At 38.8% G+C, this 144,179-nt stretch overlaps 1 protein-coding gene and 1 long non-coding RNA gene across 2 annotated transcripts in view; both read left to right on the forward strand.

The window, feature by feature from the left end:
- Positions 1 to 16,498: 16,498 nt before the first annotated feature.
- LOC110217155 (rho GTPase-activating protein 29) lies at positions 16,499 to 97,118 on the forward strand. The gene is given in 24 exon segments (XM_020999346.2): positions 16,499 to 16,700; positions 21,614 to 21,942; positions 47,789 to 47,932; positions 51,714 to 51,810; positions 52,385 to 52,457; positions 59,800 to 59,860; positions 60,268 to 60,363; positions 60,366 to 60,404; positions 67,604 to 67,668; positions 68,147 to 68,198; positions 68,201 to 68,256; positions 68,373 to 68,453; positions 68,652 to 68,840; positions 70,063 to 70,200; positions 75,159 to 75,349; positions 78,831 to 78,952; positions 80,883 to 80,981; positions 82,980 to 83,140; positions 87,663 to 87,851; positions 88,120 to 88,257; positions 89,963 to 90,174; positions 90,543 to 90,813; positions 90,950 to 91,058; positions 94,906 to 97,118. Coding segments are annotated over 23 exon segments (3,696 nt in total). The 5' UTR covers positions 16,499 to 16,700; positions 21,614 to 21,680; the 3' UTR covers positions 95,757 to 97,118.
- Positions 97,119 to 127,568: 30,450 nt separating this feature from the next.
- Positions 127,569 to 144,179, forward strand: part of LOC144457900 (uncharacterized) — a 24,144-nt gene continuing 7,533 nt past the window's right edge. The window contains exon 1 of the long non-coding RNA XR_013487498.1: positions 127,569 to 127,667. This is a non-coding gene — a long non-coding RNA (uncharacterized LOC144457900). The remainder of the gene's footprint in view (positions 127,668 to 144,179) is intronic.

Raw genomic sequence — 144,179 nt, forward strand, 5'->3', positions numbered from 1 at the left:
AAAATCAGCCAATCAGGAAGCAGAATGAGTGTTGCTCCAGTTTGACATACCAGTGATCCTTTACAGTGTCCATTAGGTGAACCTGGAATCCTCTGCTGTGCCAGCAACCACAGGGCTGCCTCAAACTGGTTCATGCCCACCCCCAATGGACAAAGCTTGCACAAACATTCTGGTTCTGGATATTCCGCACTCCTATTCTCCTGCTTCCCTTTGTTATAAAACCATATAAACCACTCCCTAAAGCCCAACCTTTGGAGCAGTCCAGAGAGGTCTGCTATACTGGCTCAATAAACACTTTGGGTTGTGCACTTGAACTATGCTTCCTTTCCCTCTGTTCAGATGGAGGATGTGCCTCAATTAATCATTCTGCCCCAATTAATCAGCTTTGATCTGCACTCTGAGTTCATTACCTCTCCATCTAGAGGTGGATAGCATGTTTCATCATGAGGTCCTCCAGGATTGTGGTTGACCCTTGTTTTTGGTCTGAATTCCTAGGTCTTTCAAAGTTGTTTGTCTTTACAATATTGTTGTTATTGTATAAATTGTTTTCCTAGTTCTGCTCACTTCATTTTTCATCAGTTCATACAGTTCTTCCCTGGTTTCTCTGAAACCATCCTCTTCATCATTTCTTACAACACAATAACATTCCATCACATTCATATACCATAATTTGTTCAGGCATTTCCCAATTAAAGAACACCTCTTTAGTTTCCACCCCTTGTAGTCTGTTGCTACAAAAAGAGGCAATATATGTAAATATATAAAAATGCATATATATATATATATACATATATATATATGCATATATATGTATATATATATATATTTTTTTACATGTGTATGCATAAGTATATATGATGGGGTATGGACCCAAGCTGAGACCTTTGTCCCTTACTCCAAAAGAATTTGTGTCCAATTTGTTTGAGGGGGGAATGATGGGGTACATGCTCTGGAAACCTTCCCCTCCCCCCCAAACTCTCCTTGAATTTCCCCACAAGGTCTCTGGCTTTCACCTGATGCACTGACCCTTCCCAGTTAATTAATTGCCCTTTCATTGTCTGCACCTGGCCCCCCACCCTAGACCTCCATTCCTTGATCCTATCTAGATAAACTCCAGTCTCCCTTGGCTGCGTGATCCAGGTCCCAGGCCTTCCCAATCCTTCTCTGTTACTTCACAGTCACATCAGACTACTTGGCCACCCCTAGATCCCTCCGAAGGTCTTTCTGTATATAAGATCCATCTTGGCCTCCATTAAAGTGTTCAGATTCTTAAAATCTAGCCAATGGCTCAGATTCAATCTGGCCCACTTACATTAGCGATACAAATGTTTAGATTCCTTAAGAGTCTATCCAAAATGGGGGATTTTTTAATAAACCTTTTCTTTGGCTGAAAGAAGGCTTGGGTCAAATTCATTTGGGCAGGACCTGCATGTTGCTATTTAGAGGTCCCAGGACCTGTAAACCTCAACATATATGTGTGCACATGTGTTACATATGTTTATATACACACATATGCAAATATATAGATATAAAACATATAGCAGCCTTTTCTCTTCTTTGACCTATTTGGGGTATAAACCTGGTAGTGGTATCACTGGGTCAAAGAGTATGCATTTGTTAATAACTTCGGGGGCAGACTTTGAAATTGCATTCTAGAATGGCTGAACCAGTTCAAAAGTGCATTAATTTACCTGTCTTCCCACAGTCCCTCTAGCATTTGCCATTTTCCTTTTTTGTCAGTTTTGCAGAGTTATTTAGTTTGCATTACTCTATTAGTGATTTACAGCATTTTTTCTATATAGCAATTTATAGTTTGGATTTCTTCCTCTAAAAACTGCCTATTCATAACTTTTGATGATTTATCAATTGAGGAATGGCTCTTAGTCTTATAAATTTGACTCAGTTTCCTATGTGTCTTAGAAATGAAACTTTTATCAGGGAAACTTGCTCCATTATATATGCACTTTTTAGCAAATGTAGTTTCTCTCTTTTAATTAGGTCTATTTTTGTTGTTAATTTGTCTGAGACTGTAATTGTTACCTCTCCTTTCTTTTTTACTTCAGCTGAAGCATAACCAATTATACAGCACCTATTACATTTTTATCTGGGGCCAGTCTTTGACTGAAAAACTTCTTATCCTGAGGGATTGTGGGTAAGAAAAGCAGGGAGGTGAGTGGAAATGGGGCAAAGCAGTGGACTTGTGATGACATTTCAACATTGCCTGAAAATAGAAAAAATATCTTATGGGTACAATTTTACTTTTGGACAAGACATGATTTTATTGGTATAGGGAATTTTTGAGTCATTTACTTTACTAATACAGATTGTCACCTTCTGTACAACTTACAGCCTTAGAAAGTTGCCTAGGACACTGAGAGGTTAAGGGACTTGCCCAGGGTCACATAGTCAGTCTATGTCAGAGGCAGAGCTTGAAACCAGATCATCTTGACTCTGAGGCCTGTTCTTTATCTACAATGCCAGTTAGTCAGTCAATTAACATTTATTAAGTGCCTGCTAAGTTCCAGGCAGTGTGCTAAGTGCCAGAGAGATAAAGAAAGGCAAAAGATAGTCCCTGCCCAAGAGGAGCTCAAGATCTAACATGAGAAACAACATGCAAACAACTGTGAACAAAGCAAGCTATATATAAGATAAATAGGAAATAATTAACAGACAGAAGGCACTAGAATTAAGAGGAGTTGGGAAAAGATTTTGTACAAAGTAGGATTTTAGCTGGGACTTGAAGGAAGCCAGGAGGTAGAGATAAAGAGGAAGAACATTCCAGGTATGGGGGATAGCCAGAGAAAATGCCCAGAGGTGAGAAATGGAATATCTTATTCGTAGAACAGCCAGGAGGTCAGTGTCATTGAATTCAAAGAGTATGCGGGAAGAGGGGGAAGTACATTAAGAAGATTGGAAAGGATAGGAGGGGGCTGATCATGGAAGGATTTGAATGCCAGAGGATTTTATATTTGGTCCTGGAAGTGATAGGGAGTCCCTGGAGTTTAGTGAATAGGGAGATGATATGGTCAGACCTGCTCATATGTATATGTATATGTATATGTACACACACATACATCTATATGAACATGTCAACATATTAAGGATTGGCCATTTTGTTAGTATAGGAATTTCTTGAAGATTAGAAACCATTTATCATTTTAAGCCTCATGGAAGCTCAGAAGTATTGAGTAACTTACTTGTTCAAGTTCAAATTGCAAGTGTCTGACTTAGGATTTGAACAGAGGTCTTTCTGATTTCCAGTCAAGCTTTCTATCCACCAAGCCACATCACACACACACACACACACACACACACACACACACACACACACACATGCACCATGATCTGCTACCCAGACATCTTGACTACCTCTAAGCTGTAGTGGTCACAATCTGTTCTTACTCTTTCTAAATTGGAGCCATAAAAGCTATATAGATGAAATAAAACAAAGGAATTAGATTTATCTTGGCCAGTGCCAATGCCCTTCCCCCAAGGGAGACTTCTGAATGTCCGGAAAGGCCATCGAATTGGAATTCAGGAAGCCACCCAACACACTAGATGTGAATCAGGGTCCCCAAAGATCTTAACAGGCTGGAACACTGTACTGAATTGAATAAGGAAACAATGAAGAGGGGAAAATGTAAAGCTTCCACCTGGGGTCAAAGAATTCATTTTACAAATACAATATGGGGTACATGATTAAACAGATAGCAGTTCAGCCGAAAAAGTTCTGGGAGGCTTTAACAGATTACATGCTCAAATGTGTCAACACATTTGGTATCCAAAAAGCCCCCAACCAAACCTAAAGCAGTCTTGGACTGTTTTGAGAGGGTATAACTTCAGGAGTGCTATAAGGAATTATTCATCTGTCTTTGGTCAAACCCATCTGGAGTATTGTGTTCAGTTCTAAGCACCCTATTTTAGAAGGACACTGATGAACTAGAAAGCATCAGTGAAAGGCATCCAGGATGGTGAAGAACCTTCTTCTGGAACATATCGTATTAGGCTTGGCTGAAGGAACTGAGGGTGTAGGCTGGAAAGAAGGCTCATAGGAGCTTTGATCACTGTATTCCAGTACTTACTGGAAAGGCCTTTTCTGTTTGGCCTCAGAAGACAGAACAAGGCATAATGAGTGGAACTTGGAGAGGTAAATGTAGGCTTGAGGTCAGGGAAAAAGCTTCCGCTTACATTCTTGGCAAGAGGGTGGATGGGAGGAACAAGGTGCATGAAAATAGGTGAATATAGCAGATTTACAAAGTAAATGTGTATGTGGGGGAAAGGGGCATTTTCAGAAATGGGTGGCACTACAAGTACCAAGACACAGAAGCAGGAGGTGGAGGGTAATGTTTGGAAAACAGCAAGTAAACCACTTTGGCTGGAAAAAAAATTCAATGAGCATGTGATGAAGAAGAATGTGTGCCAGACCTTGAAAGGTAGGGTGAAGCCAGGTTGTAAAGGGCTTTAGATGCCAAACAAAAGGGTTTGGATTTTACCTTAGAGACAGTTGGAAGCTACTGAGTTTTGATAGCTCTTTGGAGGATATTTAGAGAAGGGAGGGTCAGGATGGACGGAGACCAAATAGGAGGCTACTGACTCAGGCAAACCAGGTGAGAGGTCATGACGGCTTGAATTAGGGTGATAACTGGGTGAGTGAAGAGAAGGGGGTTGGGGCTGATGCAAGAGATATGGAGATTGAATACAGGTAGAATCAATAAGATTTGGTAATTGATTAGATATGTAGGGTGGAGTGAGAATGAGGAGTGAGGATGACACCCAGGCGGTGAACATCAGCTGTGACATTGGTTTGAAGGGGAAAGTGAGTTCTTTTCTATATGTCTTGAATTTGAATTGCCTGTAGGTCATCTTTACCTTTACCATCTCCCCCAGTGCCTAGCACAGTACGTTGTAGAGTGGGTTTGGCGGTTTTCTATTTCATCTGTGAAAGGAATTCCTCATGTGGAAAGTCTCTTTACCAGTCAATGGAGACTGGCAACTCTTCTGTAATTTACAGTCTTACAAAGTTGCCGGAGGCACTGGGAGGTTAATTGTTTCTCCCAGGATCATTCAGCTCATAGGTATCAGAGTTAAGATTGAATGCTGGCTTCCTAACTCAAGGCTGGCCTTCTACCTACTCACTACAACATACTGTTCTCATATTGTACACACAGTAGGCATTTATAAATACTTATTGAATGAGTGAGTGAATGTTACATAAGATACAATCATTCTATGACATTACATTTATCACATTGAGGCTGAGATCCTTGAAATACCTTTCTGAGTCACCAAACGTTATATTCAGTTTGTTTTTCTTGTTAATATATGGTATTCTAATGGCTTCAAAACTGATGAAGTGCAGAAGCCCCAACTTAGGAAATGAATGTATTCTAAAAGTGTATTTTATAAGTTGATTCTTTGACGTTTTCCCATGGGACCAATGTTTAAATGGTGATGAGGTTCTTAGGCCAACCCATTTACCCTCACAATGTAACTGAAGTATAATATTAATAGCATTTCATATTTCCAAGGATCAATGACTTATTAATTCTTACATTTGTGCAAGAGAAAATACCTTTTTATGTCTACAGAAGGAGGAACCACTGCTTCAAGTGAGTGAATGCGGGTCAATTACTTCCAGGAAGTTTATACTTGGGAAATTAAGTGGGGTTGGGATCGGGGTTGAGGGTGGGTAGGTATATGGGTAGCTCAGTGGGAAAAAAAGAAAGAAATGCTGCTCAGAGGATTCTTTTGTATTATTCCTATGCATAGCACATTTGTAAAAAAAAAAAGATATTTCTCAACTGAGAAATTACTTGAAAACTCTTCATAGGATATATGCTTAATGGAGGTGAGGGAAGTAGGAGGAGGGATTTGATGCGTCTATCCCCTAACCACTTAAGATTGCATTATCTTTGAAGTAAATATTCCTTAGTAAAAACTGTTTGACATGGGTAAATAGGACTGAGGGGCTGGTCCCAGACTACTTATACACACACGTGGAAGATGTCAATTACATGTGTGGACATTCTGATTGGCAGGAACCTTTTTTCCATGGGCTGTTGCAAAACAAGGCCTGACTCAACCCATACTATGAATTTAAGGGATCCAGGTGACTCCTTCCCTCATAGCATGTGAGACCATTCAATAAGAGATGGAGGGTCTTAAGGCCTCCTTCTACCTCCCCTTTACTCTCCAGGCCATATGGCAGGAGAGAAATGGGTCTGGGTCCTCGGCATTTTCCTTTTTTCTTTTCTATTTTACATGCAGGGGGTAGGATCTCTGATCTGGGCCCAGAGAGCAAGCCACAGGGTTCTGATCTGAAGTCCTGGAATAGCCAGCCCAGAACTGAAGTTCTGAGGAGCTATCTGAACTACCTGGAATTACCTTTGGTATTCCAGAATAGCAGAACCCTGCAGCAATACCAGCTTTGGACTTGTACTTGGTAGGACTAGTACTATGTAGGAAATGAGCTGTGAGCCTGTACCCTCCATTCCAAACCAGAATCATGGGGAGAAATTTTTGTACCTTGCTCTGGCTATATCTTTAAGGTAAATGCTTCTTTGAAAAACTATTTGATGTTAAGTGGTTAAATGGAACCAAGGTGCTAGTTGCTAGGTCCCTAAAACTAGAGGGGAACACAGCCAGTGAGAGCTGAAGGCAGAAAAGGGAGATACCTCAAATCTCTCAGTGCCTGAGAACCATGAGGTGGGAAGATGTAACAGGTCAATTAGCCTGAGTCAACTGTGAGATAAAGACACTCCTTATTCATTGGAGTAACTAGAAAAAGATATTTTCTGATCCTGTTGTATAAAATGAAATTTACTAAGTTTTATTTTTATTTTTTTAGATGTATGTTCATACATCACCTAATTGCCCTCTAAATATTGCAGATAAGGACCTGCTTTGTGTGTGTACTTGGACAAATGAAGTGACCTGCCCAGAGTCAGTCAGTATTTGTCCACTGTGAGAGGTTGTTCTCTACTACGTCTTGTTTTAAAAGTAATGGTGCCAAGTTCTGTAATGCTTGATATTGATTTCAATTTTAATAACAGAGCTCTCAAAATCTCTAGGCCAAACCTTTTAGCTGTAGATAGAAATAAAAATGTCTCTTCTGCTGTGATCAAAAATCCTGAACTGTCCCAGCCTCCTTCCACTTGAATGACACTCTGGCCATATAAACCTCTTCTTCCCTTCTGATTTTCATCTCCGGGGCTATTTGACATCACAGTGGGTATGATGTCCCTGCCTAGCTATATTCAGAGTGAGAGTTGCCATTGACTCATTTTTATCTTAACTTTCAAGGGAGAAATCAATGATCTACTTTTGGTGTTGATTTAAAATAGAAATTGTTGTTGCCTGACTCTTGGAGTGTGATTCCTTCTCCTCTAAGTGAGTGGACATCAGTGATCTGTTGGAGAGGGCTCTTGCGGCAAGGTAATTTACCCAATCTGATGACTAGTAAAAAAATTAGGATTTCCTTCTCTCTGTTTCCCTTCACTTCACCACATAAAATATCCTTATTTGATATTTTCAGCAAACTACCTTTCCTTGACCTTTTTTTCCTCACTGCCCAAATGGTGTCCTCCTAGGGATCACCGCCATGGTTCAGCCCTCATCACCTCTCCCCTGGTTAATGACATCGCCTTCTAATTGGTCTCCCTCTGCCTCAGGTATATCCTTGCTCCAACCTATCCTCTAAACAGCTACTAAAGTGATTTTCCTGAAGTGTAGGTCTAACCCCCAGTAGAATGCCCCTTGCCACCTAGGTTTCTTTATTTATTTGTTTATTTATTTATTTTTGGCCTTGTATTCTCAGTGCCTTGGCACACAAGTAGGCTAAGTTTAATACATGCTCACTGATCATTGATCAATTCACCAATCCGATGAGTGTGGCATTTTGTGCATACTCTGAGTCAGTTGACGTGTTGTTTACAATTCTGTGTTACCAAGGAAATGGCTCAGTTCGTGTTGTTTAGAATTCTATGTTACCAAGGAATGACTCTCTGGAGGAGGATAGTTTCAGAAATGAAGGCAATGCAAGAAAAAAATGCAAATTGTAAAATGAAATAAACTTGAGGTTCCCAAGGAAAATTTTGCAAAGGGTCCCTTTTCTTAGCCACTGTCTTCAGAAGTGGTCTTATTTTATACCATGCACTCCTCTGGATCAAAAGCTCTTTTCTTCCCATTTCACTAGACCCTGGTTCCTTACTGGACTTTCCCCTACAAGGGATCTTAAAACTTTGCTGGAAGGATCATAGTGTCCTAGACTTAGAATTAAAAGGGCCTTTTCAATGACCCAAAGCTCATCTAGTTCATCTCCCTTGCTTTAAAGAGGAGGAACTGGGGCCCAGAGAGGTTAACTGTGCCCAACACAGGCAGTTAATAGCAGAGCCCAGACACAAATTCTGGTTTTATCATGAAATAGTGCTCTGGCCTTGTTTTGTTGGTGATACCTACCAATAGTATCATTAGATTGAAAATTGTAAGGGACCTCTGAAGTCCCTTAGTTAAATTCCCTCATTGTATAGTGAAGGAAACTGAGACCCAGAGGTGAAATGCCTTGCCCAAGGTGCTAAGTAACAACCACTCAGGATTCAAACTTGGTCTCCTGGCTCTTCATACATTGTTCTTTCCAATGTAGTTCAATGGATCTCCTAGGCTACACTTTGTGCACCCGATGTCAGTAGTAAACCAAGTGATAGAAAGCAAACATTTTTACCAAGATACTTATAGTCCTGGGGAAAAGTCAGTAGTACAGTGGCCTCATTAGAATGTAAGCTCCTTGAGGGCAGGAACTGTTTTTTACTTTTTTTCTTTGTATTCCTAGAGCTTAGCACAGTACTTGGCATGCAGTAAATACTTATTACATGTTTGCTGATTGATTAGGTGGAAGGAATACCACCCCTGGATTCTGAGAACCTGGGTTCAAGTTCCAGCTCTCCTATGTGTTTATCTGTGTAACTGGGCAAATTCCTTGACATCTCTGGCCTTTAGTTTACTTATCTGTAAAATAAGGGAGTTCAACAAGATAGCCTGAGGTCTCTTCTGGCTCTAGATATAACCCCGCCATTCTTTCCAAGTATTTTGGTAGCTTTAGACTGTCTCTTCATTTGTTCCTTTTCCTTTTGGGCTACACATTCTCCTTATCTTTATCTACTTCATATACTCTAGGTACCCTAATTGGTAGCTAACATGTATTTTTTTTTGTCTTATCCTCTAAGTTTATCCATATAGAGAGATCTTTCAGTACAGAAAAACCCTCTCCACCAATGGATGGCAACTTTCTGTATTTTACTTACCTGTTGGCTAAGTGATTTAACAGAGCTTATAATAAATGTTAGAAGCGAGACTTGATCCCCCCTCTTTTCAATACCTAGGTCAGCCATTATAACATATTGTCTCCCTAATAAGTACTTTGTCTTATAATACATTTTGTCTTCAAGATCCAGTGAAACTGGGTGGATGATATGGTGCTTTTAATGCCTCCTTTGCTGTTCTTGCCTATGTTACATTATATACACTGGGCAGATGGTTTCAGTGACTTCCATAGTAAGTATTCCATCATCATTCTGACTTGAACGATGAATGGTGATGTCAGTATTTCCTATGCTTTAGCAGGGTACCTTGCTCCCAGATTAAATTAAATCATATTCAAACACATTCTGAACTGAATTTGTCATGGAGCCCAATTACTTCAAGAATTTCAAGCCTTCAGCCCCCAGCCAGAATCACAATCAAAGAGTCAGAATTAACAGGGACCTCAGACGCCATCTAGTCCAACCTGTACCTGAACAACAATCCCTTCTATGGATTTATTCATTTTAGAAGCATTTGTTAAACCTTACTATACCTGATAAGCAGTTATCTGACCTCTACTTGAACACCTCAAGGGAAGGAGAGAACCCACTTCTTTCTGAGGCAGCCAATTCCATTTTTGGATGGAACTAATCGTTAGCTTTTCCTGACGTTAACCCTAATTTTTCTTCTTTCTAGCATCTATCCCACTGCTCCTAGTTCTGCCTGTTAAGGCCAAGCAGAACAAGAGGGGATAGATACCAGGATGGTGAATGGCCTTGAACCATGTCATAGGAGGATCAGTTGTTGGAATTGGACATTTTCAGCCTGAAGAAGAGAAGATTCAGGGGAGACATGGGAGCTGTCTTCAAATATCTAGAGGCTTGCCATACAGAGGCAGGATTTGTCTTTTTCTCTTTGGCCCTAGAGGGCAGAACCAGGAGCATTGTGTGGAAGTGACATAGAGGCCAGTCTGATTGGGCTTGATATGAGGTCAAATGTCCAAAAGGGGAATGGGCTGCCTTCAGAGGTGGTGAGGTCCCTCTCACTGGAGGGCTTCAAGGAGAGAGGTTGGAGTTCAGCTTGTCTGTGGTGGAGATTCCTTTCCTGTATGTGCAGGATTAGATGGCTGCTGGACTTCCTTCCAGCTCTTCAATGCTGGGATTCTGTGAAGCTGAATGACTCTTCCACAGGTCAGGTCTTCAGACACTTGATGACAGTTATCAGGTCTCTAGGGGTCTTCTCTCCTGTGAACTAAACCATTAGTATTAGTAAAGTTCTCTGAAGCCAGAGAAGGGGATCATAAGCCTCAACATCATGGTGCTCTCTCAGTGTACTGCTGCTGTTCTCTTTTGTCCTTTCTTAATTTAGGTTACATACTATTGACCACAGAGACAAAACTTTCCACATGGAAGTCCTGAACTTTCCAGGCTACTATAATCCGCATTTTCAAGCTCAGAGTAACAACAACAAAACTGGTGTCACTCTTCTGGGATGCTTTTCTGTTTTCAAGGGCCTCAAAGTACTAACTTTTCTTCACCAACCCATTGTGAGCTAGGAAGGAAGGAAAGGTTATTCTTCCCCATTAAAAGTAGAGACAGAACAATCTGGGTTTGAATCCCGGTTTTGCTGTTTACTGCCTGTGTGACCTTGGACAAGTCACTTACATCTCTGAATCTGTGCTCATTTGTCCTGTTTAGCTCTCAATCCTATGCTCCTTAAGAGATCTGAAATGCGGTAGCAATAGAGGGATCCTACTCTGTGAGGGGCTAAGCTTGCAGCCCCCTTGGAGACAACAAGAAGCTCTCCTGGATCTCCTTTCTGTTCATTGATGATTCTCTTCATGCCTCATCTCACCCTCAATTTGATTATTTTCTGTCTCTGGAGCTCCTTCTTCCTGACACATTTTTTTCCTGCCCTCCTATATGTCTTCCCCCATTAAGATGCAATTCCTTGAAGGTAGGAATTGTCTTACTTGCTTGTAGTTGTATCCCCAGTGCTTGGAACTGTGACTAGGACATAGTAAGTTCTTGCTAAATATTTTATCTGTGTATCTATTCTGGGCCATTTGGCCAAGGTGGGATTTTGTGCTGGGAGTATAGCCCCCATGTCTACAGAATCATGTCTACAGATTTACTAAGACACATTTATATTCTGTTGTAATCCCTGCCCAGTCTCAGTCTTGTCCCTACTTTTCTGGCTTTAGTCCTGTTGTCATCAATATCCAGACTAGTTGCTAGTGGGCATTTGGTGAGTAGTCCTGTTCTTTAATGGACTGCTTACAAATGTGCCCAGATATCATCCATCTTTTAAAAAAAAATCACTTGACAATCCCCTTAAAGCTATTTGACTATATCTCTTATCCTTTTCATATCCAAACTCCTGGGGGGTTTGGAGAATGCTCATTTAATTACCCCATTTAATTTGACATTCAGACATTTAAAGGACTAAGGATCAGCAGTTCTTGCTACTCCTTTCTAGAATAGCCAATAATGGGATTAAGGAGCATTTTTTATAGCAGGTTTATAAATGGACTTTTTTCTTCAGCTTTGATAAACAGTTATAATCTGTCCTCACAGGGAAGCGGTGAAGTCTTTCCAGGTACCGTAACATAGGCAGCCATCCTTATACAAATAAAGTCAGGTAGAAAAACACTCATTAAAGTCCCTAGGAATAGCATTGTTCTCAAAAGGTTCAGTAATATTTGTTCTAGGGAGTGGATGAAGAAAGAGATTGACAATGTTGTCATTAGGCTCCACATCTTTCCTACAGCTCTGTCAGCCTTCCCAGGAAAGATCTAAGAGTAGCAGGACACTGTCTATCTGGAGAAATACAGAATGCTTCAAGACAGTTATGACCTTATGAGGAAACAAAATTCATGACTAGTCCTACCCCATGCTGACCATTTTCTTGAGTCAACTTTATTAACTTTACTTAATAAATCACAGGGCTACAGATAAAGTAAATGGGAGAAATTTACTGACCTAAACAGACATTTTTCAAAGTATTAGTTAAGGATCTGATCATTTAAGAGCCTCACTAAAATAATATTGATTCACATTGGTCTACTCATCAAACAATAACTTTTTTGGAGAAAGAAAATCTTTAAGGATTGACATAAGAATCCTGTGCTATCAGTATGGTATCACAGAAAGAGAATCTGGAATCTGAATCCCAGCTGTGCCACTGACTAGTTGTGTGACCTTGGGCAAATCATTTAACCTTTAATAATAATAGCCAGTATTTATATAGGACTTTAAGGTTTGCCAAGCATCTTACCTATATAATGTCATTTGATCCTTACAACAACCTTGTGAGATATTTGCTATTATTATCCCCATGTTACAGGTGAGGAAATGTTAGGTGGCACAGGGATGTTAGGTGGCTTGTCTCCAGGGTCACACAGGTAAAGGTCTGAATCAGAATTTGAACTCAGGTTTTCTTGACTCCAAGTCCATGTACTGTGCCACCTGTGCCTGAGTCTGAAAATTCTTCAGCTATCAAATGAAGGGGGGTAGGGTGGGGAGGGTAGCTTCCCAACCAGATCTAAAAATTCCATGATACTTTCATTTGCTTTCTTCCTTGTTCAGTATTTATTCAGAAGAGATGAAAGAAAATCACTGACAGATAGTGTTTAACCTACCACCTTAAGGAGGGAGATTCCATAAGGATTCTGGGTTCTTTTAAGTAAAGTTTTGATGAAGCAATTAAACTTGGTGTGATAATAGCTAGTTGGATATAGGAAGCATTAACGAATGAGAGAGCCATTTCGTCATAAAACCTGATTTTGATCCTGAAGCAGTAGATGATAAGCTTTACTTTTCAAATCATCTTCCAAAGCTGAGTCTATGGTTCCCATGCACTAGATTTTTTTTTAACAGAATTTTAGCTTCTAGTGTTTTTCTTAGGACAAATACTGTCAGATTTATTTTAATATTCAAGTTTCACAGAGTACAGTGGGAGACTCCATTACTGAAACTCTTTGATTCTTTTTCCTGACAAATGCATTAGTACCAAAGTGGTTGAACACAGAGATAATCTGTCTTTATAGCCTGATGCTATTTTTTGCATAAATTTTTCAACAGTATGTGGTCAGAATGGCTTTCCCTGCTCTGAGGTGATGTCATAGTGAACTGTGGCCTAGGCTGTTAGATTGGCAATTGCATGTCTGGCAAACAACAAAAAACACTAGCAAAAACAACCCCAACACCTTTGGATTTGGAAATGGATACCTTGAAGTAAGCCCAGTTTTATTAGTAGTAGAAATAATATACATTTATATAGAATCTTTAAGTTTGCAAACAGAAGCTCTTCAAAGGAGAGATCATGGGTAGTATAATCCCCATTTTACACATAAAGAAACTGAGCCCAAGTGAGGTTAAGCAATTTTGCTCAGGAATAGTAAGTGACAGAGGTAAGACTTTTTTAAAAAAATAATTTCAGAACCGTTTTTATTCTTAACTTGGAAAACACTAGCAAATATGAACATTTTCCCTTTACAAAGAACAGAGTACTGTACATGAAACCATAAATCTCTATTATTCACTGCTCCTTTTTAAAGTATATGACACTGAATATGTTAGTTCCAAAGCTATTCCATTAATCTGTTTCATTCTGAACTTCCTTGGGTTGTATATACTTTTAAAAAATCCTTCACTGATGGTTATCATTTTTTGCTCACTACTTCATTTACCCTCATCTCTCCTCCCACTCACAAATTTAACAAAACAAAAGCAAAACAACTTTCCCTGGCAGCCAAGCAAAATAACCCCTTGCATCGGCCATATTTGAAAATGTATGACTTATTCTTCACAAGAGGCAAGATTTGAATCCAAGTCTTTCTGACTCCAGGCTCAACAATCTATTTACTACTTAAAAATGCCTCCCAGTATAAATGTAGCAATATTACATTCTGGTAAGTATTTTAGGGATCTTTTGATTCTTTTCCTCAAGTTCTCTGGTCAGGACAACACAGAGTTCCTGGGTATATGTAATGTCTTTCATATTCAGGTCCAGCATTTGGTTTGAATTGATTCCTTGTTTCTCAATTCCATCCATTTTGGAATCAAGATTAATAACCTGCTTGGTCAGTTTTGTCTATCCTGGAAGCTGAAGGGGTTGGTTTTGGTTTTTTTTTAATTGTGCCCTGACATTCTTTTCATCAGTTTTCTCTAAATGTTCCAGGAGTAAGGTCAGGGGTGGCTCTAGTGACAGGGAGTGATATGGGGTGGAGATCTGCCTCTGGACCTCTCTTTTATTTATTTTCTTTCTTTTTCAGGGATTTCCCTTCTCAAGAAAGGGGGCCTTTGGTTCTGGGGCAATTTGGGCAAAGCTGTCACCAGCTCAGAAGTAAGATAGAGTGTCTGATGGCAAACATGCTGACAGGAAAGACACAGTTTCCAGTTGTGGTACCTGTCAGTGGCCTGGGGGCCTTTGGAAAGTCAACCTACTTCTGCTGCTGCAGCATTCCCTATAACTGGGCTGTTAGTAAGCTGCTTGACTAGGCGCCCCTACAGCTCTGTTCCTGTGGTGACCGTGATTCAAGCAGCTAACACAGCAGTTTTCATTTAGTCTAACATTTAGTCAGTCAATAAGAAATTATTAAATGTTAACTGTGTCCAAGGCACTGTAATAAGTTGTGGGGATAGAAAGGCAAAAAACACTGTCCCTTCTCCTTTGGAAATCAATCTAATGGGGGAGACAATATATAAACAACCTGACTGTCAGGTCAAGTCACTTAGTTTTTCTTGGCCTCAGTTTCTTATCTGTAAAATGAAGGGGTTGGTCTCCTTGGTCTCTTTGGTCTCTAAATGGATGATCCTATGATCTGTGTGTGACCTTAAGCAAATCATCTAGCCACCCTGGGCCTCAGTTTCCTATTTTTAAAATGAAGAGGTTGAGGTTTCTCCCAGCTCTGTATTTCTGTTGCTATGATCTTTCCTACCTTAGAGGAGCTTATTAGTTGATCAACAGGTATTTATTAAATCAATCCATAATCAATCAATCCAAACCTTTACCAAACTCCTACTCTGTACTAGGAACACAAGTATAAAGAATGAAGCAATCTCTGCTTACGATGCACTTACATTCTAATAGGGGAAACCAGTGCATATAAAAACCATATACAGCATAAATATAAAGTTATCTATGTCACTGGTTACATATCTATATCTGTATCAGGGGTTCTTAACCTTTTTTGTACCATGGACCCCTTTGGCAGTCTGGTGAAGGCAATACACTACTTCCTGGAATAATGTTTGTAAATGCAACATACAAAAGAAAACCAATTTAATGAAACTATTGTTCAGTGGTTTTCAAGCTGACCTCATTTTCTCGGTTTTCTTGGCAAAGATACTGGAGTGGTTTGCCATTCATTTCCTTCTGCAGCTCATTTTAAAGATGAGGAAAGTGAGGCAAGCAGGGTTAAGTGACTTGTCCTGGGTCACTCGGCCAGCAACTGAGAACTCTGGAAGATGAGAGCCCAGCACTCTATCCATAGCACTACCTAATTGTTCCATATACTGAAGTTATCAAAATATCTGACAATAATTTCATACACTTGAGGTTAAGAACCCCTGACTGATAGCTATTTCTATATAGAAAGTAGTTAAATACAAGGGAGTTGGGAGTTAGGAGTGTGGCCTCGGGGGTCGAGGAGGACCAGCAAAGGCTTCCTTTGAAAGATGAGCCTGGACTGCCTTTTAAATGAAGAGAGGGACTCTATGAGGCAGATAAGTAAGGGAATGCACTCCAGATATGGGGAACGGCATGTGCAAAGGAACGATGATGGGAAACAGTCTTTCTAATGACCTAATTGGTTCTCCCCAACATTCTGACCAATCAAAACCTGCTCGGAAACTCACTTTCAACACAAAATACACGGCAGCGGGCTAGTTAGGAGTCTAGGCTGCCGTCTGGCCGCTGGCTAATTGGTTCGCATGTCTGCTACAAACCGCATCCTCTGCTAGCACGCTCCCCGGTCGGCCAACCGACCGCACCGTGCACTTAACAGCCGGCTACATTCGGGCCAGTCCTAAGCCTGCTCACAATCTCCAGTACTGGCTCCCTAGCGCGCAAAAGAAACGTGGGAGAGGCTGGAGGTTCGGGACAGCCAAGCTGCCCCTCCCTCCACCTGTTACACTGGGGAGCCTAGGGCCCGCCCCTCTCGGGGCTCGATGGGGGCGGGGCAGCCACAGCTCCAGGGCAGGGGGCGGGGAGCTGGGGCAGCAGCCGGAGTGAACTGTGGTTGTGCTTGTGGCTCTGGCGGCGGCCTCGGCGGCTCTGCTCAAGCTGGACTGGGGAGGGTGGACTCTCCTCCATGGACGGTGGGCTGTAGGACTCAGCCACGACCTCGACACCTCGATGTTCGCCCTGCTTACCCGCCGCGGCGCGATGATGCTCCACCGGTGAGTGTCGCCGAGCGCCCCCCGCCCCACACCGCTGCGGTGGGGGAGGAGGCGCGCAGGGAGTGGGCCCCACCCAGCTCCTTACCCTCAGCCCCCTGACCCCCTACCCCCAACCCCCTCCTCCCGGTCTCGGGGTCCCAGGCTGAGCGAGGGTCGCAGCCCCGGGGCGAACTGTGCGGGCCTCCTGGGAACCCTCGGGGGAGCTTGTCCGCGGGTCGCCCTCCTCTGCTTGGCCGCGTGCGGGTCTTCACGGGACGAGACGGGACCGGATGGGACGGGACGGGGTAGCAGGTGCGGGATCGGCTGGCCACCGAGGAGACATCGGCCACAGCTCCAGGCACACCCGTCCACCCTCTTCTCCCTCCGGCCTCAACCTTCTGGGCCCGAGGCTGGGCGATCCCCCCACCCGGGCGTCCCGGGACCCTGGGCCGGGAGTGTCTCCTGCCCGCCGCTTCTCCCGCTCTCTCTGGTCCGGAGCTAGAAGTGGGGGCCCCGGCGCCCGCTGCGGGACTTGGGGTGGGGGGAGTGGAGAAAGGGGTACTGGGGGGCTCTGGTAGAACTCCATCGGGCAAACCCAACGCATGACCGCGGAGCCTCGTGCGCCCCTGTTTATCTTTCCGCTCCCATTTCCTGGGTATGGAAATGAACCAGTTCCCCGAGCCACCTTGTTACCTGTCCAGGCTGGGTGGGACCGGTGTCGACAGCATCCCCCTCCTTTTTTCCCTCTCGACTTTTCTCCCTCTTCTTCCTTTTCTCCTTTCTTTCCCCCTTTTCTTTTTTCCATTCCTTCCTCCCTTTTCTTTCCCCTTCTTTATTTATGTCTTCTTTCTTTCTTTCCATTCTTCCTTCCCTCCTTCCTCCTTTTCCCTTCTTTCCTTCCTCCCTTCTCCCTTTCCTTTTCCTCCCTTCCCCCTTTCCTTTTCCTCTCTTTCCATTCTTCCTTTCCTCAAGCCTTTCCTTCTTTCCGTCCTTCCTTCCGTCTTTTCTTCCTCTCTCTCCCGTTTTCCTTCTCTCTTTCCCCCCTCCTTACTTCAGCCTCTCCCCTCCTGTGTCCCCCTTTTCTGTTTCTGAAACCCCCTTGCTGCCCTCCAAAATGCATTTCCATCCTGGTCTAGGGAACGATCTCTGGGGCGTCTTGGCGTGGAGCAGGGAACCATGTTCATCCACCCACCCGTCTCCCTGTTAAGAATTGGAGAGATTCTTAGCGGGAGGGGGGGGCGGGGAGCTGAGAGCTTCCTCCCGGGAAAAAACGTGCGAGCTCGCACTGCCCGCCCGGGAGAGGAAGGTGGCGGGGCACAGGAAAGCTCAACTTTGCTTTGAAAATCATTGTCGAAGAGCCGATGGTGTGGTGAACCGAAATGTCACTTCGGCACGCCCCCTACCCCATACTTAAACGTTTTGGGACTATGCACTTTGGATTATTTTTTATTTGGGGGAAGGGGGGGGGAGAGAAAGATTGCTAGCAACAAGCCTCCCAAACTTTGTCTGGCATATCTCACGCAGTTAGAACCTACCTCGTTGGGAAAATGTGCTGAAAGAGCAGATTTCTGAAATAACAGACTTTTTTTTTTTTGCCTGAGGAAGACATGGTGAGATGGAAGTGCACAGATGTTGATATAAGATCGGGCCATTTTACAACTTCGGTTGAATAGTTCATTTCTTAATGGGAAATATTTCCATCCTAAAGTACCTGGGTTTTTGGGTTTGTTTGGGTTTTTTTTGGGGGGGTAGAAATACTGGTGACCCAAGTCATATCTAGAAAGCTGTAGGAAAAGCCATCCGTAAGAGCAGAGCTGAAAGGGACTTGAGACTGTAGATTCAGTTTTACTTGGGGTGGAGGTGGGCCACGGAGGAGTTTAAGTGATTTACACAAAGTCTTGTCATACTCTTAGTATCAGAATAGGGATTTGTATTTTTGGCCCTAGACTAGAACCTTTGTTCTCTCCGTAGTACCACACTGACTCAGGTGAAGTTAGTATTCTCATAGTATAGTGTCCAGAGCACTGGATTCAGAGTCCGAGGGCCTAGGTTCAAGCCTTGGCTTACCCTGACTACTGTCTGAGTGATCTTTGTTAAGTCAGTCTCACCTGGATCCCCCTCCCCTTAGTTTTTTAATCTGTGAGAAGGAGTAGGCTGGGCTAACATCTCATTCTTCTAGTTCAAAATCCTACAATTATAATTCTGTAACAAGGCATTTTTGCATGTCCTACATTTTTGATATCTGCAATTCGATCAATCAACAAAGGGTTAGGAAGCACTTAACTCTGTGGCAGGTACTTTGCTAAACTCTGGGGTTACCAAGAGAGGCAAAAACAGTCTCAGCCCTTTAGGAGCATGCGTTCTAATGAGGGAGACAGCATGTAAATAGAGAAGTAACATGTTTGATTTAGAAGTTAAAACATTACAGAAAAGGTAGTAGTAATATTTTGGTTAGCTATAGGGGCTTGGAGGTGAAAAGGGTTCCATGCAAATTTGGGGAGAATTACACATTTTTTGCTCAGTTGTCTGTGTGTACAGTTCAGACTTCATCTGGGAGCTCTTTGGTAGGTCTTTGAAAGCGCTGGTTACCATTTCTGTATTTTTTTCTTCATAATCTACAAACTCTTTGGTTTTGAAGGGAAGCGATAGGAGAGTTAACATAAAATTATGTACCAGTATAATGTGGAAATACTTTCAAAATTGTAATTTCCTCTGGAAACTCAATTTTCAGTTAAGAAACTGCACTGGTATGAATATTCATATAGGAAAGTGTGTCAAGTCCCGAGTTTTTCAGTCTCCATCTTAGTTTGTTGTTAAGGCCAGGTGCCCGGAGAAAGCTGGATTGAAGACCATATCTGACATTAGCAACTTGATATGTGACCCTGGGCAGTAAGTCCTGCTATGTGCCAGGCATTGTCCTAAGCCCAGGGGATAGAAAGAGAAAAGTGAAATGGTCCTTGCCCTCAAGGAGATTCTATTCTAACGGGGGAGACAGCCTATACATATATGAGTACTTACAGGATATGGACAGAATGAATCCAAGATAGTTTTGGGAAGGAGGGAACTACCATTGAGGGCACCAGGAAAGACCTCATGTCGAAGGTGGCACATCTGTAGAGCTTTGAAAGAAAGCAGGGAAATCTGGTCTCAGACCAAACACTTGACACTTACTGGCTGTGTTACCCTGGGGAAGTCACTTAACCCCAACTGCCTTAAAAAGAAAGAAAGAAAGAAAGAAAGAAAGAAAGAAAGAAAGAAAGAAAGAAAGAAAGAAAGAAAGAAAGAAAGAAAGAAAGAAAGAAAGAAAGTAAAGAAAGCAGGGCTTTCAAGAGTTGGAGGTAAGTAGGGAGAATGTTTCAGCCTGGGGAACAGCCAGTACAAAAGCACCAGAAATAGAGGGCTGTTTGAGCAACAATCAGAAAGTCAGCTTGACTTGGAGTAGAGGAGTGACGTGGTTAGACCTGAGCTTTAGGAAAATCACTTTGATGGCTGTGTAGAAGATGGATTAGAGTGAGGAGAGAGTTGAGGCAGGAAGACCAAAGAGGAGATGAGAGGTGATGAAAACTTGCCCTAGAGTGGTGAGAAGGGGAGGTTAGGCCATAGAGATGTGATAGGAACAAGATTTGGCAACTGATGGAATTACATAGGGTGAAGGAAAGAGGATGAGGTCCAATTCCCTTTTCAGTTTGGGCTCTGTTTTATTTTCTTCATCAGAGTGAGAAATAGCTTTCATGAGCTTATCTCTTCTAGTTTTATTCCTTGCCCAATGTTTATTATCCAGGAGTCTTTAAATAGGGTTATTTTCTTTCAAGGAACCTTGAATAATTTTGTTGAAGGAATAAATGGTAAAACTTGATAAAACTTCCTTTCTGGGAGGTGTGTTAAATGCTGGAGATAAAAATACAGACAAAGCAGACAATCCTGAGGGAAACCAACCCATAAAGAGAGCCTGAAAGCTGAGAGTGGGGTTTGAGTACTCCTAGTCTGGAAATGGCTGAACTGGTGTAGAGCCCAGCTCTAGAATACAAGGCTTTGGAAGGAGAATGAGGATGATGGCCAGTGCTACAATGGCCTGGATTCAGGTGGAGATGACTAGAAAGATGTTGTACACAAAAGGAGAGTTTGCATAGAGATCCATTGTTATTACAGTGCTCTCAGTTGCCTTTTTTTTTTGATATTTAATAAGGTGTGAGATTTTTTTCTTGTGTTTTTGGTGTCTTCTTTTTCAGATACCTTGTATATATCAGTCCCTCACCACCCTCAAACTTGGGTCCTCTAGCATGAATCTCTTCTCTATTTATGTGGTCCAACTGATTGCTTTTCTCATCTTTGTTCTCTTTAGGGGCATTTCTATATCTTGGAATTAAAAGATTTTGATGGAAAAAACTTACTGATTTTTACCAAATTATGCGAATTAATGCTCCCATAAAATTTAAACAAATTTAATCAGAGTAAAACGGCATTATTTTCATATTTGAATATAGATCCAAAATAAGGACTTTTCATTTTGGAAAGATGAAGTCTAAAGGGAGAAATGTGATATGTTCATTATTTGAGCAATATTGGGTGAACATGGATACATTCACCATTTTGGGAAATGCTAGATTTAGGGGCATTCCTGATCTTGAAAAAGGGTAAAGCTTTAAGATAAAAGAGAAAGATTTTACTGTGGATAAACTTACAAAACTTTCTACCCCAAGAAGTTATATAGGCTAAAGATAAAAATGTTCAAGAGCAATTTAAACAAATTGATGACTCACATACAGATGTTATAGAAAAAATAAGGTTCATTTAAAGGTCAACATTGAAGCTTGAGGTGATGCCCTGAAAGGGCAGTCACCTCCCAAAGTGGTTTTTTAGTCTCAGAAATAAAGTACTGGGAAAATTATGTTTCCGTGTATTTGTACCTAATAATTGCTTCTTTTCTCTTTAAGGCTTTCCATTTTCTGTTACCAGATGGACATTAACTGAAAGGATTTCCCAAGCACTGCAACAATTGGGATGTTGCGGCAGAACGGTGGGAGCAACAAGCGTGGTTTATCGTTTGGCCGGTTCTCTCTATGTAATCTTTTCACTCTTCCTAATTCTGGAAACTGGAGAATGGGGCACTGTACCAAGAGCAACTCTTTGAGCAGCATCAATTCCAGCCCAAATTGCTATAACAGCCCCATTATTGATCCGGAGTATGTGAAGCAGTTGGTCAATGATGTCAGGAGGTTTGCAGAGTTGTTGCTGTGTTTGAAAGAAGCTATCCTCTCAGAAGGTGTGTACCAGCTAGTTTTATTCTGTCTTAGCATCCCAGGAATAGAAAACCAAATCTGTGTGACTAGTTAGGCTTATGTGTATCTAGGGCTGTTAGCAACAGAATTTCCCTTCGGTTACTAACTTTCTGGTGTATTACTATTTTTTTTAACATGATTGATGTTTATATGAAGTGATAGTTGTGACTTTTGGGTGCTGTCCTTCCTGACTCAAGCACAGTGTGATCTCTTTCCCAATTGAACCTAATATAACACATAGCTGATGGCTGGGAGTAAGTCTAAGCAAGCTGGAAGAGAACAGTACTTGGCCTTCAGATTTGCTGGTTTGAGATAGAGAAAATTTGAGGGCTTTGCAGTTTAACCTTTTTAAGCTAACTTCAACTCAATTCACTGGTCTTCAGTAGAATGTTTTTATAATTCAGAAGCACGTTATTGACAGTTTAGCCTAGATTCAGTTTCCCATAGTGTTAAAAATTCTCCAAGATCATCAAATTTGAATTACTTTCTTCTTCCCAAATTAAGCTTATTTCAGTCTAGGTCTTAACCCATCCATTGTTATATCAAGGTACAATCATAGGTTTCAGTTTTTTACACAGAAGGATAAGAATGACTCTTAAGATTTAACTCAGGAAATTTGTCTTGGGGGAAAATTAATATTTTTCTATGTTAAGGATTTTACAGGGAAAATACATTCCAATAAGCAATCGGCAAGCATTTATCAGATCCCTAGAATGTGCTAAGTCACTGCTATGCAGTAGAAATAGAAAGATACAAATGAAACCATTGCAGCTCTCATAGGGGCTTACTCTTCCTTGGCAAAGGCACATAGCATAAAAGTTTACAAATATAGATAACATGATTTTGAAGAAACAGCACTGTGAACTGGGGAATCGGGAAAAGCTTCAGGCAGAACATGTTGTTTAGCAGAGCACTGAAAGAAACAAAAGGTTCTAAAAGCCGGAGGTGAGGAAGGTGATCCTTCCAAGCATGGGGAGAGCCAGTTGAATGGCATGTTGTATGTGAGGAACAGTGGGAAGGCCAGTTTGAGTGGACTGTAGAGTGTAGTAATGGGAGGCTAGGAGGGAAAGGCAGGAGTTCGGTTGTACACAGGGCTTTCAAAGACAAGTGGGCATTTTCATCTCCTCCTACAGGCAATAGGGAGCCACTGAAGTCAGAGAATAGAGGAGTGACATAGTCAGATGTGTACTTTAAGAAAATCATCTCAGCAGCTGTGTAGTAAAAAAAAACTTGAGGAAGGAGGCCATTTAGAAGGTCCTTAGAGACAGACCAGGTGAGAGATGTCAAAGATCTGAATTAGGGAGATGGGTATAAGAGGAGAGGGAAGAGGATGGCTATGAGAGACTATGGGATGACAGTGGACAGGATTTGGCAAATGATTGGATATGTGGGATGAGAAGAGTAAGGAGTCAAGGACAGTGCCCAGTTTGGGACCACTTTGTGAGTCTAAGAATGATGGTAGCCTCAGCAGAAAGAAGGATGGTTTTGTGAGGAAACATAAGTGATATAGTGGATAGGATGGTGGACTTGAATTCAGGAGGACTTGAGTTCAGATCCAACCTCATATTCTTACTAGCTGTGTGACCCTGAGCATACCACTTACCTTCCAAGAGTAGTTTCATCATCTGTAAAATGAGGTTAAAATAATTTACTTCTAAGCTTCCTTTCAACTTTAAATCTATGATCCTGTGTTTCTTTGAATTCTGTTTTGTGCCTTTTGAATTTGAGATGTAGATGGGACATCTGCTTCAAAATGTCCAGTGGACAGTTGGAGATGGGTGACTAGAATTTAGAAGAGACTAGAACAGGATATAGAGATTTGGGAGTTACCTACATTTGATTTTGTTGTTTGTTCGTTTCAGTCGTGTCCAACTTTTCAGACAGGAAAACCTATTTGGGGTTTTCTTGGCCAAGGTACTGGAGTGGTTTGCCATTTCTTTTTCCAGCTCATTTTATAGATAAGGAAAGTAAGGCAAATGAGGTTAAGTGACTTGCCCAGGGTCACACAGCTAAGAAGTGGTTTAACCTTATTTTGAACTCGGGTCCTCCTGACTGCAGGCCTGGCACTCTTTCTGGTGTGCCACCTAGCTGCCCAGTTGTCTATACAGAGGTGAAAATTGAACCCTTAAGAACTAATGAAGTCAACAAGTGAGAGATTGTAAATAGAGAAGAGTAGATGATCCTGAATAGGGCCATGGGGTCACAGCCACACTTAGGGGTCATAAGGTGGGACATTGAATCATTGTTGGTGACTGTGAAGGCACGTTCAGAGAGGTAGGAGGATAACCAGGGCATGGCAGTGTCAGTAAAATCAGGAGGAAAGGGTGGTCAACAGCCTCAGATGTCACAGAAGAGTCAGTAAGGATGAAGATGGAGGAAAGGTGGTCAGATGTGACAGTTAAGGCTGGATCTCTAGCTGATAAATTACTCTTAGATTCCTGATTGGGTGAGAAATTGGGGGAAGATGAGCCTCAGAGGAGGAAGCCTTGTTGAGTGATGGGGGCAAAGGGAGAACCTTGAAGGCACAAGAAGTGTTCCTTGGTCCAGAACCAGTGTGCCATGGAATTAGGGCAAGGGTGGCCATGGATGCTGGGTTTTATGAGGCAAGCAGGATCTCTAAGAGTGCTGGAAAGAGGGAGGGATAAATGGAGGAAGAGGGACTTAGGTCTGTTGTCTTTTTTTATGTGCAGATAGTAAATTCTTCTGAAATGAGGGACTGTAAATCTGAATCACATGATTAGCTAATGACTATTATCTTGCCACTTAACTCACCCTTTCACTTTTTAATTCTTCTTATGCCCCTCATTTAATGATAGTGAAAACTAAAACTAAATAACATAAACTTGGTAACTAAAAACAAAAGCAGAGAGCTTGACTTTTAAGCAGTTTCTTTCTGTACTTTGGATGGTATGGGAATAGAGTGAAGATCTCATAGGACCAAAGATTTAAAGCTGGAAGGGATTTTTAAAGGGCATGTCAGGCAACTTTCTCATTTTATGTATTAGTTGTTGTTGTCATTTGTCCTTTATTCTGGGAGAGGACTATGAATGACTTCAGGGAGGTGGTGCCATGATATATATTAGTAAACTGAGGCCCAGAGATTCTGAGTGAGTTGTCCAGAGAAACACAATAAACAGCAGAGATGAAATTTGAACCCAGGTCCTCTGAATCCAAATCCAGTATGTCTTCTACCACACTTTTAGAATGTTTGCCAAAAAGTAATAAGATACCAAACTGCTTGAGGTAGAAAAAGTTCTTTATAGATGTGTGTTGTTGATACAGACATTGATTCTTTGGAATAAATCATCTGCAGAGAAGCTTATCTTGTGCTGTGATGCTGTTGGAAAAGGAGTACAAGATAGGTGTTAACTTTCCCATTTTTCCATTTAGCATTGTGATTGGCAAAATTGCAACATTGCTCATCATTTAATTTAGGAAATGTCATTGATTGGCAGAATCTCAGAAGTTAATAGTTGAAATGGGACCTTGAAAAGGCTTCTTGGGTAAGTCTCTTGTTTGAAAACCAAGAGACTTGAAGTGCAGAAGGGTGCTACTAAGGGGCTCTCTTGTGACTTCTAAGCTCAGTAGGGGTCATAAGGTGGAGCACTGAATCTGACACTTTGTCAGATTACTGTCCCTCTTTCTGTAGGAGACATAAGAATTATTATTATTAGCATAAGAATTATTCTTATCTGAATTCAGCTGAATTTCAAGGTTGGGGTTTTCAATACTTTATTAACTTCCATATGAAGTAAAACTTACTTTTATCTAAGGTATTATGTTTTATTTATTTTTAATTGATTATTTTTAGTTTTCAGCATTCACTTTTATAAGATTTTGAGTTCTACATTTTTCCCCCATCCCAAGATGGTTTGTAATCTGATATAGACTATACATTTACAGTAATATTAAACATAATTTCCGCATTAGTCATGTTGTAAAGATAAGATATTACATTTTAGGCAATATTCATCAAATATGAGAAGAGGGTATGTGTAAGTTGGTTTAATTTTACATTTAGAACATATTCTATCCTTTGTTTCCTGCCTGCATCCTTTATCTTTAATCATTCATTTTACAAATAGAAAATGTTAGTAGTTTAAAAATAGTTAGTACACTTCTAATCACTAAAAGTTTTTTTTTAATGGTTTTAATTCTTTGACAATTCAGAAAAATAGAATGGGAGAGGATAGCTGGTTCTAATCGAAGTGGAGATAAAAATAGAATAAATAGAAGCTAGCGAGAGGAGACCATCCCAGGAGATAAAAGTATTAGAGTGTAGAGATGTGTTGAGTCACTGAAATTTAATTAAAAACCCTTAAAGGTAACTTACAATATGAGGCCTTTTCTTTAAATCTTAAGTACTTGATTGAACTTCTAAGAAGTAGGATTCCCTAATAAGTAGCCTGAAATTTCTGACAGGTAAATTTAGAAGAAATGAAAACTTGGTAACTAGTTATCAATGAAAACTTGGCTGGAGTTTATGAACATAAAAACCAATAACTATTCCTGTTACTTTTGACTATTAAACATCAAGTCATTTTTTTGTTTTGTTTTTTAATGTGTCTCCAACAAAAATATGAAATGTGTGCCTTTAAAGAATAATTCTCTTGGCAAAGCCTGTGAATTAGTTTCAGGGCCATGGTGTTCAGGACGTCTTCTGAATGATGAGAAAAAAATTTTTAATGTAAATTTGTTTTTAGCCTTGATTATAGTTTCTATTTATGACATCCTTCTGAACCCTTCCCTACCTCACAGTATTATTTTAAGCATCAAATGAGAATGATGACTGAAGTGCTTTGACAATTAAAAGTAATAGGTAAATATCAGGTGGTATATTTGATTTCTAGCCCCATCAACATAGCATATTGTACCATTTGAGTTTGGGGATATCATGTAATAATAATCTGTGGTTTCAGCTTTGATCTTAATAGTGATGTGGCTATCTCTGAATTAGGGCCAAAAAATAATCGTGAAAGGGTACTTTAATGTTTTGTTCTCCTGTCAGGGAGTAGAGAGCAGTGGAGTATCCATCTCCTTATGTTATCTTTTTCTCCACCCTTTATAGAAAAGATGCCCTCATTTTTACAGTGTTAGGTGCTTTTCCATTTTGTTTGAAATCTTTTAATCACTTAATCTAGAGATGAGCAGATAATTGTCAATTTATGGTGTAATCAAAATAGTCTCTTGAATACGTGCTTTAATGCTTTAATGTATTTGCCTTTATTACTCATCATCAGAATTTTACTTAATTGACATTAATGTTGAATCATGTTAGTAAGGGTCTCCATCTAACTTACTAGACTTGATTTGCATTCAGATTTTCTTTGTGGTGAGCCAGGCTCTCCGAGATAACAGGTTGTCTTGTGTTCTGCTTAAAACGTTGCCCATAGATTACATTTCACCATAAACTGACTCCACATTTGATGCAGATCATCCTTTACCCTTTGGAAAAATACATTGCTTTTCTTGAGAGCCTGAGAGAAACCTAGGGGACCAGACTTAGCAACTATATTTCTATAACATTAAAGGAAAAAGTTGGAAGGAGAGCAAGATGGAAGCAGATTCAAGAGAATTGAACTTTAGAAATATGAATTTGCAGTTTAGTTAGAAAGTCTTTCCTTTACATATGTATATATGTAACACATAACAGATATGTGGGTTGAACTGCCTTCTTGGATATGAACACATTAAATTTCAGTCACATAATAAAGCGTGATGGTGGAGTGTAAAGAGTGCTAATAGACTGGAATGAGGCATGGGTTCCAGTACTGAATTTTCATTAATAAACCATGTGACCTTGGGCAACCCACAAAACTGCCATCTGAGGCCTCAGTTTTCTCATCTATGAAACAAGGGGCTTGGATCATGTATAACATATTCTGTGAATATGCAATTCATATTTTTTGTTTGGATTTTGAAATTAGACATTTTAGTAAATATTTCACATTCAGCAGGGAAAATTGTTGCTATAGAAGTAAAGATTTGTTTGCCAAATAGAGTAAATAGTGAATTTTTGATACAACTTCAGAAATTATTCTGTTTTTTTAGCTAGGACTTTTAAAATGTGTATTTTTATGGTGGTGGTTTTTATCAACAGTGTTTGTAGAACCTTGACATCCAGAATAGAATTCTTAGGGTAAAAAAGTGTTGGTGGACTGCTTTCTAAAGACTTCTGTGTTCTTTTGTGCTGATTTCTTTGAAGGTTGTGTTGCACATGATACTCTGGCAGATGGTATTTTAGTTGATTCTAATTTTTAAGATTTCTAACTGAAGGTGGACAGATTGATGTGGGTCCTCCCTTGGAATTGGTTACATAGAAATTCTTTTGAAGTTACTTACTTTCAGTAGAAGGTTGATAGTGTAGTCTTTTTATACTTGTAGCAGATGTGGAGTCTGCAGTTTTAGATCTCTATCCAGTATCATTAAGGTGTATTAAAGGTACATTATGAATAATTAGAAGGGTAACTTTTACATCTTATATTAAAATGCTGAAGCACTCAATTATGTGTATATGCGCAAAGTTTAATTACAACACAGTAGATGAATATACTCGCAGTATAACTAACTACTAATTCAAGTTTGTGGTGAGTGACTATCTTAGGTGTCTATTATCGCATATTTCAGTGGGTCAGTCTAGTTAATTTTGATTAATAAAAGTTTTTGGGTAGTATCTAGTTTCCTAAATGAGAAGTTTTATATAGTTGATAATGCTTTAGATATTGATGACTCTTGTATCAAAATGTACTTGAACTTATTTCCAATAATAAAGCTCAGATTTTTCAGCACATCTTTTTTTTTTTAAGGAATTTATATTGCTTAAGCACTAATATGGAAACTGTTGCTTTAGGAAATGAATTCTGTAGGTAGGAGTGTTAGTTTCACCAAACATTGAATTTAAAGTGGGATGTTATAAGACAAAATTGCCTCTCAAAAACATTCCCCGATATCTTCTCTCCAGATCTGTTCATTCTTCTGACTTTTTTTCATTCAGTAAACTGACTTCATTATTGCAGACAATAGAATCTTATTCAAAACTTTAATTTATATTTTACTTTATTTTTTTCTTACCTCTCTGATCTGTTGAGCTATTATCTCCCTCCTAAACCCTTTTCCTCCTCTCAGTACCATCAACCTAAAGAATCTCATTTTTCTCTCCTTTTTATATTCCCAGTTATTACAGTAATTCTCTGACTAGTCTTTTCAGGGTCAGCCACTCCTTTACTTTATCATTGTTGTGAGGCTTATTTCCCTGCTGAGTGGGTAAAGTGCTTCTGTAAATATCACAGTGCATTGTGAATGTAAGCTATTCCATCTTGCCTTCATCTACTTCTCCCCTTTTAATTATATGATTGGCACTTAAACAATTAGGAGACCAAATCAAGTGGGGTTGACTGCCAATGTATATTGTTTGTCCTTGTTGAGGATTAGTCAGTAGAGGGTCCTATAAACAGAAGATTGTCTGAGAGGTTGTAAATTCTTTGGCCATGTCAACTGAAGCAAAAGGGGAAAAAATATTCCTTCTAGGTTACTTCTGCCAGAAATTCTTTAGTGGTTAGCCTGGCATTCAAGGCCTACAAGTGCCATCCAAATTTACCAGCTTTATCTCGTGTTACTTCTGTATACTGTAGTTATCTCTGTCCCCAGAACAAACCCTGCTCTTTCCCTGTTTCCCCAACTTTATTTTTGCTCAGATTGTTTCCTGTGTTGGAGTAGACTCCAATTTCTCTTTTTCCATTAAAACCCAACATACAAGCCTGAAGACTTCCCTGATTCCTCCCTAGTCGTTAATGACTTTTCTCCCTTCCCTAGTGTTCATGTTATACTTTATATATCTTTAATGCATATCTTTAACACTTTCATTATTATTTTATATGTCATAAGTTTGTATATTTGTATACTCCGTAAGTAGAGTGATATTTTTTCTATGCTTAGGATGAGGAAACTGAGGCCCTTAGAAGTTCAGTGACTTGGCTAATGTCAGACATCATAGCAAGGAGCACAACTGAGATGTGAACTCAGGTCCTTAGACCACAGATCCAAGGTTCTTGTCATTGTGTCCTGCCCACATTATCCACAGTGACCAAAGGCCCCCTCACATGGTGTTCTGCACATAGGATATAATTAATAACCATTGTTGGAACTGAATTCAGGGCAGTTATGATTTAGAGAAAATGTAGCTCTTTCATAAAAAAAGAGATACATATAATGGAAATAAAGATGCTGGCAATCTTAAACTTGGAATACTTTACCTACCAGTAGTCTAGAGATACCAATAACTACTGCTTTCTTGTCTGGGTAGTTTTCAATTACTGTGGATACCTTTGTGGGCCAGAATTAGCCTATTGTTCTTTCCTTCTTAACCCCCTTCCCTCCTCTGCCATTGCTCTGTGTGTTGGAATCCCCTCAGGCAGGCCCCTTCCTACTGTGCTGCTGTGGCAGCTGCTAGAGCTTCCATGCAGACTCATCAGTGTACTCTTCTCCTCTCTCAACCCCATCAAAGGCCCAGGGCTCTAAGAAGCTCAGAGGTGAGCAGTCCTAGCAGGGTTTCCCCAGGGCAGCTATTAGTGCTGTTTTAGCTTTGTTTGGGCTTTTGGGTGCTATTGTGAGAACACCCCCACTATTTATACCATTGTTTTAATGGGAAAAGCATTCTGAGTTTTCAAGTAAACGATTTGTACAAATGGACTTTTGGAGCAGAAGCCATTCATAAGTTAGGAACTGCTTGCTCTGTATTAGTAGGTAGAACTTATTTGATATTTTTGAGGAGAGGAGTACAACTTATCTCTGGCTTTAAGTTCACCTAAGAACAAAACCCATTCCAGAAAGATTTGCTTTTTAAGGGAGTTTTCAATTAAGTGACTTACCCAGGGTTACACAGCTAGTAAGTGTCAAGTGTCTGAATTTGAACTCAGGTCCTCTTAGCTCTATCCATTGTGCCAACCAATTACCTCTAGTGAGCTAGTTCTTAAAGAATAGTTTAAGTTCTTTAAATGTGAACTGAGCAGTGTTTGTTTCTTCACAGTGGTCTAAATAAAAGAAAGATATCATTACAAAGTTAATCTGATTTCTACACTGGTATTGAGCAACCTTCTTGCACATAAAATTTTGGTTTTTATGTTTAAGAGGTATCCACTGACTTCATGAAGATAATTTTAAGGAAAACTAGCAGATAATCTATGTCTTAATGTTGCATCATTTCAGTAATTACAAAAAGGGAATAATGAATTTTAAAATAATGTTTTGGTCACAGTTTTACTTTACCTCCTCTTTTTTATCCACTTGTCTAATTAATGCCCTCTAAATGAGACTTTGGTTTTGTTGACTTCAGATAAATTTAAACTTAAACTAAATAGTTTAGTAACACTGAAGACTTCGGAATAAAATAGCATTTAAAAGAACGTTCTTTTTCTTTGTAAGATCTTCTTGTCTTATACAAACATCATCTGCTGATTTCCTCCTAAGTCCCATTTTAGTTACTATTCTGGGCAAAAGGCAGAACATTTGCAGTGAAGAGTTGTATGTTGACTTTATAGCAAATCATGAAGCAGGCATGGAATCAGGAATTAACTGTTTGATATCATTAAATCATACTAAATCCTTTCACAAATGGAAAAATCTGCTTGAATTTGGAAGCATCTTCACTGGAATTTGGCATCAACTGGTGGTGTTTTGAAACATCTGTTTGTTCAGGAAATAGGTCTAATTCCACAAATCCATTTTTTTAAGAACCCAAAATGAATATCATATATGAAACTTAAAAGCGATTAAGTACAGTTTGTTTTTTAAAAGTATGCAGTGAATTTAACCAGACTGTTGCTTTCAAAGCTGCCCTGTTTTCCTTCTAATCTTCCTTCTCGGTTATCTAGTGCTTTAGAATAAATGATTCCAATTACTCTTTTCCAGTGACAGTATTACTACCTTCATTGTCTTCTTTTCTCCTCCTGTCATGTTATAAACAAAAAAAAATTGTCTTTATAAAAATAAGTAGAGTCAAACCAAACAAATTCATACAGATGCCATGTCCAAAATAAAATGAATGTTTCATTTTGAACTTGGAGTCTATAACCTCTGTCAGGAAGTGAGCACCATGCTTTATCTTCAGTCCCCTGGTACCATGATTGATCACTGCTTTAATAAGAATTCTTAAATCTTTCAATAGTGTTTCTTTTATTATTATTATTATTAGTTTATTTTGATTTATCAGTAATCAATTCCATAAGCTTTTGAGTTTTAGATTTTTCTCCCCCTCCTTTCCCACCTCTCTCCCCAAGATGGCGGGCAATCTGATATAGGCTATACAAATAGATTCCTATTAAACATATTTTCATATTAGTCATATTGTAAGGAAGAATTAGTGTTTCTTTACAGTACTTTTCCTTGCCTCACTTCCTCTTCTGTCAGTTCATGCAAATCTTCCCAGGTTTGTACGCAGCCATTACTTGGATCATTTCTTATAGCATGTTGATATTCCTTTCATTCATATGCCATAATTTGTTCCACCATTCCCCAAATAGTGGGCATCTCCTTTGCTTCCTGCTTCCAGTTCTTTGTTGGAACAAAAGCTGTTATAAATAATTTTGTATATGTGAATCTTCCTCTTTCTTTGATCTCTTATTTCTGCATATCCAGAAGGTTAATGACTTAGAAGGGTCAGAGTTCCAAATGGCTCTCCAGAATTGGCTGAACCAATTCACAATTTAGCCATATCTGATGTTAATACAACTTTGTGTCTGTGTGTGTAGATTAGGGTTAAATGACTTGCCCAGGGTCACACGGCTAGTAAGTGTTAAATGTCTAAGGCTGGATTTGAACTCTCCTGACTCCAAGGCCAGAGCTCTGTTCACTGTGCCACCTAGCTGCCCCATTAATACAACTTTTGATGTGTCTTATTCAGTGTTTAGCCTCTTATGTTCTTAAAGAGCCACAGCATGTAAAATAGTAAAAAAAACAATTTTTAATGTACTTTTTTGATAGCTCAACAGATGGACCAACTTGGGAGCTTTTTTTCTTCAAAGCTGAATCTAAAATTGGCTGGTATACAAAGGGATGCTTTGTAGACTTAAGAGTTTTTAAATCTTCTAAATCACTTATTTATTCAGCTGAGCCATACAGTTTAGCTGGTTGGATTAAAAAAGTTATGGATCTAGATAAAAGCTGAGGGATCAGAAGATGTCAGCTCAAGTGAAAATGTTAAACACTGAATATTGTAGGGGTTCCTAAAGAATATCCTTGTGGTATTGTCATTTTAAGTGGAAGGAGGTAGGTGTGCCAGGCCTGGCACTCGGGAGGAGCTGAGTTCGAATACAGCCTCTAACACTAACTAGCTGTGTGACCCTGTATAAATCACTTCCCCTCTGTCTGTGTCAGTTTCCTCAACTGTAAAATGGAGATAATAATAGCGCCTATCTCCCAGAGTTATTGTGAGACTCAAATGAGATAATAATTGTAAAGCTTTTAGCACCGCGTCTGGCATACAGTAGGCATTATAATACACATTAGTAGTTGTGATGCCTGTAGAAGCAAAGTGACTTGATCTGGGCTGCTCAGCTCTTGGGATGTGGAGCCTTGTCTAAACCTAGGTCACTCAGCTAATTTAGTGTTTAGCCTAGTCTGGTTGAATTCTTTTACCACCTATGTAATTAAGATGGTTCAATTGCTCCTTTATATAGCTTCACTAGTTTCAAAGTTCTTCCTCGCCTCATGCTGCCATGGCTGTGAAGATTGTTAGCATTCTGAAAATTACCAGGATCTTTCCATTTTAGAGCATCCAAGCTGAATTGAGTTGGTGTAATTGTCATTTTTAAGTATTGTCATTTTCAAAAGTCAAGGAAACTACCAAGGCTTTCTTATTTATTTAAACATTTCCATGAAGTATGTGCAATCTAAACACTGCAGCATTGTGTGTTAACTTCTGAGAGCCAGAAAGTGGAACTGACTAATCTGTTTTCAATTGATAAGCTGAATGAAACAAAAATATGAATGGCATCAAATAGATTGAAATTTGAGTTTCTACCTTACAAGGAAATTAGATACACAAACAACAAGGAACTTTGAAAAAACAACTGAGATATTTTCATTTTTCTTGATTGAAGGCAAATTGGATTGTAATTCAGATGGTGAAGGACATTTTCATAAAATTCAGTCCCTGAATATTATATTGTATAGCTTTTTGTATTAGCAAGATTTGTTTGTGTGTAGAAATGAAATTGAAACCCAATTTAATTTTAATGCTTCAGTGAATGTTTTTAATTCATTCTGAAGTGAGATCTGTCAATTCTAACTTGAGGATTCTAACCTGTCATGTACATAATTTGAATATATATATATATATATATATATATATATATATATATATATATATATATGTATGTATGTATGTATATATATGTATGTATATATGGTCCTTAATTTGAAACTCAAAATAATCCTGTGAGGTTCGTAGTACAAATGTCATCCCCATTTTACAGAGAGGTTAAATAATTTTTTTTCTTTGGATATCATCTGAAGGAGTATTGATTACCGAAGAATCTCATGCTAGTGATATCACTTGTAAAGTAGTCCCTCTGACATGGACTCTTGAAGATAATTTTTGTAATCTCTTAATTCAGTAGGTGGTTAATAAATATTTAATTGAATCAAGAATATGTGTGACTTTTGACTGTTGAGGTATTTTACCCATTAGTATTTTCTGAGTGACTAATACTCTGATAATTATGTATTATAAAAATTTTTAATGAAAAGTGGCTTGTGCTAATAGATTTTATGTAGATAATCATTCAGCTCTGAATAGCTTGTAAATTTATAAATTTCTACAGCTTATTATTAGTTAGGATTATTGTCCTTTTTGACAAACACTTTTGTTCATGTTTTCTAATGAGTTTTGAATATATTTGGGGAAAGGTTACATTTTTAGATCTATTTTCAAATCTATAAAGTCTTAAATTTTCTATTAATGAATATTACCAAAGCTTGGAAGTAGTATTTCATTTTTCAGAGTATGCCTGCAACAAACATTTATGAAGCACCTAATGTCTGCCAGGCACTGCTTAGTACTCTGTGTACAGAGACAAAAACTGAACAGTCTCTGTCCTCAGAGAGTGTAATTGCATTCTATTGGTGCTGCTGGTGGGGGCTTAGGAGGGAATTAAAACAGGCTAAGGAATGGTGAATCAAGGCTTCTGAGGCAGGATTGTTGGCTGTTCCTATGCCCAGGCCCTTTATATACATGTTCATAAATGTAAGACCACCAGATGTATGGCCTTCCCCACAAAAAAATTGCATCTTTTTTGATACAGAACTACCCTGAAATCAATTCAGCAAATATCATGTAACGATTATGTGTATAATACCATGCTAAGTTTTTAATTGCTGTGGATGATGTATAGTGTAATGGCTAAGAGTCCTGGCTTTGGAGTCAGAGGACCTAGCTTCATATCCTGGTTCTGCTACTTAGTAGGTCTGTATGAAATAAATAAAAAATGACATAAATAAAATGAGGGCGTTGCATTAAGTGGCCTCTATGGTGTCTTCTAATTTTAAATTTATGATTCTTTGAAATTAAAGCTTCTAAGAGGCAGAGAAGAGGTGCTAGACCATTTCAGAAATAAAGGACATATTATTAGAGGCTAGGTGGAAGAAGATGGGAGTAACAGAAAGCCATTTTGGCTGGACCTTGTACTTGAAGGAGAGTAATATGTAATAAGTTTGTATTTTGAATGGCCTTAGTTTCCTGAGTAAAATATGCCATACCACAAAGTTCTCAGCTGTGATGTTGACTACGCCAGCTTGTAAAAAGTGTTAAGTATCAAACAAGAGTTCATTTGGTCATAGAGGCAACAGGGAGTTATTGGAGTTCATTGAATAGGGTAGTGACATGCCTAGATTGTTGAGGTCTAGGGATGCTGGGGCCTCAGAATTGAAGGGCAAGCAACCCAGGTTCTGCCTTGAAGGAATTTGACCCAAGCCTTCTTTTAGCCAAAGACAAGGTTTATTAGAACACCATTTGGGGTGAACTAGAGTCCTAGTGAGTCTGCGCTAATAGCCAGATTTTAAGAATCTGAGCCTTTGTAATGAGAATACAGCTGGGCCAGACTATTAAGGAATCTGAGCACTTTAATGAAGGCAGTGTGGACCTTTTACACATGAGATTGTGGGAAGGATCTGATCTAGGAGTGGCTAAGTAGTCTAGGGTGACTGGGAGGTAACAAGCGAAGGACTCTGTAGGACTTGGTGTCCCAGGTGAACACCAGGGACCTGGCCCTCCCTATGTGGGAGGGGTCCAAATGGAATCTAAGACTGGTAGGGTGGGGCCAGGTGCAGACTATGAGTGCCGGGTTGGGTTAGAGGTAACCTAAAGTTAGAGATTTGGGTGTGGGGCCACTATGAAAGGATCATAGCTTCAGGGAATACCAAGAGGCTTGGCCTTGTGGGAAAACCCAAGGAAAGCTGGGTGTAGGGGCGGGCAGGGGAGCGAATCCTCCCAGGGCCCTGAACCTTGTCATAGACCTTATTGTTGTACACTTGAGGAAAATCACCACTCACTTTATAAATATATTCTGGGATAGCCCGGAGAGGGAACGGTTTGAGGCAGAAAGACCAACTGGGGGCTATCGTCATAATCCAGGCTAGGGATGATGAGGGCTGTGTGTAAGGAGGCAGCCAGGGGCATAGAAATAGGGGATGCTTTCAGCAGGATGTTGGTCAGAAAGAACAAGATTTAGCAGCTTATTGGTTATATTGGGGGTGAATGAAGGTGAGGAGTCAGGAATGGCACAAGATTATGGAGCTGAGCAGTTAGAGTGATGATGGTTCTTTTGACAGAAATGAGATGTTCTGAAAAGGAGTGACTTTGGGGGAACAGATGATTTCTGTTTTGGACATGTTGAGATTCCTGTGGAGGTCCATGTGGAAGTGTGATGTGGGATTAGAGGTAGATATATAGATCTGGGAGCAGACAGCATAAAAATAATTAAACCTATCTGAGTTGATGGCATTGCTAAGAGAGTGCAGAATGAGAAGAGGCCCCAAGAAAGATCCCTAGGGGAACACCCATAGTTGTATTAAATAGATAGTATGGATGATGAGCCAGCAAAAGGGATTGAGGAGGAGCAAACAGGCAGAAGAGGGAACCAAAGAAGCTGTGTCACCAAAACCCGAAAAGAGAAAGTGTTTTAGGAGGAAATGGTGGTAAACACTGTGCCGTGCTGCAAAGACGTCAAGAAGGAGGAGAATTGAGAAAAGGTCATTAGATTTGGCAGTTAAAAGATAGTTGGAATTCTCTAATTGTTTCATCATGACATCCTCATCCTTGAGATGTGCCTACTGTAGGATGAATATAAGCTGCTCAACAAATTGAGTAGGAGCCTTTACTTTCTAGAAAAGAAAAATAAAGAAGAAAATACACAAACATGATGTACCCTTATATGGTAAATTTTCACGATCACTTTTTGTAAAAACAAAACTACTTTTGGATTAATTATCTTGAATTTAAACAAAGAGCAGAACGTTCTCCATATTTATAGTGGTAGAAAAGTTGGCCCACTGGCCACCGTTAGGTTGTGGACACACCAAAGGATTTCCAGTGCCTGGAAAAACGTAGAGGAAAACATCCTTTGTATATGTTGAGGAAATCCTTTGGCGTGCTGTAAGCTCCCTGAGGGCCGTAAGTACGCCGCAGGCCCCAAGTTGTACAGGCTTATTCTAGTGAAAAATAATAGTCTTTCTGAATGTCCAGCTTGTTTAGGATCAAGAAGGTCATCAAGTAGCTTACCAGTACCATTAGCAGTGTGGATCAATTCCGAGGTCAATGAATATAGCCCACTAGTTATTCTAGTGAAAAGCAATCCCCTTTTCAGCCCTGAACTCAGTAAACATACTGTTCATTTTTTTTCTTAACCTTATTCAATGTTTCTATCTATGTACATATTATAAAAATATATTACAATTTTTTTTAAAAAGGGTACTAATTGTAGAAAGGACAGTTTCATCTGAGTGATGAGACTGGTGTCCTGACTTAGTGGATTGAGAAGTAAACAAGAGGAGAGGTAATGCAGGCAGTGAGTGTAGAGAACTTTTTCTAAGACTTTGATGGTGAAAAGGAAGAACAGTATAGGATGACGGCATGAGGTTATGGGAAGGGTCCAAGAGTTTGTTTTCATGTCGGAGAAGATGTTTACATGTGTGTACTCCAAGAAAGGATCCAGTAGTTAGAGTGACACTGAAAATTAGAGAGAGGGTCTGATGGTGGGAGCAACATTCTGTGTACAAGTTGAGGGTGGGAAGGGGTGGGTAAAGGAGAAGATACATGCTGGCATGGGGTGCAGAGTTTAGAGCCAGAGGATTTAATTTGGAATCATGCCCTGTGTCCTGGGACAAGTTTCTTAACCACTCTGGGCCTTAGCTTCTTCATCTGTAAAACGAGGAGGCTGAAGTGAATGGCCTCGGAAGCCTCTTCAGCTCTGGCACAGTGATTCTGGCACTGACAGAACAGGAGATGATATTCTTGAGTTTTATGATGTATGGACCTGGAAGAGAGGGTGGTGAGAGGACCTGGAAGGTGCATGGCCTATTTTTTCTCAGTGAAGCGTGTGATGCTGCAGCAAGGTCCTCAGCTATGACTTGGAGGGGTAGGATGGTAGTATAGAGGAGAAGAGAAGCAGTTCCAATTTAGGATAAGGATTCCTAAAAAGAGGGAGAGCTGGTAATCTTAGCTAATGTTAGTAAAATCACAGTTTATCCTTTACAAGTTAGAGATATTTGTCATACAGTACAACTCAGAACTTAATCATATTCTTCTTTAAAGGCTGTTCAGGTCAATATTAGTTTTAAGTTGATGCTAGAAAAATTTTAAGAAAATATTATCCATAGTACATGATTTAAAACACTTCTGTTTTAATTTCACTGAAGTGATATTTAGAATTGATTGATAATGCTGATTCTTAAAATTAATAAAGTTAATGGAGATGCCGTATTGAATAAGATAATTTATATTTTTATGTAAGGCACTCAATCTTCTTTTTTGCTTATAAACCTTTTCGCAGTGGGAATGACTCTGTGTTCCATACTGGTCTTCATTATTGTTAATCATCTTATTATCTGACTGCCAATGTATCAATTATATGTAAAATTACAGAAGAGAAACCAATGCTTGATTCACAATTGCCTTATAAAATTTCAAGCCAAAAAAATCTTGTGCTTTGTTTCTTAGAAGTTGTTTAGTAGAATTTAGAAGCCCTAAAATCTGTGAATACATTTTAAAAGTATGTTAAAAGGTTAATGTATTCTAAAGATTTAAAATGCATGGCAGAGCATGTCTAGATTAGTTGAGTGGAATCTGAAGGCTAATACAAAAGTAGAAGGAATGTGGCATATAACATGTTGAAATTGATGGAAAGCAGCACTGTGGTAAACTTTTTCCATGTGGGAGTTAATCTATGAATTTTAATCTAAAAGTAATTGCAAAAGCAACAAGTGAATTATCTTGATGAAATAATTCATTTGCTGTCTGCAAATGTTTGCTACTGATTTTAAAAACTAGAAGAATTTTTGCCTTCTTGTGTTTAACAATTTATTTATTAACAAGGTCCTGAATTATTTCACATAATTTAGATTTGGAAGGGACTTGAGCAGCCATCTATTCCAAAGCCCACTTAACTTTTTCACTTTTGTGAAAACCACACTGATGACTTCTCCAAATATGTCATTATTTAGTCATAGTACTTGCTTATGTCTCAGCATGTATGGAACTTCCATAGAATCTTTTTCTATGTGTTTAGTTTCTTATAGGTGAAAGAGACTCGCAAAAGCTCTACCCTTCATTTAGGGTAACATCTTTTTAAAAATATATATATTTTTATTTTTATTGATGCCTTTCATCTTCATCACATTCCTTTGTGAATATTTTCCTCCTCCCCATAGTATGCAGAGAGCCATTCTTTGTAAGAAAGAAGGAAAATTTTGTTCAGCAAAATGAATCAACACAGGAATGTGAGTTCTTCCATATGCATAGACCCCACCACCACCACCTCTGCAGTGAAGAGAGTGAGGCACATTTCTCAGCTCTTCTTATCATTACAATTTCACAACATTCAGCTTATTTTAAGTCTTTGTTCTTTTGTTTATACTGCTTCCTGATTCCACTTACTTCCATCAATAAGTCAGCTAGCTTTTAAGACCTTACTTGCGTACCAAGAACTGTGAGCACTGGGACATCACTTCATATAACTTCCTATGCACCATTGAATTCTTTTTTTAAATTAAATTTTCAGTCAGCAAAACCTTGTTTTCTCTGTTTGTAAAGTTCTTAGTACAGTGTCCAAGTCCAAAATAAATGCATATATGTGTGTGTGTGTAGATTCTTTATTCTTGAGTTTTCACCATTAATTAATTAATGTTTCAGCATTAGTCCTCAAGAATTCCAAAGTTTTTCAAAGTTGTTTGTCTTTTTGTTTTGTTTTGTTTTGTTTTAGGCAATGGGGATTAAGTGACTTGCCCAGGGTCACACAGCTAGTAAGTGTCAAGTGTTTGGTCTGAGGCCGCATTTGAACTCAGGTCCTCCTGACTTCAAGGCCGGTGCTCTATCCACTGCTCCACCTAGCTGCCCCTGTTTGTCTTGTTAATACTCTTGTCATTGTACACATTATTTTCTTGATTCACTTCATTCTGTTTCAGTTCATAAAAGTTTTCCCAGGTTTCTCTGAAACTATACCCTTCATCATTTCTTATAAAACAACAGTTTTCCGTCACATTTATATACCATATCTTGTTTAGCCATTCCCCAGTTGATGGGCACCCCGTCAGATTTCTATTCTTTGCAGACTCAAAAAGAGCTGTATTTTTGTACATCCTAGTTAGAGTTTGTTTTGCTTAGGAATAATCTTTCCCTTAATCAGACCTCTTTCTAATTTCCTTTTCTCCCTTCTCCCTCCTATTTCCTAGTTAAGTGAAATGTATTTTGGTACCCAGCTGTGTGTTTGTGTGTGTATCCTTCCTTCCTTTTACCATTTCAGATGAGAGTGAGGTTCCAGTGTCAATTACTCCCCTCACCCTTCCTTCTTGTTTGTATAGACTTCTATTTGCACCCTGTTTACAGGATTTTCCTTAGTCTTCCTTTTCCTCTCCCCTCATCCCCCTCTACAGTATCTTCCTCTTTCCATCTCTTTCCTTCTCTTTCTATTCTTTTTTTAAAGATCATTAAGACATTACATGGGGCAGCTAGGTGGCGCAGTGGATAGAGCATCGACTCTGAAGTCAGGAGGACTTGAGTTCAAATCCGATTTGAGACATGTAACACTCACTAGCTGTGTGACTCTGGGCAAGTCACTTAACCCCAATTGCCACACACAGACACACACACACACACACACACACACACACACACACACACACACAAAGACATTACATTACCACCCTAGGCCTTCTGTCTGATTAGACTCCCTTTGTGACCCATAACAATGATAGGGTTTAGAGAAGACACATTTATCATCTTCCTAAATTACAGTGTAAGGAATTTATCCTTGTTTAATCCCTCATGATTGATTGATTATGTTTACTTTTTAATATTTCTTTTAACCCCTGTATTTAAACTTAGTCTGTAGTTAGTAAAGATTTATTAAGTGCTTACTGTATGCCAGGTATTAGGGATACAAATAAGAAAAAGAAAGTCTCTTTCGCTAAGGAACTCACAATCTAATAGGGGAAGACCATACACAAAAGGAAGCAGAAAAGGGGCAGAGGGACCACCAGAGGGTGCTTGACCTAAGGTCACGATATTCCCAAAGTTGACGCTAAGCCGAGAAGCTGATGGTAAGTGAAGCTAACTAGAAAAGTCTGTGCGTTCTGTAAAAGGAAGCTTGGGAGGAGTTGATTGCTCTGACCTTCAGCCGTGCAGGTGAGAGGGGAGAGGCAAGTGAGGGTGCTGAAGAGATGCTGAGCACCAGAGCTGAAGCAGGCTCCTGGATGATGAGCTTATCCTGGGGGAAGCATGATGTTCCTGAACCAAGCAGAAGAGCTGGACCAAGTTCACATAAGTTGAACTTCACAGTTTCTCCGTGGCTCTGGTCTTTTCATCAGGAATGTTGGGGAGTCCTCTGTATCATGGAAAGAGAGAGTTCTGGCCTGGGGACAGCGAATGAACATGCTTAGTGTCGGGGAACGGATTGTCAATTGGGAGGAACTGTAAAGAAGCCTGTATCATTGGATTAGAAAGTAAGATGCCATAAGACTGAGAAGGTAGGAAGAAGCCAGGTCATGAAGCCCTTTAAAAGGTGCTGCAGGTGGGATAAGGAGCCACTAGAGTTTATTGAGTAGAGGGGTGACATGGTCAGACATGAGTGTTAGCTGAGTATGCGATGGATTGGAGGGAGGAGAGATTGAGGCAGGGAGACCAACCAGAAGGCTGTTGTAATAGTTCAAGCATCAGGTGATCCTGCACCTGGATGGTGAAATTAACAGAATAGAGAAAAGAGCATAGAGGAGAGATGTTATAATGGTAGAAACTGTAGGACTTGACAAGTAATTGGATATGAAGTGTGAGAGAGAGTGAAGAATATAAGCGTAGGTTCCTGGAGAGGATAATGGTGCCCTTGAATAGTGATAAGGAAGTAACAGAAATCAGATATTTGTGAAACACTTAGCACAGCTCCTGGCACATAGTAGGTGCTGTGTAAATGCTAGTTGTTGTTCTATTTAGTTTGGAAGAGGAGAGAGGGTTTGGGGGGAAAAGATAATGAGTTTGTTTGGGACATATTGTTTAGGAGGTCTATTGGACTTCCAGTTTGAAATGTCCAGTAGACAGGCTGTTGGATATGTGAGACTGGAGGTCAAGAAAGAGGTTAGAGCTGGATAAGTAGATCCATGAGTCATTTGCATAGAAGTGATCATTGAAAGCATGGAGGCTTATGAGATCTACAAGTGAAGTGGTATAGGAGGAGAAGAAGAGAAGAGGGCCCAGGACAGATCTTTGAGGGACATTCACAATTGTCTCAGGTATCAGCCAGATGAAGGTCCAGTAAAGGAGACAGAGGGAGGGTCAGATGGGTATGAGGAGAACCAGGAGGAGAGCAAAGTACCTAGAAAGAAACCATAGACTATTAAGTTGAGAAAAGTGATCCACAGTGTCAAAAGTTGATGTAAAAAAGGGTGAGGATTGAGAAAAAGATCATTAGATTTGGCATTTAATAGAGCATTCTTGTATTGTTGGTGGAGTTGTGAACTAGTTCAACCATTCTGGAAAGCAGTTTGAAATTTACTCCAAAAGCTATTAAACTATGCATACTCTTTGACCCAGTAATAGATATAGCTATAGACCTAGGTCTATACTCTGAAGAAATCAAAGAAAGAGACTCCTATGTACAAAAACATTTATAGCAGCTGTTTTCATGGTGGTAAAGTATTGGAAACTAAGGGAGTACTATCAGTTAGGGAATCACACAAGTTAGCATATAGGAAAGTGATTGGAATACTATTTGTCTGTGAAAAGTGAGGGGAATGGTTTCAGAAAAATCTGGAAAGACCCATATGAATATGTGGAGTGAAGCGAGCAGAACCAGGAGAAGAATTTTACAGTAACAATAATATTGTAAAGGAAATGAACTTTAAAACACTTAGGAAAGCTGACCCATACAGTGATAAAGCATGCTATCCATCTCCAAGTAGAGCACTGATGGACTCAGTACAAGTAGAAGTATCTTATCTTTTCTTTCTTTTTTTGGACATGGCTAATGTGGCAATTGATTTTGCACAACTATACGTATTTTTAAAGGATTTCATTTTTCTTCTCAACTGATAGGAGGAGGGAGGGAGGAAGAAGAGAGTTTAGAACTGAAAATAAAATAAAATTGCATTAAAAAGAGAGAGAGAGCATCATTAACTTTGTGTAGAGAGCATTTTCTTTTGAATGATGGGGTTGGAAACCAGACTGCACAGAATTAAGACAGGGAGAAGAAGGAAAGTGGAGGCTTCTACTACAGCTGGCCATCTCAAGGAGTTATATGAAAAAAAGAGGAAACATATGGGATGATAGCTAGAAGGGACGGACAGATAAGTAAGACTGTTTGGAGGGTGAATGAAATGTGAGCGTGTTTGTAAGCAGTAGGAGAGCAGCCAGTAGACAGGGAGCTATTGAAGATTAGTGAGAATAGGCGTGATAGAGGGGACAATCTGCTGGAGATGATATGGAATGGGATCACTTGTGCATATGGTTAATTTAATTCCTTTCCACTTGGTAAATATCTACGCCCTGCTTTCTCCCCTTACTGTTTTTTATAGAGGGGATTCTTATTCAGCTACCTGTTGGACTAGATGGCTTCTGAGGCATAATTATTCTCCTACTTCTGCTCACTTCACTTTGCATCAGGTCATATGAGTCTTCCTACATTTCTCTGAAACTGTTTTTGATTTCTTGCGGCATAATAACATTCCTTTATATTCATTTACTATTTTTTGTTCAGCTACTTAAAGGTTGGGCTTTTAGTATTTCATTAATAATCTTTTATATGCTGAGGAAAGTAGATTAAAATATTATATTTACATAATAAACGAAAAATGACTTTTGTGTAGAGGAAAATGGAGAGGCATGTGAATTGAGCAGGCTGCAACAGTGAGCAGTGAGGAATTTAAAAATCAGCAGGAGTAAAAGTTGTCAAGGAACTTTATAATAGGAAGAGAAGTTGTGCAGGGAAGTGGCAGGAATGAAGGATCACCAGGGCACAAACATGGTGCTCCACTGGAACCTTTGCAAGGTCAAGAGAAAGTGAGGAAAGGCCTCCAGCATATTGGGTGGAATGCCTGTGGATGGGTTGCAGTTCTATATCATTGAATGGAGCTTTCCTATCAAGATTACAGGTGAGAATATTTAGGTAATAGAACATCATGTAAGGAACTTTAACTGCACTATGACACAATAAAAGTGAGTTGCCAGTTTTGTACTAAAAATGTTCGGTGTTCAATTATATTGAAATGTAGTAGTCAATATTTAAATAATAAGTTAATGGACCCCCAGTTAAGACCCCCAAGTTGTTCCTTAAATGGTTCTCTTGAGTTGCTGTGACCAACTTTCTGTCCATGAGCCAGCCTCATTGAACTCGGTAAGAATTTTAAAAGATCTTGACAGTCTAGAACATTGTACCAAATCTAATGAGATGAAATTTAATAGGGATGGATTTGAAGTCTTACACTTGGGTTAAGGAAGACCCCTTTTCAAGTATAAGCCAGGGAAATTGTGACTATATAGTAGTTTATCTGAAAAATATTTGGGAATTTCAGGGGACTTGAAGCTTAGCGTAAGTCAGCAGTGTGATATGACAGCCAAGAAAGCTAATGTAGCTTTAGGCTATGTTAAAAGAGGCATAGCCTCCAGGAATAAGGAGATGGTTCTCCAGCTGACCTACCCTGGTCAGACCAGGAAGACTGGAAGATTGGGTTCAGGTCTGAGGACCACGTTTTAGGAAATACATTAATGAACCAGAGAACATCCAGAAGAATGTGACCAAAAAATGGTGAAGGGCCTTCATTTCATAGAATCCTAGATTAGAGCTCCCTGAGGCCTCTCATTTTATACATAAAGAAACTGTGGCCCAAGGGGGTTAAGTGTTCAAGATAGGATTTTTCCGTTATTTTGACTACAGAACCAATCCTCCTGCTTTATTCCATGTTTAAGAAGGATTTGAAGACCAAGATAAGTGAGGATTTAGCTCCAAGTGTTTTTCAGAGCTCTGATCAATTTGTGCCTCTTGTGAAGTTTTCTGCTTGTCTTTGGATTGTATTGTGTGTAGGCGTATGTGTCTTATTCCTCCTTAGTTATAACTCTGTGACGTCAGGGATCAGTCCAAGCCCTAGAATAGCTCCTTATGTACAGTAAATTCTCCAATTGTTTGTTGAATTTTACTGTGAGATTACTATTATATATGGACTTAGGACTCCAAGCTCAGTCAGGCAGATTATACGACAAGACATTTTAAAACATCCATATATATATATGTCAGGCCACTGTTACTAATCTTTAAAGAATTGTGGCCATTGGGAGAGGTGCTGCAAGAACAGAATTAAGCAAATGTCCTAATTATCAAAGATGGACTTCAGAAATTATTCATTGAACAAATTTAGCATGGATCTCATGCAAAATTCTAAAATACATCATTTAACAAGTGGTTTTTGATCACTTAGAATTTGAAGTGATGAGCCAGCCTGTATTCATTAAGAATGTGTTATGTCAAAAGAAAAGAAAAAGAATGTGTCATGTCAAAATGGCTTTTTGTAGTAAGATTACTATACTGTTAGGTCAGGGTTAGGCTATCTCTTGTATATTGATTTTAGCAAAGTCCTAATGCTATTTTTACGGAGAGGATTAAAAAGTTCAAGCTAGATAAACTTAGTGGATTCACAGCTGGTTGAACTAAAGGTGTCCAAAATGTATGAAATAATGTCAAGACAAACTGATATAGATATACTAGTCTAGTGCATTGTTGGTGGAAGTGTGAATTAGTACAACCATTTTGGAAAGCAGTTTGGAATTATGCAAATAAAGTGACTAAAATGTTGATATTCTATAATATACATTTGTACATTTGTCTGTGTTATAGCCAAAGCAGCACATTTTGTGGCATCAAAGAACTGGAGACAAAGCTTGTGGATTTGGGAATAGCTAGATAGTGTGGCATATGAATGAAGTGGAATATTACTGTGCTATAAGAAAGGACAACTGATAAATCTAAAGAAGCAAGGAAAGACATGAACTGTTGGAAATGAAGAGCCAAGAAAACAGTATACACGATGACTACAGCAATGTTAATGGAAAGAACATAACCACAAAACAGCCAAAGTTACTATTTCAAAATGACAAAGAATAAGCACGGCCCCAAAGAAGATGCATCAGAAGAGCCCACCCCCAACTCTTTTTTTTTAATCTGGCCCTGTAGCATATTTAACGTTTCTGTCTATTAATCAACAATTAACATTTATTAAGCACCTAAGGTGCCCCAGGCACTGTGCAAATACTTGGATGACTAGGAAGATGGCATACTTATCAGATCTACAGATGATACAGAACAGGGAGGTATAGGTGATATGCTGGAGTATAAAAGCAGTATTCAGCTAGACTAGACAGGTTAAAATGATCAGCCAAAGGGTATGGGATATGAGACCAGGAAAAACATAGGCCAGGGAAAGTATATACTAACTGTTTCCACTTGTTTGAGGGGCTGTCATTTGGAAGCATTGCTTCTTGACCTGATAGAGCAGAGCTAAGAACAGGGAGTGGATGTGAAAAGAGCAAAATGGAGTTTTTCTTTTGTTTAAATAATAAAAAAACTTCCTAACAATGAGCTTTTCTGAGTGGAAAGGGGCTCTCTAGAAGTAATGGATTTCCTCTAATTAGAGGGCTTTCAAAAAAGACAAAAGGATAGATGACCACTTACTGTGATTTAGAAGGAGTTTTTATTTAAATGAATAGGACTAGATGTCCATATTCAGTGATTCTGTGGACTTTTCTTTTGGCCCCTACTTTCTACCTACTTGGATATCCTCTAGAGCTTGTGTTCCCTTATGCTAGATACCCCTATTAAAACTGCACTAAGATTTTTGGACAGTCTATGTAGTGTGCCTCCATGACACATTGAGGCATTGGAGTTGTATTTTAGTAGAGGATAGATTATATTTAATTGCAGTAGTAAATTAAAATAGAAATGATTTTTCAAGAGACCAAAGTTTCATCTTTAATATGCATCCAAATAGCTTTCCTCATTTAATGTATGTAATTTAAACTTCAGAAAAAAGTACCATGATTTTACTCAGTTTTTTCTTCATGTCATAGCAAATATGTTTCTTTTTCAGAAAGTCAAGCTTGTCTGCATGATGTAGTTCATGAATGTCTTGGAGAGCTGTTGAGAATTCTGCAGGCCATAATAAACAAACACCAGATCCTCAACTCAGCTGATATTCTCAGTGCTGCAGGAGCAGTTGTTGCGAAAGTGAAAGGTTAGAGACTCATTATGGTCTGGGAAAACTGAAAATATGCACTTTGATTTTTTGCTTTATGATAAAATTAATAATATTCTTCTCAGAAGACTATATACCTTATAAGAAAACTGCCAGTAATACTAAATGTCTAAATAACATAATCCTTAAAGTTCTTAAGTACTAAAAGTATCTGCCTGAAGTGAAGTAAAATGGAGACCTTTGCTCTTATACTTTAAGCTTCTTTGCATGGAAACAAACAATAAAAAGCAACTCACAAATAACTAGAGCATATTTGTTAAGCCCCTGCTGTGTGCCAGCAGAGATACAAATAAAATAAAACCATCCGTCTTGTAAGCAGCTGACATTGTAAGAAGAGATACATGCCCCAAGAACATTTGCAGCCTAAGTAGAAAATGAATAAATACAAATGTACCCCAAATATTTTGGAAGGGAGGGTAGTGGCAGTTGGGTGGAATCAGGAAAAGCTTCCTGCAGAAGATGGGGCTTGAACAGCCTCTTAAAGAAAGATACAGAAGTAAGAAAAGCTCATTTGAGCCATGGAGTATATGGCCAATGAGGAGGCGCAGAGCCTGCAGGTGGATGTCATGTGTGCACCTTAGAGTGAAAGGAAAAGAACTGATATGTAATCCTAGAGGTAAAAGGAAGCCCCTGGGGGATATGAACCATTACACTTAAGAAAAATTACTTTGTCAACAGAATTTAGGATAGATTAGAGTGGTAAAAAACTTGGGGCAAGGATACATTAAGCATTTTGAAATTGTATATGGATTTTTTTGGCTATACAGTATTTTTCATTGGAAAAGATATTCTTATGATGAAAATGCATTAAATGCTTTGGAATTTTTAAATTATGTATATTATACATCGCATTATTCACGAAGCAGGAAGCCACTGTATATAGTAGTATGTGTCAGCTAGGGAATTGACTGTGGGTACTTAGGAAAGATAAAATCAGGGTAGGGGAGTAGAATCTTAAACACTTGTTTAATGCTCAAGCAACATTCAACATTTATTGAGGTTACCTTATGTGGTTTGAAAGAGCATTATTAGGGCATTGGTAATGTCAGCTTTGTGCTATCCTACTTTGTATTATAGGATTTGCCTATAAATAGAATATATATAATGATCAGTTTAGCCTTGTTGTTGACTAACATTGTTAGTGACTTCCTGGTTTATAAAAAATGTAGACAGTTATTTTTAGGAGCTGTCATGCACATATGTGAAACTAATATCTATGGCTAAGAAGAAAAACAAGTACACTTTCACTATTTGGAATTCTGCTTTAGTTCTATTATTTTATGAAAGCTTGTTTGATTGCAAAGCATACATTGGCTTGAATGAGACACTATCCCTTGAATTCAGATCTCAATAAATAAAAGTATGAACTGGGTCTGGATGTTTTCCTGGACACTAGGGGTACAAAGATAAAAGTGAAATAATCTCTGTCCTTAAGGAGCCCTGAAGGAGAGAATGTGTAGGTGTAGGTAGATGTCTGGAAAATCAATACAAGGTAATATTTGGAAGGTATTAGTCACCATAATAAAAGGCATAAGATAATTTTAAGTACCGTCCTTATGAGTAGAAATATAAGAAATTAATGAATTTGCTTTTTTATCTTAGGAACATTAGATATATACATTAGATATATCCGATATCTTGGTCTGGAACATGGAAAAACCAAACTGGTTTACAATAGACAAAAGTAATAGCTACCATATCACTGGTGTGAATTTTAAAATTTTACCTAGTAACCATATTTGTTTTCAGTAAGTTGTTTACAAATGCCATTAAACTTCATCTTGATAGGGTTATTTCTGTCTATAGTTAGCAAAATTTCCATGCTTAGAAATAGCAGCTATGGTTCATTGTTGTTAGTGGCTATTATTGTGTGTTGTCAGGATGTCCTGGGGAAAGAGAGTGCACGTTTAGAGTTGATGCCCACATTCCAGCAGCAGATGTGAAGAAAGCCATTTCTTCCAGGCTGCTTTGTAGATAGATCCTTTGTATCTTTGAGTATAACAGCCTTTTACATTTATTTCACCCTATAGCTGTCTTCCTTCTTGGGGTCATTGTTGCTGTTCTTTTGCGTCACTGGGTGTATCTGAAAGGGAAAGATTTCTCCAGCCTTTTAAAATAGAGGCCTCACACAAAGTAGCAGTCACTTTGAAATTAGAAAGCAGTTTCAGAGAAGAACGTCTTTGGAGAGAGGCTGTATGTTTTTAACCGTGAGCCTCTTGTCATTAGTGCAGGATTTCACATTTTGCTGCATTTCCAAAGATGTTTGATTAGTGGATATATAGTATCTGTTATGGTGAATTATACTTGAGCAACACATTAGGTATTATCAGATTTCTATTACTTTGTCTCTGATTTAATCCTATTAATAGCTGGTAAACTAAGAAGGTTAAATGAAGTGCTAGAGAAATGTATTGACAAACTTTGATATATTTCTGAATTTGTGCTTGGGAGTTCATTCCTAAATACATATGTACATATTAGTAGTAAGTAAATGTGTTTATAACACTTGTAGATTTTTATAGCTGATGCTTAACTATGTTTAAAAGTTTAATTGTATAATTTAATAATGTAGGGTAAAACTAAATGATGAGTTAAAGGGGAAAGTGCTGTTAAAAATATGGCTACCACTGCTGCATTTGCTTATAAGTGACGGTAATGGTAGATTTCACATATATAAGTATACACACACACACACACACATATGTAATACTAAATGGACTATAGTCTCAAATTCAGTTTTAAAATTCTGTTTATTTTTGTTCTCCTGTTTAAAAAGAAGTATCTAGAGGAAGGTACTTGATTAATCAAACTTCATATATTACGAACGCATATTGCATTGAGATATATTGTTAACAAGCGTAACCATATGCATTGACATGAACCTAAAGACCCAGGCCTGGAAGAAATCATTTGATTTGAATAACTAAGGATTACAAATAGATAAAGATATATACATATATATATATATATATATATATATATATTATATATATATATATATATATATATCTATATAGATTTAGCATGCATTATTGGGTATATTGCACATGTGACCTTATGTTACATCATTGTTGTGATATCGGGTTAACAAAAAAATTTTAAAGACTAAACTGCTGTGTGTATCTATATATATATGTGTTTAGTGTGTGCGCACAGATACGTGCATATAAATTTCTTTAATAGAGAAGTAATTGAGTTAGTCATAAAAAAACTGAATGTCTATATGTATATGTGTGCATAGGTGTATACATGCATGCACATGTGTAGGAATTCAGCATACCTTATATGATGTATATTTTCATTAATAAGAGCCAGATACAAAACCCTTTTTCCCATGGCATTATCACACTCCACATTATAGGCTGGCTGTTTGAAGAACATATCTTGAAGGAGAGCCGTGAATAAGAAGAAAGCACAAAGCAGGTCTTGTGTTAGTGGCAGAATTCTGGTGTGACCTCTGCTCTATGTTTCCAGGAATGGATTGTTCTCACATTGCAGAATTATCCATGAGATCTGTCTGTTGATTGCTTAATATGTCCCACAAATTTGCAATGCCTTCCACTTTTGTGTGGCCTGATACTCCTTAGCATAATTATTTCCTTGATAAAGAAGTGGTAGTCATCTTGCATGCCAAGTTCTTCTTATATTTGCATCTCATGACATTTTGTGAAGTCATTTGGTGACAAGTTAAAAAGTAAATAAACTACTTCTGTATAGAGACTCATAAGAATTATCCCCTTATTTAATGTATCCTCCATAGCTGTGGACTTCAACAACATTAATGAAGAAAATAAGAGACATCTTTTCAGTGAAATATTTTCTTCTATTGAAACATTGGCATTCACCTTTGGTAACGTGTAAGTAAAAATTTGTTATTTAAGAGAATTTAGGCCCAACGCAGTGAGAATATTGTTTGTTTCGGTGCCCAAAAAACCGTATGACTAAACCAAGGATTAAATAATGTTACAGATTTTGTACATCCTGTACTACTTCATTATCAGGCTTAGAACTGCTAGGAAGAGTAGTTCATTAGAGACAAATGCTTTCTCCCAAGTTTAGGTATATATACTCCAAGACTTTATATAGTGTTAGACCATTTAATGGGATTTGGAACTGGAAAGTGCTTCAGAGGTCATTTAATTAAACCTCCTATTTTTAGAGATGAGAGACATGAGTCTCAAAGAGGTGAAATAACTTAACCCAAGTCCGCAGAGATAGTAAGGAGCAGACCTTAGGTTTGAAGCCAGGCTCACTGACTCCAGGTCCAGTGTTGTTTCCATCATGTTGTGCTGCTTCCCCTCTCTTGGAGGAGATGGGGGTGGGGAATCACTAATAGTTTTTTATTAATTTTTATAAAAATAAACACTTTTGAGTAATTTGTTACATGAACTAACGTCTGTCATAACGTTTGTCTTTTTCTTCTCATGACAGTGTTTCAGACTTCCTTATGGGAGATGTAGACTGTAGTTCATCATTGGACATTCATGTGTCTCAGAAAAGTCAAGTAAGCTGAGTTTAATTGTGAACAGTTTTATGTTTAGCAAGCATTTCAGTATAATAATTTCTTGACCTTTTCATCTGGCCCATCTTATCATAATTCAATGTTTTTATGCTCCTTGTTTACTGAAGTCACTAAAATGTTACATCATTTGAAACAAGTATACATAGGATTAGGTTCAGTGATTATTCTTTATAGTCAGTTTCAGGAACTATAGTTTTAATTAGAATGAGGACACATAATGAATACTTTTCATAGGCTCTCCTATACATACTATCGTATAATCAGCCATTTCAAATAGTCTTTTCATACTTTTAGAGTAGTAATTCTCACATGTGCTCATACCAAATTCAGTCGCCCTTCCATCAAAAGTAATTTTTTGCATTACAGAATATCCTAGAGATTTTGAGATTTTAAGATGTAGAATGCAAATTCCTCTTAAATATTTTTCGGCTGTGTTTCCTCAGTGTCTGACACTGCCTTAAATATAGTAGATGTTTGACCTCTTCAGTTCATTTCAGAAAGCATAGCTAAGAATGTCTCAGTTCAAATGCTGTACAGGTTGTCTTACCAAACAATTCTTAAGTGCTCTTCAGCTCCCATCAATGGAATCTTCCCAAAAACCCCACTTCAACCATGCTTTGGGATGGGGGGCGGTCCTCCCCAATTTGTAAGCAGTTGCTGTAGATTAATCATTGTCTCCCAGTTGAAACTTGTGCAAATTGAGAAATTTGTAAAATAATCTCCAATGTAAAATTTTAAAAGGAAACTAATAAGTACATTTTAAAATTAGAAACTTGAGGTCTGACATAGGTTCTAAAGTGTGATGTGAGTTTAATTTAAATGTAACAGTTAAAAGCATTTTTATAGTTGCTCCTCTGGTAAATTTTTTTTCACTTGATCACTATGTAACTATATACAAAACTGAAAATAAATTAGTACAGCTTATTTGTGATAAGAAGACTACAGAAATCTGCATATTTTAGAGCATATTTGAATATTATTGTTGTTTAGTTGTTTCAGTCATGTCTGACACTTCATGACCCCAGTTGGGGTTTTCTTTTCAAAGATACTGGAGTGGTTTGCCATTTCCTTCTCCAGCTCATTTTACAGATAAGGAAACTGAGGCAAACAGGGTTGAGTGACTTGTCCAGGGTCATATGCTAGTATCTGAAGTTGGGTTTGAACTGAGGTTTTCCTTACTCCAGGCCCAGTGCTCTATCCTATACCTCCTAACTGCCCTAGGTTTGAATACAGCAATGATCCAGCATGAAATGAGGACTAAATTTACCAATTTGTGACTTGGCCTTACAAATTCGGAGCCAGAGTTGTTCCAAGTTTGTGAGCTATGTCCAAGAAAAGTGTGCACTTATCATAGTTTATGGCCCGTGGGACCATTTTTTATACAGCTGCCAAGATAAGAATCATATTTATGCGTTGAAATAATGCTGTATTTGAAAATGTAAAAGCCATTCTTAGCTCACAGGTCATACAGAAACAGGTAGGAGGGTGGCTCTCAGGCCTTGCCAATCCCTGATCTCAGCTATTGAATGTGAAGAGTTAATTTTCCAGTGATCTTGGATTGCATGATTGAGATCACTGTGTCACAGTGGTGAAACAGAGTTTGAGCAATGATAAAATAATAGGTTGGTGTTCTGACATTCTTTAGCAATGTGCTCATTGTAATAGATCATCTCCACAGGACCTACTGCTTAGAGATGCGCTGTTAGTTGGCAGGGCTAAATTGATGCTTTATGTAACTTTCCTCTTGTATTTGAAGCATTGTTCTTAGGTTTCCTCTCAGTTTTTGAGAGGGTAATGAGTTTCTTTTTTCATCATTTTCCTTTTTCTGTGAAAAACTATGCAGCTTTACTGTTTCTTTTTTTTTTTCATTTTTTTCCCCTGTAATTTAATTGAGAGATTGTATGCATGAGAGCTATCTTCACATTTGGTGTCTCAGTTGAGAATAAAATGTAGTCAACTTAAGATTGAAAGAACTCCAAAGTAGCAGGGGGGTATGAGAGAAGAACAGTAGCAAGATTTCCTGTTTTCCTTTGACCTTTTTCTTTCTCCTGTGACTACCTTTTGTTTTCAGAGTTGCTTGTTGTCTGCTTTATGTTAATAGTTTTCCTGTCATTTGATTAATAGTCAGGACCACATACTATCCCCATCTTTTACTAGGGAAATAATAGCCAGGGAATTTAAACTTACAGGTGACAGAATTAGTAGAAATCAAAGTCTCTTGATTGAGTTAAATTCTCTTCTTATTACATCTCCTTAGCAATATAATAATAATACAGCTAGCACAAGGATAAGATAAATAACAGGAAATATCTAAGCTATAAAAGATCTTTTAAAAAACTAACTAAAAATATCATCTGGGTCTTAACCTACTTCAGAATCTCTGTGTATGTATTTTATAAGAGACTGTGTGGTACAGTGGATAGAGAGCTGACTTCAGAGTCTGGAAGATTTGGGTTCAGGTGCTTCCTCTGTCATAGACTGGCTTTGTGATCCTCAGCAAATCACTGAATCTTTCAGTGCCCTAGCAGACTCATTCTCCTAGTTAGGACTGAGTTGCAGAACTGTTGCAAAATCTGCGTTGGTAGAATAGTTTCTTCACCTGGACTTCTTTACTTAGATGAAATCACCAATGCAGATCCCAAAACATTTATAAATTCTAATATCAGAAAAACTCTATGGTGCTTACCAGAGCCTCTGTGTCCAAAAATAGAAATTGAGTTTGGTGCTGGTTTTAAATTGAGGATATGTTCATGGGTGCTTTTTCTTTCTTTGTTCTCAAGGCAGGTCGTACATAGCCTTGGACCTTGTTGAAGTTTAGTTACTGGAGATGTTATCTCCTAGTTTTGCCTTTCATCTTTCTGTTTCTGATTTCTATTTGAGAGATGAAGAAAAATCTATGCTGGCAAGTGTGGAAAATATGCACCAATTTACACAAATAAGTATAAGTAGGAGGAAAGCTAGCTCATTGACCACTTTTATATAGTACTTTAAGGTTTTAGGATATTAGGTCTCTTCCAACCCTGCAATAATTTGTGCTTCTGGGAAACATGGAGGGTGTCAGTTCAGCATTTAAGTTAGCACTAAATTAATACTGTTTCCACCTTGAATTATGTGTGAGAGTGGCCTGTTGTTGTTTGCCTAGGTTGGGGAGGTCAGGATGTGTTTTAGGCAACTAGGCCAATTTGAAGTGACACCTTTACTCTCAATTAACAGTAACTATGGCTTATGTTTTATGTAGAAGAATCAGTATAACCAAAACAAGTTAAAATGTCCTTGTAGGAAGACCTCATTCATATATGCACAACTATATATGTATATATGTGTATGTTTATAGATATCTATGTATATGTGTATGTATATCTGCATTTAATTGTAGCCTTCTTTAAGGCAGGGGGTTTGTGAGGAGAGGGAGAGTGAAAAAAGTTAAAAGTGTGTAACAGAGAACAAAAGAAAACCTAGAAGGAAGCAAAGAAAAGCTGGGTAGCTTTGAAAACGATGTGTAATATTTATTATATAGGTTTTCTTGAAATGGAAATTTATTGTTTTCTATTGAATCCTCTCTTATGATCTGCTGTGTACTTAAAAATGTTCTTTTTTTGTCTTTTCTTGTTTTGTATTTAAGTTTAAAATGAATAAAATATTTACCAAAAAAAATGAGACGTAATTCAGTTATCCACAGATTAAGATTTGTGATTTTGACTGTTTCTTATTAATGATGAAGATGAGGGGGACAGCTAGGTGGCACAGTGGATAGAGCTCCAATCTTGGTGTCAGGAGGACCTGAGTTCAAATTTGGACACTTGACACTTACTGGCTCTGTGACCCTGGACAAGTCACTTAACCCCAATTACCTCACCAAAAAGCAAAAAACAAAAATAAACAAAGAATGATGGGGATGAGTTAAGAGTAAAGAAATAAAACTGAGAAAGTTATTGCTTTGGGGTCTAGAGTATATCATGAAAGATCTCATTGCCTTAGTTGTACAAATGATATTCAGTTGAGCATGGAGAATTATTTTCCATGTGTTTTGAGAAAATTTTGAGAAAGTGTTACCTATAATAATTGGTGTTATTGAGCTAGTTTAAGGAATATGATTTATTGAGTGAGAATCAGTGTGAAATTAAATGGACCTGTGGGTTTTGCACTTCTCAGTGGTTCCCATAGAAAAAATTGCGTCCTTTAAGTTGGAAACTTTCACTGCTTCTCTTCCTTTCCTGGAACTCACTCCTCTGCCTTTTGGAATCTGGCCTCTGACCTCATCCCTCAACTGAAACTGCTCTCTCTAGATTTGCCATTTGCCAAATCAAAAGATCTTTTTTCCCCCTTAGTCCTCATGCTTCTTTACCTGTCTGCTTCATGTGGCACTGCTGACTACTTTCTCTCTTTTCTGGGTTTTTATTACCCTGTTCTCTTGGGTCTTTCTCCTCTCTGTCTGGTGGCTCCTGCTGTCTCCTTTAATCACCCATATCACACAGTGTCCCTGTGAGTGTTCCCAAAGATTCTATCCAAGGTCCTCTTCTCTCTTTTCTCCTCTCTCTCCTCCTCCCCTCCCAGTTGTTCTCATGCCCTTTCCCTCTCAACCTCCCCCCCCCCCACCATTAACTTTATCAGCTCCCTTGTGAATGTGAAGATGATTCCCACGTGTGTGTACATCCAGTTCCTGGCTTTACCCTGAGCTGCAGTCTCATATCACCAGTTTCCAATTGAGTATTTCAGACTGGATGTCCCCAGGACGTCTCACACTTAATGTTACCAGAATGGGATTAATCATCTTTCCCCAGACCTTCTTCCAAACTTTATCATTTCTCTAGACACTGGCATTCATCCAGAGTCCTGGTTTCTCATAATGTTGGCATTCTCTGCAATTCCTCACTACCACCCTCCCCCTCCCCATTTAGTCCATTACCTGATCTTTTAAATCTGCTTAACATTTCTCCCATCCTCGAGTGCCTTCTTTTTACTCACAGTGGGCAGCCTAGTTCAGGCCCTTAGCACCTCTTGCCTAACTTACTGAAAACACCTCCTGATTGGTCTTCCAGTGTCAAGTATCTTCCCACTAAAGTCCATCCTGCATATTATTACCAAAGTAATTTTCTGTAAGTGTAAATCTGACCATGTGACACCCTTGCTTCACTAACTCTGGCAGCTTCCTGTTGCCTCTAGGATCAAAAATTTACTCCTTTGTTTAGTGTTTAAAGCCCTTTCATCTCTGTTCAGTTTCCATGAATATTACACATCCTCCTGAGCTCTGTGACCCAGCCAAACTGCTTTCTCTGTTTTTTCCCATACCTGCCCTGCACACACACACACACACACACACACACACACACCACACACACACACACACACACACACGCTTTCTATCACTGTGTGAATCAGAGAATCCTCTGTTCTTCTAAGGCTGACATTAGTACTCCCTTCTGCCTGAAGCTTTCCTGATTGCCCAAACAGCTACTTTCCTCTTTCCTAGACTAGCTTCAGTTTAACTATTTTGTATCTGTTCTCTTTATATTCTTTGTATACTTATATGTGTTCTTGTTGAAATTCCCCTTCCCACCATCTGAATGGAAGCTCCTTGTGAGTAGGCGTTCCTTTTACTTTTTGTATGCCCAGTGCCCAACACAGTGTCGGGCAACATAGTAGGTACTTAGTAAATCCTTGTTGATGGTTTGGTTATTCCTTGGCCAGTATCCAGCTTTTAATTACTAGTGTTCTGTTCTCATTCAGTTGCATTATTTGGTGGGGAGAAAGGACTCAATACCTTTTTTTCTTCTGTCATTATTTATTCTGCCTACAACATAAATAGATATTAAATAATTTTTTAAAAAGTAAACTACTAATGCATTTCTTAAATCTTTCTTGAAATTGTACAAAAGGTGAATGAAACTTTGGTTCATTAGTTATGCAGCACAATTGTCATACATGACTGTGCAGCCATTTCTGAAAAGATTAATTGGTAGTAGAAGCAGAAAGGTTAATTAGTCTTAAGATTTTCAAGTAATTTGCAGTTTGTTAATCCCATAATATTTTCACTTAGAATTGTTGCTGTTAACTCTAGAAAATGAGAAATTAAATCATTTTTTTTTCCTCCCAGGAGTATCCAATGCTCCTAGAGATTTAGAAAATAAAAACAAAGTAGTCTTGGATTTGGGCAGAGTAAATTTTTTTAATGCCCTTTCCCCAAAACTGCCCCAGCCCGTCTGCCAACATTTATCTATAGTTTTTCAGCTAGTGGTTATTTTTCCAAAAAAATAATTTTCCTTTTTACAATTCTATTTTCCTTTTGAAATGTGTTGTTTTTCAATTTATGCTGACAGAATTTGTGCCAGGAAGGCCATTAGATGGTTAGGAGAGATTAAGGGAAAATCCCAAAATGTTAATCTATGTGCTTATTAATCAAATAAGTTTCAGTTCAGGGAAAAGTACAAAAATGAGTTGCTGTTACATATTCTTGGCTGAAGTTATTTTTAAGTTTTTAGGGAAATGATGCTCCGTATATGCTTATAAAGACAAAAATAAAAGATGGAGGGGAGAGGTTACTATTTCTCAATATCTATACATTGTTTCCTGTTTCCTAACTTATTAGTTTTAGGGTTTGTTTGAAGAGGTTGGGAAAAGTAGGTGTTGCAGTGGGTGGTGTACTTGGCCTGATGTCAGGAAGATTTCTCTTTATGAATACAAATCTGGCCTCAGAAACTTAGTAGCAGTGTGAGCCTGGGCAAGTCACCTAGCCCTGTTTGCCTCAATTTCTTCCTCTGTAATATGGGCTGGAGAAAGAAATGCCAAGAAAACCCCAAACATCATCACAAAGAGTTGGACATGACTGACACTCCTAAATAACCACAATAATGAAGAGCTTAAATTTGTTTAGTAATTATATTTTTATTATTCACATAGAAACTCTCTAAGGACAGGGATTGTTGTGTTTTCTTATTTGTATCTCCATCACTTAGCCCAACCTTGAATGTGTGAGCGGTTTAACAAACTTTTGTTGACTCTTATTTAATGTTTTAGAATTGATAAATGTGAAAGCCTTATTAAACAACAAAATTGTTTATTTTTAGCTCCAGAAGATTGCTGTTGTAAATATTCTAGAATCACCTAAAGAGATCCTATTATTTAAATATTCCTTTCAGAATCATTAGTTTTAAATCCTTGGACTTCTTAGATAGAATTAGATTTTTAATGAAATATGTCAGAAGGGCAAATTAGGCAGAAAAAAATCTTTTAAATGAGTGGACTAAATTCTTGTGTGTAGCTTTTATTTTCCTCTAATCTGTAGGTTTTATGTTTTGTTGGGGTTTTCTTGTTGTTTACATTCCAGTCCTCAGAAAACATTTCTATGGAATCAGTGGGATTGCTGCATGAAAAAGATAATCTTCAAGGTACCTATGAGTATTTGTTATGTTATGCTTTTGGCATTTATCCTTTTCAGTTAGCGTACTTGCTAAAATTTATGTCTGCTTGCCAACACTGAAGTGTGTCTCTAACTGTAGAGCTTCCATATATTACTTACATTTGGAAATGGAAAAGCCAAAGCTGGGTTTGGTCTAGACTAGCTCTTGTGACTTGAAGGCTATTTTTTAGAGGGAAGGAAAAAAACAAATATAGAAAGACAGAAATAGAATTCAAACCCAAACTGTGGCATTTAAGTTGTCCTAAAAGCCTGTCAGCTCTATTAGCATTGGCTTTTATTAGCAATCATCTGAGCTGCTCTTCTTGCTTAGAGAGCTGATACCAGCTTTCCTGGTAGTACTTAAATATGTTTTACATTTAATATTTTCAATTTTAGGACATCTGTGGCCCAAAGAAGTGGATAGCATGCTTCTGCGAAATGATAATGGAGTTGAATTGGCTTTGTCATATGCCAAAATGTGGTCAAAATATGCTAAGATATAGTTACGTGGATTGAAAAAAAAATTAGCCTGGGTAAGTGACCCTTTGGGGCATTAAATCAGCTTTGTTGTTATAGAATTAAACTATGAGTTCTCTGACAGAATCATCACTAATGTTCTTTTCTATATTAGTAGTAGTTTCATTGAAGTGAGTAAAAATAATTGTACTTTCTATTGTTGAAATAAATAAATGGTCTTAGTATATACTTCATTTATTCATTTGCTTTGGTAGCCTAATTGCAACTCCTACTTTTTTTATTTTGGATTCACCTGATCCCACAGTAAAGTTTTTTCCAGCTTTCATTTTTATTTTATGTGTATCTTTGTTTTTTAAATGTTATTTCTTTTAAGCAGTGGATTATGATGTTTTATTTTTTTATCCATTCTGTCATTCTCTTTCATTTTATTATGTTGCTTAATTTATTCACATTTGAAGTTATCAGAATTTTATAGAACTATATTTTACTCCTTTTGTTTCAAATACTGCATTCCCCCCCAAAAAAATTTGGATTTTTCTCCTCTGTAAATATAGTAGTATGTCTCTTATTTATTTTAGCTTTAATCAATTTTAAAGCAACCCTGTTCCTACTGGCTTTCTTCCTGTTACCCTTAAGTCTTTTTCCCATTCTGTATCATTTATTACCCTTTTTCATAGTGTTGGAGTTTTGCATATTATTTCCATTTTCTTTTATCTAGTTATTCATCTATTTTTCCCCTCTCAGTTAAGTATACAAGTAAAATCCCTTCTTCTCTTACCCTTCAATTTGTTTTGTTCATTTTATTAATTTCATTTTTTGTACTTTTTTCTAAAGAAAGATTTTTTTTAAATTATTTTTTGTTTTCAACATTACTTTCATAAGATTTTGAGTTTTGAATTTTCTTCCCTTCCCTTTCTTTCCCCCTCCCCAAGATGGTGTGTAATCTAACATAGGTTATACTTATACATTAATATTAAGGGTATTTTCACATTAGTCATGATGTAAAGAAGAATTCGAACAAATGGGGAAGATTATGAGAAAAAAGAAACAAAACAAAATGACAAAAGAAAAGAAGAGCAAATAATGTGCTTCCATCTGCATTCAGACTCCATGGTTCTTTTTCTAGATGTAGATAGCATTTTCCATTGTGAGTCGTCTTAGATCCCTTGCACTGCTGAGAAAAGCTAAGTCTATCAAAGTCAGGCATTGCACAACATGGCTGTTACTGTGTACAATGTTCTCCTGGTTCTGCTCATTTCACTCAGCATCAGTTCATATAAGTCTTTCCAGGTTTGAAAAAGGATTTCTTTCCCTTGTTCTCTTCATTATTTATCTTCCCTTTCTGTCTATTTTAGACTTTTATTTTTTGATTCATGGACCTTATACTTAATCCTTTCTTAGTCTCTGTCTTCTTCATGGAATTAAAAATTTTAAGATCCCTGTTTTAGCTTCCTTATTCTGAACAGTTTCCATATTATCGTCTTGTAGACCTTGTTTCCTGGCCCTCTTTTATTGCTGTGCCTTGTTTTCTAGAAATAGCAATTTCAGTGGACGATAAGAATATTGTCCTAGCTAAGAATTTTCCTGTCGCTGATTTAGTAGTTCATCATTAACCTTTGCACCCACCCTTTCCATAGTCATTTTCCCCCCATTTGCCTTGAACTCTTTTCTCTGGGTCCATGCCTTCCCATGCTTCTGTATGTCATTTGCTTCCAGGAGCTCTGATTCCCCTTCTCCTGAGGCAGAATGATTGGTCTCTTTAAGTGCTAAATCTCTACAGGTTATACCTTTGTACCTTATTCTCCTTTATAGAATCTGTGTTCTTCCATGGAGCATGCATTAGTTGTAAACTCCCCTGCTAGTGAAATAAGGTTTTCCCCCTTTTCCCCTTTTTCAGTCGTTTACTTTGTTTACTCATCCATTCTCCTATAGGCTCTGATTTTCCTGAGAAGACTGCAAGAATTATTTTTCCTGTCATTATTGAATCATTGATTTGATTAGGGTACAGCACTTATTGCCCTGTTTCTTCTTCCTTTTCTCCCCCCCCTTTTGTGCACCCTCCCATACTTTAATTTAGTTACCCACCCACCCCACAGAAAAAACATAACCACTGATTTACCTGTAAGGTGCTGTGAGTTTTGTTATAATGTCTGTGATGTTTTAGGGCTATTTCTCAACCATTTCATTTTTTGACCTCTGCTTTCACCTTTGTCTCCTGTGTGCATTTAGAAATAAATTTCTTAATTGTCTCTTTGTTGTCTTATTTTTATTGTTGTCTTTGATTGCTTTATTTGTTTACCTTTTTTTGTATATCTGTCTGAGGTATTTGATGAGCAAATAATTTCCGCAGGTCTAATTTTCTTTCTAGGAATGTTTTAAATCTCTTTCAGTGAGCATACATCTTTTTTTGATTAATGTCAGGTTCAAGTTTGCAGGGTAGGTCACTTTTTGTTGCATCTTGAGCTCCTTTGTTCTTCAGAACACTATTCCATTCACTCCTGTGGTTTCTGGTAAATGCATAATAGTCTTGTGTTATTCAGATTTCCTTTCTTTTATTTTTGAAGGTTTTTCTACTGGTCATTTCAGGATTTCTTTTTCATCAGTGGAGTTGTTAAATTTAGTTACTTTTTTTTGGAGTTTGTAGCACAATGATTTTTTTTCTAGGGGCAATCTGTGGATTATTTCAATTGGTACTTTGTTTTCTGTGTTTAGAATTTCTGGGCACTTTTCTTATGTTATTTCTTGTATTATAGTATCTGGTTTTTTGGCTTTTTGTGTTCTTCTGGGAGATCTAGAATCCTTAAAGTGTCTCTATGCATCCTGTCTTTGAGAACAACATTTTCTCTTATTTAGATACCATGTTTTCTTTTAATATTATTTCTTTTTGCTTCTCTTCTTCGCAATTGTTCTTCACTCCTGTGTATTTGCATTTACACTTAGTTATTGTTGCTTTATTTCTTTGGTAGTAACATTTGCTACCGTGTATTTAAGTTTTTCTAGCCTTCCAATTATTTCTGTAGTATAGACTATACATTCTGCTTTTTTGAAGCAAATTTGTTTTTTTAAAATATCCAGTAATATTCTTCTGTGGTTTTATGTTCTCTTGAGAATCCATAGGTCCTCTGTCTCATCAAGCGTTCTTTTCCTTTGTCTTACAATATTTATTCATAGATGCCCGTACTGTTTTTAGGTGATTGGAGTTCATATTCCCTTTTATTATTGATGTCTTCCCATGCTAAAGATAATAAATTGAATTCACCTTCTAACTCTCTCCTCCTTTGAATGTGGTTTCCTAGGACCTGGATCTCAGAGCTCTCTGATTCACTCGCTATGCTAGATAATTCATGGTTTATCTGCCTCAAGTAATTTCAGGAGGAACAGAGCTGGTCCCAGCCGTGTGCTGGGCTTTTTACTTAGGCTTAGTAGAATGCCTCACAGCCACATACATGTATCCCACCCCAGTTCTTCAGTTCTCTGATTGCAGTCTGTCACTATACAACTGCTTTCCTGCCTGAGTAATCTTTTCCTTTTTGGTTTTCTGTGGCATTGGTGGGAATGTGAGTGTAGTTGAGTTCCATTGCTAGCCCGTGGATTGGCTTCTGTGGCCCTTTCAGAGCTGGGTGGATGGTGTGAGAAAGGAGTGCTGCTTCTAGGGCTATATGCCAAAGAGATCAAACAAATGGGAAAAGGACCCCATGTACAAAAATATTCATAGCAGCTCTTTTTGTGGTGGCAAAGAATTGGAAATTGAGAGGATGCCCATCAATTGGGGAATGGCTGAGCAAGATGTGGTATATGATTGTAATGGAATACTATTGTGCTATAAGAAATGATGAACAGGCTGACTTCAGAAAAATCTGGAAAGACCTATATGGTCTGATGCTGAGTGAAGTGAGCAGAACCAAGAGACTTTGTACACAATAACAGCCACATTATGCGATGACTAATATTGTTGAACTGAACCCTTCTCAGTGTTATAAAGATCTAAGACATCTCTGGAGGCCTCGGGATAGAAAATGCTGTCCACATCCAAAGAAAGAACTATGGAAGTCGAATCGCTATCACTTATTTTTACCTTTTGTTGAGTTTTGTTTCATCTTTCTGATGGTTCCTCCTATTGGTTTTAATTTTTACTTGTAATTACAACTTCACTAATATGAAAATATGTTTAATAGGAATGTAAATGTACAGCCTATATCAGATTGTGTGCTGTCTTGGGGAGGGTGGGGGGGGAGGAAGAGGGAGAAAAATTTTCAACTCAAAAGCATATGGAAGTCATTATTGATAAATCAATAAATTAATAAAATTGGGGGGGAAAGAAAGGAGTGCTGAGTGAGCATATTTTTTTCCTTTTTTTCTTTTTTAAAATTTTTAACATGTGTTTTTAAAACTTTGGGTTACAAATTTTCTCCCTTCCTCCCTCCCCACCCTCGTTGAAGAGGCAAGCATCTCAATACAAGTTATAGAGGGAATAGTCATGCAAAACACTTCCGTAGTAGTCCTGTTGTGAAAAACTAAGTATATTTCCCTTCATCCTATCCTACCCCCCATTTATTCTATTTTCTCTTTTGACCCTGTCCCTCCTCAGAAGTGTTTGCTTTTGATTATCCCCTTCCCCAATCTGCCCTCGCCTCTATCAACCCCCGGCTCTCTTGTCACCTTCCCTTCCTGTAGGGTAAGATAGATTTCCATACCTCATTGTGTATGTTATTCCATCCTTAAGCCAAATCCTATGAGAATAAGATCCACTCATTCCCTCTCACCTTCCCCCATTTCCCCTCCACTGTAAAAGCCTTTTCTTGTCTGTTTCATGTGAGATAATTTACACCATTCTACTTCTCCCTTTCTCCTTCTCCCAGTATAATCCTCTTTCACCCCTTAATTTTATTTTCCAGATATCACCCCTTCATCTTCAACTTGCCCTGTGCCCTCTATCTATCTATACATACATATAATTTTTTTCCCCTCTCACTGCCCTAATACTGACAAAGGACTCATGAGTTACAAATATCATCTTTCCCTGCAGGAATGTAAACAGTTCAACCTTAATAAGTCTCTTATGATTTCTCTTTCCTGTTTACCTCTTCCATGTTTCACTTGAGTCTTGTATCTGAAAGTCAGATTTTCTATTCAGCTCTGGTTTTTTTTCTTCAGGAATGCTTGAAAGTCCCCTGTTTCTTTGAATGATCATTTTTTACCCTGAAGATTATACTCACTCAGTTTTGCTGGGTAGGTGATTCTTGGTTGTAGTCCTATCTCCTTTGCCCTCTGGAATATCATACTCCATGCCCTCTGGACCCTTAATGTAGAAGCTGCTAAATCTTGTGTTATCCTGATTGTGTTTCCACAATACTTGAATTGTTTCTTTTTGGCTGCTTGCAATATTTTCTCCTTGACCTGGGAATTCTGGAATTTGGCTACAATATTCCTAGGAGTTTTCCTTTGGGGATCTCTTTCAGGAGGTGATTGGTGGATTCTTTCAATTTCTATTTTGCCCTCTGGTTCTAAAATATCAGGGCAGTTTTCCTTGATAATTTCTTGAAAGATGATGTCTAGGCTCTTTTTTTGATCATGGCTTTCAGATAGTCCAATAATTTTTAAGTTCTCTCTCCTGGATCTATTTTCCAGGTCAGTTGTTTTTCCAATGAGATATTTCACATTCTTTCTATTTTTTCATTCTTTTGGATTTGTTTACAGTGCCTTGATTTCTCGTAAAGTCACTAGCTTCCAATTGCTCCATTCTAATTTTTAAGGAAGTATTTTCTTCAGTAAGCTTTTGGACTTCCTTTTCCATTTGGCCAATTTTGCTTTTTAGGGCATTCTTCTCCTCATTGGCTTTTTGGACCTCTTTTGCCATTTGGGTTAGGCTATTTTTTAAGGTGTTATTTTCTTCAGTATTTTTTTGGTTCTCCTTTAGCATCACTCTCAGTTTTTCCTCTTCTTCTCTTACTTGCTTCTCAAAATCCTTTTTGAGCTCTTCCATGGCCTGGGACCAATTCATATTTTTCTTCGAGGCTTTGGCTTCGTTGTCTTCTTCTGGTTGTATGTTTTGATCTTCTTTGTCACCAAAGTAAGATAATATAATCTGCCTCTTTTTGTGCTGCTTGCTCATGATTCCAGCCAATTACTTGAGTTATAAATTCTTTGTTAAGGTAGGAGTCTGTTTCCAGTATGGAGAATGTACTGTCCCAAATTTCAGGGGTTTTATACAGCTGTTTTCAGAGATACTTCTAGGGACCTGTAAATTTTCAGCTCTTCTAAGGTGCTGTGATCAAAGGTGAGGTGTTTATTCCTTTCCTGGCCTGTGCTCTGGTTTGTGAGTGACCACAGGCTTTCCTTTATAGCACTCTTTTATGTCTTGGAACTGTGAGCCACAGCCACTACAAGCTCCACCAAGCTAGTGCTCCTCCTTGCCCCAGGACCACCACTCAGAAGTGTGACCCACATCCAAGCATGGGCAAAGCAAGAGAATCTTGCACCAGCAGAGCAATCCCTGCAATCCCCGTCTGATCAGCCACCTGATTCCCCCTCAGTCTGTGGGAGGGCAGCTCAGGAGGCAGCCAATGCTCTGGGGCCGAGCTTGGGAACTCTAACTGAGACCACCTAGCTTCTCTCTCTCACTACAGATACAGACTTTTCCCACTGACCTTCTAAGTTGTCTTTGGTGTTCATGGGTGGAGAGATCTGGAAACCACCACAGCTGCCTACAATTCAGTCCTCCAAGGCCTGCTCCAGGTTCACTGGGGCCTGCGCGCCCAGGCTAAGCTGGGCTCCTCTCCTCCCCCGGCATGATAGACGTTTCTGATCAACCATCCAGGCTGCCTTTGGCTAGAACTTTGTTTCACTCTGTCTTTTTGTGGGTTCCGCTGCCTTAGAATTTGTTTAGAGCCATTTTTATAGGTATTTGGAGGGGTTTGGGGGAGAGCTCAAGCAAGTGTCTGCTTTTACTCTGCCATCTTGGCTCTGCCCCTCTGAGTGAGCATATTAAGAGCTGGAGATTAGCCTTCTTTGCTGTTCATTGAATTGTTACCTTGTTTGGGTCCTTGGTGTCTTAGACTGTGGAAATGGCTGAAATAGCTTAATCTCTTGTTCATAATTTCTGTTTTGGAAAACTTTGAGAGTCCATGAAGTCAGAGAAAATTTTAGTTTTTCATTTTGTTGGTCATGTGACCCATATAAATTTTTTTTCAGAAATAGCAATATCTGTGGTTTTTATTTTAAAGATGACAATTAATTAGAACTTTTTCCCTTCTAGAATTAGAATGTGCTAGAAACATTGCAAAGATGGCAGAGACAACTAAAAACATTATCGGGCTCCAGGTAAATACATTTTGAGGTTCTGAGGTTTGAGAACAAGTTGGTAGCTTAAGAGTTTTGTTAATTATCTGTCCTTAATTGAATGAAATATTTGATTATGAAGCATAATATGTAATTAGAGGCCAACTTTATTTGGTCAAAGACAGTAGTGTTTTGGTATACATTTGTTTTAAAATGGGATACTCATTTCTGTGCCAAAACAAATTTTGATCCTTAGTTTTATAATTAATTTTTCTTAAGGATCATTGTCATAATCATTATTAACCCTGATTTCAGTCTTCAGAAAGGATACCCTGAATGAAGCTTAGATAAGTTGTCTTTGCAACAAGGAATTCAGTTTGTTGCTGGCTAGAGGTATAAACCCAATGGTTCTCCTGGCACTTCTTCAGCTCACAGAGCACCTTCTTCTCAATCACCTGGGTGGAGGCAGGGAGTAGCCACATTTCTGCTTTGGAACTGACTTTCCTATTTTAAACCTTAGGAATTTATGCCATTCCAGGCTTTATTCTTAAATGCTTTTGCTAATGACATTGAGAACGTCAGCTTTCACAACAAACAGCAGCAGCTCTTCAGACCAACAAATTTGTTCAGGTAAAAACTTAAATGCATTTATAATTTCTACTGCTTTTAAATTCAGAAATTACTTGGACATGTTAACTTGGGGAAAAAAAAACAAAACAAAACCTAGCAATTTTTATTTTTGATAGCCTCTCCTTGGGAGAAAAAATGAATTGGACAAACAGCGGAAAGAAATTAAAGAGCTTTGGCAACGAGAACAGAAGAAAATGGTTTGTATCACAATGGAATATGACAGTAACCTCTTTCTTACCACTGTTCCTGCCCTACCTCACATCTTTGTACACCTGCCAAGTATTTAAGCATCTCTCTATATGTGATACTTTTCATTGCTTTCTCATAGCCAAGTTACTTAATATGCAGAAAGAATGTATGATGTAGGGTTTCAATGTCTTTTTTTTCCCATATAGCAAGAGACAGAGGCATCTCTCAAAAAGGCAAGACTCTTCTGTATACAACAGCAGACTGAATATGAAAAAGCCAAGTCTTCCACAGAGCGTGCTAAAGAGGAGTATTTGAGCTCAAGTGGAGGTGTTGGGAGAGAGGCTAGAAAGCAGTTAGAGAAAAAGCGGAGGCTGGAAGAAGAGGCTTTGCAAAAAGTGAGTTTTCCCAAAACACTTTTGACAATGGAAAAGTCAAAGGAGAGAGAGAGAATAGAATAAACAGTGGGAAAATGGGATGGAGTAAAATATAGTAAGCATAACTGTGAAAAAACTTGTATACAAGTTTTTTCTGACAAAGACCTCATTTCTCAAATATATATATATAACTGAATCAAATTTATAGAATAAGAGCCATTTCTCATTTGATAAATGGTCAAAAGATATGAAAAGTTTTCGACTAAGTAATCAAAACTATAGTCTTTTAAAAATGCTCTAAATTACTATTGATTAAAAAAATATAAATTAAAATAATTCTGAGCCACACCTATCAGAATATCTAATATGACAGAAAAGGAAAATGCCAAATGTTGAAAGGATGTGGGGAAATTGAGACACTAATGCACTGTTGCTGAAGTTGTATAGTGATTCAGCCATTCTGTAGAGCAATTTGGAACTATGCTCAGAGGGCCATAAAACCTTTCATATCCTTTCACCAAACAATATCACTATTAGGTCTGTATCCCAGAGACATGAAAAACAAAAAAGGAAAAGATTGTATACGTACAAAAATATTTATAGCCACTCTTTTAGTGGTGTCACAGAATTGGAAATTGAGGAGATGTCCATCAATTGGGGAACAAATTGTTGTATATGATTTTGATGGAATGTTATTGTGCTATAACAAATGACAAGCAGGATGCTCTCAGAAAAACCTAGAAAGACTTACCTGAACTGATGCAAAGTGAAATGAGCAGAACCAGGAGAACATTGTATAAAGTAATAGCAATATTATATGCTGATCGACTGTGAATGACTTATCTGTTCTCAGCAATACAGTTATCCATGAAAATTCTGAGGAAAAAAAAAAGTGAGGCTTCCTTCTGGTCATTGGAAGTTGGACCAGCAGCAGCAGTATAGCAAAAACTTATACATTCTTCTTCGTTTCATTTCATTTTATTTTGCCAGAGGCAGCATAGCTATAGGGGTGGGGTGTATATGTGAGACAAAAAACGGCCAGTTCACGAAATTTCCCTGTTTGGCAGTTTATATATGATGCTGTTCCAACTCTTAAGATGGTAACAGTTGAGATCAATGATGGTCACTGCATTTTTTTTTAATGAACATTCCATAGTTAGAACTATTGAGGCCATATTAAAGCATTTCGAATGTTATTTTCATGATTAACTTTGAAATTCATTAATGTTCTGATTCCCTGCAGGTTGAAGAAGCAAATGAACACTATAGAATTGTTATGATAGATATGGAAGAAAGACGAAATGACTTAGACCATACTAAAAATGAAATTTTAATACAACTTCATAATCTTGTTTTGCAGTGTGATCTAACTCTTAAAGCTGTAAGTAATTTAAGGGAACAAAAGACTTGAATGTTACATCTGTTTTGGAACCTGTGTGGAGGGGGTGGGAGGGGAAACTGTCAGATTTTTGTATAACTAAAGGAATTTTACAAAGACCAGCAGGAAAATTTGACTTATGTTTAGTTTTTGAACCTACAGATTATCTGTAGATTTGTAAAGTATACTTGCCATCTTTATATAGTTAGTGATGAATGTTGAGTTTCCTTTTCCTTTTATAAAATATAAAATGTGCTATGCAAATGTAAGTTATTGTCATCATTTATGTTTCAACTATATTGTGAAATTTTTCCATTGAAGGTTATTATTTCTCTGGTTTGGATAGAAATACTAGTTTGCTTGTGTTTCTTAGAAATCGGTCTATCTTAGATTGGGATGTATAATTAATCTGGCTACTTAACCAGCCCTTTATCAGCACTATAAACCCATTAGCTACTGTTCTTGAACACTTGTTAAACTTTCTTTTTACAAAATGGAGCACAAGATAATTTGGGAACAGAGGTTAATGATCTTGATTGTTTTCATTTTTCTACGTTGTTTCAGGCCAACCATTCCACATTTAATTTTATTTATTTACCTCAGATTGAAAATTATATTTTAGGGGAATCAATTAGAGTCTAGTAGTGTTATTATTTCTTTTTTTATCTGATTATCACAATTTACTTCTTTTATTTGGTTGCCTTGAAATAGTTTGACATGTAAAAAAATAGACATAAGCTTTAGAAAAGTATAGGGCTACATCCTTGTCTTCAAGAAGCTTAAAATCTATTTAGTGATCCAGGAGCAACAAACATGAAATGACTAGCACGTAATAAACCACAGCATGAAATAAAATACCCAGTGGTATGGTACAGATTATTGACATAGGAGGCTAGATATGAGAAAGATTGCTTGTGACCAAGGGAAGATAATTTTGGAGGGTACTATAGAGTTGGTGGTACTCTGCCCTGGACCTTAGAGGATGAGTAGGATTTGGACAAAAGAAGAGAAAAGCATTTTGGGAAAGTTAGTATGACAAGAGTATACAGAATGGACATCAGTGGTAGGAACAGTCTCTGTTTTATCTTGAATATTTTGGTTTCCTTTGAAGAGAGTTGAGAAGGCCATTCTTGGCATCACCATTGATTGGCTTCTCTGCCATCTGAGGCATAAAAGGCCTAGTCTGGGCAGAGTTGGTATCTAAGGTTTTAGTGGAATTCCCACTGCTGCCTGCTCATTGACCACCTTTCTAACCTACTGTGGCCAAATATGCTGAATGCTGAAGAGGAATAGAGTAGTGTTTCTCTGAGTAGGTAACTTTCTTAGCTTTAAGAATTATAGTTTTGTTTTGTTTTTTTTAAAATTTAATTCAAGTTGTTTTCATTGCATTCTTACTACTGTCCTGAATCATTGGACTGACCATGTCACCCCCATACTCTGTAAACTCCAGTGGGGTCCATATTACCTCCAGGAATAAATACAGATTATCTTGTTGAGTATTCAAAACCCTTATTAACATCTCCTTACCCTGTCCTTCTCCCTATCTCTCCTCTCATTCAACACATACACAGACATACACACATACACACACTCCAGTCATCTTACATCTCTCTCTCTCTCTCTCTCTCTCTCTCTCTCTCTCTCTCTCTCTCTCTCTCTCCTCTCTCTCTCTCTCTCTCCTCTCTCTCTCTCTCTCCCTCTCCCTCTCCTCTCCTCTCCCTCTCCCTCTCCCTCCCTCTCTCCCTCCTGTTATTATTTGATCTAATGACATTGGACTCCTAGCTGTTCCACAAACAAGCCATGGCATCTCTTGGCTCCAAGAATTTTTTCTGTTGTCTCCCATGCCTGGAACACTCTCCTTCCCCATCTCTGCATCCTGGCTTCCCTCAAGTCCTAACAAAAATCCTACCTTCTCTAGGAAGCCTTTCTCAGTCCTCCTTAATTCCAGCACCTTTTCCATTTTAATTATTTCCCATATATCTTATATATCACTTGTCTGTACACATTTATTTGCTTATTGCCTCTCCCATTAGATTGTGAGCTCCTTGAAGGAAGAGACTGTTTTTTGTCCTTTTTATCCCTGGAGCTCAGCACAGTGCCTCGCACATAGGAGGCTGCTTAATAAATGTTTATTGACTGGCTAAACTGGAGTTAGACCTGGTCTGGAATAGGCAGCTTTGGGTAAAAGGAAGTTAAGGAAAGGACAATCATCATGCTAAATTCTTGACTTAGAAAGAAATTAGCTTTAATCATTGCTGAATCATGAAGGGACAGTATACGTATGGGAAATTGTTTTAAGCATTATTGTGGGGAAATTTTCACTTACATGCATGCCATTATAGATGAAGGCTACTAAAAACTTATGAGTCAGCAGTTTCTGGGTGGGTGATTAGTCACAATGTATGTCTATGAAGAATTTCCAGAGCTGTGGTGACAAGACATAAGATTTTTAAGGTGATTCTCTTTCCCCATTATCGTTCTGTCTACTTCCTTTGGTCCCAGTCAGTTTTGATCTTCACTTTATTATAGTAAGCCCCTTGAGAGTAGGAACAATGTTGCTGTTGTTTTTGTGTCCCCATAGTCAGCCCTTGATGAGCCTTGTGGATAAGTAAACTGAGGTTGATTGTAGCAGGGTTACTTTATCTATAGCTACTTTTCCATCTTATGATAAATACTAGATTTACAATGACTCCCTTTTTCTTGTCAGGAAAACAGTCTAGAAAACACTGTTGCCCCTATTTTCCAGGCTCTTGGCATACTATCCAACATAGGGCATCAGGACTCTAGTTCACAATGTACTCGCTTTCCAGCCTTTCGGGTAGGGAGGTGGAGAAGGCTGAGTGATTTATGACCAGGTTTTCTTCATGTTAAGGGATATGATCTTACAATTCCTTGCTGATATCTACCAATAATGAAGCAATGATTACCAGAGTGAACCATTATCTTGACTTTGATTCCTAATCTAGTCTTTTTTCTTTTTTAATGGTTACACTGTGTTATGATGTCATATTATTAAAACATGCAGTCCCCCTATGGAACAAATATGACTACAAGCAAAATCTATAATTTTCCAAGTAATAAAAATTATTTTAATATGTTAACACCTATAGAAGTGGAACCACAGATAAAATTTGTTGATCCACAGATAGAAGTGTACATCAGCCAAGTCATGAACTTTAATCATAATACTGTAGTTCTGATTTCCATTGTTTCTTGGACACATTCATACACATGCACACATTCTCATATGCACACTATGTATATGACACACATAATATACATGTATATTATGTCTAATATACATGTTACCTGTGCCAATGTGGAAGTTTTTCAAGTGGTGTTCTTGCTTTGGAAGATAGTACTTTTTTTAATCTAGCTAATGAGGAAAAGTTATGAGAAGAAATGTCAGCAAGATATTTGTTATAAGGTATAGAAGAGAGAGTCTGTACTGTGATTTTATTGATGTAGGGAGCTTCCAGTGTGGAACTCACATTACCAAAACAGGTCAGGGCCCTTTCTACCTCGAAGTTCTAGAGAGCAGCCTACAACACTGAAGGATTTAATGACTTGCCCTCAGGGTTAAATAGCCAGTCTGTGTCAGAGGTGGGAATTGAATCCATATCTTCCTGGCTGTGAGGTCTGACTTCTTTCCACTATAATGTTCTGCCTTAAGATTTCATAAAAATAAAAGGTATTTCTGCTATTCACTCATTCATTCATTTTGTCTGGACTTCTGATTTCTGGGTTTGGAAAACTGGTATGGAAAACCCCCTATACTAATGTAGAAACTTTGTATTTGTTTACTTTGTGCATTGAAGCTCTGTGGTGGTAAAGTGGAGGATACTTTACTAATTTTTTTTAAATTCTGAATTTAACAAACACCAGAAACATTTCCATATACAAAGTAGAACAGAAAAAGAGAATTTATGTGAAAACAGGAATTTTGCAGTCTCTCCACATACCCCCATGCAACTCATCACCATCTTTTGATGAGATTAATTTTTAATTCTTCAGAGACTGCTAGAGTCCACATTTCACTGACGTATGTCAACTCTGACAGAATGTTGGTCTTAAAAAAAATGGGCTTTTGCTTTCATTAGAGTTGGGGTAATTAAAAGAGCTTTATAATTTATCAAAGATAGTCCAATAAATCAGTGTACAAATGAACGAAACAGTGAGTGAAAGACCTTCTAGATTGGCTATATGGTATTACAAATATATGTTCATTTTCTAAACACTTGAGTTATTTTCAGAATTTATTTGTATAATGAGTGAAATCAGTCTTTTAAAAAAATATAGTGGTACAAATGAGTAGAAATTTTAGCTGTGAGTTTTCCTTTGTTGGGCAAATCTACACAGTAAGAGCATGTACTGTGCCTTTGCTAAATTCTTCCCCTGCTATTTCCATCTTTTAAAATCTGAAATGCAAATCAGAAAGGACAGCAGTAGTTGTTAGCTTTTGAAATACAAACAAGCATAACCTAAGTGGAGAAAATGCATGCTATGCTGGCCTGTCCTACTAGGAGTAGCACATGAAATTTCCAGACTTCTAAAATTGTTGAAGCAGGGAATTTATGTCATTAACCCAAAGTTAAGACTTTAGGCAGGCGGTGTGTAACTAGATGAGTAGAGTTCTGGGGGACACCCCTCCATGTTAAGTTGAGTCAGTTGAAGAGAATTAGGGTTTCTTCTGAGACGTTACTTTTAAAGTAGGAAAAAGCCTCTCCTCTTTCCCTCCTCCTCACCCCTTTTAAAATAAATTTTGCAGGAAGTCATCAAGTCTGTGTATCAGAGATATCGATATGAATAAAATCCTAGCACACTTTAATGAGTCTTCAGAGGTGACAGTTTAAATGTTGTAAATAATATTGTGCGATGTTATTTTTAGCTAAGTACATTTAAAGATCTTTTTGTTAAAGGTTTCTGATTGTCCTTATGCTTTACCTTTATTTGACAAATAGGTCATAATAAACCTCTTCCAGATGCAACATGAGCAGCTTCTGTTTCTTCCAGTTAATTACCAGTCTCTCTGTGAAAATGCCAACTCATATAACCCTGGGAGAAACTTTGCGGACTTTGTAAAGGCAAAAACTTCACCTAAGGAGGATCTTCACCATAAAGCAATTTCATTTGACAATTTAAAAATTGATGGGTAAGAATTAATTGAAATTTGGTAAAGGGGGCTCATTTACTGCCAGATACAAGTCCAATTTGAATAGATTTATTCCCTTTGACAAGAGCTTCATAATAGGATCTTTTTTGTCTCTTCTTTTTGGAAGGTGTTGAAAGTGATAGATTATGTGTTGAAGGGGATTTATTTTTCCTCAATATAGGTAAAAATAAAGGGCTGCCATTAATTTTGAGCTGCTTTTGTTTAATTCAAAAACATTTTTAAGAAGGGGAAACTAAGAACCTTAGACCTAATCACTTTTGAATGTCTGGAAAATTCGTAGAAAAATTTGGATATAGTTTTCAGCTCATTAGACTTGTTAAGTATTAAATTGGCCCTTATATGTTTGTTTGTTTGTTTTGTTGGTTATATTGTTGTTTTTTCTTCAAAATATTTTGTTAATTTATTTTGAATTAGCAACAATCACTTCCATAAGCCCTTGAGTTTTAAATTTTTCTTCCCCTCCCTCCCCACCTCCCTTCCCAAGACAGCACGCAATCTAATATAGGCTATACATATACATTCCTACTAAACATATTTTCACATTAGTGATGTTGCAAGTAAGAATTAGAACTAATGGGGGGAACCACTAGAAAGAGGAAATAAAACACAACAGAAGAAAAAAAATAGCAAATAGTGTGCTTCGATTTGCATTCAAACTCCACAGTTCTTTCTTTGGATGTGGATAGCACCTTCCATCATGAGACCTTTGGAGATGTCCTAGATCCCTGCATTGCTGAGAGGGGCCAAGTCCATCAAAGTCAGTTATCACTCAGTGTGGCTGTTATTGTGTACAGTGCTGTCCTGGCTCTGCTCACTTCACTCAGCACCAAACCATACAAGTCTTTCCAGGTTTATCTGAAGTCTGCCTGTTCATCATTTCTTATAGCACAATAGTATTCCATTACATTCGTGTATCACATTCACAATTATGATTACTATCTGTGTCTTTCTCTCTCTCCTTCCCCTCTCCACCCCGAACCCATTTATGCTTTTCTTTCTCCTTTCCCCTCCTCACTAATGTTTTGCTTTTGACTACCACCTCCAAAGTCCCACCTCTCTTCTATTAGCCCCCTCCCTTTTCTTTCCCCTTTTCCCTCCTACTGCCTATAGGGCATGTTAGATTTCTATACCTAACTGATTATGTTATTCCCTTCTTGAGCCAAATCTGATGAGAGTAAAGTTGAAACAATGCTCATCTCCCCAGGTTTTTGTGCCTTTTCCTGTGATGTAATTAACCCTTGTCTGCTTCCTCCTTTCCTTTTCTCTCAGTACATTTTCTTAGATCAGATTAATTCACTTACTTGGATCCATTTAACCCACTTGATTAGACTTTTTTTATCATTACATCAAAGTCAATTTATACCCACTCCCTTTATATATAACCCTTTAACATGGTATAATAACAATACAGTTCTCAAGAGTTACAAGTATCATCTTCCCTTGTAGAGATGTAAACAGTTTGCCTTTATTAATAACATGTTGTTTCTTTGTGTCCCATTTACCTTTCTATGTCTCTCTTGAGTCTTGTATTTGAAGATCAAATTTTCTGTTGAGCTCTGGTCTTTTTATCAGGAAGGTATGGAAGTCCCCTATTTTGTTGAATATCCATCTCCTCCCCTGAAAGATCATGCTCATTTTCACTGGGTAGTTGATCCTTGGTTGTAATCCAAGCTCCTTTGCCGTATGGAATTTCATATTCCACACCCTATGGCCTTTCAATGTAGAAGCTGCAAGGTCCTATGTAATCCTGACTGTGGTTGCACGATATTTAATTTGTTTTTCTGGCTGCTTGTAGTATTTTCTCTTTGATCTGATAATTTTCGAATTTGGCTACTGTATTCCTTGGTGTTTTCAGTTTAGGATCTCTTTCAGGAGGTGATCGGGTGGATTCTTTCTATGGCTATTTTACCCTCTGGTTGTAGGACCTCAGGGCAGTTTTCCTTTATGATTTCCTGAAAGATACTGTCCAGGCTCTTTTTTTCATTGTGATTTTCAAGTAGACCAATAATTTTTAAATTGTCTCTCCTAGATCGATTTTCCAGGTCAGTTGTTTTACCAATGAGATATTTTACATTTTTTTTATTCTTTTGTTTTCGTTTGACTGATTCTTGCTCTCTCATAGAGTCATTAGCTTCCATTTGTTCAATTCTAATTTTTAACAAATTGTTTTCTTCTATTAGATTTTGTACCTCCTTCTCCATTTGGCCAATTGTATTTTTTAGGGACTTGTTTTCTTCAGTGTACTTTTTTTCCAGTTGGCCAATTGTATTTTTTAAGGATTTGTTTTCTACAGCTAATGTTTGCCCTTCCTTTTCCAAGCTATTGACTCTCTCTTGCATACCTCTCATTTCTTTTCCCATTTTTTCTTCTACCTCTCTCATTTGACTTTTAAAATCCTTCTTGAGCGCTTCTGAGAAGGCTTTTTGGGTGTTAGACCAGTTCATATTCCCTTTTGAAATTCAGATGTAGGTTTGTTGACAATGTTGTCCTCTTCAGAATTTCTGCCTTGATCTTCACTCTTCCCATAAGAATCTGTCATACATTTCTTTTTGCTCATGGTGTTTGCTTATTTCCTGGCCTTTAAAGAGATTGGGCTCTCTTGCTGGGGAGCAGAGGGCACTGATCCAAGCTTCTTGTGTTGGAAACCTAGGGCCTGGTCGATGGCCTTGTGTGCTGGAGCCTCCAGTGTTGGCAGTTGGAGGCTGTAGGATTCTGGCAGCTTACCTGGTGTTGGGCTGGAATCAGCCTGGCCCTTATGTGTTTAACCAATCATAATTGTGCATTCTTTAAAATTTGTATATGGTATTTCTGTTGATTCAGTAAATATTTGCTGAGCGCTTTCTGCTTTATGCAGAGCACTATGCTACGTAGATACTTTGGGATGTTCACAGTTGAGATATAAGACATGCTTCCTGCCTTCGTGAAATGAATAAGATAGTAAGACATATGACTGTGGTGCACACTATTACATAGAAAGTGCATTAGAGAATTGCAAAGCAACCTGTATGTCAGGTCTAAGAAGGGATTAGGGAGTTTTCATCAAGAAGATAACATTGAAGGTGAATCCTTAAGGATGGGGGTAGTACTGTTCAGTAGGGGAAAAGGAAGAGAAAGGACATTCCAGAGAGGTCAGAAGACTGCTTAGAGACAGAGGGAAGGAGACAGAGAGTAGTTTAGATTAACTGGATTATAGACAGTGTAGAGGGAAAGGAATAATATGAAAGAAATAAAAGATGTAGTGGTATCAGATTGTGGTGGTGGTATAATATTTTTGGATTTCCATAGCACTTAAGCCATATTATACTCTTAATGTGAGTTCTGATTTAAAGTTTTTTTTTAAAATTCAACCATATAAATACTGCATTATGAAATTAATGTGCTTTTGGAATTGAATATAAAATAAATAATAGAATTTGCCCTTCATTGACGGCTATGTTTGTTGTTATTTTTTTTTTCTCAGAGGGCCACCCCCTTGCAGATCATGGTCACTTGTTAACCAAGGTGGTGGAATGTACAGTGATACAGAGAGTGCTGGAGGAAGCAGTGAATCAAGGTCCATGGATTCTCCTTCTGGCAGTCCAGGTATATGATTTTTTTTTAAATTCTGGTACTGTTGGAGAGTTACAAATAGTGATACAATTTAAAAGATCTAAAGGTGAATTTTATTGATTTGTGTTGATATTTTTTATCTCAAACTCTAACTTTTGTCCAGTGCTCTTATTTCTTTGCCTGAAATGTTTCTAAGATGTCCTTTCCAACTTTTTTCTCTGATGTCACAGTTTGTACATGTAAAATTTTTGTAAGGAACTCCCAGATAGAAATCTGTACCCATGAGACTCAGGTGACATCTGATCCACAGTGGTGTTCTTCCACCTTTCCCCTACCCTTCCTTCCTTCCTGAGCCATCCTGTGCTCTTTTAGGTTGTTTTTTCTGTTTGCCTCTGTCAGTATCCCTGGCCCTTCCCCTTCCCTTTTTAGCGACTGTGAATTCTGGGGGAATGGTAGTACTGTAGTCCTCCTCTGGTCAGAAAGTGTTGGAAGCAAAGCTTAAGTTATCTGTACAAATACTTGTATAATTGAGCTTCATAAGACATACGTGAATAATTTCTAGGAATTAATTACCTTCCACATGCTCCTGGTAAAGCTGCTTCAGCCTCTTTTAGTAAGGAACCTTAGTGCTTTTCACATTTCTGTAATATATTCAATGTGACAATCCAAAGACCACCATCAGTTGTGTGTATCCTTGCTATAGTCCATTCTGATGGCATAGAAACAGGGACATAGGGGTTGGAATATAAGTTTAACACCCATCAAACACCAGTGCTCCATTTAAAATGGTCATTAAAAGGGGGTGGAGCCAAGACGGTGGATTAGAGGCAGCCCAGCTGAATTGTCTCAGCATCCCTCTCCAAACACCTTTAAAATATCGCATCAAATTATGAAGCAGCAGAACGGTGGCAGTAATAATGGCTGTAGCAGCAGCTGCAGGAGATCTCAGCCTAGAGAAAATTAAGGGTCAGCTGGTCAGAAAGTGATTACAAGGGGACCCTGTGCTGGCATTGGGTGTAGCTGGTGCTAATTGGTGATTTTGTTGCCCACATATAATTCTAGGTTGCAGTTCCAGGGTAGAGAGGATCTAGGTGGATGGAGGTGGGGGGGTGGAATCAGTTAAAAGGGAGAAGGGGACCTGGTCACAGTTTCAGGGCCAAACTAAATGCTAGCTCTTGTGGCTGCAGGGGAACGGGGCACTTCCTGGGCAAAAACCGGAGCTCACAGCAGGAGAGTAGTGACCATACTTCTCCTAGGATCACACCTCCTTAGAAGCACCAAAAACTTGCAGATCCCCAGAACTAACTCTGAAAACAGGAGCACGAAAAAGCCTGAAGCTCTAGATAGTGCCTCTTCACCCACAAGTGAACAGAGCTCAACTTTAACGTAAAGTTCAAAGTCAAGAAATGGGCTTGAAAAAATGAGCGAACAACCAAAAAGGAATTTGGCTATAAAACACTACAAAGATGACAGGGAAGATCAAGACATAAATTCAGAAGAAAACAACAGTGTGAAAACAGCTACAAACAAAACCTCCAAAGTTTTTTTCAAAAATACACACACACACACACACACACACACACACATTAATTACTGATATTTAAATAGCCCATTTTACATTCTGCAAAATGCCTTCTGTATAAATAATGTCATTTGATCTTCACAAAAGCTCTTTGAGGTAGGTGGTATAGATGTATCCCAGTTTACAGATGAGGAGATGGGGAGGTTACCTTGCCTATTACTACATAGCTGGTCAGAGGCAAAACTAAAACCAGTTCTTCCTAGTTCCAAGTCCAGAACTCTAGTCGTTATGTCACACACACACACACACACACACACACACACACACACACTCTAAAATTCAACAAAAATTGTCCTTTATAAAATGAAGTCCTTATTGTTCAAATGAAAAATCTCTGTAATTGCATACACAAGAAGTTTTACTAGGTCTGCCTTTGTGTAGGGGTGTTTAAACGTCATCTTCCTCGGACACCATCAATGGGGACTATGTCGTCTGCTGATGAGCTAAATGAAAGAGAGCCACCTTCTCCTTCTGAGATTGGTATTGTACATTGTACTTTATTTGATCCAGTTTTAGTTACATGAATTATAGCCATAGTGTATAGTGATGAATAAGACTTTAAATCTTAATATGAAAGTTGTATTTCTTTGGCTATTTATGCCAAATATTAATAATTTTAACAGTTCACATTTGCAAAGGTATTTTACACTTTAGAGAAAGTTTTCCTCAGAGCATCCCTATTAGTTGTAGATAGTATATAGAACATTGTCCACATTTTAGAGGTGAGGAGACTTAAGTCTCAGTGAAACTCTGACTTGCCCAAGGTCACACACCTGATAAGTGGTAGAGCTAGGTTTCTTTATTCCTGGTCTTGGAGGATTTTCATTACCCTCACACCCTGCCCTTCACCAGGCATGATGATTCTAAATAATACAAATAATTAGACCCCAAATGTGATTTGACAAATGTATAATAATAAATCCTAAGAATATTTTTCAGAAATAATTATTTTATGATGTCAGGGACAGAGGCATAATGATAGATCAGAAATTCTGTTTCCATCAGACTAATAATGCATAGCACTTAACAGTTAAAGCAGTTCTATTCAGTAGAAACAGTTCAGAACTCTGCATCAGGGAAGTGTAATTCTCGGTCAACAAACAGTCAATATGAAAATTAAAGAACATTGAAGGAAAGTAGTCATCTTGGTGGTGACCAGTTTATTTCACATCTGTTCATTTGATTAAACACATTACATTACAAGCCTGAGGACCAAACCTGCTTTGACATCAATCTAAGAAGATGATTTTAGCTATTTCTAGAGCATTCAGAGTTAGTAGAGATGGAAAGGACCTTAGACATCATCTAATCAAATGGTAAGGAAACTTAAGGCCTATAGAGGGGAAAGGGGTCTTACCCAAGACGACACAGTATTAACAGCGGTAGGATTTGACCCTAGGTAGTCTGACTCCAAAATAATTTCTGTTTCTAGTTTTGTACATTCATATCAGTAGGAAATTTCCTGTCCCAAAAATAAGTTAATGGGCCTGCCTAATTGGGACTATATTAGATCTTCAGTTTAATGATGATGATGTTGAGGTTACTAATGATGTTGACACCATGACCTTTGCTTGAAGGAGCTCAGCTTGCCTTTCTTTTTCTTTTTTCTTTTTTTAAACTTTTTTTTACTTCTTTTATTACATTTTTTTCACCGATGCTTTTTTTTTTTTTTGGTGAGGCAATTGTGACTTGCCCACAGTCACACAGCTAGGAAATATTATGTGTCTGAGGCCGAATTTGAACTCAGGTCCTCCTGACTGCAGGGCCAGTGCACGATCCACTGCGCCACCTAGCTGCCTCTGTCAGCTTGCCTTTTCTAAGGATGAGAATAGACACATGCCTTTAACTGTGAAACAGAGAAGGAAAAGATGTACTACCATATTATAATTAAACTGAAAAGTAATGATTGGTGTCCTCTTGGAAGGCCTGTATTAATTAAGAGTAGGACTCAAATGTGCAAATGAGGAAATTGATGCATATGTTGATCGGAAGAGCATAAGATGAATCGGTAGGACGAAGTTCCTGATAAAAATTTTTAGTCTTTTAGTTGATTTTATCTTAAAAGTCTTAGGTCGGTGTGGCAATTAAAAAAAATTTTAAGGGGTGCAGATCTATTAGATGATATTATAAACGTGCTGCTTTGTCAGTAGTATTGAAAAGTGCTGAGAGATTAAGATCATCATGAAGTCCCTTAAGACTTGTCAGATGCTTCTGGCCAGCATTTTGATAAATATTGCTTTAAGATCAACATAATTGTAGTTTAATGAAATATCTTTTAAAAATAGCACAGGAAACTGGCTTCACCTTCTAAAAATTGGAAATGCCTTTGCAAATGTACTTGTAAGAAAAATAATTTTGTTGCTTGCTTCTTCTCCTATTGCCAGTCTAAGTTAATTGCATGTTGTAATATTACCGTCATTTTTAAAAAATTAATATCTCCCTAGAAATATTAATCAATCACTTAATTCTTCTTTCAAGCCTCAAGTGAGCATCTAGCTGAAGTTAGTTCTCCTGGACCGTTTAGAAATGTCATCAGATCAAAAGCTGCTCTTAGCCATAAGTTTCGGAAGCTAAGGACTCCATCCAGATGTAAGGAATGTGACACCTTAGTTATATTCCCCGGGGCAGAGTGTATGGAGGTAAGCAATAACAGAAAATAATGCAGCTTCTTGGCTTTTTTTAAAATGTTTTTAAAGGTGTACTATAATAATTTACTGTTTTTCATAGTTAGTACTCCATTAATAATGAATGGCTGAATATCTAAACTGAATAATTACTGAGTAATACAGAAACAATTTGATATTTCAGTGGGTTGGGTCCATGGTCTCATTGATGTGGGTTCTCTCTCCACTGGTTTGGATTATAATCCTTTCCCCTTTCCCCTTTCTCATTCTGTGTGATTATTGTCTCTCTTCTCCTGTGTATCCCTCCTCCTGATTTCTTGATAGGTAGCATAGGGGCTTTTGTCTCTTCTCTCTACTCTTGCTAACTCACCTTTTTTGTCCTTGAGATCCTTTACTCACTAAATGCACGTAATTCATTGAAGTAGCACTAGCGCCTCTCGATGCCTTCTGTGCGTTTCTCCGTCTTACTTTGCATGACCTCTCAGAGAGTGGGTTCTTATTCTTTATGTTGTGGAGAAACTCTGCTGTTAGGAAGATGAGCCTTTGTTTTAGGAAGATGTTTGGAATCTTTGAAAGTAATGCATTGTTTGTGAAATCATTCCAAACCACTCATCCTTACATTCGTTTCTGTTGTTCAGTTGCCTCAGTCGTATTTGACTCTTCATGAACCCCTTTTGGGGTTTTCTTGGCAAAAATACTAGAAGAGTTGGTCATTGCTTTCTCTAGCTCATTTTACAGATGAGGAAACTGAGGCAAATAGGATTAAGTGACTTGTGTAGGGTCACACAGCTATTTAAGTGTCTGAGGCCAGATTTGAACTCAGAAAGGTGAATCTTTCTGACTCCAGGCCCGGCACTCTTTCCACTGTGTCAAGGGGACTTTAGTAGGGGGAAGAGGACATAAACTCAGGTTTCCATCATTTTTCCCATTAGACTTCCACTTTAGTCCATCAACAAGGATTTATTAAGCTCCTGTGCTGTGCCTGGCACTGTGCTAAATGTTAGTGATACAAAAGACAGTCCCTGTGCTCAAGGACCTCAGAGTCTATAATGGAGTTGGGGTTGAGGTGGGGGTGGGGGAGCAGTGAGTCATTGTGTAAACAGTACTAGTAAGATCTATACAGGACAAGTGAGGGTTGTCTCAGAGGGAAGGTGCTGAGATTGAGGAGGGCTGGGAAAAACTTCTTGGCAGAAGGTGCATCTTTAGCTGAGATTTGAAGGAAGTCAGAGGACCAGGAGGGAGAGAGTTGGTTGATGGAGTGTCATGTGTAAGGAACATGAAAGAGGCCAGAGTCATAGGATGGCAGAGTAGGTGAAGGGAGTAAGGTGAGAGAAGACTGGAAAGATAAAAGGGGGGAGCAGGTTATGAAGTCCTTTAAAAGGACTGAGGATTTTATATTTGATTCTGGAGGTAACAAGGAGATGACATGGTCAGACCTGGGCTTTAAGATCATTTTGATAGCTGAGTGGAAGATGGACTGGGTTGGGGAGAGATGAGTCAGGAGAACCAACCAGAAGGCTATTGCAGTAGTCCAAGCATTAGGTGACGAGGATCCGCACCAAGGTGGGGAAAGTGTCAGTACAGGAAAGGAAACATGTAGGGGAAATGTTATGAAGGCAGAAAATGACAAGGCGTCACAACTGATTGGATATGAGAGTGAGAATGTGAGTAAATGCCTAAGTTGTGATCCTGGGTGACTAGGAAGTTAATAATAGGGAAGTTAGGAAAATGGTGAGGAATGATTAGGAGGAGAATAAATTCTGTTTCAGACATGTTTAAAATTATTACAGGCCATCCAATTTGAGATTGTTTCTCCCACACATTCAGTTTAAAATATCCAACCAGTATTTGGTGCTGTGAGACTAAAGTTCAGGAGAGACTCAGGCTAGATACATAGATTTGGAAGTCATCTTCGTGGATGGTTAAACCCATGGGGGACAATAAGGTTACCAAGAAAGTATAGGAGGAAGAGAAGAGGATCCAGGATGTAACCTTGGGAGCACTCACAATTATGGGATGTAATATGAACAGTGATCTGTCAAAGGAGGTTGAGAAGGAATGGTCAGATAGGTGGAGAGAGAACTGGGAGAGAGCAGTGTCACAGAGAGGAGAGAGTACCCAGGAATGAGAAGAAGGTTAAGTGTGAAATGTAGCAGAAAAGTCAAGACATATTAGAACTGAGAAAAGACCACCAGGCTTGGCAGGAAAGAGATCAATGCTAACTTTGGAGAGAAGAATTTTCAGTCGAGTGATAAGTTCAGAAGCTAGATGGCAAAGGATTAGGTAAATGACAGGATGAGGAAAAGAAAGCAATGAGTGGTGGATAGCTTTTTTCAGGGAGTTTGGCCAAGAAGAGATTGAATGATAACTTCAAGGGATAGCAGGGTCAAGTGTATATTTTTTTAAAGCTGAAGGGTGTGTTCAAAGGCAGTAGGAAAGGATAGAGATAGTCGATAGAAGTTGAAGGTAGGGAGAGGTGAGAAATGATTGACAAGGCGATCTGCTAGGGTATACAGGATAAACTGGATCATGGGCATATGTAGAGGGGTCAGCATTGTCAAGGAGAAGAGCCTGGCTCAGCAGAGACTGGGGAATGTTGTGTAAAAGAGCTTTGAGCTGAAGAGAAAGGGGAGTTAATGGTCTGTAACCTTAGTTTTCTCAGTAAAAGAGGCAAGATGTTTAAGCTGAGATAACAAGGTGGTGTATAGGAGAGTTGAAGAGAGAAGAGTATGTTTAGAATAGCGTCTTTGGGGAGTGAGATAAGGAACCAGTTTAGGCAGGTTAAAAGAATTTGCCTTGCCTGAAGTAAGGCCCAAGTTGAAGTTGGATAATATGAATTTATAGTGTACTTGGTCAGCATGTCTTCCTTCATGGCCCATGAAGGATCCTTCAGTTTGTCAATACCTTGGGAGTATAAGTGGGGATGGATGGCCAGAGTAATCTAGAATTGGTGTTTAGCAGGGGAGGAGCAGCAGTAGGACCAAATCGTGGAGAGATTCAAGAATAGATGATGGTATAGTGTGGAACTGATTGTGATAAGTAATTAATTATGTAAGAAAATGCTCAGAAGTAGAGGGATTTGGAGTTCTTCATGGATATGAAGAATAAGCTTAGGAGAGGTAAGTCACAGGGAGAGATAGAATGATAGGAAGCTTTGGTCAGACTGTAGAATGTCTGAGTTTGGGGTTAAGGAATTAGGACCCTGATGAGTAACAGTAAGATCTGGTGAGTAGCCATCCTTAGGTGTAGCTAGAATGGAGTAAATGAATAGCTGATCAGGAAATTTAGGCTTTGAGAGAGCATCAAGATGGACATTGAAGTGCCCTACCTTAAGGGCAGGAATGGGGAAACAGAAGATTCAGGCATTGAGCACCTTGAGAAGATGTACAGAATAGCCATTGTGATTTGAAAAGGGTAGATAGAATATATTAATGCAATGAATTTCAAAGGAGCAGAGGTTACTTTAGTGGTGGTAGCAATGAGAAAGTCTAAAAGCATCAGTGGGGAGCATGGAGTATTCTAATGCCCTGTCAAGAATCAGTGGGTCAGGAAGGTAACAGCTAGTGCTGGAGAGGGTGGCCAAGGATACAATATCTCCTGGAGGGAGCTAGGTTTTGGAGCCAGTGGGTAGAAGGAGTGTGAGAAGAGGGATGAAAATGAAGTGAAGTTTACTCTCTGTGGAACTGAAAGCCTGCAGGAAGGAGGCAGAGGGACATTGGGATAGGGGCGGCAGGGTAGATTAGAGAAGGTTGGGCATCATGAGTTAGTAATACCAGGGATAGGAAGAATGACATGGTGGGAACTGGTTAGCCATTGGAGTCGTGGTGGGTGGCAGATGAATTATGTTGTCACAGATTTGGCAATGTGTTATTGCTAGACAAGATTGAGAGGCGCAAGGTCTTGGTGACTTGTCCTGGTCTTCCAGGCTGGCTGGGCAGGAAGGTAGAATCGGTCCATTCCTCTCTGCTCTCCTCTCCCCAAAATCTGCTGTTTGTGTGGCTTCCTCCAGGGAGCCCTTTGCAGCTATTTTTCCATTTAGGAGTAGCTGCCTTTAGTCTTGTGGTATGGCGTCAAAAGCCATAAGCTGGAGCCCTGCCAGTGGTCACTTGGGTTCTTGTCTTGCCTGTGCCATTGTTTAAAAATCCAAAAAAAGGTGAAGTGTACCCAAATGGCTTCAACTTGCCTTGGGACACTCCCACACCTCCATCTTCACCCCTAACCTGTGCATCACTGACACTGGCTGTGTGACCCTGAGTATGTTCTTAGCCTCTCAGTAAGCACCTGGAAAAAGCTCTTTCTGAGAAGGGGCTGGCCTGCTTCGGCAGAGGGGGTTTCCTCGTCCCTTAATCCATTTCTGATTCCTATAGTAAGAATGTCAAGTATATAAGTACCTGCACCATATCTGCTCTTTGGTTATTGAACAAAGACCCCACAGGTAATTCGATGTTTGTAGATCATTTAGGTTTTATTTCAGCATTTATCGTTAATATTTTATATGACTCCAATAAATCACTCTACAGAATCTCTTTTCCTGCAGTGCTCCCTTGTATGCCATAAAACATGTTTGGAAACGTTAACCATCCAATGTGGGCACCAGAGACTCCATGGCAAATTACATCTGTTCGGTGGAGAATTTGCTCTGGCTGCTAAAAATGCCCCTGATGGCATCCCTTTCATCATTAAAAAATGTATATCAGAAATTGAAAAGAGAGCCTTGCATGTGAAGGTATGTTTTAACTTTGGTTATTTAAAATTTTAAACCATAACAGATTTTGTTTGAATAAGCATTGAAAAGATTTTGTTACAGAAAACTGTCTTTCAAATATTATGTAACCAATATTCAGTTTTCTAAGAAATAGTATGTTATGTAAGCTTAAATCACTTAATATTTTCTGGAATGTCATTTTGAGATATTTATTTCTTGGTGAAGTCATCATATGGAAGTTCTTGTACCAAAGGAATTTTTTTTTCTTACTCTTTCCTTCTCTTTTAAGGGCATCTATCGGATGAATGGCGTTAAATTAAGAGTCGAAAAACTCTGCCAGTCCTTTGAAAATGGAAAAGATTTAGTTGAATTGTCAGAACTCTGTGAACATGATATCAGCAATGTTCTTAAGTTATATCTTCGTAAGGTAAAGATTCTCCACTTGAAATTTGCTTTAAATTGAAGCAAGAATCTCTGGCTGTCTTTGTTATGAGTGAAACTATTCTTTAATCATTCCTTACAATAACTATTTAACACTGGAATCACTTTTTGCTGGTACAGTATATTGTCTGTAATATATGAAGTTCCTTTGAGCACTTGAAAGTCACCAGCTGTACTCATCAACTCCAGTTAACTGGGAATTACAAGAACCTCCAGCAACTAGGAGTAAACGATATCAGATTTCCTTGCAAACTTGAAAAAGACCCCAGAGGACATAGAATCAGATTCTGCCTCTACTTCTTTCTCTGGCTGGGACCATAGCCTAATCACTTTACCTTTATTGGCTTCAGTTTCTTCCTTAGCAAACTGAGGGGCTTGGACGAAATAATTTGTGAGTTTCTTATGAAGTGCTTAGATGCAGCTGGCAGTGTAATGGATAGAAGGCTTGGGCCTGCTGTCAGGAAGATCTAATTTGAATCTGACCTCAGACGCTTAGTTGTGTGACACTGGGCAAACCACTTAATCTCTTCCTGCCTCAGTTTCCTCAACTGTAAGATGGGAATAATAATGATAGCACCTACTGCCCAGAGTTGTTGTGAAGATCAAATGAGATCTATTTGTCAAAAGACTTTAGAACAGTTCCTGGCATATAGTAGATGCTCTCTAAATGCCTATTCCCTCATTCCCCCTCCCATGTCCTTTGATCTCTAAAAATAACCAGCGAGGTTCCCGCAGAAAGAGTTAACAGTTCAGTGAGGGAACTACTGAGGATTTGAAAGAGGAAGAAGAGCTACATTATCTCCAATACTTGGCACATCAGAGAACCAGAATTTCACTGTAATTCTTATCTTTGAGCCAGAGAATCCATAGTACTCAAAATTCCCATGGGTCAGTAGGGGGAAGAAAATTTCATTCACGAGATAAATAATGATGTTTTGAGGGGAGTTTTTCTTTTGACTAGCTCCTATGGAACTGAAGCTTTGTTTCTCAATTGGCTAAATAAGATGTGTCCCAGAGCTAGTTAGTTGCAGGGCCAGGATGTGTACCCTGATCTTCTGCCTTCCAGTATATTCCATTAGTATTCCCTTTGGAAAGACTGGTCTTTCACCCTCATTTTTCAGCTTATACACTATAGGGCTCTGTAGCCTTCTTTTCTCCTTCTCATACACCAGTAAGATAAAGTCATGTCATAAACCAAAATTAATCAATGAGGCTGAAGTGGCTTTATCCAGATCCTGACTGTCTTTCAAGGCAGGTCATTTGGGTGACACCCAAGATTCCTCCAAGTGCAAGTACCTTCAGTTTCCCACTGCCAGCCTCCCTCTCATAGCCCTTTGCCTTTTTCAGAAGGCACTTAGAACATTCTCCCATATATTATAGTCCTTTGTGAAGCCATATTGGTTATTCTCTTGCCCCTCCCTGAATACCCTGAGTAGAGGAGAAGCATTGAGAGATCAAAACTTTATTTTTTATCCCCACAGTATCTAACGCAATGCTTTGCCAATTACTTAGGTGTTTATTAAATGCTTGTTGAATGAATTAGGGTTGAAGCAGAAGCTGGTCTAGTGTTCTAAGGCTTTAATCTCTTTAAAGAAAAATGCTAGACTAAACAGGATGTGATGATGATCAGGAAAAAAATAGATAGTGTAATGTGCAGGCTGGCATTCCTAATATGTTTTTATTCCTTCTAGTTACCAGAACCCTTATTTTTGTTTCGTCTTTATGATGAGCTTATTGGTCTTGCCAAAGAGAGCCAGAATGTAAATGAAGACTCAAAACCGACAAGCCCTGAAGCCGAGGGTGCTGAACTAAATAAAGTCCTGAAGAAAATCAAAGCTCTTCTGAAAAAACTTCCAGGACCAAATTATAATACTATTGAGTACCTTATTGGCCATCTTAATAGGTAAGAGCTTCACCTTAAAGAATATCTCCTTTCTTGTCTGTAGTAATGGGCAAATGGGAGTGGAGTGTTTTGTTTTGTTTTCTAGTGGGTAGCCTGGAGCAGTAGAAGGAATCTTCATGAATGTGCATTTAGGGTCACCTTTTTTCATGTAATAACTTAAAAACACTATTGCTTCCCCTTCACCATAATGCTGCTATGTATGCCTTGTGCTGGTGTCGTAGTTGATAGTGTGGAATCCTGCTGACACCTGGAGAGGTGGTGGAGGATATCTGAATCCAGCTTCCTCACTGCAAATCTTTCACAACTTCCGAAGCCAGAAAGGAAGCCTAGCAGATGTGACAGCCCGTCTCCCCTGTTTTCCTTTCCAGGGTGGTCCAAAAGGCTGAAGAAAACAAGATGCCAGCCAGTAATCTGGGGATCATATTTGGACCAACTCTGATCAGGCCTCGGCAAACAGATGCCAAGGTTTCCCTTTCCTCGCTGGTGGACTGCACTCATCAGGCTCGATTTGTGGAGCTCCTTATATCTTATTATGAGAAGATTTTTGATGTTTCCGTGCAACCACTCTCAACTTCTTCTACCAATGAAAGCTTCACCCTCAGACCTAGAAAGCCTCACTTGCATCTTGCTTCAGAGGAAGTGAGTGGTGCCGAATATTAAATTATGCCTGTGGAGTTTGTGGAGCTTGGGTGAATGAATATCAGCTCTTTGACCCATTTCATAGACAGTGTGTTTACTTTTATAACCTATTTGTTTTATCCTGTTCCATCAATAGGGCATCTCACTTTCTCATAACGAGAGTGTAATTTTAGAAAAAGCTACATCATTTGAAGGATCACATGACCATAAAAATGCACTAGAAGGAGCTGATGCATCTGTGATCGGTGAGTAGCTATTTGCAAAACTCACTATGACTGGGTGGTAGTGTTCATGGTGGGGAGTAATGTATAAGAAGACTGGAAAGGTAGAAAGGGAGAGGGCAGGTTATAAGGAGCTCCTGCTGCCAGAAAAGGGATTCTAGATCTGTTCCTAGAAGTAATAGGGAGCCAGTAGAGTTTTTTGAGTAGAGGAGCAGACATAGTCAGACCATCTTGTGGAAAATCATCTTTTTCCTGGTAGGATAAAGTGGAGTGGGCAGAGCTGAGATAGACCAGTAGGCTGCCCGAACTCATCCGGGGAAGGGACAATGACCAGTGTATCACAGGGGCGAGCTGTATGTGATGGAAGAAGAGGCTGCCTGTATGGAAGAGATGTGGCTGCGGGAACAGGAAGGTTTTGGAGAGTGAGTGGCAGATCAGGGTCTTCTCTTCTCGCAGCTCAGCATCTCCAGGCACATCTACTGATCCTTTGTTGAACAGGCCCCAGACACTTCACCATTCTGGTCTCTCTGCTCTAGGTGCACTTGAGTTTCAGTCTGTCTGAGTCCTTCCTACACTGGGCTGGCCAGGGCATGGCTAGAACAGCCTTTCTTTTTCACCTCCACACAGAGTGATACACTTGGAGTCAGGAAGTCGTGAGTTCAAATCCTGCTTGATACACAAACTGTGTGACCCCCTGGGCAAGTAACTTCATTTCTCTGTGCCTCAGTTACCTCTTTGGGAAAATGGAGCTAAGCCTAGCACCCATCTCTCCAGGGCATTGTAAATCACCTGCCTCTCAGGGTTATTGTACGCCTCAGATGAGATAGTTGTAAAGTGCTTTGCAAACCTGAAAGCAGTATAAATGATAACTGTACTCTTACTGTTATCTTTGTATCTTATAAAACTATGTTATTCATCCACCAATCAACAAGTACTTACTGAGCACTTATGTGCGAGACACTGAAGATACAAGTACAAAGAATAGATTCTTGCATGCATGGAGTTTGCATTCTGATGGGGACAGATAGCAAGTACCTATACAGAGAGGTGCAGCAGAAATACCGCGTTAAATACTGATGTAGACCAAGTACCTAAGTACCAGGAAGTTTGGGAGTTAGAGCAAGATCACTGACAGCTGGGCTCAGGAAATGTTTCTCGTAGAGGGTGGCGCCTGAGCCAGATGTGAAAAGAAGAGAATGTCTCTGAGGTGGAATCTGAAAGGAGTTTGGGGGGCCTTCTAGTTGTGAGGGACAGCCACTGGGAAGTCCCAGAGCTAGGTGTCCCATGTGAGAAACAGGCCAGTTTGGCTGAAGCAGAGGAATAAGAATAAGAATAGCTGGCATTGACGTAGCACCTACTGTGTGCCAGGTGCTGCGCTGGTGCTTCACAATTATTCTTTGATTTGACCCTCACCACAACTCGGGCGGGTAGGCACTGTTATTATCGCCATTTTACAGGCAAGGAAACTGTAACAGAGAGAGGTGAAGTGACTTGCCCAGGCCAAGTAACTCTGGCCCCTAGTTGCCTCATGAATGTGAGAGGGAGAGTCACGTCCAGTGAGGCTGGGAAGCTAAGTGGAGGCCAGGTTCCAAAGGGGTTTAATAGCTAAATACTGGAGTCTGTATTTGATCCTCCAGGCAAAGGAGAATCCCTGCAGTCGACTGGGTAAGGGAAATCACTTCGGCAACAGTTCAGGAGAGAGATTGGAGTGGGGAAAATCAGGGAGACTAATGAGAAGGCTATTGCAGTAGTCCAGGTGAAAGGTGTTCAGGGTCTGCTCTAAGGTGGTAGCTGCAAATAGAAGGTGTCAGACTCAAGAGATGTTTGGAAGCAGAAGCCCAGGTTTGGCAGCTCACCATATGGGGAGGAAGAGGAGCCCAGATAATGCTGAGATTACACACTGGAGACACGGGAAGGATGGTGGGGCCTTTGACAGAAATAGGGATGTTTTGGAAGAAAGGAGGGCTTAATGCAAAAGACGAGCAGCTTAGTTTGGGATTTGTTGAGTGTGAGATTTTGCCAGGACATCCCGCTTAAAATGTCCAATAGGCATCTGATGATAATGGAGAAAGGTAGAACAGTGATAGATTATGGCCACTTAGGGAAAGCCAGAGGGTCTAATAAGAGAAGTGGACAGTTGCTATTTGTGGCTGAGGTGTGAAGGAAAGGAACAGAGGTGGGACAGAGATGAAGGGAAGAAGTGAGGATAAAAGGAAGATGATGACAAGCTAGGTGAGCACTAAACCAATTTTTAGAGTTTCTCTTATTAAGAAATGTATGTCCAGATGAGAAATTCCTTAAGAGCAGCCAAGCAAAAGTAGTAACAGTCGTAGTAGTAGCTGCAGCAATGGTAGTGGTAGCAGTAGAAGTAGTAGTACTACTAGTAGTAGTAGTTAGTAGTACTGGTGGGTGGTCGTGATAGTAGTAGTAGTAGTAGTAGTAGTAGTAGTAATGAGTAGTGTTATTGGTGCTTGTGGTAGTAGTAGCAGCTATAATGACAGTAATGGCTGTGGTGGTAAGTAGTTGGTTGTAACAGTAGTAGTAATAGTTGGAAGTAGTAGTTAGTAAAGTAGTAGTTGTTAGTCATAGTAGTCATTGTTGGTGGTGGTAGTGGTGGTAATGGTTGTTTGTAGTAGTAGTTAGTAATAGTAGTAGTTGGGAGGAAGTGGAAGGTAGCCTGGAATCTTCTTAAGCTCAGTGGGTTAAATTCCGTTTTTGTTTGGAATAAATGGGGAATGTTACTTTGGGGGAGAATTCATTGTTTTTGATGTCACTGTTGTTGCCAGTATCTCTGTTGGCCTTTATGTCTTGCATTCCAGTATATGTTGTAGGGAGTTTGATGCTTCTCTACCTTATGACCTTCCTTTCCTATCTCTTCTTCCCTTTCTCCTAGAAGCTGTGACTCCTACTTGTAGAAATTCTTCTCTTAGAGGTTTAAACAGCCAGGCACTTAAAGAATTAGGCTGATTCATTAATAAAGTGATGTAGTGCACCAGCATCTTCACAGTTCTATTCTTAATACTTCTGAAAAAGCCCCACATTGTTGCTAGGTACTGGAGCTCTTAAACATTTTTACTGTTGCCATGCTTGGTTGTTTTCTCTTCCTAGTACATATTTGTGATTGAAAATCTTCACTTCTGGCCAGAAATTGATCATTTATATTATTCCATCGCATCGTTTCTCTTTTAAGCAAAAGTAAGGGGAAAAAAGCTAAATAAATGTTAGAATTCAGTACAGCTGACAAGCGTGTTCAGTAAGTCACAGTCTCAGGGAAGGACTTGTGTCGCTGTTGCTGTTGAGTCTTGAATTTCAGTCACGTCTGACCCTTCATGATACCGTCTGGGGTTTTCTTGGCAGATACTGAAGTGGTTTGCCATTTTCTTCTTCAGCTCATTTTACAGATGAGCAACTGAGGCGAACAGGATTAAGTGACTTGCCCAGAGTCACACAGGTAATAAGTATCTGAGGGTGGATTTGATCTCAGGTCTTCCTGATTTCAGGCCTGGCACTCTATCCACTGTGCCACTTAGGTGCCCCAAGGACATGTAGCGTGTCACTAAAGTGTATTCTGCATCAAGTTTTTTATTGGAACAGAATGGGAGTGTCAGAGCCTACAGTTTTTTTTTTCAAGGAAATGAAACCTTACAAATATTCATTTTTCCAGAAAAAAAAAAGTAAATTTTGTCAGGTGAGTAGTAAAGAGAGTAAGAAGTTCATTCTTCTATGTCTTCTCTATAGGGATAAGCATATGAGATCTTTGTGAATCTGTCTTCTTTCTGTGAACATAACTAGATTATCTCTGTAATTTATTATGTTCATATTTAGTGTGTGTAGAAATTGAAAAGTAACATCCAATTATTACTTCTTTCAGAAAATGCTATGTCTTTGGTTTTTGATGAGACTGAAACCTACCCCTTCAAGAACAAAGATAAATTTAAAGCTAATAGTCGTTCAAATGTAAAAGATAATCAAATAACCTTGAGATCGCCAAGGATAAAGTCACCAGTTAGACCTGTGAGTCTGCCTGTGGATCAGTTCCTTCCTCCAAACTTTTTCAGTGAGAACAATTCCAAAAATGTGGGAACTTTAAATTCAGACAAATTTGTCAGGAGTTCAACCATTGAAGAAATATCTGAAACAAAATCTTTTCCTAACTCATCCTCTAGACTTTCTTGTTATGACCCCAAAACTTGGGACAAGCAATTCAGACAATGTGATACAAGTACAAGGACTACAGTGATTGTACCCAGTGCACTCCAGGAAAACAGAGAACCAGAGAGTGGTGCTACTTCTGTTTTATCTCTCAACTCCGATAGACCTCTATCCAGTGCCATGCAGCTCAACCAGGCAGACATGGTACCAGTCAGGACGGCTAGAATAATAGCAGAAGGATGCTCTTTGGATTCTAATCCTCTTCCTGCTTTCAGGCCACGGAGAACTTTGCAGCCCCCACCAGGGACATTTTATATACCACCTTCCAGCAATAAGGTAAAGGGAAATGAGGAAAGTTTTCCGAAAACTTATACAACAACACCTGTTAGTGTCAATCAAGAAAATACTGTGAATTTTGTTGTGAACTCAGATTCACCTGGACAGCGGGTAAATCAACCCAAAGCTAGCCCTAAGGAACTTCAGTCATGTGATGTGAAACCAGTGGTGTGCCACAGACTAAGACCAAAACGGATTCAAGACTTAGAGCAAAGAGAAGCACAGTTTGTATAAGATTGCCAGATCTTGTGTTTTATTTTTATTTTTGGTTGAGAGCTGATAGGAATGTTGTAGGAAATCTGTCCATAGTAGGGTGATAAAGAAAGTTTGAGTATCTTCATTGGGACCACTTTTGTGCCATATTTGAATTATTTTTATGAGCATCATTTTAAAAGTTAGGCTGGAAGGGTATTATGAACTAAAATGAAGTTGACTTATTTTTTAGTTTCGTAAGTTGTTTTGTTTCTTAGAGCAAAGAGAAGCACAGTTTGTATGGGGTTGCCAAATGTTGCATTTTATTTTTATTTTTGGCTGAGAGAAAGGATAATAGGAATGTTGTGGGAGTCTGTACATCGTCAGGTAATAAGGAAAGATCAAGTATCTTCGATGGGACCACTTTTGTGCCATATATGAATAATTTTGAGAGGCATCATTTTAAAAGTTAGGATGGAAGGGTATTATGAGCTAAAAAGGAAGTTGATTTATTTTTTGTTTAGTAAGTTGTTTTGTTTGTTTTTTTTTAAATATGAGAGTCTATTTAAATATATCTCCAATAAAATGCTTGAGCTAATAGGTGCAATTGCAAAAGCTTCAGTTTCTGAAGTGGATCGTAAGTGCTTGTTCATATGGAAAAAAATAGTATTTCCTTATGCAAAGCTTAAAACTCCTTAGTGTAAATTACGTGGTTTTTAAACAGTCTGAATTTAAATTCTTGTGTTTGTTTATATAAAAGCTTCAGTTTTTCAATCTGTGCAATTCCATGTTTTTCTCCTTAATAGATTATCTAATGGCCAAGTTGGCTTATCACTGTATTATACATATTTTTATGCTTGTATTTTCATGTGTTGCCAATTTTTATGTGTTGTCACTTTAATTGTACCAAGAAGATGCACTTAGTAAGCTGCAGAGGTATGTGTGTTGTGGAGGGCAGAAAATAAGCAAGATGGAGAAGCAGGGTCCCACATAATTGAGAGATATAGCTTCTCCCAGGCATGGTTTTAGGAAGCTCTTTTTGAGGGTAAGCTGGCAGAGGGGGAAAAGGCCACCAAGGTGAAGAAGTATAGTCTCCAGGTATTGAAGCTAGGTGCAATACCTCCTCCGTGGCATGTTCTCTCTAATCTCCTTAGATGTTGGAGCAGCAGTTGACCTCTTGGGATTGGGAATGGTACTAGAATTCCCAGTTTGTGAAGTCATTGACTCTCTTGTTTATATTTGCTTTGTTTTTCTCAGTTTGTCTAAACTTGAGTACACAATATGGCTCAAAATAAATAGAATGTCCTCATTTAGTGTATGCATCTGATACATATCTTATATTAGATGTTTTTATGCAATCATGTTACAATTGCTAAACACAATAAACATTAATTTTTTAACCTATTTAAAGAACTCATGGTTTTTTATTAACCTATCTGAGGATTTGTCATCTTTTAACTTAGAGCTTTAGGGACTCATTAAGTTTTCACCATATGTTATGTGTTAAATACTTGGATTTATGGCTTTCTGGAATATAACATTGGGGAGGGATGAGGGAGATTTTGTTCATAAAAATGTTTGTTAGTTTGGATCTGATATTTCATCTATATTGGAGGTTCCAGATAGAAACTCCTATCAGCGATATAGATCAGCAACTTATTTGTAGCTTACTTGCTGTTTGTCCTTCATTCTCGAAGAGTACAATGATATCAGGGAGGAGGTGCCATGACATGCAAAATATTCCCTGCCATGTCTTTTTAAATACTTAATTGTGAGTTATATTGAAGTCCTTGTTCAAAAGAAATATTTGCTTACTCTTTGAGCAGATAATTATTTACCGTTCAAATCACATTTGAATATTTTTACCGTTTTATTATGAACTAGCCAGACATCAGCAAATTTAAATGTTTTCTCCATGCAGAGAAAAATGGAAAAAGAAGATTTCGTGTGAAACCATGGATCTTTACTTTATACATCTTATTTTTAAAAAAATATATATTTCAAATTTAGCATGGCTATTCTAGTATTGTCCTGTTTATCTGTGAACTTCTGTTTCTTCATTTATTTTTAGTATCACTGCTCCACTCTGCCCCCAATATTGTATTTCATTTTTTTACTTAAATATCTATTTGGTTTCCTGTCTTCCCTCTTCCCATTTAGAAAAATAGAAAAGAGAGGAGAGGGAGAAGGGAAACCTTGTAACAAATATAGTCAAAACAAATTATTGCATTAGCCATGTCCAAAAAATAAGTCTTAGTTTGTACCCTGGGTCTTTCACCTCTGTCCAGAGGTAGATAACAAGCTTCATCATGATTGGTCATTTTATTGATCAGATTTCATAAGTCTTTCCAAGTTGTTTGTCTTTATGGTATTGTTATTGTATAAATTGTTCTGATCCTGCTCCCTTCATTTGTATCACAAGTCTTCTTAGATTTCTCTGAAATTATCCCCTTCATCATTTCTTAGACATACAATAGTATTCCATTACATTCATATGCCTTTTGTGCAGCCATTCCACAACTGATGAGCACCCTCTTAGTTTCCAGTCCTTTGCCATCATAAAAAAGAGCTGCTATAAGGATTATATAGTAGAAATGGATTTTTTTCCTCATTATATGATCTCTTTGGGGTATAGGCCCAGTAGTAGTTTTACTGAGTCAAAGGAACAATGCTCCCAAAGTTACTAAATTACACTTAAGTACTTTTGGGAGCATCGTTCCAAATTGTTCCAAATACCAAATTTCCAAAATTGCTCAGCCAATTCACAGCACCACCAATAATAGTGCATTAAAGTTTTCCTATAACGGTTAGGTGGCAGGAGTGAATAGAGCACCAGGCCTGGAGTCGGGAAAACTCTTCCTGAATTCAAATATGGCTTCACTAGCTGTGTGACCCTGGGAAAGTCACTTAATTCTATTTACCTCAGTTTTTTCATCTGTAAAATGAGCTGGAGAACGAAATGACAAACCACTCCAGTATCTTTGCCAAGAAAACCCCAAACGGGGTCATGAAGAGTTGGATATGACTGAATAATGACTCAACAACAACGGAACAACATAACCCTTCCAACATTTGTCATTTTCCATTTTTGTCAACTTTGCCAGTCTTGTGAGTGTGAGGTGGAAACTCAAAAGTTGCTTTAGTTTGGATTTCTCTAATAGTGAGTTGGAACAATTTTTCATATTGCTATAGATAACTTATATTTCTTCCTTTGAGAACTGCCTTTTCATATCCTTTGACCATTTATTGACTGAGGAATGGTTCTTATTCTTATAAATTGGAATACATACCTTATGCATCTTGGATATCAGACTTTTATAAGAGAAATTTATTGCTCATATTTTCCCTCCAGGTAACTGTCTCTCTTCCAATCTTTGTGCTAATACCTTTTAATTTTATCTAATCAAACTTGTCCATTTTATCTAATGTGGTCTTCTCTATCCTTCGTTTGGTTATGAACTCTACCTCTCTCCATATATTTGAAAGATAATTTCCTTGCTGCTCAAATTTGTTTACATTGTGAGTCTTTATGTCTAGGTCATATGTCCATTTGGAACTGATGTGACTGTTATCTTATAAGAGAATGTTACTTGTAATTTGCATAAAAATTGAGTAGTATAGGAAGGTAACACCCTGGAAGACAAGTATTTCGGCAAACTTTTAGAATCAGAGTATGAATCATAGTCTAAGTCATCTCTGTTGCATTATTTTGACTGAATAGGAATAGTGTTCTTGTTACCAATGCTTTGGTATCTGTATCTTCCTATCCTAGCCTATCCTTCCAGGTATCTTCCTAAACACTCACTCCTAAGCCCCAGAAGATACATACAGAGGCTCTCTGGTAAGGTTTGTCATAGGGTATTGATGTTGAAGTCAGCTTTCTGCCTTCTGTGAACTCTTTCTAGTTTCCTAAGGAACAGAGACAATCCTTGAGGTGATGTTGCTATTTATTTAATATGCAACCGTAGTATATGAGGAACAAGAAGGTCTTAAAAGTTAGATGCCCTGGAACTATATCAGGTTCTGAGGGCAAATGAAGAATATCTTAAGAATCATTCCCTCCATGTCCTCAAAATTTCATCTCCAGACATATAAGATCTCCTCTCTATATGCTCAGTGTAGCTATTCTTCCATTTTTGTTTTCTTGAGTGCCACTTCTATATCCTTGGGCAAAACATCAGGAACTTAGAAAATCCAGATGTAGTAGCTCCCATTGATACATGGAAAAATAACTTTGTTATAAAAATCTTGACACATCTTCTCCATTTTTTCACCTGTTGTCCTTCCAGTTTCAGCCTCATGGAGTGATTTGCTCTCTCTCCCTGAACTGTCTGTAAATGTGCTTTTTCTTTCACCGCTTTATGGAATGATGCTCCTCAAGCGTCCATTTTCTTTCTCTACAAAGTGGAACAAACAGCTTTATATTCTAAACTGATATTGTCCATGGCTGCTATATTTCACTGTTTGACAAGAAGGACAAGTGTTTGCTGGCAGAGGCTCTTTTGGCCTTCTCATTGATGGCCATCGATGTCTACCAGTTAATAATGTTCCTCGGGAAATGGTGATAGTTTTTCTTTTGATTGATTTCCCATTTCTTGATGTCACCTTGTTTAAATAGGTCAAGCAGATGTTAGGTCTCAACTGAGTGCCCATATCTCTTCACTTTAATTCTCATAATTTAGTATGGATTCTGACTTTGCTTTGACAATTATTGCCTACTTAAATAAATCACTAAGACCCAGTTGTCATTTTGTAGTCTACCATTGTTTGGCCGAGTTTTCTCTCTTTTGAGAAAAAAATATTGTGAACTGCAAAATCAACAGCCTGGAAAACTGGATAGAAGGCGATCCTGATTCTCTATTGCAATCTACTTCTTGCTTCCAAGAAATGACAATAATTAAGTTCTGTCACCAGGAGCCTATTAGTCAAGGCCAAAGGAGTTTTTGTGTATTGTTTAACTAAGTCTTATTATAATTACTTGCCAGTGGTATTGGTGGTGATTGTCTGATGTGCTTTCTAATTTTTATAGCTTTGAAAGACTTCAGAAACAATTGGGGAAAACCTGGTGGCCAGATTAGCACTATTAGAATGTGTCTATCATATACTTATGTGACAGTGCTTAACCAGAAAGCTGACATAGTAAAAGCTTAGTGATTTCCTTTAATCTACTTAGAATTGAGTTGGATACTTTAACTAGCTGCCCTAGAGAAACTAGTTTCTCAGTAGCTCTTCAGAAACCTCATTAGTCAAAAAGGCTATAGAATTTGTTTTCTTTTTATGTGAGGGAGGTTTATTTTTACATATATGTGTGCCTATGTATGTGGTAAATGTGTATATTTGTATATGTGTGTATGGCATGCTATAGTCTCACTTTTACTAGGTGATATTGTTGCCTTTTGACAGAGTCTAGTAACTTTACAGAACAAATCCCCTTAATAAAAGGATTTGTTCTGTAAAACTTGGACTCAGTCAAAAGGCTGCACCCAGGCACCTAGAAGGCCACATGGGCCTTGAGGCTGCAGGCTCCCCAACCCTGACTAGTTATTTGTACTTCTGTTATATAACCAAAACCTGTCTGTCACTGACCTCAGAGCCTCCCCAGATCAATGTTCTCCATGGCAAACCTGGACAGAAAACAGAATTCTGGCCCAAGGATTGTATCAGAACCCTTTTAATCTTACCTTCTTGAGTTTGAGAGAGGCACAGGGTCTTTAATGATCATTTAAGTATTAAAAATGCAAACAATTATCTAGGATTCTAAAGAAGCCCTTGTCTTAGTGTCCCTCTCAAAAAAAAAAGTTTTCTAGGAAAAGTTAAGAAGTTCCAATGGAATTATATTTTATGTAACTTTCTTTTTATATGTTTAATATAATAGCAACCATGTCAAAACCAGGTAGAATCAGGAAAGAATTGAGGTATTTTCTTAAACAAATACCCGTTTTTACATACATACAGTTTTTTACAAACCTGTATTTTGAAAATTTGAAGGAATCCTTAACATTTGCCCCCAAAATAGTTGATGGAGTATTCCCCAGCAGCAGTATCTAGAACATCCACAACTATTTTCACTCTAATTAAATAGTACCTTCTACCCTTTCGATACCATGACATCTACCTTTGTCTCTTAATTGGTCTTATATATTCACATCTTATATTATGGTTTTTGTTCTGAATTACATCTCTGCCACTGTTATCTGTACTATATTGTAAATTCCCAGAGGTCACTGTGTTTATGTTTTCTAAGTGCCACCTAACACACTACACACATTACTAGATACCTAATAAAACATATTATTTGAATATGAGAAAATTTAAACGTGTTGCAAAAAAAGCAATTGAAAATGGGCTATATAAAATTAAAGGAAGAAACCATAGTCAAATGAAAGGGCTTTTTAAAAATCTATTCTGCATATTTGATACTCAAATAATTTTGGTGAAATTTCAATGGCCAACTTTGTAACAATGGTAATTCACTGTTGGAAAAATATTAGAAACCTTAGTGACTAAGTTTAAAAAAATATGAAGGAAAATATCCGTTTGGTATTGCACTTCCTTATTATTTGGAAATAACTAGAGATAAAGGATTGTGCCCAAGTACAATTAATTGCTAACCTTGGAAAAAGTTTGGGTCTCTGTTGTAAAACAGCACTCAAAAGATACAGTGCAATTCATAGATTTGAATTGCATGTTAGTCTCATGGACTAATAACTCATAGACAGGCTAAAACATTAAAAGAAAAAAAAACTTTAAAAGATATGCCATGCTGGGCTAGGGTGGACAGCTGTTTGTTACTGTTACTGAGTCTGTATACAGAGATGGGTAAGACAGAATTGTTTGCTAAATGAATAAAAAAAAATGAAGTCTCCTCCTAAATGTTTTATTATAGGAAGAATGGTGAAAATTGACCTGCTCCAGCAAGATCCCAGAAGAATTGTCTGCCTTTTGGGGCTTTTAACATTTATAGAATTGGTTGTATGAGCTCTTTGTGAGAATCTGATGGTTGAGATAGACAATTCATTGGATAAATACTTGATCTTTGCCCTAGGGGAAGGCAAAGAATTACCCTTTCTGGATCATAGGCTCATGGATCTTGATATAGAAGGGAAAGCAGAGACCTTGCCGACCAACTCTTTCTTTTTACAGATGAAGAAACTGAGGCACAGAAAAGCTAAGTGACTTGCCCAGAAACCATAGATTTAGAGCTGATAGTGTTGCAGTCCACAGGTGCTGGGATCTCCACAATTTCAGGGCAGAAGACATGGGTCCTGCCTCAAATGAATTCGACTCAAGTCTTCTTTCAGTCAGAGACAAGGTTTATTAAAACACTGATTGAGGTGGGCAAGATTTTAAGAATCTGAGCCCTTGTAATGAGGCAACTTAGCCAGATTCTTAAGGAATCTGAGCAATTTGGTAGAGGAGACTGACCTTTTTTATCCCCAGGCCAATACCTTGGGATGACTGGGAGGTAAGGGAAGGGGTCTAGAATTGAATTAAGGGTGGGAAGTGGCCAAGGCAATCTTGGGGTAACAGACAGTGGAGGGCTAGGTTAGGTTAGAGGTAATAGAGAATTGGAGATTGGGGCAGGGTCAAAGCCACAATGCAAGGACAGTTGAAAGGATTTTTAACTGGGAAGGACTGGGTGCCCCAGGCAAACTCCTGGGACTTGGGCCACATGGGAAAATCCAAGACCTTTTAGGGGTCCATAAATAGTAATCTCTGAGGCCTCTTAATCCAGCCCTCTCATTTAACAGTTGAGGAAACTTAAGGTCCAGGGATTGTAACTGATTTGCCCAGGGTTACAAAGCTAGTTAGTATCTGAGGAAGGATTTGAACCCACTCCAAGTCTTTGCTTTACAAGCAATATTAATAAGCATTTAAGCCCCTTGAACAGCCTCATACTTTGTCTCGGGATTCCATTAGTGATTTCTTTAACTTTTTCCTAAAAGAACCAAGTTTGTTTGGTTGGTTTTTTTGAGTGGGGCAAGGCGATACATGAGAACCCTAGTCAATCTCTCAAACTCAAGGTGGGATGATTAAAAGGGTGCTGAAACTTCTAGGGTTGTATCCCAAAGAGAGCATAAAAATGGGAAAAGGACCCACATGTACAAAAATATTTATAGCAGCTCTTTTTGTGGTGGCAAGGAATGGAAAATTGAGGGGATGCCCATCAATCGGGGAATGGCTGAACAGGTTGTGATATATGAATGTAATGGAATACTATTGTGCTATAAGAAATGACGAACAGGCAGACTTCAGAAAAACCTGGAAAGACTTGTATGGACTGATGCTGAGAATTAGAAAAATCTGAAACAAAAATCTACTACATGAGTGTGTGAAGGAAAGCCTTTATTATGCTTCTCATGAGAAGCGGGCATACCACACCCTAGTGCAGCATGTGTGTGCGCTGCTACAGAAGTAGAGTCAACTTTTAAATGGTTAGTAAAATTCCATACTCCTCCCATTTGAGCTGGAATTGGACCAGCTCTTTGGGTTACACTCTTCCTGAACTGCCCATCCCATGTTACTCCTTGTCATGTTAATCCCTCCCGGTCATACTTCCCATGTTCAAAAATGGTAGCTAACTCTGCCCTCAGGGGGTGTCAGTTAATATTCAATAAGCTTATTAAGCAAGCACAGTGGAGAAAAGCCTTTGCCAGGTCCTTGACCCTGACCTGTTGCAACTGGTTTAGCCTGTAGGGCTGTCTTAGGCAAGTAGTGGTTTTTCAGTGTTTGGGGAACTTTCTGATTGGTTGAGGGACTATCCGCAAGGCCTTGGAAGTCTCCCTCAGAATTCCCATGTTCTACTGTGGAAGTCTAACTTCTAAATCATTCCCACAGTTTCCTTATATGGAAACATAATCGTTTCTTACCTTTCACACTGAGTGAAGTGAGCAGAACCAGGGGAATGTTGTACACAGTAACAGCCATGTTGTGCGATGACTAACTGATAGACTTAGCCCTTCTCAGCAATGCAAGGATCTAAGACATCTCCAAAAGACTCATGATGGAAAGTGATATCCACATCCAAAGAAAGAACCATGGAGTTTGAATGCAGATCGAAGCATACTATTTGTTTTTTTTTCTTCCATTTTGTTTCCTTTCTTGTGGTTCCTTCTGTTGGTTCTAATTCTTACTTACACCATCACTAATGTGAAAATATGTTTAATAGGAGTGTATATGTATAGCCTATATCAGATTGTGTGCTGTCTTGGGGAGGGAGGTGGGGAGGAGGAGGAGAAAAATTTAAAACTCAAAAGCTTATGGAAATGATTGTTGATAAATCAAAATAAATTAATTTTAAAAAAATAAAATTTTTTAAGAAGGGTGCTGAACCTGTTTATCCAGAGTATGAATTCTTCCTCCCCCTTCAGTCCTGAGCACCTGCATAAGTGTGTTAAATGTGGGGGGAAAAAAAGGCAAGTAAAAAGTCCTCCCCCTTGGTTATAGGGTAAAAATGTAGGTCACTTATTATGCTCCAACCAGCAATTCAGAAGTCTGGCGGCTGTGGTTTGATGAGAAGAAGCTAATGGTTGAGATCTGGGTTTGGCTTGGTTTTTTTGATAAGAATGAGTAGGGAAAAGGAGGTGGAAAGTGGTTGGTGGAAGAAGGGAGATGATTGACAAGCTTTTCAAAAGTCACCTGCCTATCTCACTACAGAGAAAATTTTGCTTTCTGTAAGTTCTTTCCTGTGATGATCTAGTTGTCCTATCAAGTTACGTTGAATTCAATAACTTGCTGATTGGTGTCCCAGCCTCAAATCTCTCCCTTTTCCAATCCATCATCCACTCAGATGTCATATTGATCTTCCTGCAGCACAGATCTGACCATGTCACCGCATCTATTCAGTAAACTCCAGTGGTTCCCTATCACCCCCAGGTTTTTGTTACTGTTGCCCTTCAGTCATTTTAGTTGTATCCAACTCTTTGTGACTCCATCAAGGTTTTCTTGGCAGAGATAATGGAGTGGTGTGTCACTTCCTTTTCCAGTTTATTATACAAATGAGGAACTGAGGCAAACAAGATTAAGTGATTTGCCCAGGGTCACACAGTTTAAAAGTATCTGAGGCTGGATTTCAACTCAGCTGCCCATCACCTCCAGGATCCAATACAAAATCCTCTGGAATTCAAAGCCTGGGCCCCTCCTACCTTCTCAGCCTTCTTATACCTTACTCCCACATATTCTACAATCCAGTGATGCTGGCTTCTTTGCTTTTCCTTGCAGAAGACACTGTATTTTGATTCTAGGCATTTTCACTGGCTGTCTCCATGACTGACACTCTCTCCTTCCTCAAATCCATTTCCTTGAACTCCTCCTTAAAATTCTATCTTCCACAAGAAACCTTTCTTAAGTCCCTTAATTAGCATGCCTTCTCTCTATTGGACAGCTAGGTGGCACAGTGGATAGAGTGTCCATCCTGGAGTCAGAAAGATGTCTTCCTGAGTTCAAATCCACTCAGACACTTCCTAGCTGTGTGACCCTGGGCAAGTCACTTAATCCTGTTTGCCTCAGTGTTCTCATCTGTAAAAACAGCTGTAAAAGTCACTCTGTTTTCTTTGCCAAGAAAATCCCAAATGGGGTCACAAAGAGTTGGAAACGATTGAACAACAAAGCCCTCAAGGAACTAACAATCTAATGGGAGAATACAACCCATAAAAAGGGAAAGGAGGGAGTATCTAGCAGCTGGGTGGGGAATGATGAGATGCTGCCCTGGTACCCTCCTTAAATGGAGGATTTGGCAGGCACTCTTCCAATGTCTGCCCTTCCATCCTCTCCAGTCTGAGGGACGGAGGAATCTCTGGGGCAGGGAGTACTGAGGAGTGAGTTTCTGGGTTGATGTGATCTTGCCAGAAGATGAGTTTCTGGACACAGTAATGAAGGCCAGGAGAGCAGTCCAGTGGTAAATGTCCAGTCCAGAGGTAGCTGCCTAGGCGCTCTCCTTAAATAGAGGATCTGAAAAGAGATCTCAGATGTTTGCCCTCCAACCTCTCCAGTCAGAGAACTCCTGGCTTAAAAGTCTAGCCATGGCTCAGCTCCTTTGGTAAAGTCCTGGGCTCTTTAGGTCAGAAGTGATGACTCATTTAGCCTCTGACCTCCTTGACCTTTTTCTGCTTTAGCTTCCAGAAAATGGAGGAGGAAATCATTGCCAAAGGCATACTGGGAGTTTCCTTCCTCCAGGCTTAAGATATGCTTAGGATGAGTATTTATTAAAAATAAAATAAAATTTCTTTGTAATCTTACTTTTAACTAAGTAAGTTATGGTCTCTTCAAAAGGTATTGCCTGTGCTTATTGTAAACAGGCATTCTTGGTTTTAAAACCAGTTATCCTGCCAATCCCCAAATGAATTAAAATGCCTTATCAAAGCTCATTGGGAATGTTTTCACAAATCCCACCCTCTAATCTGAATGAAAGTAGGTCACAGACTCAGCTAAAAGAGGTGCTTGAGCAAAACAAATTCACTTGACTTCAAATGTAATTCATAATCTAATTAAAGAGATTATTGCTGTGCAATCTGGCACCATCCAGCTTGGTCCCAGTTTACTAGTGGTGCTCAAAAAGTAGCTATCAAGACGGTCTTTCCAGTTTTTAACAGAGCCTGTAAAATTGTGTACAAGGGAGGGGACAAAAGCAAAACATTCTGGGAGTAAAGTTTTCAACATGTTCAAATAAGATTTCTGGTAGTATAGACTCCCATACCTCCAACTGGGGCCCCAGCTATACTGCTTGAGGCATGGGTAGTCTAACTCTCCTACAACCAAGTGCCTATTTCTGTTCTTCCATTTTCTTCCCATTTCCTCTCTCCTTTTCCTTGCCTCTTCAATTTTAGTACATGCTATGTGCTATGTAAAGGGGGTGGGGGATGAGGGCAAAAGAAGATAACCAAAGTTAGATAAAACATGGGCTCTGTCCCTAAAGGAACTTAACATTGGGGGAAAGACAGAGAAGACGGCTTCAAAATTCATTAAATAAATCAACAAATATTTATTAAGTATTTATGGGCCTGGCTCTGTTCCATGGGAAGAGGGGAGGGAAGGGACAGAGAGAGAGAGAGACAGAGAGAATACAAAGAAATAGTAAAATCAGTCCCTCAAGAAGCTTACATTCTAAAGGGAGAGGCAACGAATATACTATCAACTCTGAAAACAAATGATCAAAGAGTCACAGAGGTTATGCAACCACTGCTAACTCTGAAAAATAAAATACCAGAGAGCTCACAGAAATAATGCCCCAACTGCTAGCTCTGACAAACAAAATAAATAACCAAAGAGCTGCAGTAGCTATGCAACTGCTATTAACTCTGAAAATACCAAAGAGGCTCACACAGGTTATCACAACCACAGTTATCTCTGAAAAATAAAATAAAATCAAAACAAAACAAAGCCAAGGAGTTAACTATGGTCATAAGCAAAAAGCTTTCTTTATTCTGTTGGAAGAGGGAAACTAGACATATGTGCCAGGGCCTCTTCTTGGAGGAGACCAGCTTTTGGGAGGCCAAACCTTGATACATATAGCAGTGGCTAAGCAGTGAGCTGTAGTCATGACAATGAGGGGTAACAGCAACAATGGGACAAGTCTGATTCATAGCAGGGCTTCACGACCAGAACATGGCTCCTGCAGGTGTTTGTCTGAGCTCAAAGACCACCTGGGGCTGGTCCAGAAACAATTCTGTGGTTTTGCTGTGGCAGAGTTCATCCAGAGGATGAGCACAAAGGATTATTATGCCAAGCTCAGGGCATAGCTTGCTTACTGGGCCTTAGCTCTAGAAAACAATGTCTAGTTGTAAAAAGAGAAGGGTGGCCTTGGCATGGGGATCCTAACTTTCCCCTTTTGGCAGTCTAAAAGAACTCCTCCCATTCTGGCCAATAAAGGAGAGACAGGTTTAAGACAAGATACTACAAGAGGCCAGCTGGGCCAGAATAAGATGTTGAGTTGAGGGACAGCTGTGGGCTTAGGTTGGTGATCTTAGGGGCTAAGGTAGCAAATCCAACAATTTGTTAGCCCCTCCTTCTTAACAATGATGGAGGATAGATGAAGAATGGCATTTTTATCCCATGAGGTTAATTTCTTGAGGGGACCTATCAAAGACCTCTCCCAAATTTCCCTCCAAACAACTTTAAAATAATACTTCAAAACTGGAGTGGAAAAACCAAGAAAAGGATGGGGTGAAACAATAAGGTCAGCAGGAAGGGTCCTTCTGAGTAAGTAAGAGGGGAGCACAGCCATGCCATGCCCAAGAAGCCAGCATTGAGGCCCCCCAGCCGCTGTGCAAGGCAGCCAGCAGCAGGCCATGGGGGCAAATAAATTTGTAGCAGGGACTTCCAGAGCTCTCAGACCACAGAGGGTAAGTGGGGTCAGACAACTTGTCAGAGGGGGATTATAGAGGACTCTTAATTGGCACTGGGTAAAAGATTCTGTTTCATTGTCCATACAGGGATCCTGGTTGGAGGCCCGGGGTGAGAAGAAACATTAGTACACTAGAGCTCCCAGCCAAGGGGAACAGGCATCCTAGTCACAATTCCAGGGCAGAAAACAGTGCTTGTGGTTGCTCTCAGACCAGGATACAGGTCAGGAGAGCAGTGACCACACCTCTCCTTAGATCATACCACCTCAGAAGAACTGAAAACTTACACACCCACAGAACTAGTTCTGAAAACAATAGAACAAAAAACCTGAAGCTTCAGACAGTGACTCCACACCCCCCCACCCCGGGAACAAAGCCCAAATTTAACACACAGCTGGAAGTCAAAATGAGCAAAAAACAACAAATCTGATACTATGTGGACAGGGAAGATCAAAAAACCAGAAGGGGATAACAATGTCAAAATGCCTACATGTGAAACCTCAAAGAAAAATGTGAATTGGTGTCAGGCCCAAAAAGAACTCCTAGAAGAGCTCAAAAAGGATTTAAAAAATCAATTAAGAGAGGTAGAAGAAAAAATAGGGAAAGAAATTATAGTGATGCAAGAGAATCGTGGAAAAAAAGAGTCAACAGTTTGGTAAAGGAAGCATAAAACATGGGAAAAGATGTACAAAAATTCACTGATGAAAATAACTTCTTAAAAAGTAGAATTGGCCAAATGGAAAAGGAAATGAAAAAGCACATTGAAGAAAATTCCTTAAAAATTAGCATGTACAAGTGGAAGCTAATGGCTCTAAAGGTATCAAGAAACAATAAAACAAAATCAAAAGAATGAAAAAAATAGAAGAAAATGTGAAATATTTCACTGAAAAAAACAACTTACCTGGAAAATAGATCCAGAAGAGGAATTTCAGAATTACTGGACTATCTGTCAATTTTACCATTTAATGCCATCCCAATTAAGTTACTAAAAAATTTTACTGAGTTAGAAAAAATAACAAAATTTATTTCAAACAAGAAAAAGTCAAGAATATCAAAGGAACTAGTGGAAGGAAGAAGAAAGGAAGGAAGTTTAGCAGTACCAGAACTTAAACTATATTATAAGACATTCATTATCAAAATTATCTGGTACTGGCTAAGAAATAGAAAAACAGATCAGTAGAATAGAGTAGATATACAATTTAAAGCAGCAAATTACTATAGTAATTTTGTGTCTGACAATTATAAAAACTTAAATTTTAAGGATAAGAATTTATTATTTGGTAGAAATTGTTGGGAAAACTTGAAGGTAGTCTCACAGAAATTGGGCATAGACCAATATCTTACACCATTTATCAAGATAAGATCAGAATGGATACATGACCTAGATATAAAGACATATATTACAAGACAATTTGAAGAACATGGAACATATTACCTATCAGACTTATGGATAGGTGAACAATTTATAAATAAACAAAAGACAGAGAGCAGTATGAGGTTTAAAATGGATAATTTTGATTATATTACATTATAAAGGTTTGGTACAAATAAAACAAATGTAGCCAAGATCAGAAAGAAAGCAGAAAATTGAGGGGGAAATTTATAGACAGTTTCTCAGATAAAGATCTAATACCTCAAATATATAAAGAACTTTGTCAAATCTATAAGAATATGAGTCATTTCCCAATTGACAAATGGTCAAAGGTTATGAACAGGCATTTTTTTTAATGAAGAAATCAAAACAGTTTATAATCATATGTAAAAGAATCTAAATCATTATTGATTAGAGAAGTGCAAATTAAAACAACCTTGAGATATCATTTTATACCTATCAGATTGGCTAAAATAATTGAAGAAGAAAGTGACAAATATTGGAGGGGATATGGAAAAATTGGGATACTAATTCACTGTTGGTAGAATTGTGAACTGATCAGACCATTTTGGAGACCAATCTAGAAGTATGCCCATAAACTGCCTACACTTTTTGACCCAGCAATACCACTACTAAGTCTGTTTCCCAAGATGATTAGGAAAGAAAGAAAAAGAACCTATATGGTCTAAAGTATTTATAGCACCTCTCTTTGTGGTGGCAAAGAACTGGAAATTGAAGGGATGTCTGTCAGCTTGGGAATGGTGGTATATGATTGTGGTATATGATCATCATGAAATACTGCTGTGTTACAAGAAATAATGAGATGGATGATCTTAGAAAAACAAGGAAAGACTTGTATGAAATAATGAAGAGCAAAATGAGCAGAATCAAGACAATGTTGTATACAGTTAACAGCTATATTGTTTGAAGAACAACTTTTGACTATTATAAATACCCAAATTAATTACAAAGAACTTATGAAGGAAGATGCTATCTGCATCCAGAGAAAGAACTGATAAATAGAAGTATATATTGAATAATTTTACATATATATACTAGTAGCTATCTCTAGGGCAAGAGTTGGGGGGGAGGGAAGAAAAGAAAGTTACATGATAACTTTATTATATATTTTAAAGGAATAGCAAGCTGTACATAACAGATTTGCAGTTTCATGTGCAATTATTTTTTTTTCTATTCCACTATGTAATGGAATTGCTTGTTTTATTTCTTAAGTTCAGAATAAAATAAAATAAAATGAGAGAGAGAGAGAGAGAGAGAGAGAGAGAGAGAGAGAGAGAGAGAGAGAGAGAGAGACAGGAGAAAAATAGGATGGAGGGAAATATGCAGTAATTATAATTGTGAATGGGATGAACTCACCCATAAAATTGAAGCAGAGAGCAGAATGGATTAAAAACCAGAATCCTACAATATGTTGTTTACAAGAAACACACTTAAAGCACACACACACAGAGTAAAGGTAAGGGGCTGGAGCAAAATCTATCATGCTTCAGCTGAAGTAAAAACAGGAGGGATAGCAGTCATGATCTCAGACAAAGCAAAAGCAAAAATAGATCTAATTAAAAGAGATAAGCAAGGAAACTATTTCCTGCTAAACATTACCAGAGTCAGTGAAGTAATATCAATACCAAAAATATATGCTTCAAATGGCATAGCATCCAAATTCTTAAAGGAAAAGTTGAATGAGTTACAGGAGGAAATAGACAATAAAACTATAGTAGTGGGGTACCTCAACTTGCCCCTCTCAGAGCTAGATAAATCTAACCAAAAAGTAAATAAGAAAGAAGTTAAGGAATGAATAATATCTTAGAAAAGTTAGATATGATAGTCTTCTGGAGAAAATTGAATGGGAATAGAAAGGAATATACATTATTTTCAGCAGTAGAAGGCACCTATACAAAAACTGACCATGTATTAGGGCATCAAAACCTTCCAACCAAATGAAGAAAAGCAGAAATATTAAATATATCCTTTTCAGATCATAATGCAATAAAAATTACACCAATAAAGGGCCATGGAAGCATAGGTTGAAAATGGAAACGAAATAATCTAATCCTAAAGGATGAGTGGGTCAAAAAACAAATCATAGAGACAATAAATAATTTCATTAAAGAAAAAGACAATAATGAGACAACATACCAAAACTTATGGAATGCAGCCAAAGCAGTACTTAGGGGAAAATTTATATCTCTAAATGGACATGCAACTAAAAAAACTATAAAGAGAACAAATTTTTAAATCCCCAATTAAACATCAGATTGGAAATCTTAAAGAGGCTACATAGCAAGAGATGGAGAGATAACAAGATTGGACAAGTGGTTGAATGTGTAGGATGAATGGGAGTGAGAATAAGGATGATAAGAAGGTTGATATAATAAGGATGATTTCAAAGTTGTGAACCTGGGTGACTGGGATGATGGCAGAGTCCACAATAGTAATAGAGAAGCATTTTGTTTTTGTTTTTGTTTACTGATGCATTTTGTTTTTGTATTATAAACACCTACAGATTACCCCACTCTGTGAGAAGTATCTTATAACAAAATAAAACAAGTAAAACTAACAATACAGTTAACTAAGAATGCAGTTAAGTAAAATTAACATTATAGTGACATCACCTGAAAGTGCCTACAACATTCCATATCTTTAGCATATCCCTTCATCTGTATTTTAATTAGCTTCTTTAATGAAATAATTATTTTCTCTCAGTCCCACTTCTCACTCCTTTGAAAAAAGAAAAATGATAAACAAAATCATTGTATCAAATATTCATGCACATTCAAGCAGGGTCACACAGCTAGTAAGTGTTTGAGGCCAGAGTTAAACTCAGGAAAATGAGTCTTCCTGACTTTAGGCCCTGCCCTCTATCCACTGTGCTACCTATTTTCCCTTCAGTTGAGATTAGGTAACACAAATTTGTAGTGATTGTGTGGCTTCCTCCAGTTCCATTCAGTAGCAGGTGAATCAGAGCAAAGAAAGAAGATGGTAGCTCTATCCCTTCTTAATTAAACAAATGATAGAAATGATCAAAAAAGATACCATCGATAATTTTAAATGCAGCAAGTATAAAAAGGAAAGCTATCAACTGGGAAAAAATATCGGCATCAAGTATCTCTAAAATCCAAGTTATATAAGGATCTGAAACAAACATATAAGACAAAGAAGCATTCCCCATTAGATAAATAATCAAAAGGTATGAGTAAATGGTTCTCAAAAGAATTGCAAACTTATCCATATGTAGAAAGCAATCCACATCACTAATAATACACTATAAGAGAAATACAAATCAAAACAACTCTGTGAGGTTTTACCTAACTTCCAGAAAATTTGCAAAGATAATGAAAGAAGGGCTTTGGAAAGACAGGAGCACTAATACACAGATGGCAGGGCTGTGGATTGGTCCAAGCATTCTGGAAAGAAGTGTCTGAATTATACAAAAAAATGAATAAAATATATATGTCCTTTTACCTTACTGTTAGGAATATACCCCAAGAAGAAAAAAAAAAGCCAACCTAGATTCAATATGTTCCAAAACACCCATAGTAGTGCTCTTTTTGGTAGTAAAGAAATGGAAACAAAGTAAATGCCCATTGACTGGGGAACAGCTAAACAAATTGTCCTACATGAATAGGAAGGAATATGATTATATTGTAAGCAACAATGAATATGAAGAATTCCAAAAAGTACAGGAAGACGTGAACTGATGCAAAGGAAAGTAAGCAGAATTGGGAAACCATTATATACCTTTACAACAATGTAAATGGAAAGAATAAAAAAGAAAATGAAAATGAATACTGTGTAATTATAATGATGGGCATACTCCCAAAAAAGAGAAGAGAAATTGCATCTAGGATAATTAATCTAGAAGTAGAGATAGGAGCCTAGAAATCATAAAGCCCAATCCCCTCATTTTATGCACGTATTAACAGAAGCACTTTTCTAGGGTCACAAAAAAAGCTTGTAAGTTATCTGGGGTAACATTCAAACTCTGGTCTTCCTTACTCCAAATCCAGTATCACCTGGCAGAGATGGGAGATTAAGGGCATGAAATGTCACAAAATACTGTCAGAGCAGATTGATGCATTGTTTAATTTTGCTGAACTGCATTCGCCTCCTCTTCCATCTTTCTTTCTTTCTTTCTTTCTTTCTTTCTTTCTTTCTTTCTTTCTTTCTTTCTTTCTTTCTTTCTTTCTTTCTTTCTTTTTTTAAAAATTCTTCGTTAGAAGGGATGAGTCCTAGGTTGTAGAGAGGGGTGGGATGCATTGGAAAATAAAATGATTGTAAACCAACAGATATCAATAAAAAATTTTTAAAAAACTTTCCAGAGTTTATATCAAACAGTATAGTGGTTTTCTCCTTCAAATGCAAGCACTTAGAACTGGTGAACTGGTGTTAGTTTACTAACATATGTCTTTGTATATGTGTTGAGACCTCCCCGCATTCAAGAGGGCTCTGTGTGTCAGTGTGAATGTGTATAAGCACCTTTTGACCAGAGAATAAGTCTGGGCCCCAGGGCCTGAGCCTGTCCCTATCTGCAGGAAGTTGCTCTAAAATGACCTAGTGTCTTAGATTAAAATCAGTTTTTATGCCTCGTGGGCCCCCAAAGGCTGAGGGAGGAAGGAGGATTTATCCTTGGTGTCTTAAAACCCCTAATATTCCAGGCCTTTCAGGATTAATTCCTCAGCCTGGGGCTTTTGGTTTCTATCTTTCCCCAGCTTGACCTCTTCTGTGAAGTCTGAATGCCTGGATTCCTGATAACCATCTCAGAGCAGGGTTTGTTTTGTTTTTTGGGTCAGGGCTTTCACCTAAAAAGGCCTCCAATTTCACCTCTAATAAAAAGGTGTCTCCTTCATCCCTTGTTTGGAAGCAATCCTCCAATGCAGAGCCAGCAGCAAAACAGGAGGGAAGAGATAACTAGAGAAATATCAGTAAGAGCCAATCCTTGGGCTGCCATGTTTTTATCAAAGAATCCCCCAAAGCAAAGATTGCCCTGGCTTCCTTCAAGACTCAGCTCATCTGTGGTCCTTCCAGCCATCCCCTGTGGTCCTGTGCCATCCCCTCCAAAGTCATCTTTCATCTATTCTGGATTCCATTTCTAAGCTCCATTGTATGTTTTGTCTCCTCTTTAGAATGTAAACTTCTGGAGCGCAGGTATTGCCTTCGGCTTTTTCAGTGTATTCCCAGCACTTCACTGTGTGTCTGGCACTTTGTATGGGCTGGATAAAGACTTGTTGATTGATTGATTGATTTCTCCCAAACTGCCATTTTTGCAGCACTCTCAGTCTTACAAAGGACCTTCCTCACAAAAGCCTTGTAGAAGTTGGTTTATCTATTTTTTATGCAAAAATAAATCTATCTATGTATGCCTTTCTTGTTGTTCAGTTGTGTCTGACTCTTTATGACCCCATTTGGGTGTTTTCTTGGCAAAGATGCTAAAGTAGTTTACCATTTCCTTCTCCAGCTCATTTTATAGATGAGGAAACTGAGGCAAACAGGGTGAAGTGACTTGCTTAGGATCACATAGCTAGTAAGTATCTAAGGCCAGATTTGAATTGAGGAAGATGAGTCTTTCCGACTTCAGGCCCTATTCCAGCTCTATCCATTGAGCTACCTAGCTGCCCCATTTATTTCTTTACTAAGCACTATGTTCTGATCTTTGTGCTAGGTGCTGGGAATAGAACCAAAACCAAATCATCCCTGCCCCCAGGAGATTACATCCCACTAGAGGAAACACCTTACATACATAAGAAAATACAAAATATATTCCAAAGTCATTCGGGAAAGGCACTGACAACTTCGGGGTGGAGGGGAGGTGGAGAGGGAAGGCCTTGTGTGGAGGTGAAGGGATGGACTAGAGCCAGCTCAGACAAATTTTGGAGAGTTGATTGTTAAATTGATACTTTGGAAATCCTTAAGGGCTACAGATTTAAGGCTTGATTTCTTGTTATGCTGATTGTCTGGAAAGTAAGTGTTAAGCAAGTGTTAATAATGCAAATTAAACTTTAAAAATGTGTGCTTTATACATCTCAGGGTGGGGGGGGCCCTCCTCTCCCCTTCCCTCCCCCACCCGCAACACACAGAGTTATTAAAAGAACTTTTACCAATGCACCTCTGGGGAGTTGGTACCTGTGCAGTGCTGAGCTTTGAAGGAAGCTAAATACTGTGTCCTATGATGAAGAGGCAAAGAGGGAGTGAATTTCATGGAGCCTGGGCAAAGCCCTGGAGGTGAGAGACAGGATGCTGTGTCCCAACAACAAATAGGCCAGTTGGGCTGGAAGGCAGATTAAGACAAAGAGGTAATGTGGAATAAGTCTGAAAAGTCTGGCTGGAAACATCATGAAGAGCTCTTTAGCTGCCAGAGAGAGGAGTTTTGTATTCTATAAACAATAGGAAGCCACTGGATCTTTTTCAGCAGGTGAGAGACATGGTCACACCTGTGGATGGGTAATTATTATCCCCGTCTTACAGCTGATGGAACAGAGGCACAGAGATGTGATTGATTTGTCCATGGCGATGCAGTGTCAGAACTGGGTCTTCAACAGGAGTTTGCTGGAGCCAGCTGAAACCAGCCTGCAAGAGTTGATTATTCAATTTTCAGTGTAAGTTAGGAAATTGGTAAAAACTACAAATAAAGAAAAAAAAACCCCTGAAATACAGCTGAGGAAGTTCTAGCAGCACAGGGACCCTTTTTGAATCCAGGTCTTCTGATTCTTAAATTCCATTCATAGAGTTGGAATGGATCTCAGAAGCTAGCTAGCTCAACCTATGATGGAGCAAAGGGCCCCTCAACAATACAGAATCATAAATATACAGCTAGAAGATTAAAAGCCAGCTAGTCTACATCTCTTCTCTCCTCTCCCACCCCCCACTTTATGGAGAAAAGAAACATACCTGATAAGGAGTCATTCAATCTCTGCTTGAAGTCCTCCAGAGAGGGGGAACCGACAACCCCCAGAGATTTCCCACCCCACTTCTGGATGGTGCTAAGAATTGGGGAGGTTTTCTTTATAAATTTTTCTCTTAACAACTTCTACCTATGATTCCCACCTTCTGCTCCATGGGACCAAAAGCTCATTTTGAGGAGAGATTGTTTCATTCTTTGGACTAGTTGCAACCAGAACTAGTACAATACCTGGCACATAGGAGGCACTTAATAAATACTTGTTGAATGATTGAAGCAAAGATATGTTGGAGCCGGTGCATACCAGCTTTTGAAAGCCCATTGTCAAATTTTCATAAGGAACATTCACAAATCTATAAAGGCTACATACATATTAGGGCTTTGTTTTTATTTTGTTGATTTTCTCTAGATTTAAGAGAGTAATGAAGAAAATGTTAATAATGCAGGTTAAACTTTAAAATGTATCATTGTATATTTTTTCCTTTGGAGAGCTGGTTGTTCAGTATTTACCAGCACCCTCCTAGACTGAAGTCTTCTTCCATGTGACAGCCTTTACAAAACTTGAAGACAGCCATCATGTTCCTCTTACCTTTTCTCCTTGAAACTAAACATATCTATTTCCTTCTATGGATTTTCACATAAAAATAATAATGATAACTAATATTTATGCAGCACTTAATATATGCCAGGCACTGTGCTAAGTGCTTTACAATGATTATCTCATTTGGTCCTTGCAACAACCCTTCAAGGTAGGGTGCTATCATCCCTATTTTATAGATGAGGAAACTGAAGTAAACAGAGGTTAAGTGACTTGCCCAGGGTCACCCAACAGGTTAATTGTCTGAGGCTGGCTTTGAACATGTTTCTTCCTAACTCTATCCATTTCACCATCTGGCTGCCATACCACATGATCTCAAAGCTCTTCACTGAAGGTTTGATTGATAAGCCAAAGAACATCCAGAGGAGGTCGATGTGTTTCCTAAAGAGTGCTGGAAAAAGTGAACTGTATATCCTTTTTCTGGTGTGATCTGACCGTGGCAGAGTACAGTGAGACCAGGGTAACCTCCAGGAAGAGACTATACAACGGGCTCGTGCTACTCAAGGTTGGAAGTAACAAAAAGTATCTGAAGAAGAAACATGTAGCCTATGCCAATCCCCCAGGCCTGCTAGAGAGGGATCATCCCTTGTTTTTATTTTTGTATATCTAGCTAGGTCTCATTTGGTGCAAGTAACAAATTCCCCCTTCTAAGTGGTCACAATATTTGAATTCCCCCTGCATGTTTTGATGGCCTGGAACCAATACCATCTTTATAACTTCAAATAGTGAGAATGTGAACATACATGATTACTTCAGGACAGAGGGATTTATTATTTGCACTAATTGAGGCTTAACTCTACTTACACAACATACACACAATATAATTATATGTCCTCTACTTAATATAAATATAGCATGTATGATATAGAATATATATCAAATATAGAAATATATTATGCATTTATACATAAATACATATACATATATACATTATGCACACACATGAACACTTACACACATTTAGTGGAAGGAATCTAAGTGCAAACCACAAGCTTTCTGTTTTAGAGTGAGTAGACAGGAACCATTAGGAACATCTCCCCAGGCTTCACAGAAGTATGAGTTTGGCTTAATAATGCTGTTTTCTATCTTCCTTCTACTTTCTCCCTTCCCCAGGTCAGTTGCCTGTTCTGTTACTAAGCATTTGTTTGGCTTTCCATGTAGTTAGGGAAGAGGAAATCACTTCCCTGTTTTTTCTCTTACTAAGACATATCAGAAGGAAAGTCATGGAAGAGGGATTGGACTTTTCTATTTTACCTCAAGGGGCACAAAGTTGAAGACAGTCCAACATAAGTTTGATATCAGGAAAAACTTCCTAACAGATTTCCCTCATTGGAAGTCTTCAAGCAGAAGCTGGACCACTCCTTGTCAGGTGTGTCATCATGGGGATGCCTGTTTGGATGACCTTTGGTAATGGACTAGGTGCTCACTGATGTCCCTTCCAACTCTGAAATTCTCTGTAATACTTTCTGTTGAAAGTTATCTAGACATGTTCTTTTACACAGATTTTGCTCACAGCCTCTGGATAATACTTCTATTACTAAGCAAAGTGCCTGGTACATAGTAGTTGCTGACTGGACTAGATTGTCAACTCCTTAAAGGAAGAGACCATTACCTTAGTTCAACTCAGTAATCATTGATCAAATGCCTACTATGTACTGAGTCCTGAGCTAGCTTGGCATTTTCTTTTTAATTTTTTTTTCCTTTTTATTATTATGAACTTGATAAACAACATGAACATTTCCTTATATAGAGAAGAACCCCCAAAAAGGACTGCATGGGAAACTGTGAAACTCTGCTACATGTAACTTGTGGAACTTTTTGTATAATCCAAATTTAACATGATAGTTCCAACTGCCTTCCATATCTGTGACTTCTTCTGAACTTCTTTCTGCTCTCTTCTGTTTATTTTTTAAGAATAATACATTGATGTTCTTTTTTTCCCTATTCTTCCTTTTAAAATACATCATCCCCTTCAACTCTTATTCCACTCTCCTGAAGAAAAAAATAGCCTTCCCTTGTAAGAAATATACACATGTGAATGGAACCCAAGCATCAACTACATCCCTATTCCATCAGCTCTCCAACAGTATGCTTCATCAGTCTTCTGGAATAGGGATTGGTCATTATATTGATCAGAATGCTTTAGTCTTTAGTCTTTCACAGTTTAGCTATTTTCCTTTATGTTTTAGTCATTATATACATTTCTCTTCTGGTTCTGCTTCCTTCACTCTGCATCTGTTCATATGACTCTTCCTAGATTTCTCTAAAATTGTCCTCTGTAATTTCTTATCATGCAATAACATTCCATTACATTCATAGACCACTGTTTGTTCAGTTGGCCCCTAATTAATGTGCAAAGAGGTGTTTTATACAAAAGATGAATAAGACCTGATTACTGTCTTCATGGTGTTAGATGTTATTAGAAAGATTCCACATAAACACAAATAACTATCACAGTGGCACAGTTAATAAGAGTGCTGTACCCAGAATTGGGAATACTTGAGTTTAAATCCTGTATCAGATGATAAATTCTGACAAATCTCAATTCTCAGCACTCTCCTCCCCACTCCCAAGTTCTTTAAAGCTGTTACTTGGTATTGTTCCTCAGCTTTGAGGTGAGAACCTTTGACATCCATTTTCTTCTTGATATGCAGCCAGACCCAAGTTTAGATGACTGTAGAGGGGGAGGACTCACTGGAATTGACATTACACCCGACACCAAACCATCAGTTGATATAATGGGCAACACGAAATCTTCTCTGAGGTTGGGATGATAGATGCACAGATTGATAGTGCCTGATAGTTTAGTCAAAAACAATTGCTATTATTTCCAACATATTTGCAATGATCACCCTGGAAACTATCATCACTAGAGATGTTTTCTGGGTAAGGAGTCAGCAAAACGTACTTTGACCTAAGTAGCCTGATTCCAAACTTTATTTATTCCATTCCACATCTTCTAAAGGTTCCCTCATTCCCCAACCGAAGATTGTTCTAAAGAATTGATCAGATTATACAGAGGCTGAAAGCCAATTGTCATCTAGTGGGGGTCCCAGTATTCTAATAGCCTGAAGAAGAGAAACCTCTGGTCTCTTGGGTGGTGCTATTGGGACAGAGCCCTGATCTTTTCAGACACTCTTTATGGCTGTTGCTCAGTTGTTTGGTCATGGCTGGCTCTTCATGACCCCATGGACAACCGAATTCCAAGCCCTTCTCTTCTCCACTGTCTCCCGAAGTCTGTCCAAATTCATGTTCCTTGCTTCCATGACACTATCTCTCCATCTCATCTTCTGCTGTCCCCCTTCTCCTTTTGCCTTTCTTTAAGTTTAATTAATTTTTTGTTACATTTTAAGTTCCAAACTATCTCCCTTCCTCCCTTCCCACTCCACATTAGAGAAGGCCACCATTTGACACAGATTAATAAATATATGTAAAACCATACTATGCATATTTCTGTTTATCAGTTCTTTTTCTGGAGCTGGATAGCACCTTCCTTCATAGGTCCTTTGTAGTTGATTATAGTATTTATAATACTCAGCATTAGTTAGTCGTTCACAGTTGTTCTTCAAACAATATTGCTATTACTATATTCAGCATTCTCTTGATTCTTCTCATGTTACTCTTCATTACTTCATGCAAGTCTTCACTCTTCATTATTTCATGCAAGTCTTTCCATGTTTTTCCAAAATCAAACAGCTCATCATTCCTTACAGCACAGTAGTATTTCATCATAATCATATACCACAACTTGTTTAGCCATTCTCCAATTTTTGGTGGGCATCCCCTCAATTTCCAATTCTTTTCCAGAACAAAAAGAACTGCTATAAATATTTTAGAACAGATAAGTTCTTTTCCTTTTTCCCTGATCATCTTGGGAAACAAACCTAATAATGGTATTTCTAGGTCAAAGGACACGTACAGTTCTATAACTTTTTGGGCATAATTCCAGATTGCTCTCCAGAATGGTTGATCAGTTCACAGTTCTACTGATCTGTTCCAGCATTTGTCGTTTTCCCCTTCTATCATTTTAGCCAATCTCATAGGTGTGAGATGATACTGTAAAGTTGTTTCAGTTTATAATTCTCTAATCACTAATGATTTGGAGCATTTTTCATATAACTATATATAGTTTTGATTTCTTCATGAAAAAATGCCTATTTATATCTTTTGACCATTTATTGATTGGGGACTCATATTCTTATAAATTTGACAAAGCTCCCTACATATTTGAGATATGAGACCTTTATCTGAGAAACTGTCTATAATTTCCCCCCAATTTTCTGCTTTCCTTCTAATTTTTACTACAATGGTTTTATTTGTACAAAACCTTTTTAATTTAATGTAATCAAAATTATCCATTTTACATCTCACAATGCTCCCTATCTCTTGTTTATTCATGAATTCTCCTATCCATAAATATTATAGATAATATATTCCATGTTCTCCTAATTTTCTTATGATATCTACCTTTAAATCTTTATCATGTATCCATTTTGACCTTGTAAATGGTGTAAGATATTGGTCCAGTGTCTACCTGCCTGCTTTCTGGTTTTCCCAACAATTTTTACCAGATAGTGAATTCTTATCCCTAAAGCTTAATTCTTTATATTTGTCAAACATAAGGTTACTATAATCATTTACTACTGTGTATTGTATATCTACTCTGTTCCATTGATCTATCTTTCTATTTCTTAGCCAGTGACAGATAGTTTTGATAATTACTGTCTTATAATATACTTAAAGATCTGCTACTGCTAACCCTCCTTCTCTTTACATTTTTTTTCATTAATTCCTTTGATATTCTTGACCTTTTGTTCTTCCAAATAAATGTTATTATTTTTCCTAGCTCAATAAAACTTTTTTTTTTGGCAATTTAATTGGGATGATATCAAATAAGTAAATTAGTTTAGGTAGAATTGTCATTTTTATTATATTGGCTCTGCCCACCTAATGTTTCTCCAATTATTTAAACCTGACTTTAATTATATGAAAAGTGTTTTATAATTGTGTTTATGTAGGCCCTGGGTTTGTTTTGGTAGATATATTCCCAAGTATTTTATACAGTGTGCAGTTATTTTAAATGAGGCATCTCTTACGATCTCTTTCTGCAGGGTTTTGTTGGTAATGTATAGAAATGCTGATAATTTATGCAGGTTTATTTTATATCCTGCTACTTTGCTAAAAGTATTGTTTCAACTAACATTTTAGTTGAATCTCTAGGGTTTTCCAAGTATATCATAATGTTCTCTGCAAAAAGAGATAGTTTTATTACCTCATTGCCCATTCTGATTTCTTCAATTTCTTTTTCTTCTCTTACTGCTATTGCTAGCATTTCTAATACAATATTGAATAATATTGATGATAATGAGCATCCTTATTTTACTCTTGATCTTATTGGGAAGGCTTCTAGCTTGCCCCCATTACAAATAATGCTTGCTGATGGTTTTAGGTAGATACTTCTTATCATTTTAAAGAAAATCCATTTGTACCTATGTTTTCAAGCATTTTTTAATAGGAATGAATGTTGTATTTTGTCAAAAGCTTTTTCTGCATCTATTGAAATAATCATGATTTTTCTTCCTTTTGCTACTGATATAATCACTTATGTTGATAGTCTTCTTTATGTTATAACATCCTTGTATGCCTGGCATAAATCCTACTTGGTCACAATGCATAATCTTTTTGACATAGTGTCACAGTCTGCTAGCTAGTATTTTACTTAGGATTTTTGCACCCATATTCATTAGTGAAATTGGTCTATAATTTTCTTTCTCTGTTTTTGCTCATCCTGGTTTAGATATCAGCCGCATATTTGTTTCATAAAAGGAGTTTGGTAGGACCCCTTCTTTGCCCATTATTCTAAATAATTTATTTGATATTGGAATTATTTGATCTTTAAATGTTAGATAGAAGTTACTTGTAAATCCATCCGGTCCTGATACTTTTTTCTTAGGAAGCTCAATTTCTTTTTCTAAAATAGGTTTATTTAAATATTGTATTTCCTCCTCTGTTAAATTAGGCAGTTTATATTTTTTAAAGGTATTCTTCCATTCACTCAAATTGTGAAATTTATTAGCATATAATTGGACAAATGATTCCTAATAAGTGCTTTGATTTCATCTTCAATTGGTAGTATAGTAACTTTTTTCATTTTTGATACTAGTGATTTGGTCTTCTCTCTTTTTAAAAATAATATTAAGCAATGGTTTATCTATTTTATTATTTTTTTCATAAAAGCAATTCCTGGTTCTATTTATTAATTCAATGGTTTTCTTGGATTCAGTTTTATTAATCTCACTTTTAATTTTTAGGATTTCTAATTTGGTATTTAATTAAGGATTTTTAATTTGTTTTTATTTTTTTTTAATTGTTCTTTTCATTGGTCTGCTTTTTCTCTGTTATTGATACAAGCATTTAGAGATAAACTTTCCTCTGATTGCTACTTTTGCTGCATCCCCTAGGTTTTGGTATGTTGTCTAATTAGTGTCATTCTGTTTAATAAAATTATTTATTTTTCTATGACTTGTTCTTTAACCCACTCATTCTTTAAGAATAGGTTATTTAGCCTGCAATTAATTTTTAATTTGTGTTTCTGTAGTCCTTCATTAATTATAATTTTAGTGCATTATAATCTGAAAATGATGTATTTAATATTTCTGCTTTTCTATCTTTAACTATAAAGTTTTTAATGACTTAATATAAGGTCAATTTTTGTAAAGGTACCATGTACCGCTGAGAAAAAGGTATATTCCTTTCTATTCCTGTTCAATTCTCTCCATATAGCTATCATATCTAGCATTATCTAAGATTCTACTCATCTCCTTGACTTCTTTCTTATTTATTTTTTGGTTAGATTTATCTAATTCTGAGAGGGGAAGGTTGAAGTCCCCCACTATTATAGCTTTGCTATCTATTTCCACTTGTAATTCATTTAGCTTTTCCTTTAAAAATCTGGAAGCTATAGCACTTGATGCATATAAATTTAGCGCTGATATTACTTCATTCATCTATGGTACCTTTTACCATAATATAGTTTCCCTGTCTTTTTAAATCTATTTAGTTTTAACTTAGTCTGAGATTATGATTGCTACTTCTGCTCTTCTTTGCACCAGCTGAAGATATTAATTCTACTCCAGTCCTTTATTTTTACTCTATGTGTATCTCTCATTTTTAAATGTGTTTTTGTTATAAACAACATATTGTTGAATTCTGGTTTTTTAATCTATTTTGCTTTTCTGTTACCTTTTTATGGGGGAGTTCACCCTTCACATTTAAAGTTATAACTACTAGTTGTGCATTTCCCTCCATCCTATGTTTTCTCACTGTTTATCCTTCTCTTCCTCCCTCCTCAAACACCTAATTTATTTCTAACCACTGCCTCCCTAATCTACACCCCTCTTAAGAATCACTCTCTTATCCTATCCCCTTTTCTCCTATTTCTTTGTAAGTTAGGCAGACTTTTATACTCTTCTAGATGTGTATGTTATTCCATCTTTAACAAAGTTCTGAAGAAAATAAGATTCTAGCACTACCAGCCCTCCAACCTCTCCTGCCCTCTACTATAACAGTTCTTCCATTCACACCTCATTTGTATGAGATAATTGCTCCATTTTACCTGTCCCTACCCAATTTTATTTTTTAGGATCATCCCAACATAACTCAACCTCAAGCCTTCTACCAATGTATGCTCTTTCAAACTACCCAAGTAATGATACCATTCTTAAGAGTTGCAGAAAACATTTTCCCATATAAGAAGTAAACAGTTTGACCTTATTAAATCCCTCCTTATAATTGGTCTTTAATGTTTACCTTTTTGTGTTTCTCCAGATTCTTGTAGGTCACATTTTCAGTTCTAGTCTTTTCCTTATAAATGCCTGGAAGTCCTTTAATTCATTAAATATTATTTTTTTCCCCACGCATTATTACACTCAGCTTTGCTGAGTAAGTTATTCTTGGTTGCATATCCAGTTCCTTTGCTCTTGGGAATATAATGTTTCATGCCCTTCAATCTTTTAATGTAGAAACTGCTAAATCTTGTGTTATCCTCACTGTACAGCTCAACAGTATTTAATTTTTTTTCTAGTACTTGTAGTATTTTTCTTCTTGACCTGGGTGTTTTGAAACTTAGCTATAATCTTCCTCAATAATTTCTTGAAGTATAGTGTCTACATTTTTTTTTTAACCATAACTTTCAGAGAATCCAAGAGCTCATATATTTTCTCTCCTCGATCTGTTCTTCAGGTCAGTTGTTTTTTTAATGAGATGTTTCACATTTTCTCTTCTTTTTTTCCATTCTTTTGATTTTATTATTTCTTGGTATCTTACGAAGTCATTAGCTTCCTCTTGCCCAACGTTATTTTCTTTTGTAAGTTTTTGCACCTCTTTTCCTAATTAGCTGATTTTTTTTCAGAATTTTTTTTACATTACTTTTTCCTCCCTAATTTTTCCTCAATCTCTGTGATTTTTAAAGTTCTTTTTAAGCTCTTCCAAGAACCCTTTTGGAGCTTGTGACTATTTTTCATATTTCTTTAAAGTAGAAGTAGCTATTGTAACTTGAGGATCTTCTTTTGAATTTGAACCCTGACAGCAGCTATCTGTGGTCAGGTTTTTTGTCTCTCTCTCACTCTGGTCAGGTTCTCTCTCTTTTTTTTTTTAAGTGGCTTTTTTCTTGGCTGTTAACTTTGCATTAGAGGTAGGCTCATTTCCTGAGAAGTGGGGGAATAAAGTCTGTAGCTTCAGGTTTTCCAGCTGTTTTCTGAGCTCTCTCTGGAGGGCTTTACTTCAGGTCTTCCTTTCTGCACCCCAGAGCCTCCACCAGGGCCCCCAGCAATGCTGTCTCCTCAAATGCTTTTTTACTCCCTGCTGTCCCTCCTGAGGTTGTAAACTTCAGCTCATCCCTCTGCCCAGGAATCAAAACCAGGGATTCTGCCCTCCTGGGAGTGCCCATAGCCAGCAGGCTATGCCGTCACACTCACGGGTGTTCCCTTTCCCCTCCTCGCCCACAGCCTTAGCCTGGATCCCTGTCTTGTCATCGCACCTGGGCTCCCAGGCCAGCTTGCCAGCTGACTGCCCCAGAATCTCCCTCAGACCCCAAAACTGTCCCTGGGGCAAAAGTTCTGGGACCTGAGGCTGCCCACCCCACCCCACCTCCACACTAACCCTGCCCTGTCCCACACCAGCCCCGCCCCCACTCCCACCGCAGCCGCGTCCCCGCCCCCACAGCCGCCCCCAGGGCACGTGGTTTGCTAATTCAACATGGCTGGCCTGAACGAGTCTGCGCTTCCTTTAGTCCAAGCCCAGGCCCAGGAGGTCCGCTCTTTCCTACCAAGTTGTCTTAACTTAGTTACGGACTTTACTACGACTTTTAGTTATTTATGCCACTCAGAGTTTACTATTATTCCAAATTATTTTTGGCGGAATTGGAAAGAGCCGCGTAATTTCCTCCTCATTCTGCCATCGTCCCAGAATCCTCTCCTGATCCCTCGAGCTTTCCAAGGGGCTGATGAACCCCTTCCTCTGAAGAGAGAAGTGGGCTTTGCTCCCCCTCTGGGGTCGTTGTGGGAAAGCACCAACACCTGGCCAGGCTCCAATGAGCAGCATTTTTGTGTCCTTTGCTATTCTAGGGTGTGAGTTCCATCAAGGAAGGCCACATCCTGGCCATCATTTGAAGACAGGCATGAGCTTCCTGAGGCTTTGGAAGAATTGGGCACTGAGGAAAAGGCAAAAGGTAACAGGTGTACTCTTAATGGACCCAGGTTTCTGCTGCCCCTATAGCCCTGAGAGTGATGATGCAGTGGGAAAGCTAGCTCCATGTGCTGGTAGAGGCCATGGGTTCCAATCCTGACTTGACCCCTTGCTACCTACCTGACCTTGGGCCCTCAGTTTGCTCCTCTGTGGAATGAAAGGGTTGAGCAAGAAGACCCTGTCAGGTGCCTTGTGGCTCCACGTGCAGCCCTTCAGGACCCCTGTTTTGGGGGAATCCAAATCTGAGCAGCTGGGGGTCAGGAGAACATGGCAGGCCCTGGGGATGGGCCCCTGGGAATGGCTCTGTTTGTGCTTAGGAAGAGCTGTGGTTTCACTTAATGAATCAAAAAACCAGGGTCGTGGTGCTGTGAACCCATCTGACAGGTGTCCCATATGCAGAGATGTTCCCATGCCCTGCAGCACTGACATTTGCCCAGAACTGCAGGTGCCCTCATGGAATCACTCCACTTTTGTCCACCAGCAAGATGGTTTTATTATTATTATCATCATTATTATTTATTATGTCTGCAAAGTAAGCAAGTTCTCTTTGAGTATCCCCTGTGCAGAATGCTTTAGGTGGAGGGGGGAGTAAATGCTAACAATGTGTAGGGCACAGTCCCTGCCCTCAGGAACACCCCATAGTCCTGAACAACACAACATGTATACATTGAGAACATAGTTAGCTGAGGACACTGCTTGACACAAAGGTATGGGACAACATCCCTACCCTCAAGTGGCTTGCAGTCTGGTCAGGGAGAAACGTGCTGTGATATTTCATATTGTCTCTCTGACTCTCCTGAAAACTTTACATACATCTGTGATAGATAATAATAGAATGCAAAATACTTCAATAGCTCCATGATTTCATTAATTAATTGATGGGGCATGGCAAATAGAGTGCTGGACCTGGAGTCAGGAAGACCTGGGTTCAGACCCTTCCTTCAACATTCATTACCTTTGTTACCTTGGGTGCGGCATTGAGCCTTCTTGGACCTCAGTTTCCCCATCTGTAAAATGAGGGGGTTGGATTAGATGCTTTCTGAGGTCTGTGATCCTCAGGTCACCTCTAGGTCTGTGATCATGGAATCCTATGAACTACTAGCTATATGCCTCAGTTTCCAAATCTGTTCAATGGGGATGATGATAGCACATACCTCACAGGGGTGTTATGAGGATCAGATAAGATGATTTTGTGAAGTGCTTTGTAAACCTTAAAGTGCTGTGGAGATGACAGCTCATATCACGATTCATGTGAATACTCCATCTAGTCAGTTTAAACACAGGCTGCACTCACCTTCTTATGCAGTGCATATCTTGCCATGAATATTCCACACAGAGTCTACCTGTTGGTCTTTCCACTCTGTTGATTCCATCTGGCATCCCTTCATTTCACTAAATGACCATCCCACTTCCTTTTTTGATCCTCTGCTTCCTGGACCATTCCCTTTAGGACACTTGAGCCCCAGTTATCTTGGGCTGCAGCTACCTTCAGCCCACTGGGTGTCTCCCCCTTCCTCCCGGGGTTATCCACCATTTTGATTCTTTGTGGATAGCGCCATTCCATGATCCAGAGCCACACAGCATCACAGGAAGAATATTCCTAGGAGAAAGGTTGGGTTTTGTGTCAGGAATCAGATGGACATCTACAAACTAAGCAGTAAATGAGGAGCCTGGATTTCAGGGGAAGGAGGGGTGCATTGGGCATGTGCACATCGCTAACTGGGCCCTCAGAGGCCATCAAGATCAACCCCTTCATCTTACAGGTAAGGAAACCGAGGTGCAGAGAGGGCACCTGATTTACACAGAGTCACGTAAATAGCTCATGACAGAGCAGCTGACTTCAAATCCAGAACTGTCTGTAACGTATATGTGTATATATATATATGTGTATATGTATATATTACTAAATTAACAAATATCACCCAACGTGAACATTTCAATATAACACAAAAAGAAAAAAGGATGGAACTTGAAACTGTGAGCACCTGTTACATACAACTTCCTTTTTTAAAGTATAAATATAATTTAATATGAACTGCATTGCTCATATGAACTTCTTTCTGTTCTCATCTGTGTACTTTGCCCAATGAGTCTTTTACTTTCTCTTTGTTTTTTCTTGCCATTCTCACTACTCATTAGCCCTTCCCATCTCCTACTCTTATACAAATTATCACCTTCATTAAGATGACTTAGCTCTACTTGTCCATCCCTAACCTCCCTCCCAACTTCCATTCTCACATTATTTCCCACTGCCAACTGAGTGTTCATAGGCAATTAAAACTCAACATGTCCAAAACTGAACTTATTATCTTTCCCCACAAACCCTCCTTATTTCTGTTTTCCCTATTATTATTGAGGGAAACCACCATCCTCCCAGTCACCAAAGCTCACAACCCAGGTATTGTCCTCAATTCCTCACTCTCTTTCACTCTTATCCAACCTGTTGCTAATGCTTGTTGATTTTACCTTTATAATATTTCTTGTATATATCCTTTCTCTTCACCACTCGAGTGCAAGCCTTCACCACCTCATGCCTGGGCTATTGCAGTAGCCTGCTGGTTGATCTTCCAGCCATAAGTCTCTCCCTACAGCAGTCCATTCTCAGTTGTCAAAGTGATCTTCCTGAAGCTCAGGTCTGACCATTTCACTCTCTACTTGGTCAACACCAGAGGTTCCCTATTAGCTCTAGGATCAAATATAAGATCCTCTATGTTTGGCATTCAAAGACATTCTTAATCTGGCCCCCTCTACCTTTCCAGGCTTTTACATTTTCATCCCTCCTCCCCATGCCTAGAATTTTCTCCCTCCTCATCACTGTCTCTGGCTTCCTTGACTTCCTTCAATTCCCATCTAAAATCTCACCTTCCAAAGGAATGGTTTCCTGAGCCCCCTCAATTCTAGTGCCTTCCCTTTGTTGTGTGTCTCCAATTTATCCTCTGATATAGTTTGTTTGTATGATGGTTGCTTGCTTGTTGTCTCCCCATTAGATTGTGAGCTTAGGGACTGGGGTTTTGTTGCTTTGGTTTTTTCCTTTCTTTGTATCCACAGTGCTTAGCACAGTTCTTATAACATAGTAGATACTTAATATATGTTTATTGACTTACTGACAGTTAAGACAAGGTCCTTGACCCAATGAAGAGTATAGTCTGGTCAAGGGAACCCACAAAACCATAGAATAAATGCAATACAAACTAGAACAAGAGAAATTTTTTTTCCACTATATTTTCTTTTTTTTAATATTAATTTATTTTTAGTTTTCAACATTTAGTTCCATAAGATTTTGATTTTTAAATTTTCTCCCACTCCCTCCCGCCTCCCTCCCCAAGACAATGTGTAATCTGATATAGGTTCTACATATACTTCCTGTTAAACATATTTTCACATTAGTCGTGTTGTAAAGAAGAATTAGAACCAATAGGAGTTAACACAAGAAAGAAGAAACAAAACAAAACAGAAGGAAAAAAAGAGCAAATAGTATGCTTCAATCTGCATTCAAACTCCACAGATCCATAGTTCTTTTTCTGGATATGGATAATATTTTCCATCATGAGACTTTTGGAGATGTCTTAGATCCTTTCATTGTTGAGAAGAGCTTAGTCATCCCACAACATGGCTGTCACTGTGTGTGACGTTCTCCTGGTTCTGCTCAGTTCACTCAGCATCAGTCCATACAAGTTTTTCCAGATTTTTCTGAAGTCTGCTTGCTCATCACTTCTTATAGCACAATAGTGTTTCATTAGATTCACATAACACAACTTGTAGAACAAGAGAAGTTTTAAAAAGACACCAAGGGTGACAAATTCAGAGAAAACAAAAATAAAAATTGTGAGAAACTCAACTAAATGCAGCAGATCCATTGTAGTGTCCTGAGTGATACTTGTCATGGTACCTGATGCTTGGGAATAAAGTTTTGTTTGCTTGTTTTTCAGCTAGGTGTAGGTTAGATTGAAGAGCAGAACTCACCTATAACTGGCAAGGTCAAAATGAGTCAATGGGATTGAGGTGTCAGCAAAAAGCTAATGTGATCTGAAAATGCACCGTGCCTGAAAAGAGGATGGTGCTATCCCTGATGTAACTCTTATTAGACAATCTCTGGAGTATTGTTTTCAATTCTGGATACTCCATTTAAGGACCTTTTTGGTGTATGTGTGGTGTATGGTTTATGTGATGTGTGAGTGTAGGGGTAGGGAGTGGGGAGGGGGTGTCTGTGTGTATCTCAGTGCTCCATCCTGGACTCTTCCCTTCCCTTCCTTGGGGTCTCATTAGCTCTCATGGATTCACTTTGAACTCTTTAGAAATGATCCCCCCCCTCCATCTACATATCTAATCCTCAGCTCTCTGCTGAGCTCTACTTTCCTGCATTTCCAACTGCCAGTTTAACATCTCCATCTGGATGTTCTGTAGGCATCTCAAACTCATCATGCCCCAAGCAAAACTCATTATCTTTCTTCCTAAACCTAGTCCTCATCCTATTTTCCCTATTTCTGTCCAGCACACCATCATTCTTTAGGTCTCCCACGTTCCTGGACTTGGAGTAGTTTTCAACTCTTCACACTCACTCACATTCCCTTACCCATTACCCCTTCCCTAATTGATTTCCAAGTCTTATCAGTTCCACCTCTTTAGCATTTATAGTATTTATCTGCTTCTACAGGGCAGCTAGGTGGTACAGTATATAGAGTGCCAGGAATCAGGAAGACACAACCCTATTTGCCTCAGTTTCTTCATCTGTAAAAATGAGGTGGAGAAGGAAATGGCAAATCACTGCAGTATCTTTGCCAAGAAAACCCCAAATGGGGTCACAAAGAGTCAAACAAGATTGAAAAACAATATTCTTACACATGGCCACTACTCTAATTCAAGTCCTCTTACCTGAAGTCTTGTAATAGCTTCCAGTTATTCCTGACTCCAAGACTAGCCCTCACTCTCCCCTACACCAGTGATGATGATGATTTCTGGACAGGCATGACCAAAAGGGCAGCTACAAACATACTTGACTCAGTTTTTAGAACAGAAGCTGCTGTGGCTTGCTGGTGCAGAGAATAAAATCAATTTTAAGAAAAAACCTTCTTTGTTCTTCCCAGGCTTTCTCTTCCTCACTAGGCATTTCTCCTCGATCAGCTGTTCTCCCTGCTCTTTCATTCTGTTCTCCTTGTTGACAGAATATTTTTTGGAAGTGTCTCTGGGGAACTAGGGGGAAGAGATACAGATCACTCCTTGGAAGTCACCAAGCATTTATTAAACACCTATGGCATTCCAGGCACTGTGCTAAGTGCTGGGTATAAAAGGAAAGCAAAAACAGTCCTGGCTTTCAAGAAGCTCACAGCCTAATGGGAGAGACAACATGCAGAAACAACTGTGCAAACAAGGCAGATACAAGCTAAAGTGGAGGTTATCTCAGAGAGAAGATATCAACAATGATGAGGACTGGGAAAGCCTTCCTGCAGAAAGTGGGATTTTAGCTGAGACCTGAAGAAAGCCAGGAGGCAGAGATGAGGAAGGAGAAAGTTCCAGGCATGGGGGAGAGCCAGTGAAAATGCACCATCAGAGATGGAATGCCTTAGGTGAGGAACTGCAAGAAGGCCAGTGTCTCTGGATCAGACTAGATGGTGGGGAGTAAGGTATAAGAAGACTGGAAAAGGAGGAAGGGGCTAGGATGTGAAGAGCTTGAAAAACCAAACAGAGGATGCTATATTTAATCCTGGAGACAACAAAGCCACCAGGCTTTATTGAATAGGGAATTAACATGGTCAGATCTGTCATTTAAGATCACTTTGATAATTGAGTAGAAGATACCGTGGAGTTAGGAGAAACATGAGGCAGGAAGACTAACCAAAATCTATTGCTGTAGTCAAGTTATGAGGTCGTGAGGGCCTGGACCAGGGTGGTGGCAGTGTTAGAGAGAAGGGATACGATGTGTATGAGACTTTACTAAATTAGAATCAATGGGATTTTCAATTGATTAAATCTAAGGAGAGAGAGAAGGAGGAGGAGAAGGAGGAGGAGGAGTCAGACACTTAGATTGCAAGTCTCAGTGACTGGAAGAATGGGAGCTACTTCATCAATTAAGGACCTGGGCTATTGTGGCCCCCTAGAATCTGGACCTCTCCTCTCCTCTTCTGATGCCACTCACTTGCTATTGTTCCATATGGTCTGGGAATGTAGCCATTGATCTATTGGATTTCCAAAGTGATTTCATCATCAGTGCTGTATTCCAGGAAATTGCAAGATGTCTGGAGAAAACAGGGACAGCCCTCTGTAATCCCTAGGAATGTTGTCAGAAGTCTCTGGTTCCTTTCCCCCAACTTTTGGTCTTATTAAGAGTGAAATCAGAGTAGCTTAGGCATACTGAGGTGGTGGCTTATAGAGAACACCAGAAGAGAAAAAGCATAGACTTCTCTGCTCCAGTTAAGAACAGAATTTCAAAATGGGAAGCAGCCTCAGGGGCCATACCTGAACAAAAATCCACTCTATAGCAAGTCGCCAGTGCTACTGCTGCATGGCAACATCATTAACAGCAGCCATCCAAGTCCTTCTCAGGCATTCCACTTTCCCTTGCCCTAAGTTAGAGTTAGGGTAGGGGGAGAAAAGAAAATCTTCTGGCTTCAGTGATATTATACATCTTTTCCCATAGTACCTCCCCATCCCCAACCATGGCATTCGTCAATCTCAATGTCCACATCATGACAAGGTATCTTGGGAGGCATTCACTCATTTAGTAAGCATTTTTAAGTACCTACTATGTGCCAAGCATGAGAGACAGTATGGCATGGTGGATATAGAACATTTTACAGATGGAAAGACAGAGGCACAGAGAGATGAAGTAGCTTATTCAAAGCTGCATATTCAGTAAATGTCAGAGGTGGGACTTGAACCTAGGTATTTCTTGGCTCAAAGGCCAACTTCTTTCCACATCCATTCCACTGCCTATCCAAGAGCAAAAGTAGCTGGATGGCACTGCCTCAAGGCCAACAGCTCCAGGTTCTAAACCAGTGACAGAGCAGGAGGGAAGTGGACACCATCATTCAGACTTTTGAGAGTTCTGAGTGCTTTCTCCTCCACCCTGCCTTCCCTTCCTTTCAGAATCCTAGGTGGCTTGAGTTGTGATAGAGATGGTCAGGATAAGAGCCTGGAAATGCCAGTTTGACAAATGTATCCTCTCAGAAGTCAGCCTAGGTGGTGCTTAATTAATATTAACAGGCATGTTTAAAGGGGGAAAGAGAGATGGAAAATAGGGCTGCTTTGAAAATATGTTTGTAATTATGTTGTGAAAGTTCTCAGTATTATACTGTGAAATTCAGGAACGTGCCTGTTGGTAGCTCAGGGGGAGTGCCTTGTTGGGGGGCTGGGAAGGAGGGGGGGGACATCAGAGTGTTTCTGTTTGTGTGTGTCTGGTGGAAATGGGGACTGATATGGTAGAGTCAGAGTTGTAGAGTTATCTAGGGATGAGATGTAAGTCCTCCCTACAAAAAAAATACCCTGTACTCTTCATGAGCAAAACAATGAAACTAAAATCCCAAATTGAGTTAAAATAATCTTTCAAAAATGTCAGATGCTTATCTGTTTCAAAAATTAGCTTCCTCTTCTTTGGGGGAAAAGACTGTAGGCAGCAGACATTCACGCTAATTCATTGACACTTAAGAGTTGTAACAGTCCTTAGAGGCCATCTAGTATCCTTCTGTATGAATACAACTGGGTCAACCTCAACAAGTAGGCCTTGAGCCTCTGGGCACCAGCTGTTCAGAGACATGGGAGAGTAAAATATCTGAAAAGAGAAAATTATAAACAGTACAAGAGTAATTGGGGCAGCTAGGTGGCATAGTGGATAGAGTGCCAGGCCTGCAGTCACAAAGACTCATCTTCCTGAGTTCAAATCTGGCCTCAGATAAGTCACTTAATCCTGTTTACCTCAGTTTCCTCATTTATAAAACGAGCTGGAGAAAGAAATGGCAAGCCATTCCATTATCTCTGCCAAGAAAACCCCAAATGGCGTCATCAAGAGTTGGACACAACTGAAAAACTACTGAACAACAAGAGTAATGGGGAAGCCCTCTAGCTCTTGAGGCCATACTCTGACATTGAGGCAGGTCAGGAGAACCAGAGATAGACTTTGAACTAGGATAAGGCAATCTGGGCTTTGCTGCAGGCACCAGAATTTAGAAGATGCTGATAGTGCTGGCACTCCCTCAGCAGCATATAGTAAGTGGGAATAACTTATTAAAATGGGAAAGTCCCAGATGGCTGCCTCCCCAGTTGAGACTTCAAGGTATGTGTTGGGGGGGGGGTTGTGATTTTTGCCTCTGGGGGTTAGTGTTCCCAGATCTTTCTCTCCCACCCAGAGAGTGGTATTCACCAATCCTTACCTCTAGAATTTGTATTTAAAAGTTGAATTGAGGCAATTTTGGCACTATTTTCCCTTAGTGTATTTTTTGAAGCATGGTAGGTACTCAGGTACCAAAATTGTTGGATATAGCTCTGGTTAACACCTCCACAATTCAAGGGTAAGGAGACAATGAGTGAGTCAAGATAGAAAGTACTCGACCTGATTCTAGAGAGGCCTCAGGAAACAAAAGGTAGGGGATATGTTATGGAGTACCTTTGCCTCCCATTTATTCCATCTAAACTTATAGAAGAAAACTCCCCGAGGGCAGGGACCATTTTGTCTTTGAATGCCCAGTGTTTAGCACAGTGTCTTGTACCCATTAGGTACTGAATAAAAGTCTGTTGAATCAAATTGAATACAGAAGACCTGAGCTTGGAAAGTAACTCCACTGAACAGTTATAATGTGTGAATGTTACGGAATACCATTGTGCAGTAAGAAATGATAAAGGGGATAGTTTCAGAAAAACCTGGGAAGACTTGTATGAACTGATGCAGAGTGGAGTGAGAACGTTACATTTAATAACAACAGCATTATAAATACAAACAACTTTGAAAGTTATGATGATCAATCCAATAACCAACCATGACTGCAGGGAACCAGCAATGAAGCATGTTACCCAACTCTTGACAGAGATGATGGACTAATATGCAAAATGAAATCTATCTATCTATCTATCTATCTATCTATCTATCTATCTGTCTGTCTATATACACATATATTTATATATGTATGCATATATACATATATATATTTTGTTTCATATGGCCAGTTAAGAATGTGGTTTGTTAGACTATGTGTATTTGTTACAAGCCTGTTATCTTTCTTTTCAGTAATGAGGGGAGTAGGATTGGAAGGAGAGAAAATTGATTTTTGTTGATTGAAAAAAAAATTAGGGGCAGCGAAGGGGCACAGTGGATAGAGCACTGGTCCTAGAGTCAGAAGGATCTGAGGTCAAATCTAGCCTGAGACACATAACACTCACTAGCTGTGTGACTCTGGGCAAGTCACTTAACCCCAACTGCCTCACAAAAATAAAATAAAATAAAATTTAATTTAAAGATAAAATAAAATGAAAGAGTTGGACTCCATGATCTATAAGATTAAAAAAAAGGGAGTTCAAAGGGACGGATCTAAGTTGTGTGTATTGTAAGGTGGGGGAGGTTGTGTTGGGGAATGGAGAGCATAGGCAAACATTTCTGAGGAGTGATGAGGTTGTATGGAAGGTGACTGATTTGCCTGGTAGGAAGCCAAAGAAGCAAGTAATTATCTGTGAGGAGTCATGTCTCTGCTATCTGGGCTTGGTATCTTATTTCCTTCATGAAGCTGCCAGGATCAAACTTCCTCTTTCATCACTTTCTCATCTAGCTCACTATCTTGCCAAACTTGCTCCCCACCCCCACTCATCTCATTAGTGGGCTGAAACAGGAGGGGGTGAGATAAAGTCTATATGATGATGGCCCCTGCCAGCATGCAATTTTCCAGGAGACAGCTATAAATGCTATTTTGTATTCCTTCCCAACCCCCAACTTCCCCAATAAGGGTTTATAGAATTATAGAGTTAGAGCTGCAAGAGGCCATTGAGTAAAAACTCCTCACTTTGAAGACAAGAAGGCTGCAACACAGAAAGGTGACTTACCCAAGGTTATGCAGTTAGTAAATATATGTGGTAGAATTTGAACCCAGGTCTTCCTGACTCCAAATCCCATTCCTTATCCACTTGCCATGTGTGCTCAGTCACCTCTTTGCTCTGTTTGTATGCTCTCACATCGTTAACTAGACTGTGAGGTAACTATCCTTCTCTAGGGCTAAAATAGATAAGGAATTTGACTACTGTCAGTTGCCTTAACATGAAGTGGACATATCTATCCCAAGCAATGTAGTATGAGGGGAAGAACACCAGATTGGCAGAGGCCAGACCTGGGCACGTTTTGAGCTCTGCTTGACCTCTTTCTTCTTACATTACCCTGACCTTTCTGACCTTCTTCATCTGTAAAATGAAGATGATAATACATAATGCAGGACTGCTGTGAAGGAAGCATTTTGCAATAGAAATGTGACCTCTGGTCATTGTTTTGTTACTTTTTAGGAAGTGTGGAAAGGGCACTATTCTTAGAAGCCAGGTTGGTAGACAAACTACTGCTTTCTTTCTCTGTTTCTTGTGCTTTCTCCTCCATCCTTCCCTTCCTATTCTTTTCTAGATAACAACTTGAATTTTTTATAAAATTAAAAAAAAACTTTTCCACATAATCTGTCTGCATGCCCTGTTTTCTCTTTTGAAATAGAATTAGACAGGGGGCAGCTAGGTGGCACAGTGGATAGAGCACCAGCCCTAGAGGCAGGAGGACCTGAGTTCAAATCCCATCTCAGACCAGAAACACTTACTGGCTGTGTGACACTGGGCAAGTCACTTCACCACAATTGCCTCGCAAAAAAAAAAAATAGAATCAGACAGTCAGTAGAGACTCTGCTAAGCAGATGCTATTTCTTCTTGCTTAGGACAATGGGTTGAACTGGGAAAACTTCAAGGAGGGTCTGAGTACTTTCCCCTAGAGGAAATAATGGGGAAGGATAGAGGGTTAATCTGCACCCATTGCTCTACTCTCATTTTTGTTTGTCTGTTTTCAGAGAGGGCCAGTGACATCTTGGTGTGATGGATTTAAGTGAGGCAGAGTTGCACAAAGTTGGTAGCCTTACTCTCTTTTCCAGTCATCCAAGTCCAGTGGCAAGACAGAAGTCAAGATGACTGGTGATGGCTGGGGATGCAGTGGATGACCTTGGTGTCTTTGATGTCTGACCCAGCTCTAAGTGGTCCATAGTGCCTGCTTCATCCACCTTCATGGTTATTGGAATAAATTGTTCTCATTCACTCATTACACTGGGTGAAGTCTTCCCATGCTTGGAGTAGACTCCCCCCTAACTCATAGATGGGTTTGAGGCCTGTCAGTTACCCTAAACCTGGTTTATCCTGTTTGCCCAGATGCTTTTATTGGGGAGGGGTGGCCACTTTTTGACCCTTTCTTTTCTCATTTGCTTCCTTCTTTATTCCCTTGGGTCAGAAAGATCTCACTGTGCATTTTGGGGAAGATGCCAGTGAGCTCAGTCTTCATTAGCAGACTGGTCCTTCTTCCCTCAGCATCAAGGGTTCTACAGTGTCAGAACTATCCTAAATATAAACACTAATGTTCAATTATTTTGTAAGACATCTCCTTTTCCTTTTCTTTGTTTTAAAACATGTTGGCTACTGGAGATAGTCTCCTGGCAAGAGTGAGTGGTTGAAGACAAGGAGGGTTATTAGGAGATCTTAATTGTAATCGACCTTGCCACAAACTGCTGTTACTTGGGTTGATCTCCAATGTTACTTCCAGTTCTAAATTTCTGATTCTAATGCATTTTTTGACCAGAAAGATCTCATCTTCTATCCCTTTTCTCCTATTTTAGAGTAGAAAGAAGGGGGAAGTTATTAATAAAAGATCACATTTATATTATACTTCTAACATATTATGAAAAGTGCTTTCTCTTGAACACTCTGGTAGAGATGAGTACCAGAATTATTATCGTGTCCATTTTACAGATGAAGAAGCAGATTCTCAAAAAGGATTGCCAAGTGGATTGCCCAGGGTCTCACAGCAAGTGAGGGTCAGAGCTGGGATTCCAACCTAGATCTGACCCTTACTCCAGTACTCCTTTGGTTACACCATGGTGGTCAGCACACTTGCCAAGGTTCTAGACAGAAATCACGTTGTTTCTTGTGACAGTTTCACGTTGATTTCATTCTTTTAACCTGTCTCCTAGTACAGAAACATCATACTTGGTGGGCTGATTCTAAGTGGGTTTTTTTTATAATCTTGTGTGTGGTCCCATTCTCTCTTTGATTTTTTCCTGTATTTTTGCTTTGTTACCGGAGTCATTTTGTTGTGGAACTGGTGTGGCCGTTGTCTTTATTCATTGTCCTGATATGGCTAACGAATGCAACCCACTGTACAGCCAGAATGAATGTAAGGATTTGGGTTCGACTTTAGGCAGTAATTAGGATTACTCCTTCATTCATTCATTGACAGTATATGTTGTCTTCCTCTATCGGAGGGTCCTATATCCACTGTGCCACCTAGCTGCCTTCAAAGCAGGCGGTTTTTAACTTTTGTGTTGGTATCTCCAATGCCTAGTATGGGACTTGGCACATGGTAAGTGCTCATGCATGCATTCCACTCATTCATTTCTTCATGTATCCTGATCATGAAGTCAAAATGGAAAACACCTGTGGGGGCCTTCCTCTGTCCTCCTTATTGATTTTTGCTATCTTTATGTTCATGCATATAGTATAAGCTACCTGAACTGTAATGTTTTTTCATCTCTGTGCATTTAATTGTAGGTATTTATTATGTAAGCTAATTGAAGGATTTGGGGGTTCTTTGTCTCCAAATAGAGTCACAGATTCTTTTTTGAGAAGGTACAAATGATGAATAAAGTGTCTCAATGTTTTGGGAACAAACAGGAGATTCGTATTATGTGGAACTAGGGAAATGGAATATGCTATAAACATAGTTTGTACTATGTACAGTACTGCTTAAAAATAAAATGTTTATCTAGGGGTCAGTTGGGGCAAGTTGGGGTTGAGTATATTTGGTGGGGTTGTATAGTTGCCACTCTTCTTCCTTAAACCAGAATTCTAACACTGTTATGGAGAAGCCACAGGCCTATGTCATCTTGGTCTTGAACTTGGGTGGGGTCGGGTGGAATGGTGTCTCAGTTCTGCTTGGGCAGACTTTTTATTTTATTTGAGTTCTTCTAAGCTGGTGAAAATCATTGCTCATGGTACCTATATTCTTCTGCCTTGTTTTCTCTTCTATTTCTCCTATTTTTTCCTCTTCTCTGAACTACCAAAGGACATCACTGGGTTCCATATAAATTATGTCAGGAATTTTTAACTTCAAGGAACTAGGATTTTATTGGTATAGTTATTTTTTCCACTTATATACAGCAAAGCTTCTGTGCCAAGAGTTCTTAACTGGGGTGGTCTGTAAACTTGGGGTTTTTTTAATATATTGATAACTGTATTGTGACATCATTAGTTTCCCTTGTAATCCAATGTATTTTATTTTATACATTTAGAAACATTATTCTGAGAGGGGTCTACAGGCTTCATCAGATTGCCATGACATAAACATGGCTAAGAATCATTGCTGTGCACTTTAGGAGAGAGTCTCCATGAGTTATTGTTGCTGAAAATTAATGCTCTGCAGCCAAGCTGCTGACGAGCCTTTGAGAGCTTACTTAGCAAGGCTCATTCTTGAACAGATCCTGCTAGAGCTGGCATGACATCGGAGAACCCAGAGCCATCCTCCATCCCTAATGAGGCAGGATGTTTTATGGTATTTTAATCAAAATACTCTAGCACTGGTCCTGGAGCCAGAGGACCTGGGTATCTGATGGTTACTGCCTGTGTAACATTGAGCTAATCCCATAACTTCTCTGGGCCTCAGCTTCTTCATTTATAAAATGAGAGGTTTGGACTAGATGACCTCTGAAGTCCCCCACACCTCTAGGACGATGCTGCTACGAGTACGTGAATGTTTCATGTCAACTCTATGACAGTAGGCAGAAAGTCAATAGTACAAATGGATTAAAACCCAGTCCTCCAACTCCCAATCTAGTGGGATCCATAAAGTACCATTCTGGTCAATTCTATCCCATTCTATTCCATCCCATCTCTTCCCATTCCTTCCCATCCCGTCCCACCAACATTTTTTAAAGTATTCACCATGTGCCAGGTGCTATGCTAGGTACTGAAGATACAAAGACTAAAATAATGATGGTACAGACATTTGTTCAAATATCTATCAGATTTAGGCTGCATCAGGCAGGAAGCTCAAAGTAACATATTTTTTGCTATTTTGTATTCTTTAAATTGGCCAAATGAGGATTTTTAAAAAAATTATCAGTATCTTTGGTTTTCATATCATCTCTACTCCTTGATATACCCCCTCCCCTGTTCCCTATACATTGATCCTTGTTTCAAAAAATAAAAGAAGAAGTGGGAGAGGGAGAGAGAGAAGGAGAGGGAGAAAGAGAGCACTTCTGCAAAGCTAACCACAACATCAGCTTGTGAGTCTGACAGTACATACAATATTTCATACTCACAGTCTCTTCTACCTGCAAAGAAGAGAGGGATGTGAAGCTTCTCTTCTCTAGGGCAAAAATTGGTCCAAGTGAGAATTGTTAAAGACTACTGACTAAATGGGTGGGAGACAAAGAGATTGATTTTGAGTTGGGGAACAGATAGTTCCTTCTGCCAGTCACTGCGGTATAAAACAAATTACCGTTAAGGTTAATGGTGCCATGGTCATAGAAAGAGCACTGAATTTGGAATCAGAGTACTTGAGCTCATGTCCCAGCACTGCCTAATGCAATCTCTCTGACCTTGGGCAAATCACCCTCAATTTGTTCACCCAGAAAATAGGAGATTGGACTAGATTATCTCTAAGTTCACTCAGCTCTAATTATTTGGGTATCCTAGAAAAGAGGAGTCCACTTGGACTAGCTGGGGCTTCCTAGCACTCATCTGTGTGTATCCCCCAGATCTGCATATCCCCAAATCTCAAGGCTACAGGGGGCAGGAGACGGGAAGGAGAGGACAAGTGAGGACATTCCCAGAATTGCTCAGATCCATGCTTGGCACCCTGAAGACAGAGCCCTGTTGCTCATAACCTTTGGAAGGGTCACCCATGAACCCTGGACTATGTGATGTGAGGGGAGAAGAGTTAGTCCTTCAAAAGTATAGCCTTTTCTTTTGTCGGTTTCCCCTGGGAAAGCCAGTTTCTGGTTGGAACCAGGGAGCATGTTGCTTTCATAGTAAACCTGCCTTGCTGCATTCTCTGCAGGAGAGGATTAAGGCTAAAAGTGCACAACCATGAACTCCGCCTCTTCCTCTTCCCACCCCCTCCTCACCATACCACCAAGCAAGCTCTGTGGTCTCTCAGTCTTCTGCAGGAGACCCATCCTCCCACCTAAGTTTGGAAGCATCCCCTCCTCAACCCAGAGCATTCTGCTCTCAATGACCTTCCTCCCCTCTTCCCCTGCCATTTCACCACCCCTACCCCACCCCCTGGCCCCTCTGACCTTCAGCAGGGAAGGAAACAAGAAGAACGACATTTTAAACCGAATTTATTTTGTTTTCGCTGCAGGCCCTCCAGTTCATGTTTCTCCCTCAGGACTCTGGTTAAGTCTGTCTGGTATCGGCTCCCTCTCATACTCTCGGGGGGCCCCAGACTCTCAGCTTGGGGAGGGCGAGAGGACTCTTCCCTCATTTACACAGATGGATGACTGTTGATGGATCTAAGTCCTGCCCCTTTTCCCCAGGGCTTATGGAAAGCAGGTGCCAAAATCAGCAGCCCAGCTGTCTGGGTGGTAGCAAAGGTGGGGAAGGCTCTAGCAAAGCTGAGTTCCAGGGGCCTGCCCAACTGCCATCCTTTCCATCTCCCTCAGCCTGGAAGGGTTCCTCTTCATCCAGTCTCATCAGTTTGCATTAAGAGAAGCATAGCTTCTGGGAATAAGGAGTCTTTGTAGCTGCTCTGGTCAGAACAAATTCTGGAGCTTTGGGTTCGCTTCTAGGCATCTCAGCTCGAGAAGGACAGGGATAAGCTGTAGAGTGTCCAGAGGAGGGCAACCAGTATAGTGAAGGGCTTTGATGTCATAATCAGATCAGTTGGAGGAACTGGGAAAGAGCTATTATGTATGTAAGAGGGATTAGCCTAGGGGTTCTTTCTCTTTTCTTTTCTTTTTTTTTTTTTATCCTGTGTCATGGGAGATCCCTTTGGCAGTCTGGTGAAGTCTATAGACCTCCTTTTTAGAATAATATGGTGTGTTGTTTTTTTTTTAAATCACGATTGGAGGAAATGCTAAGTTTCAATTAGTGGTTACTGAAAATAAAGATACATTTTTTTCCCATCCAAATTCACAGAAGTTTTATCTACAGACCATGGGGGTTTGGGGGATAAAGGGCTCTGTGGATCTCAGTTGAGAACCGCTGGATTAAATTTATTCTACTTATCTCTAGAGGGCAGAACCAGAAACATTTCACCTGATGTCAGGGAAAACTTCTCACTAATGACACC

The sequence above is a fragment of the Phascolarctos cinereus genome, unplaced genomic scaffold (genome assembly GCF_003287225.1).
Source record: "Phascolarctos cinereus isolate Bilbo 61053 unplaced genomic scaffold, phaCin_HiC Scaffold_5;HRSCAF=322, whole genome shotgun sequence".
Classification (NCBI taxonomy): domain Eukaryota; kingdom Metazoa; phylum Chordata; class Mammalia; order Diprotodontia; family Phascolarctidae; genus Phascolarctos; species Phascolarctos cinereus.